The sequence below is a fragment of the Acinonyx jubatus genome, chromosome F2 (genome assembly GCF_027475565.1).
Source record: "Acinonyx jubatus isolate Ajub_Pintada_27869175 chromosome F2, VMU_Ajub_asm_v1.0, whole genome shotgun sequence".
Lineage (NCBI taxonomy): Eukaryota > Metazoa > Chordata > Mammalia > Carnivora > Felidae > Acinonyx > Acinonyx jubatus.
Genome location: NC_069394.1, coordinates 73,244,265 through 73,388,443, shown reverse-complemented (window position 1 = coordinate 73,388,443; position 144,179 = coordinate 73,244,265). Strand labels below are relative to the sequence as shown.

Genomic DNA, 144,179 nt, shown 5'->3' with positions numbered 1-144,179 from the left:
AGCTCTCTCACCCTCCCTTCCGCCCCAGCAAGAGGGCAGGAGAGAATGATTCATTCCTCTCTTACCATTTTGATCTTCCCTGGACTATAGTTGTAGCACTATTGCACCAAAATAGTCTCGGACCATTGCTCAAGCAGGCAAGAAAGATACGTTTTATTTTGCTATAATTCAACCTAACTATTATTTTGGCCTTCTAATCTGCTGGAGTGACAAAAACTGAATTGTAGTTATTTTAAGAATTCTGATCTCACTTCCGCCCTTCTCTTGGGGTTATGTCTGTCTCTGGGACATAAATAGTTCTGAGGTTGGGGTTTGACAGCATTATGGTCTATCTCTTCCTCCTTGTCTTTTGCCCATATCAGCCTCTGGTGACACGTCTGTCACTCATCTGGTCCTTCAGCAGCAGCCCACGTCAGCGACGGCGCAAGTGCATCTTTTCAACCACTTTTATTCAACTAATATTCATTGAATGCCCATTGTATACAAGGCATAATATGGATTCAGTCCTTCAAATAGGAGACAGATGGGGCAGAGGAAGGTTGCCTTCTCCACACCGCATGCAGGACCCATGGGTGGGGAGGAGCACTGGGGACAAAGACCAGTGTCGCTATAAGAATGCAGAGTGAGGAGGGGAGGGGCCCATGAAAGGTTGAGTCTAACATGTGTAGGGCAGAGCAAGTAGACCAGGAGAAGGCTCACCATCTTTACCTTAAAGATAATGAAAGCCACCGAATGGTTTTAAGCCTAGACTAGTATGTTTGGACTTCAGCTGCTGAAGTCTCACTCTGGCTGCATGCACAGCCATTGTTTAGGAGAAGATGAACATTAGTTAGGAGGTCATTACAATTATCTACGCAGGAAGCGGTGGTCTGTTAAAGAGAATGGAGAGTGGCAGATACTTCAGGATGAAATACGCAGGATGGTATTGATGTGTACAAAGATGGGGGAGGGGGAGGAGGTCCATTGGGAATCACTCCTCCATTATGTGCTTTTTCTCTTCCGGAAGTCATGTCAAGGGCTGCATACAACCCAACAAACAAGCACAGGAAGTTGGTGACTTAAAGTCTAGGAAGGAAATATGACATATGTTATAAAAATAGCCGACATTTATTGACATTTAAGAAGTTCTAAGAGCTTTGCATACATTAATTCATTTGGTTCTTAAATGAACCTAAAAGGATGATATTAGGATAGTAATATTCATTTTATAAATGAGGGGAAAAAACCAAAACAAAAGGAAGTGGGTAATCAAGTCAGGCCTCACTCCAGAATTCAGACACTTCAGCCATCAGGGCGGAAGTGTGTTCAGATTGGGGTGGCGTTAAAAAAAAAAAAAAAAGAGTTCATTCAACCCTGACTGAGGGACTGAGGATCAGTGAGAAAAGACTTCATGGGGTAAGAAATCTTGGAGTCCACTCTTGAAAGAGAAGTGAGTGGATATTCCACAGGGAGGGCCAGTGGCATCTGAGCTAAATAAATGACTACATGAGTTCACAAAACCATTGGTCTCAGCCACATTTTTGAACAATACAACGGGAACAAATAAAAGACAAAGTGGTAGGAGACAGAGACTCCCAATTTGATTTACCTCTGATTGCTGTGCGTGTTTGGGTGAGTCACAGAGTTCTCAGTAAGTGAAGAAGTTTTTGAAGATTAATGAGGTTGACCACGATAACAATGAACCAGGAGCTAGAGGTCTAAATAATCTCCTTCATTATATTTAAATAATATCAGAGGAAAGAGGAGAAGAGGGGAAATATTTAGATAAATGTGACTTTTGAGATCATAACTGTTACATTAGGGTATATTAATTCACCACTCTAAGGACTGGCAAAGTCCAGAAGAGTAGGGAAAAGTTTCAAATTCACTTCACTAGACTGTATTAGTTTACTAACTATCTCCTGAACATTAGCGGGCATTAGCTTTGGCTCTATGGAGCCCAGTGAATGTTGTAGTACCATTTGGACAGGATTCAATTATTTATTAATTGAATTTCTCCCCTGACACATGACAATGTGAACAGCATGTAGTGATGTGAAATCAAGGTGCACATGAGAAGTTAATTCGAAGGAATGAAAGGCATTTAATCTGCCTGCCTCCTCCATTGATGATCCCATCATCCTTTTCCCAACACTGTGGTTTTAAGGGAGATTCTTTTGGCCTTTCCTTCCATTTCCTCCAAATCTACTGCATTCTAGTTCTGAACACACTACTGTTGTCTCTTATTGGAGGATACCAGGTACCTGTAAAATGCCAGGTAGAAGGACCTTTCTCAGGGCTCGTTAGGTTTGACTTCTTCTGCACATTATTCCCTCGCTTTCTGTCTCCTCAAATTCCAGTCCTCTCCTCAGGAGATTGTCCTTGACCTTCCCTCTGAAGCAGCCCATAAACTCTGTCTCCAGGGCTTTGTATCATGGCTTTCATGGGCCTGGGCACTTTTGCCTTTGTGGTCCCTTTTTTCCATAAAAACATATTTAAAAATTATATTGTACCACTGCATTAACGTAAAGACAAAGACATAATATATAATGTCTTTGACCTAGAAGTTTATCTTATTTTAAAATAAAGTAAAGCATTAGGTAGTCAGTGCCACGATGTCAGAGAATCCATTACCTTCGTCACTGTTCCATTGCCCACACTCTAGAAGAATACATACCACATTATAGTCTTCTTTTTAAAGTTTTTAGAAGTTTTTTTTTAATTTTAAATTGTAGTCTTAATAAATGCTTATTGGATGAATCAATGAATGAACAACTTTCTCTCTTTTTTTGAGTTTCTTCCTTTGGCTTCTACAACTACTGTTTCTCAGTCTTTTCTTTTCCCTCCTTTTTGTCTCCTCTTCTTCTGTCTTCTCTTTAAACATAGTCTTGGCTTCTCTCCAGAGTTCCAGACTCACACTTTTGCTGGATACTTTCACATGGTTCTCTTCATGGTCCTCTCAACATATCTAAAACAACCTCACCGGTTTCTCTGGCTCTCCTTAATGTTATTATTACTATTATCATCCTCGTTTTCATGATTATTGTTATTGACATCTCCATAATGGTAGGGCCATCATTGTGTTTTGATTCTCTCATGCCCGGTAGATAGAAATCATCTTCAGATTCCCCTTCCAATTTGTGCCCAGATTGTGCTAATCCTGCTCTTACCATTTCAGGTATATCGTCTTCACCTTCATGTTGACACTGTCCTTGCTGTTGACCTTCAGTAAGCCTTGCTGGTACAAGCACACCAGCTCCCAGCCAGTCTCTGTGTCTCTTGTCTTTCCCTTCCCTATTCTAGTAGCCACACTTCTTTCTAGAAAGTCCCCTTGGTTAAAATACTTGGTTGATGCCCATAGCCTACAACAAAGTCAATTCTAAACCCCTTAATTTGACACTCAGTATCTTGGCTTCAACTTAAATGTTTAGCTTGATTTCCACCACTTACAAAGACCCTATGGTCCTGCCACCCCGCACTATTCTATAGTTCCTAAAAATGGATACTATAATTTTCTGCATTCTTTTTCCAAACTATTCTTTTTGCCTAGAAAGCGACTCCCCTCCCACGACATATGTGCATCTTAATGCTTCACAAGAGCACAGAACACTAACAGATAGCACTTAGATCTCAATTCTGTGCCCCGCCCTGGGACTAACACAGGGTTAGTACTAACCCGGGGTTACACAGAGGAGGAGATTGGTAGATGTTTATTCAGTTAAACTTAAAATGAACGAAAGGAAAGTAAACATAAGAGCATTAGTTTTTACCATGGTATCATATTTCATGTCAAAAGATGATAATTTTAACTTTTTAAGAAGAGTAAAAGCAATAACCAAACTGGAATAGTCAATTCAGGCGAATCTACTTACATTGGTATCATTCTGTATCAGAATAACATAAGCTGTACAACCATTTAGCATGACAAACTCAGGCAAAGCTGATTTCAACGTGGATGAATATTTCCATTTCAGAGTCTTAATTTAATCAACCTGAGTAAATTAATCAGAAACATCTGCTTTGTGTCAAGAAATGCCTCGATCAGTAAACCAGCTTTAACGAGACAAGCAACTAATTATATTATACCTCTAATACAAGACAAGGAAAGGTTAGGGTACATTAGGAATAATGGGCTTTTGTGTAAGAAAACACAGATAATGTGAAATGATCATTCAACCATCTAAGGATGTGGCCATGAACTTTAGGATAAAAGGTATGATACATTCCTCTTCTTGTTACACCCGAAGTTTTCTTATTTTATAGAAAAAACAAAAACAAGGTGTTTTTGGTGGAAATTTTGGATAGCACAAGCAGGTAAAACTAAGAAAACGAGAAGAAGAATAATCCCACCACCCAGAGAAAAATCACTTTTTACATTTTGTCATAGAAATGTCTAGTCATTGTTTTGTTTTGCCTTTGTGTGTTTGTGCGTGCGTGCGTGTGTGTGTGTGTGTGTGTGTGTGTTGTGCACGTGTTGTGTGTGTATGCATGCATTTGTGAGATCATATAGCCTTTTGTGTGTATAATGGAATTTAGATCATAACGTACATAATATTTTTAACTTCCTTATTCTTTGACAAGAGGCTATGACATTAAATATTCTTCTATAACATTATTTTCAATAGGTGAACAATAACCCATTTCATTACTGTGCTATTCCCAGAATATTTTGGTCTTTGACTGTTATAAACAGTGCTTTGAAATGAATTTTATACTTTATTTTATATACACGCTAATTTTCTTTAAATCACTTTTAGGTAAATTCCCACGTGTGGTGTAGCAGGACCAGAGATCTACAAAATATTAAGTTTTTTGTGAGTATAGTCGAACTTGGCACAGATCTCTTATAACAAATCACATTAACATGAACATTCTCACAATCTTATCAATAATGATAGGAAAATATTTTACAGGTAAGGCTGAGTTATTAATATGCTTATGCATCATTTGTGTTTCTTCTTTTGTGAGCTTATGTGTATATCATTTGAACATTTGTTGACTGAAGCCATTTTTCTTTTTCTGTTTTCTTTCTCCTTTTTAAAATGTTTATTTAGAGAGAGAGAGAGAGAGCAGGAGCCAGTGAGAGGCAGAGAGAGAGAGAGGGAGAGGGAGAGAATCCCAAGCAAGATCTGTGTTGTCAGTGCAGAACCCTACACAGAGCTCGACCCCACCAACCATGAGGTCAAGACCTGAACCAAAACCAAGAGTCGGAAGCTTAACCCACTGAGCCACCCAGGCGCCCCTCTTTGCCTTTTTTATTTTGAAGGACGCTTCATATTCTTTTCATTAAGAAATATTTTCAATAAGTGTAAAGACTAAGATAAAACACATTTAAAGATACCGCATACCTTTCATTAAAATGTTTTTTTAATTTATTTTGAGAGAGAGTGTGTGTGCAGGGGAGGGGCAGAAAGTGAGGAAGAGAATCCCAAGTGGGCTCCACACTCAGCACAGAGCCTGATGTGGGGCTCGATCTCAGGAACTGTGAGATCATTACCTGAGCTCAAATTAACAATCTGATGCTTAACCGACTGAGCCACCCAGGGGCTCGAATCTGCCATCTACCTTTATTTATTTTATTTTTATTTTTTTTTAACGTTTATTTATTTTTGAGACAGAGAGAGACAGAGCATGAACAGGGGAGGAGCAGAGAGAGAGGGAGACACAGAATCCGAAACAGTCTCCAGGCTCTGAGCGGTCAGCACAGAGCCCGACGCGGGGCTCGAACTCACGGACCGTGAGATCATGACCTGAGCCGAAGTCGGACGCTTAACCGACTGAGCCACCCAGGCGCCCCTCATCTACCTTTATTAAATCTCAAGAATTTTCCATACTTATTCCAGTCTTTTTTTTTTTTTTTAATCTCTAACAAATTACGCATGAAGTGTCAACCTCCATTCTGAGACAAGCACCTCTTAGCACGTGATGGGAGTCATATTACTTCCCTTGTTCCTGTGTACTTTTGATTATTATTGCCGTTGTAGGTATTTACATACTTACAAATTACAAAGCTCAGACTGATAATATATATCATCAGTGATGGATCTGACTCATTAGTGTGGAATTTAAAGTTCTATATCTATGTTTATAAATGAAATTGGTTTATACAAACTTTTTCTTATGCTTTCATTTTCTGGTTTTGATATTAAACTTACACTAGCCCCCATAATTAAGGTGGCTGCATTTCCTCCCCTTTTTGCTGTAAAATCTTTTGCTTAAGAAATGGATTGTTGGGGCACCTGGGTGGCTCAGTCGATTAAGCGTCCAGCTTTGGCTCAGGCCATGATCTTGCAGTTGGTGAGTTCGAGTCCCGCGTCGGGCTCTGTGCTGACAGCTCGAAGCCTGGAGCCTCCTTTTGATTCCGTGTCTCCCTCTTCCTCTGCCCCTCCCCTGCTCACTTTCTCTCTCTCTCAAAAATAGATAAACACTAAAAAAATTAAGAAAAGAAGAAATGGATTATTTGTTCCTTGAAGTTTTGACAACAATTTACCTACAATATCAAGCCTCTGTTTCATCTACAGCTATATTCTTCCATCATTTGAAATATTATTTATTCCTTTTCTCTCTTTTCCTTCATAATATTTGCTATGTTATTTTCAGTTTATTTGGGATATTACCTTTTTATCTGTCCTGTATGTTGCAAATATTTTTTTCTAATTTGTCACTCAAGTATCAATTTTTATGGTGTTTTTTTCATTTAAACAATTTTTTAATTTATATCTTTTTATATTCATTCGTTTAAAAGTACTTATATATCTTCTTGTGCTATTTATTTAGTTTTTGAATGTAAATACATAGTTTCCTTTCAGGAAAGTTGTCAACAAATTGCAAGTGATTATTGATGTTTTCCAGCCCAATTAAATTACTTGAAATCCACCTCTTAGCACACATTGCCAAAATTCAGCCATGGCAACTTTTTCATTTTCACGTTCTCCCTGGGTTTCCCTGGGCTCCCCTTCAATGAGTGGATGTTCTAAATGATACCCATGAACCTGAGTCAGCAGGGAAAATGGCTAAGCGCTGACAGGTAGAGAACTCACCAGAAGGATATTTGAATATACATCAAAGATCCCTGAGGCAGAAGTTACAGAGTTGGGAGTTCCAGTCAGGGCCCAGATAGAGGACAAAGCTGAAGCTTAGAAAATCAACACCCACTGCAAGCTGATATAGGTCAAGTCCAGAGACAAACCAGCAAGCTCCCTGGAGAGGTCCCCATAGTTGCCCAGGGGGAGAGAATTGGCAATGGTTTACTTTCACTGAAGGAACTACAGTAACCTGGAGGTCGGAGATTCCTCCTTCCACCTGGAGCCTTGCACAAAGGGGTGGGGGAGAGACATGAGAGACAGCCTTTGGACTTAAGTGAGAATTTACCCAAGAGAGACATTTAACTAAAAGTGACTGAATTATCTCAAGGCGGCAAGATTAAGAGTTTTGCCATGAAAGGAAATGGAAGCTTCTGAGTTAAATTAAGTTCAGTGACAAAGAAATAACAAAAGTTAGATATTTGCCCTAACGAGTATTTAGTCCATGAAGTCATACAGGTTGTACCAGATAAGAAGTCTTTCTTTATTGGAAACAAATTTTATGGTCTTTGCAGCTCATCAAGACCACATGGCAATCCTCAAATATTTCTTCCATTTCCTTTTTCAAAAAATATTTATTAAGCAGCTAATAAGTATGATAGTTTGTGTCCTCCAGAAAATTAGTGAAATGAGATTGGCAGAGGAATAAATAGTGGCCTGTGATAGGTCCTACAGAAGACAGTGCTATTTGAGCACAAGGGAAAAGGTAGTTAAACCCCAAGGAAAGAGGTGTTATTTGGGGAAGCCATCTGAAAAGATGTGACATCACTTCAGCTGAGGAGAAGAAGAAGAAGAAGAAGAAGAAGAAGAAGAAGAAGAAGGAAGAGGAAGGGGAAGTGGAAGAGGAAGAGGAAGTGGAAGAGGAAGAAAAAGAAGAAGAGAGTTCATGGTTAGCCAGCGGACTGAAGAGCGGTGGGGTCATTCCAACAAGAGGAAAGGGCATATACAAGCAATGGGAGGAGAAGCAGAGGCGGGGCTAGGGTGGGAGGTGGGTGACGAGGACCTTGGACGGAGCCCAGCGATCCAAGAGTGAGCGAGGTGCCCGCAGAGGCACACGCGGTCACGTGGACCGTGGCACTGCCAGGGAGGAGGCTTCAAGAAGGAAGACAGGTAAGCGCAGCGCAGATCGTATGAATAAAGCAGCCTTGGGAGGTTGGGAGTCAAATAGGGGGGCGTCGTGAGCAAATACCGGGGGGTAGGGAAGGGTGCCTCAGGTGCACCGATGCTCCGTGTGGCCTTCTTGCTACTGGGCCGAAGCAAGGCATCACCTCTGCAACAAGTACAGGTCGCTTTCAACGTGCTGCCTTCATTCCCTTGCCCCTCACTGATTTTGGCATGAGTCTTTCGCAGTCAGACCTTGCTTTGTTTCCAAAAATGCCCTTTCTTAGGTCCCTTTGGCTAATTACAATTTATACTGAACAGTTATGCATGGTTTTGTGTGTGTGTGTGTGTGTGTGTTTTATTTTTTCATATTTGTTTCATTTGTTTTATTTGTTTTTCTTTAAAAAAATTTTGTTTTTACATTTATTTCTTTTTGAGAGACAGAGCACAGGTGGGGGAGGGGAAGAGAGAGAATGAGACACAGAATCCGAAGCAGGCTCCAGGCTCCGAGCTGTCAGGAAGGACAGAGCCCCACATGGGGCACGAACTCACAAGCCGTGAGATCATGACCTGAGCCGAACTCAGACGCTTAACTGACTGAGCCACCCAGGCGCCCATGTTTGTTTCTCTTCTAGTGTTCAGCTTCAAGAGATTTCAACCTACTTCTTAGCCTTTGGGTGGTTTTGAGGCTCTAAAGTTTCAGTTTCCTACTTTCTACAGAGTCGGGAAAAGATCCCAAATACTAGGAACACCGTGGATGGAGAGGTTTAGTTTCTAAAATAGAGACCAGTTGGAAAACTGTCCAAAATGCTGGTGGAGACTTTGTTCCGTTCTCAGTCTCATATCTCAGAGACAAACATTTACCAACTGCAGTCCGTGTATGCTGCAAGGTGCCTGGAGACTCTGAGAATGTTTGGAGTCTTTTCTTCACGTGTTTTTTCCCTGAGAAGTATATCATCTTAGCTAAAGGGAAGGCAGGCTAGAACAGATGAAGGTTAAAAAAAAATTTTTCTCAAGGCACCGCGAGGAGGGAGGGAGTGGTTGAGAGTGACAAAGGGGTTGCCTTGTCTGGTGTGGGACAAAGCCCAATGAAAGGACAGCTTGCTTTCTCTTGAGTATGGCGGGAAACTTCATTTGTTTTTGAGACGCCTCTGAACCAGAATTTGAAAAGAACTCTGGCTACCAGGCCTAAAGCGTACCTTTGTACTTTGTGCAATAAGAGCTTACAAAACAATGTAAAACCGTGAGCAGAGGAGATGTTAAAAGCTCAAAAGTATTTGGGGGCAATTTAGAAAACCACTTTATACGTAAAGGTCGTTCCTCGACACTGGGTATACTCAGAAATTATCCAGGTATCAAAGTATTTACTTACATGGGGATTCTCTTTGCTATCCGCCAACATTTGCAGAATGTCCTGCGTGGATTCCGTGAAATTTTTTACTGTTTTCAAATCAAATCTTTTACCTTGTCCTACTGATGGTTCCCAAACTTTGCGCTGCAAAGAATTTGCAGACCAGGCGTTAGAGAGAGCGCAAGTCAACTCCCATGAGTAAGTGGAAACGTGTAGAGCTTACCAAAGGACTCCCCTGCCCGTGTGGGTCGCAGGCACACCAACCACATTAAGGCATGTGACAGTCATGTGACAGAAGAATCCATGCAACCCATACGGAAGCGATTCCTATTGAAAACAAAGTCTCCTTCAGTCCATCCATTGGTTTGAACTCGTGCTAAATAGTAACGAGCTTCCCACATTATCAGTCTCTTGGCAAATCATTAAATTTCAGCATATTTGATCTGGGTGTCTACAAGTTTATTGGTAGTGACTTGTAGGGTCCCCCCCAATAGATCTGCTCTTGTCCTCAGAAACAGTGACTTTGGTTTAAAAATTTTTTTGAATTAAAAAAATTTTAATTACGACACATGGCCCCCCACATGCAATTAAGCTAAGGATTTTGAGAGGGGTAAGCCTGGATTTTCAGGATGGTCCTTAAATCCAATGACCGGTGTCCTCCTAAGAGGGAGGAAAGGAGGAGACAGCGCGACCCCATGGTAGGGATGGGGTGATGCAGACACAAGCCAAGGAATACTGGCGGGTGCCAGGAGCAGGAAGAGGCAAGGAACAGGTTCTCCTCTGGAGCCTCTAGAAGGCGGAGGCCCCAGGGGCACCTTCATTTTGGACTTCTGGTCTCTAGAACTGGGAGAGAGTGAATCTGTTGCTTCAAGTCCCAGTGGGTGTGCTAATCTGTTACAGTAACCGTAGGAAACCGATGGAGGTCTCGTCTTACAGGTGAGGAAGCGGAGACCCAAGGAGGTCTCGGCTCAAGTCGTACAACCACTTGGGACGGAGGCAGAGCCGCCACCACGGGCCGCCTCTTCACCTCGAGCTCAGGTCGGCACCGGAAGCACGCCCATCCTACCTGACCCTCCTTCCATCTTCCCTTCACCCATCCACCCACACCCGACACGATTGGTCTTTCGCACCTCTCTTAGATCTTGTGACACAAGCTGTCCAGGTTGCCTACTCCCTCTGACCTGGTTTTGTCTCTCTGTGGTTTTGTTTTGTTTTGTCTTTTGCTTTTGTGTCTGGTTGTTTCCACACCCACCTGGCATGGCTGACCCCAAAGACTGCGCCCTCTACATCACCCTCTAAGAGTATCGCTCAGTGCCACCACTCCAGGCCCAGCTGGCAGGGACCTCCAGTGCTGTTGTGTGGTTACAGCCTTGACCTCCCCGAGCTCTTAACCCGGGGTCACAACTTGGTGACTGGATGGCTGGCTCTACGGGGATGGCCCCTGGCATCGCAACTGTAATGTCAGAACCAGAACCCAATCTCACTGGCGGATCCATGCAACCAAAGACTAAAGGGTACCTAGAGAATAATGCCAAGCTTCTTTTGCTTTCATTTTTAAAACAGTTTTTTAAAAATATTTTTGTTTATTTTTGAGAGAGAGAGAGAGAGAGAGAGAGACAAGGCACAAGTGGGGGAGGGGCAGAGAGAGAGGGAGACACAGGATCTGAAGCGGGGTCCAGGCTCTGAGCCATCAGCACAGAGCCTGATGCGGGGCTCGAACTCACCCACGAACCATGAGATCATGACCTGAACTGAAGTCGGACGCTCAACCGACCGAGCCATCCAGGCGCCCCTGTTTTCCTTTCAGTTCTGCCTTGGTATGTCTCTCACATAAATTCCTCATATTAATTAACATATTGCTGCTGTAACAGATTACCACAAACTTGATGGCTTAAATCACCCGTATTTGTTATCTCGCAGTTCCAGAGCACGGAATTCGGACACGTCTCACTGGACTAAAATCCCAGTGACATGAGGATGCTCCTAAGACATCCCCCATCACACAGCTGAATTTGCCCTCGCTCAGGTAGGCCGCTGACCCAGCGTTTTCTCATGTCGTTCACCCTCCTGGCTTACCCAGTCCTCTTTCCCCAAAACTCACTAAACTGTTACCCTGTCTTTGCGGATTTCCCCAAATCTCTACCAAACCCTGCACAGCCAACTGCTTGTCTGTATAGTACTCATTCCTTCGTACTGTGGCTGTTGGGTTATGTGTCTCTTTCTAAGTTTGACACCGCAATGTTCATCCATTCTCTATCCATCCTACACATTGTTCACCACCCACTATTTGCTTAAATTAGGAAGAATACGGGCCCTGTCTCTGTCTCTCAAAAATAAATAAACATTGAAAACAAAATTTTTAAAAAGCGGGGCGGGGGGGGGGCACCTGGGTGGCTCAGTCGGTTGAGCGTCCGACTTCAGCTCAGGTCATGATCTCACAGCTCGTGAGTTCGAGCCCCGCGTCGGGCTCTGTGCGGACGGCTCGGAGCCTGCAGCCTGCTTTAGGTTCTGAGTCTCCCTCTCTTTCTGCCCCTCCCCTGTTCAGGCTCTGTCTTTCTCTGTCTCTCGAAAATAAACAAACATGGATAAAACATTTTTTTAAATGAGGAACAAGATGGATAAAATGGGATCCTGGCTTTCAAGGAGAACGTAGCCCCTTAGAGGACGTTGACCAGTGATCAGACCCGATTCATGGTTCCGGTTTTCAAATACGAAAACGTATTGTTGGCAGCCCAGAATCCAAAGGAAGTAATTCTGGGAGGGGTCGTCACGAAGGCTTCATCAACTCTGCTATTTAATCTGGTTCCTAGGTTAAAAAAAAAAAAAAAGAAATACTAGACACAATTGCAGTAAAAGGACATGTCTCTCCTGTCCGTATTCCCAACAGCTAAGAGGTCTTTGTTAAATTACATGTCGAATGGAGAGAGTTTGGAGACTCTGAGGGCACGCAGGGGGTGGCCGTCGAGTGGGAACACAGCCTGAATGAAATAACAGGTGCACAAGGGAGCTTTTCAAAAGGCAGGGCTTGGCACCGTTCGAAATGCAGGCTGCAGACCCCCCGCGGTGTGTGTGTGTGTGTGTGTGTGTGTGTGTGTGTGTGGCGAGGGGGGTGAGGGGGTACGACTGAACTGCAGGATCCTGGGCTCCTCCGGGCTCACTGCACATCCGAATCTCTGGGGGTCAGGCCCGCGAATGGGGCTGTGGGCTGCGTTCGCACACGTTCCAGTCCTGCAGCCACTGAGCTACGCGGAGAAGACAGGGTTGAGAATGTAGAGCGAAATGGGAAGGAGGTTTAAGGAGCCCTAAAGAAAAGATACCTGAAGTGCTCCGGTTTCATTGGACAAATACCCAGGGAGCAGCGATGATGCCTTGGGCACTGTTTCGGGTGAATAGGGAACGAAGAGGCTCTGATGTGGAGAAGTGTACCGCCTGGGGGGGGGGGGGGGTGGATTGCACAAAACAGGGGCCAGAGAGCAGGATCAGCTTGTTGGGCAGGGGTTCCGTGAAGGACCGCGGACGTGTGGCCCGAGGAGTGTGACAAAGCCCGCATGTGAAGGCGGAGGAAGGAGAGTCACCCAAGAAAGAACGGGGACAGCAGCCTGGGGTCCGGAAGGACTCAGCCGGCAGAAAGGGCAGCGTGGAGGTCAGCCCCGGGCTCAAACCCAGAGAGGACGGAGCAGAGTGAAGCGAGGTGGGGCTGGGGACGTAGGTAGGAGATGATGTCATCAGGGCTCTGGGTGACTGACCGTCGCGGTTCATGGGGATGAGTGGTGTCCCGGGGACCCGGGCTTCACTAACACCAAGGAAGTCCCAGGCAAACCAGCCCCTGGCCCAGGGACAGTCCCCAGAGGCCATGGTGAGATTTGCAGTACAAGAGCAAGGGGCTTAAGTTAGAGGGTTTTAGGTAGGCCCAGAATCTGATAGGATTTCCATTTCCAAGGGCGGCTTAGACTTCTAGGTGGAAGGTCGATGGGGGAAGGGGCAGCCGGAGAGAGCAGTCTTCTAGGATTCGAGGCCCTGAGGTCAGATTGTTGTAGGACTTGGTGGTGGGGAGAGAGACGGACAGAGGCGAACAGGTTCAAGATGCATTTTGAAAGTAGAAAGAAAAGGTGCCAGTTCCTTACAAGGGAGAATGAGGCAGAAGGGAAGAAGTTCTTTTCCTTTTTTTAAATTTTTTTTAAATGCTTATTTATTTTTGAGAGAGTGAGACAGAGCATGAGCAGAGAAGGGCCAGAGAGAGGGAGACACAGAATCGGAAGCAGGCTCCAGGCTCTGAGCTGTCAGCCCAGAGCCCGACACGGGGCTCGAACCCACAGACCACGAGATCATGACCTGAGCCAAAGTTGGACGCTTACCCGACTGAGCCACCCAGGCGCCCCGACCAGTATCTGCTTTAAAAACTGTCCTTCGTCTTCAGCCTTCCAGCCTTGAAGGAAAGACGAGGGACTGTAGTGAGAACTCACACCTTCCTGGAAAGCGGAGCCTTTCCTGTGTGGTGGCCAGGCTGGGGCTGAATGACAGAAGGCTGAGCCTGCGTGCATGTGTTTTATGGAGCCTCAAATGATCCCTCTTCTGATGTAAGATTTCATCAGTGTGCACAGAAAGAAAATAGGAGGAGCACGTCCAAAACTATATGCCTTCGAAGGCCAACCTCATAGTACCAAAAAAACAAACAAAACAAAACTCCATCACCTTCTGGAACAGCTGGCATTCTAGATTCAGTTCAAATGACCCACATGTGTCCAAAAGGATTCCTCAAGGTGAAGCTGTTTCTCTGTTGAAAGTGATTCTTTTTTTTTTTTTTTAAGTTCATTTATTTTGAGAAGGACAGAGAGAGAGAGAGCAGGAGAGGGGGACAGAGAGAGAGAGAATCCCAAGCAGGCTCCAAATTGTCAGCTCAGAGTCCGATGTAGGGCTTGATCTCATGAACCTTGAGATCATGACCTGAGCCAAAATCAAGGGTCAGAGGCTTAACCGACTGAGTCACCCAGGCCCCCCTCCCCCCTCCCGCCTCCCCCACCCCCCCACCCCCCTCCACCCTCACCGAAAGTGATTCTTTAAGATTATCTTTTGTCTTCGGTTCTTAGACACAGCAGTCGTCCAAATCCATTTTCTTTCCCCAAAGGCTTCTGTCTCTTTTCTTCCCCCGAATTGATAGCATCTTGTATTTTGCTAGAAGCCATGGGCCTCCTGATATCCTGGACTGGAATTAAATTAATCAGTGCTCCACCTCCCTCCCTCACCTCCGTGCTTCACCGCCCCATCACGGGACAAGCAGGGCCAGACCAGCCATTGCCCTTAAAAACAAAGTTGACTTAAAACGCAAGTCTTCAAATAAACGGTCAAGTTAGAAATTTATCCCTGGGAATTTCAACCCGCAGAAGAGCTTCATTCCTAGCAAGATACCCTCTGTTATTTTCGATTCTCACGTCAAGACGTTGAAATGCAGACCCGAACTACAACAGGCCCTTTTGGTGTGGTTTTGCTTTGGGTTTTTTTTTCTAGTCAGTGTAGAAAGAGTGATGCTCTGCTTCCCCTGTGTGGCAAAGCCTGATATTTCACTCTCTACAAACCAGAGTTACAGCCAAAACACAAGGAGGAAGCAGGCACGTCAGGAGGTTTATTTATTTTTATTTTAAATCACCCATATCATGATCTCCTTTTCTGCCCCAAAGAAGCCAATAGCTATTTCAAAATATCCTTAGAGGAATTTTCCTTTTATTTTTCTTCTCGATTTTGAGAGTCGGTGAGTGGCCCTCTAGAACTGTAAAAATGGGAAGCATTTTTAAGGATCTTTTTTTTTTTTTTAGCTCATGCGACACTCAGGGGAAAGACGACAGTAAGTTCATTTATTTCTCCAGATCTTCTACTTTATACAATAACGGCCACAATAATATCTATTTAGGTAAGTTTAGCTGAGGCCCCCCGGATGGCTCAGTCGGTTGAGCGTCAGACTCTTGATTGTGACTCAGGTCAAGAGCTCACGGTTCGTGGGTTCGAGGCCCCACGTTGGACTCTGTTCCCTGTTCCCCTCTCTCTACCTCTCCCCTGCTCCCACCCAGGCTGTCTCTCTCTCAAAATAAATCAACAGTTAAAAAAAACAAAAAAAATTGAAGTTTAGAAATCCCAGGAGCCTTTTTCTGGAGCCCCTGAAGCTGAGGCCAGGCAGCAGGGTCCCCTGGGTGATGCAGCTTAAGATACGGGCTATGCGGCAGGAGCAACACGTATTATGGGGGATCCAGGGAACCACCCAGAAGGATACCATTTTCCTGAGCCTTGAGTCTCTCCATGTGCTTCCGGTACCAGCAGCAGAGTCCCCTGGGGCCATTTTGCAAATGCAGCCTCTCCGCTCACCTCACCCCCCACCCACCCAGGGTCTGCATTTTATCGAGATTCCCCGGGGGATTCACAGGGACTTGAATGAGTGAGAACCACTGGGCTAGAACTGAAAAGACCAAGATCCACCAACTGGGAAAGAGTGAGGTTGGAGACAGCGACCACGGTTAGAAGGTGAGTCCCAGACTGAAAGGGACAAAGGTGGGCATCCAAACCGCAGGGTATGGTTTGCAATCGGTTTCCCCGGGCCAGTGAGGAAACTTCCAGGGGGACTAGAAACAGGAAAGTTGTTTTGTTTTGTTTTGTTTTGTTCTGTTTTTTTCACTTTAGTGGTGATGATTCATTGTCCTGAGCCATCCCACCTAGGTCAACCCAGCAGAAGTCACCACAAGAACAGTCCTGGTAGAAACAAGGACAAAGGTGGTCGTAACTGTGATAAACACCCCAGTGAGCACTCAGAGTGGCCGAGCCCTGCGCGGAGGGCTTACTGTGCATTGTTTCATTGATTCTCACGACAACATCTGAAGTTTCACTGGGGCACGCATGAGTACTGTGCCCGGAGCAAGGAACTGGCAAGTGGACAAAGTTAGGATTTGAACCCAGATTCTTAGTCGAACGTGAAGTAAGCCAAATTTGTGCCGGAACATTTATTAAGGAAAGAAGCAAGTCTCACACTTTAGCGCGTATAGAAAAATCCTTAGAAGTGTGTTAGAATGCAAATCCCTGGGCCCCAAAGCCCAAACCGTAGGCCCACGAATCTACCACTTGAGATATTTCCAGCTGAGGTCCCTGGGTGGCTCAGGGATGCAGGGACAATACTCAGCGACACATGGCCCCAATGACAGGGGAGAAGGGTGGCTACGGCCTTCAGAGACTGAGTTCACATGTAAGATACTATTTTCACCCCAAGACTCCGCAGTGAAAAGACATTCGAAAAACGGTCTTAGCTAAGTACGCGAAGTCCTTCCCAACTCACCTCCCAGCCCCAACTCCCGCCATGCTCAGCCTGGCAATCAATTCCCCAGGGTGGCTCTTGTCCTTACGGAGACACTGCAGAAATGGCCAGGGGCATTTGAGACTTTCAGGATACTTTGCGGCAACCGCCTGCTAACAGATTCTTGAGCATCTCCAGGGCCCTCCTTCGTGGAGAGGGACGCCCGCTACTGTTTGTCTAATATTCACCTTCTCCTTTTAAATTAAATGATATTCATCTCAATATGCCCATCTTACCTGTATAAAAAATACACCAAAGTATGTGAACGTGATAAATTGAGTAGATCAGAGCATCTAAACGCTAAGTGAAACAAAGTTTTCAAAAGTCGAATATGTCAGATGCTTTTAAATACTTTTTTTTTAAGTTTATTTATTTATTTTGAGAGAGAGAGCAAATGGCAGAGAGAGAGGGAGAGAGAGAATCCAACGTAGGTGCTGAGCTGTCAGCACAGAGCCCAATGCTGGGTTCCATCCCACAGGTTGGAGATCATGACCTGAGCCGAAACCAAGAGTCATTTGCTTAGCCACCTGCGCCACCCAGGCACCAGCTTTTAAATACTTGTAATTCCTTAAAAAGCCAACAAAAAACTCATCAAGTATTACAATCATGGAAAACTCTGGCACTAAAAATGCTACTAACGTAGATGTAAAGTACTTCTCCCTAATCTCTATTTCATTTTTATTCTTACCTTATTTCTTCCTAGGTGTGTTATTATGAGGTGCATTGCCTCCCGTCCAAAATTCCTCTGTTGAAGTCCTAACCCCTAATATCTCAGACTGCTGACCTTCTTTGGAAATAAGGTCTCGGCAGCTGTAATTCGTTATGATGAGGTGATCTGGAAGCCGGGTAGGCCCCTAATCCAGTATGGCCGGTGTCCTTATAAAAAGGAGACATTTAGGCACACACACGGAGAATGCCAAGAGGTGACGAAGGTGGAGATCAGAGTGGTGTTCCAGAAGCCAAGGAACATCAAAGATTGCCAGGGGAAAAAAAACCCACAAAACACAAAACGAAACAAAAAACACCAGACACTAGGGGAGGGCTGAGGAGCAGACTTTCCCTCACAGCCCTCCAGAGTGACCAGCCCTGTTGATACATTGATTTTGGACGTCCCGCCTCCAGACTGTGAGACAATACACTTCTGCTGTTGAAGACACCCAGTCTGTGGAACTTTGCCATGGCAGCCCGAGCAAACTAATGCAGGTGTAATTTTATTCACTTGAACCAGAAGAGTCAGGGCAAAGACTCCAACTAGTCAGGACTGTGGGTTCGGGTCAGCATAAAACAACGGAGTTCATTGAACTGCACAGAATATTGGTAGGCAACAGAGGTTAAGGGGTACCTCCCTGGAATTTTTACAGCCTGAGAAATTGCTAATACAGAAGTCAAGAATATTAAATAAACAAATGTATAACCAAAGTTTTAATTTTATTTGCTCGTTATAATAAAGAATTCTCAGGACGTAGGCCATTTTTTAAAAATCATTTCTAAATTTTTTTCTAATGTTTATTTATTTTTGAGACAGAGAGAGACAGAGCATGAACGGGGGAGGGTCAGAGAGAGAGGGAGACACAGAATCGGAAACAGGCTCCAGGCTCTGAGCGGTCAGCCCAGAGCCCGAGGCGGGGCTCGAACTCACGGACCTCGAGATCATGCCCTGAGCCGAAGTCGGACGCTTAACTGACTGAGTCACCCAGGCGCCCCTAAAATCATTTCTAAATGTTAGTATATTGGAAGCACATAAAATTTGAAATGTCTTCACGCCTAAAGGACTGTTTCTGGCTCCCTTTAACTCTTGTAATTGGGTCTTACCGTTAATATCATCTCTGTTCCCACAGTGCTTCACCATGGACTGAAGTCTTCCTCTAGAAGGCCTGGAGTCAACACAAGAGCACTTCTGCCCTAGTCTGTTACCCATTTCACAGGCCTCTTTCATGCTGGCACTTTGCCTGTTAGATGCAGAATTATTAGCTCTGAAAAACCTGGAGGACTTCATTTTTTCACAACCTCAATCTTTCCTAATCCTTCATCTGAGTTCATCTGCCATATTGAAAGCCCACAGGAGGACTTGGGACCTCACATTCTCCTCTTGCCAGGATGAGGCCAACCCTTCATGCCAACACTAGGGATAAATAAGAAAGTCTGGGACTCTGGCCTTTGGGCACCCATCACACTCAAACCTGGGGTGTTCACTGTTTTCCGCCTGCATTCTGCCTTGTCCACTGAGCGCCACACAGGTTCCTACACATCAGCAGTGGTCCCAGCCACGCGCTACTCAGACTAACATAGTAGTGATTTTTTTGCCTTGACTCCTGGAAATCCACAGAAGAAGGATCAGGGATCTTGGCAGGGATATAAATTCTGAACGTGAAAACAAGGGTGCAGGCCAGTCTGTGGGTCTCCAGCCTCTACCCAGCCCAATACCTCACAGAAGAGCGAGGTGCCAAGAAAGTGGCCTATAAGGCTTCGGGCAGTGGAGGACACAGTCCGCTGCTGCAGAGCTGGGGTGCTGTTGAGACCTGGGCCTCCAGTCAGGAAAGAACAGGTGAGAAACCTAAGGGGACAGCAGTCGTCCGCTGTCCTTCATGGATGGGCACTGACTGAGGCTGAGGGCAGTTAGGGTTAGGGTTAGGGTTACCTCATCCTTGATGAGATTTTGGTAGCTACGGTTTCCACTGTCAAACTTTCTTCTTTTTTTTTTTTTCAAGTTTTTATTTTTTTATTTTGAGAGAGAGAGACAGGGAAAGAGCGAGTGGGGGAGGGGCTGACAGAGAGAGAGAGAGAGAGAGAGAGACAGAATCCCACACAGCCTCCTCAGTGTCAGCACGGAGGCAGACACGGGGCTTGATCTCACAAACCGTGAGATCATGACCTAAGCCGAAATCAAGAGTCGGACGCTTAACCAACTGAGCCACCCAGGCATCCCTCTTCCTTTCCTTGACAGACCCTGCCTTGGCCCTTGGACGGAGAGTTTAGGATAGGTGAGGGCATGCGTTCCGACCAATCCCACCACTGTCCTTTCCTGTAAAGTCAGCAAAGCATAGAAGACTGTTGTGTGCATGTGGGGCCTACTGGAAGAGTGTGTGGATCTTGGCTCACAGAGAGCTACGTCCTCCATTTTGTAGAACAAGTCAGTCTACAGGAGAGGATGAACCCAACACGCCGGCAGATACAGCCCAGGAGGGGGTGGGGAGAAATGGCTACATCTTCTCAATGGTCCACCTTCTCATCCCTTTGTCTTTCTCGGACACTCGGGCCAGTAAATCATTTTCCGCTCAGCTTAATTCAAGGTCATTTTTGCCTCTTGAAAGCAAGAGAGTCCTGCCAAGTAAATACAGCATGGCGCAGAGGCCTCCAGATCAGACCATTGTAAGAAAATCTCGGGGCGGGGGAGGGGCAGGTCGGCGGCAGGGAGGAGTGTGCATCCGTCAGGGCCTGCAGGGCTGTTCAAGGCTGTTTTGCATTTTATCTCATTTCATCGTGGCCGCAGCCCTGTGGACTGTACTCCCGGTATGCCCCTTCACAGCGGAGCCCCTTGCTCAAGATCACGCAGCTACTAAGAGGCAGAAGCGTGTTCAGACATAGGCGGGGCTGCACCAGAGTCCGGGCAGTGAACTTCCCTACCAGAACTCATCTCTGGAAGTTCCCAACTCCTGTCTCCGACACCGCTCAGTGACCGAACTGTTGCGTTAAACGGGGGCCACTCGTGTAGCACATCTACCCCGTCACTTTCCAGGGGTCCAGGGCTGAGACGTGACCTTATCACTACTGGAGATGCAGCTCTTGCTGTGAGTTGCAGGATCATTTTTGTTGTCTGACATACTTTACAATTTTAAATGTTTCCTTTTGTCGAGATATTGAATCCACTGAGGTTTCCAGGACGGATTTGGCTTGCCGTCCAAAACAACCGTTTGACACACTGAAGAATGTTTTATCACTTCTCCAGGGAGTAAAAAGCGGATTCGAGAAAGATCATTTTCCTCCCGCCCCATGACGCTCCACTGCTTACCTACCAACAGCTGCTTTAGGCAAAATTACATCCACTTTGAAAAACATTTTCCATGACACTGTTCTCTTTGAAGAATGAGCTCTGGTCTTCTGCCAGTTGGAGATTTGATGTAACCAAAGATCTTAATCCAGCCTAGAGAACTAAATTCACTGAACACAGAAAGAACAACTTTCGCAAATGTGCTGTTTGTACTCCGACTGTGAAATAAGATCTGACCCAGCACTTATCTGGGAAGAACTCCCACCAGAGCTGTGGAAATCTTGTTTCATGATCAGAAGTCCTGTCGGGGAGAGAAACCACGCTGCCCGCTGTCCAACAAGATGAACTCCTTCATTTCCTGATGTTCTCGGGTGAATCCCCAAAGCACGACTGGCTGGTAAACTGCACTGGCTGGGAGGAAGGGACAGAAGTTCCAGAGAGCAAATGGAGACCATGGGAGGTGCTGGACTCCATCATTCACTGTGAATCATGGTTTTTGTTGTTGTTGTTGTTGTCGTTTTCTCCATCGTTTGAGCTCCAAACTGAATGAGACTAGTTAAAAGTCTCAGAAATTACAAAACAAAACAAACAAACAAACAAAAACCATATATGATTTCTGAAATATCAGGTGGTATTTGACACTCACAGGGTGGCCCCTCTTCTGGGGAAACTAGAATCCACGTTGAAGAGCTTTGGAAACTCTGAAATGATATTCCTACGAAGAGCCTCCCAAAAGAGTTAAGAGGGAGAAAGAACATAATCTTTGAAGTTACTAAAGAGCTGAGACATTTAAAAAATGTTTCTGTGCTCATCTCAGATTTCAAGGTATGCTACACAAAGCTATAACAATCAAAACAGTATGGTATTGGCACCAGACAGACACACAGATCAATGGAACAGAATAGAAAGCCCAGAAAGAAACCCACGCTATATGGTCAATTAATTTATGACAAAGGAGGCAAGAATACACAATGGGGAAAAAAAGTCTCTTCTGCAAATGGTGCTGGGAAAACTGACAGCTACATGTAAAAGAATGGAACTGAACTTTCTTACACCATACACAAAAATATGCTCAAAGTGAACAAAAGACCTAAATGTGAGACCTGAAACCATAAAACTCCTAGAAAAAAATATATAGGCAGTAATCTCTTAGACATTGGGTTTAGCAACATTTTTCTACTTCTGTTGCCTCAGGCAAGGGAAACAAAAGCAAACAAAAAAACTATTGGGATTACATCAAACTAAAAAGCTTTTGCACAAAGAAACCAACAAAATAAAAAGGCAACCTGCTGAATGGAAGAAGATATTTGCAAATAATATATCCAACGAGAGGTTAATATCCAAAATATATAAAGAACTTATACAACTCAAACCAAAAACAAAACAAAACAAAACCAAAACCAAATAATCTGATTAAAAACAGGCAGAAGACGTGAACAGACATTTCTCCAAAGAAGACATCCAGATGGCCAACAGACACATGAAAAGATGGTCAGCATCACTCATCATCAGGGAAACGTAAGGCAAAACTACAATGAGATATCACTGAACACCTGTCAGCATGGCTAAAATCAAAAACATAAACAACAAGCGTTGGTGAGGATGTGGAGAAAAAGGAACCCTCTGGCACTGTGGGGAGGAATGCAAACTGGGTTAGCCACTGTGGGAAAAAGTATGGAAATTTCATCAAAAAGTTAAAAACAGAACTACCCTATGATCCAGTAATGGCACTACTGGGTATTTACCCCCCAAATACAAAAACGCTAATTCAAAGGGATACATGCCCCCCTATGTTTATAGCACCATTACTTATAATACCCAAATTATGGAAGCAATCCAAGTGTCCATCAATAGATGAATGGATAAAGAAGATACAGTATACACACACACGATGGAATATTATTTAACCATAAAAATAAAAAGAATTAAATCTTGCCATTTGCAATGACATGGATGGAGCCAGAGGGTATAAACACTATATAAGCCAGTCAGAGAAAGACAAATGCCATGTGATTTCACTCATAGGTGGAATTTAAGGAAAAAAAAGAACAAAGAAAAGACACAAAGTGAAAAACAGACTCTCAACTATAGAGAACAAACTGCTGGTGACCAGAGGGGAGGTGGGTTGGGGGGATGGGTGAAACAGGTGATGGGGATTAAGGCGGGCACTTGTCGTGATGAGCACCGGGTGATGTATGGAAGTGGTGATTCACCATATTGTACGCCTGAAACTAACATAACACTGTATGTTATACAGTATGTGTTATACTGGAATTTAAACTAAAAAAGGACCCTTCCAGCTCTAACATTCAGTGTTTCTTAAAAACAAAAACGGGCAGAGGAACTGAAGAAAACTTATTACAAAGAAGACATACAGATGGTCAACAGACACATGAAAAGCTGCTCAACATCACTAATGACCAGGGAAATGCAAATCAAAATGAGGTATCATTTTATACCCATGAGAATGGCTAATATCAAAAGAGAAGTGACAGCTGTTTGTGAGGATATGCAGAAAAAGGAACCCTTGCGCATTGTCGGTGGGAATGCAGATTGGTGCAATTGTGGAAAAAGGTACGAAGATTCCTCAAAAATTTTAAAATAGAAATACCATATAAGCCAGTAATTCCACTATTGAATATTTACCCAAAGAAAAAGAACACAATAATTCAAAAAGATATATGCACCCCTTTGTTTATTGCAGCATTTTACAATGGCCAAGATGTGGAAGCAACCTAAGTGTCATCGATAGATAAATGGAGTAAGGAGATGTGGGATGTGGGTACAACGGACTATTACTCAGTCATAAAAAAAGAATGACCTCTTGCCGTCTGTGACACCATGGACGGAATTAGAATGCATCATGTTAAGTGAAATAAGTCAGATGGCGAAAGACGGATACCATATGGTTTCGTGTGGAATCTAAAAAACAGACAAGCAGAAACAGACTCGTAAACATAGAAAACGAATGTGATTGCCAGGGGGGAGGAGGGGTGGGAGAATTGGCAAAACAGTGAAGGAGAGTGGGGGGTACAGGCTTCCAGTTATGGGCTAAGTCACCAGGGTAAAAAGTACAGCGTAGAGAGCACGGTCAAGGGTATTGTAACAACACATGGTGACAGTAGCTACGCGTGTGGGGAAGCACAGCACTATGCAGAGGGTTGTAGAATCACTGTTTCGTACACCTGAACCTAATGTAATATTGTGTCGACTATCCTTAAGTTTCTGTGCTTTCAAAATGCTCAGATTTTAGGAACAATTTTAAAAATAATGGCTTATATTCCAATTTTTTTCTTAGGGTGTAGAATTCTCATTTTTTAGATGAACAAACACTATGTTTCTGATACAGAAGTCAAGGATGTGAAATCGTCGAATTCGTAACATGAGGCTAATGACTTCTTTGTATCATCTCTAAGGCTCGAGGAGTACAAAAGCCTTGGAGATCTTTCTCATTGTGATTTCTATCACTGCCTTCCCACAATTTTGTTGTCTTTGCTTCTTTTGCCCTTTTTCTATCCTCCCTCCACCTTAATTAAACACATCTATCGGAGAATGCAAGTTACACTTGCGTTATGGCTGTTGGCCTTGTACGCCCCTTTTCATACAGACGCCTTTTCTGTACCCGGTGTGAGAAGACTGAGAATCCCGGAAAATTAAGCGTTCAAAAGCAGATGCACTCATAGAAAAAGCAGGACAGACGGTTCCAGGGGCTGAGGGGAAGGGGACATGGGGAGTGACTCAATGGGTAGTTTCTGCTTGGGATGATGAACGGCTTCTTCAAAAGCACAGTGGTGGAGGTTGTACAATGTTGTGAATGCATTCAATGACACTGAATTGTGCACTTACAGATGGTTAGAACGGTAAATTTGTGGATGTGTGTTACCCTAGTTTAAAAACAGAAAGAGAGGAAAAAAGCAGGTGCAGCACACCATCTCTTCCAGACATCACCAATTTATTCAGAAAATTCAAATTTCAGTTTGGCAACGTATGTCCAGGGGCAGAGAGTTTGGGATAGTCATTTCGTTGGAAGCAATCACATTTTCTAGAGATAAACGTCCATGGGGTAGCATCTGAAGGAAAGAAAGCAAAACTTTTAAAACTAATTTAGTGCGTGGGGTGATAATCATAAATATTTGCAGTTAACAAAACAATCAGCTTACACAACTGAGGCATGAGAAATGCTTATGCTAGTAGTAACCCTTTATTCAGTTCAGTTCAACATACATTAAGCACCTAATTTGTTCAAGACACTGGGCTAGCTGCTGGGGCTGAGGTGGAAATACAAAAATCACCAAGACATAATCCCTGTCCTTAAGAAGTTTACAACAGCACATAGAACCATGAGTGCTACAGGTGAGGTACAAAATAACTGCTCTAAAGCCATGGAGGGAGGAGAGTTTGCCTCTCCGTAGAGATTAAAATCGGGACCCCCCTGAAATTTGGCGGTGTGGGTGAGGCAGGATACAGCATGCCAAGTAAAGAAAACTCTGGGGTCTAGGCAGGTCTCGGCAACAGCAAATGAACTAGCTCCGCTTTAGGTTTAAATGTGTCAAAAGGGAAGGGGTATTCGAAGGGAAGGGGCATGTTTAGTTTAATCCTTCTCATCGACGTTAGCCTATTACAAGGAAGAGATCCACAGGAGTCAAGTCAATTAAGAAAGCAAAGTTTGAAGAGGCAGGGACATGAACAGGAAACACCACTTCATAGTTTAGTGTAAACTCAACCCCTTGTGTATACACCTCTAGTAGCTTAAGTAACATCATCAAATGGGGGGAAAAATCCATCAAGAGCACTGCAGTTCATCATGGCAGAACAGGGTGTCTCTTGTTAGACTCTACGACTAGCTTTGGTTCCTGCCAATGGAAGACGTCATGTTACACGAAAGTAGAAGTCCATATTTTACACGTGATATTAAAGTCCTCAAACGTTACCTCCTCAATTCAGCATAAATGATGACGAGAGAGAATCTGGGGACAGAGATGGAAGTCCCCGTAGGTAAACCGACCTAATAAGGACTTTGGCATGCTGTATTTCCTATTTAAAAAAATACAGGATGAGCACGTCCCTCCTGAATAATAACTTACTAGGCATAGAACATACTCCAAGAGGAATTCTAACGCAACGTACTACTAATCAAACATCACAGTTTCTGCTTTTGTGATTTACACAAATTACCTTAATTATAATACTTTAGGGAACATGTACAAACACAGTATGTAACGTTTTAATATTCTTCATCAGCTTTAACTTCTAAAAGTTTGGCTTGTATTATCTCAAAACAACAACAACAACAACAAACTACTTATAAACCTCATTTTCCCACAGAATTAATTCACCATCCAACTTTAAAAATAAATTTTTTTTAAAAGAAACCAACAGTAAATTGGAATGCTAACACCTGCCAGGTTTTGATAAAATGAAAATAAACAACTCACATAAACAGCACCTCATAAAGCCAAAACCTTCTTTTGAAGTACAAAGTTCAATTCTTGTCCTCTTAGTAACTGCTAATCGGAAGCCCCCCCCCCCCCACATCCTCCCCCCTTCAATCCAGGAACTGTTCTGGTTTAAGTCACGTGACACACAGTATTTTTTTTTAACATCAATAAATTATTGATATGGTACCACGAACAAATAGCTAATTTTTAGAAACCAAAGCAACTCAGAGGACTAGCAGAACAAATAGTACACTGAAATGATTTAAAAGTCAAATAAAAACCAAAACGTACCTTACCCTGGTCTTGTATCAATTCAAATGAAAAAACCAAAGGATGAAGTATCATTTCAGACCTATATACATCAAGATGCCAGTTCTTATAAAAACGCACTTCAGTTGTAAATGCTAGATTATGCAAAAATAATTTTATATCAGTTGTATTTAACTTTAATGAATTTTCCCCAACTCTAATATTAAAAATGTTAAAAGAACTTAAATTTTAATGGCAAAAAAATTTCCTATTTTCCCCATCTATTAAAAAAAGATTTTGTTTTCCCTTATTAACATACAATGCCCTATTGTTAAGGCACAACTTTTTTTTAGGATAAAAATGAAACCGTAGAATAGGTTTATTTTACACAACAGTTACAAGACAGACGTTTTGTAGGCATATACTGAAAATAATGCATCTTAAATTCAACCCGGATCAAAAACGCAAAATCGCCGTTTCTATCCAGGACCAGTCAACACCTAGCCAACGCAAACAGCTGCAGCTAGAATGATCCAAGAGGTTTCTATTTTTAACCTGCCAAAGATTGTCTCCAGAAGGCCATTTTCAAGGTGTTACCAAGGAGAGGCAAGCTGGATGTTCTTTTCTGGGGAACAGGGCATAGTGGCACCCCAGCTCTCTCTACTTATGCTGGGATATCAGAGAGAGTTCTCACCTTCCAAGCCCGAGTAAGATCCAGTTTCTGAGCATCTGAGACCAGGGCAAGGCTCCCCATCTCTGGGGGCAGATGTTTGCGGCCTCCCTCCCCTCCTCTCCCCTCTCCTGGGTGCTTGTTCTTCTTCCGGACTCTCTTCTTAGCCGCCGCCCCTCCCCCACTTCTTCTGACCCAATTTGCACAATATTCCAAGGGCACACCCCGCAAACGGAATTTGCACAATTGTTGCTTCAACCACATCAGCCAAAGCACTTCTCAGCTTCATCATACAGCCATAAATAATTCACTTGAATGCGGATTTAAAATCAAGAAAAACCACTAAAATTGGGGTAAAGAATTTTGCCCGGCAACTGAATACCGGACAGAAATGATCCGTCTTGCAGGCTCTCGGTAATCTCCGCTGAAATAGGGACAGAAGTGTGAAAACGAACAGGAAAAGCAAGTTTTCTTAAGCAGGCCTATATACCTACTTCTCATATTGACTGCATTTTCCTTGTCAAGAATGGATCTGAAGAAATGCTCCGTATAGACAGAAGCACCGGATTAGCCTTGTCAGGGCGGGTCTTTGTGGTTTTGAAGGTGATCTTCCCTTTTTGAGATGTCTCTGAAAAGTAACGGTCAACCAGAACTCTGACAAGGCTTCGTCTCCCTGTTTGGGAACTGACCTAGCTCTCCGTTCTACCGGGAGATCTCAGCAGCCAACCTGGAGAAAAGTAGGTCTATGAGAGAATTCAGGGGTTGAGCGTTGCGGAAGAGTGCTGGTCAAGAAAGAGGGGCAGAGAGAGAAGAACATTAAGGGGCTGAGGGCATGGAGAACAAGGTAAAGACCAAGGGCAGAGGAAGGGGATGGCCGATAAGTACTGAGGTTACCGGCGTCCCTGTTTTTACTAAATGTGATGGGTAAAACTCAAATTTTAAGGGAACACTGTGCTCTCAATGAGGGTAAAGATAAAGGAAAGAGAAGGCCAGGAGTCAGGGAGGTTCAGGGTCACTAAAAGTTAAACTCTAATTATTGTGCCACATTTTGGAAGTGATTTTATTTCTGTAATTCTGGGAGATATTACATGCCTTACTTATTCATGGTGTTTCACTGGTATGTTCTGGCACAATGTCTCACATAAATAAATATAAACACTGTTCTTTGTACTTCTATTAGTTCTGTAATGTAGACTGACTTTTGGAAACAACAGCAAAATTTGAAAACGAACTCTCTATGAAAGCACCTAAAAACCATTAGTAATTAGCCTCTACCCAATAAGTTATACAAATAATGCATTTAACTGCCAGCCAATATCCTAATTTTTGCACGCAAGCCCTTCATAAGTCATTATCTACATGCAGATTAATGAAATTAAAAATAAAACCAAAGCAGTCATGCTTGCTAATATGAACTAGTTTCATTTCCATGAAGTTAGAAAGTTTCCGTCTATTGCTGAAAAAAAACAAAAACAAAAACAACCAACAACTCCCAATCAGACGCCGGTTCCTAGTATGCCGGTCCTGTTTCCCCATAATTTGACACATTAGAACTAACCGCTTCTACCACAGACTCTGGAAATAATACAAGCCTCTGCCATCCCTCCTGAGAAAAAGTGTTCTCATTTCATTGCCAAGTAGGAAGGTGAGCTCTCCGATTTTCTGTTCTGAATCCCTAAGTCCTGTTTAAATACCAAGTGTCCCGACTACCAAAACGTTGCATGAATTTTCATTGAACAAAATCCCACCTATTGAGGCCCACTCCACTCCCAGACTGGTGACCAGCTGCTGGATATTGAGGAGAAACACGTGCATCCTACCGGATTCAGGTCCCTAATGAGGAAGTAAAGGGCTTTGGAGACCGTGTAAAACGCAGACCTAAAGTTGTATGCACATGCCACCAGATGAGAATGTCCATTCTTTGGTCAATTTTACCTCCAAGATAGGAAAATAAATGGTAAGCTATTTTAAAGAAAACAAAATAAGCCATCCCGCCCCCTTTATCAGAATGTTATAAAATACGAAGTCACATGAAATAACGGTATTTGTTTACATAAAGTTTCCAGATCTCACACTGACAGAAATCCGGCATCCCCAGGAAAGACAGTTCACAAAGTAAGGGGCTAATTATAGTGACTCAGTGAAGACTCAACCGCCTTTCTTCCAACCAGATTCCACACACCGAATTTTTAAAAATTAATCAAAAAGTAACATTAACCATCATTATTTTAATCTGAATGGAAACTTCAAAGTATCTTAAAAGTTACTACCTTGAGAGTTTAGGTTAGGTGCATTTATTAACGGTAAAAGCAACCAGAAATCATTCTTGATAAGGAGAGAATCTCTACATTCAAGCCTGGCAAATTGTTTAAAAAGTACTAAAACAAAGTTTTTTAAAATAACGAAAGCTAGCTTAAGCCATGTAATTGTCAAATGAGTCAATTAGTAGAATCATTTATATTCTTATAGTGCATCATTTATCCCTAATGAGAAAATGTACCAAAATCCTAGTGCTAACCCTGAAACCTTAATCCAGACCTTATGAGTTAAAACTAAATGTTGGTCAGGAGGGAAAGGATGCAACCATGCACTGTCCACAGAGCAAACGAAAATCAATAGGAAGATGGCAGAAACGCTGAACCCAGGGGTACAAATACACTGTTCTGTATCAAAAGAAAACAGAACAAAACAAAACACACACACGGAAACTACAATTACAACTCAACCATCAAACAGCTATATTCTCGACTAGCTGGTGAACCTGTTATTAAAATTTCAAAGAATGAAAACAATTTCAGGTTTTTCTATTTTAATCCTTAAGAAATATTCAGCAACAGATAAATAGAGCATTTGTTGCATATTAACGAATGTGTGGCTGCTTGTGCTTTCTATCTGCATTAGGGGTAAAAACCCCCAATAACTTTATTTTCAATGAGATACAATTGTAAAGTAATTATTAAATCTACACAAAATCAATCCTTTCTTCAGCCCAATTCTATATGAAAGTACGAACAAACAGTGAAGGTTCGTGATGTTGTGTGAAAATGGTGACTCAGAACAATGTACTCAGCTGTAGATTTTAATTCACAAATATATATATATACATATATATATATATGCGCCTTGTGTATTGACAACTGTACGAAAATCGTCTCAAAAATAAAGACAATACTTGAGACACGAAGCGACCCATTTTCCCTGATCTTCCATCCTATTACAGGGAAAATAAGTCTCTGATGCTTCATAAATACTTCAGAAAGTTCAGGATGGCCTTAACCATGCATAGTCTGCACCGATGCTTTGAAGCCCCCGGCGTTTCGGCGGACCGTTCAACTTGGGAAGAACTGTGACCTGTAATCAGCTTTGCTTATTTATGTCCTGTCTTCTCTAGATCTGGCAGTTTTCTGACCAGGGCTTGGTGGTTCATTCTGATGCTGGCAAGGAGCCCTCCTTCAATGCCGTCGGACCCAGTGTAACTGATTTCTTCACCACTCAGGGTAGTCATATGCCCCCCAAGGGCTTTTAAGATGGCGTTGCCAGCACATATATCCCATTTTTTGATGTATGTCACATGGATATACAGATCAGCTTTTTCTTGACTCTTATCGGGTACATCCAAGAGTGCTAAGACTTTATAACCTAAAAGATGAACACAGAATTTAAGTTACTATTCCCAAGATTTAAAGAGAGTAGCTTCCTGTTTAAGAGTACATTGTTAAAAGTAACGGCACAGGATGTGAAGGAGTTCTCTTGACTGTGTTTGCAAGGGCGAAGTCTAAAATTATCTAAAAATAGTTTTGTTCTTTTTATTTTTTTTTCAAATAACAGCCAGACATTAAACCCAAATGAGCGGAAAATATACTGCAAAATAACTTACGAAGCTATTCTTAAGTGTAACCAAACACACGTCTATGATTTTTTAAATTTAAATCTACTTTGTGGTTGTTTTCTATGGAATGATACATACACTATGTCTCATTTCCTACGGAATACTACACTGAAGCTAAATCCATCTAAATACCCACGAGCGCTGGATTTGAAAGACCAAGCACTACAATCTGAAGCCCTTATTGTAATGAGGAAAAGTTTTTTAAAAAATAATATAATAAAACACACAGATGAAACCAGGTCCAGAATCTGGTTTATCCCATTCTCACCAGGTATTCTGAACCTTACCTTTCCTAACCAGCCTAACAGAGAGCTTATAAGAAAACAATGAAGTCATATTAAGTAAGGTACCTATATGTAATCACTAAATTAAAATTACTGGGCTTAAAAGTTAATCAGCATTACTTTTTCCTTTATTACTGTGGTGAAAAGGTCTTCAAACACACGTTTCTGACCACAACATGTTCCTCACTGGAGTTAAAACACTTCTGTCCTATTCGACAGCACTCAAAACAAGGGGAGGCAAACGGCCTGTGAGCCACATCCAGGCCATGTGCCGGTTCTGTAGAACCCTAAGGCCACGAATGGTTTTCTGTATTTTTAAAGGGTGCCAGAAACCCAGACATCCAAGAGGGTCCATATGTGGCTCGTAAAGCCTTAAACATTTATAGCTGGCCTTTCAGAGAGAGTAAGCCGACCCCGGATCAGTTACGCAGGTAATAAAACGGTAGAGAACGTGCGACGAGCTGGGTGGCCACTAGAATCGGGCTCGCCCCGGACACGAAGGCTGAAGAGTTCAGAGGTGTCGAAAGTGACCCGCGGGTCAGCCACTGTAGGGACCCTCGTGATGACGCCTGGCATCGTTCTGCCACACGAAGCATCAGAATGTGCTGGATCTCCCCTCTCCTCACAGATACTCCTGCAGCGAAGCTCCCAGCGTGATGACTTATGCCACTGACGTGAAGATGCCGCCTCAGTGTTCGAGGAGCGGGAGTCACCAGGCTGAGACGTGCCGCTACTGTTGACACCGTGGCTCATACGAAGGCATGGGTGACTGAGATCCCACCCCAGACATTACCAAGTAGGTACCAGGCCTGTCGGGAGAGCACGCGCTCTATCTTCCCTTTTCTTCCCGAGCACAGGGCAAGCGATCCTTCCTCCTGACAGAAGCCCTGACCGTGCTGGGGACGCGGGGCACCAGCGCCACAAGGGGGGGTAGGAACATACCGGCACCACCAGCTGGGATAATGGTGGTCTGGTTTCCAAAAGTCTGAAGAGCAACCTGCTTGACCATTCCTGAATGGGAGCGTGACACAACGATCCTCGGGGTCCTCTCGTTGTAGGAAGTGCGGGCTTTCACGTTGGACCCACCATCTACCATGGCCCAAGCTGAAAAGCAAATATAATAACCCATTAACAGCACTGAAGCTTTTTGAAACTAAAACTCAACGTACAAAGGGTTGACTGGAAAAATATCCTTTTACACAGAATTGCTTGTATTTTTTTTCCAAAACGGAAATATTTTTTTTCTGAGAACCAGAGTAATGTTTAGTATTTTTTTTACACTAATAGGCAAATATGAAGACCAAGTTAAAAAAGGCCGCGTGATCCTGCCCAACCGGAGACAGTGGCTACTTAAGACTTGACTTAACGACGCCCAGGTTCCAGAGCTCCTTGTGAGCTGCTGAGTGCTCACTGGGATTGCACCCCAATCTCCCTGTAGCTCGGCCAGCGTCTTCCCCTCCGCTACACAAATAACTCTTCAGGAAACATCCTGCGTGCTCATCTCCATGTCAAAAGTCTGGCTCCTGGGGAACCCTACCTGTGACCACCTAGGACATAAGCAGCAAAACTAGTTACCCTGGATAATTAACAACTTAAAACAGGTTTTGCTCCTATACTACCTCTATTTCTGATACGTTCGTAGTTTCAATTATTCGCATATCGGACCCATCTCCTAAGGGAGCTTTATAAACATAAGGCAGCTCAAGGGGGGAGTCAGGGTTACGTATCTGCTTTGTCGGAGAGTGTAAAAAAATGCTCTAGATTTCAAAATAGAACAGGAATTATAAGAAGGTGAGGAGATCCTCGAGATGGCTTGAAATGTTTTTCTCGGCTTGCAAGTTTTCCTCAGTGACTACCAAGCTATACAAGAGAACGGACTTACTCAGAATCATCCCCATTAGCTTGGTGCTCTAGCAGTCACTCACCACGGGGAAAAACAGTCCGCATGGCTACATGCTGTCCGGACGACAGCAGCTGCATTACCACTTACTCCCGGCTGCAGGAAAACATCAAAAAAGTGAGCGGAGTCGGGGTTTCTGAGTTCCCCGAAGATGATGGCAGGCTCTTGGACTCCCGTCACACTTCTTTCTAAAAACCACACACAGCGACAAGGAGGGCAAATACGCACACCCTTCATCAACAGCTAAGGAATCAGTAGAAGACGGAGACTGGTCACAAACGCAAACTTCAGAGAAAGAAGAGAAGTAAACACTGAAGGTCAGCAGAATGAGTGCCGTGGCTGATCCCAGGGTGGGGACTGTGGCAGGAGCTCCGGACATGCCAAGAGGTTGGAGGACTCTCGGTGATGGGAGAAGTCAGAGAACAGCGGCCGGGATTTCTCCCCAGAGGGAAAAGGTCCCATCTGAGATGAGAACTCCCGAAAGCGGGCCTGAAATGTGGCAAGAGAGCAGCGACAAGAGGAGGCCAAGAGAAGACACAGAGCCCAAGTGAAGTCTTGAGGGCACACAACACCTATCGGGACGTGTCTCCATGAGTGTCTCCACGAGAGACAAAGACGGGAGACTGCAAACAGAACTAAAGAAAAGGAGCTGGAGATAAGGGCCCTCCTGAAATAAGAAAGCAGAAGGGTGGAAACAAAACAAGATGCCTGCTAACAAAGATAATGTCTTCCTCACCCTAACAGAGAAGAAAGCTCCTGGGCTGAGAACCACCCAAACACCTTCCCACAACTCCGCAACGGCCGTGCGGTGGCCCAAATGGGAATGAGAAACGTGGACTACTGCAAAGTCCGCTGAAACCAGAAGAAGAAAACACAACGAATGAAGGTCGAAACGTTCCAGGCTACTTGAAAATGCTCACAGATCACGCAGAATAAAACGGTAACACAATATTCTAGAGAAAAAGAAAGAAAGAGAGAGAGAGAGAGAGAGAGAGAGAGAGAAAGAAAGAAAGAAAGAAAAAAAGAAAGAAAGAAAAGAAAGAAAAAACCCAAAAGAACACCATGGAACAAAGAAACAACAACTGAGGACAGGTAGAGAAGTAGGAACATAGTGAAATGAAATGGGCCCTCGCATAACGCGGGGAAGAAATTGAAAACAACAACAACAACAGAAACACAAGATGGCTGAAGACTTAGCCCTAGATGGTGGGATATACGGAAGGGCAACAGCGTGGCCCAAAATCAGAGCAGGCAAGGAGGATGGCAAAGGATAAGTGACAATGAGAAAACTGATTAAAGGGACCAGAGAGAAGGTGACACACAGACGTCAGCGGAAGAAGAGTCAGTATATACATATTAGCAGGTCTCTGAAAAAGGGAACCAGGAGCCATGAGATAGAACCCGTTGTAAAATTACGGTCCAAAAGATCATGCCTGAAAGAAAAGAGGACCGAAATGTCCACACGGAGAGACACACTGTGTAGACATCTGCCCAGAAAGCCAACTCTGTATCTGACATCTAGAGTTCTATTATTAGACTTTCAAGATAAAGTTCCTTGGCACTCCAGGCAAAAATACCAAGCTCCTTACAAAGGAAAAAAAATCGGATTATCGGCTTCGCTGCCAACGGGATTCAGCATGCACCCACACGGATATTAATCAGTTCAATATTTTCTACCAGTAACCAAGAGAAAAGAGTGCAGCGGGGGTAAGACAGTGTCCTACTAAAATTCATGCCTGCTACGAACCTTTGGAATGTGACCTCATTTGGATACAGGGTCTTTGCAGATGTAATTCAAGTCAAGGTCACACTGGATTAGAGTAGGCCCTAAATTCAATGACTGGTGTCCTTACAAAAACAGGACACACAAAACACAGACTGAGAGAATGGGAAGGAGGAGGCATGGAGTGATGGGTCTACAAACCAGGGCACCAAGGGATGTCTCACGCCACCAGAAGCTAGAAGAGGCAAGGGAAGTCTTCAAGAGGGCGCACGGCACTGCTAACAACTTGGTATCAGACTTCTGGCCCCAAAACTGCGAGAAAATAAATTTCTGTTGTTGTAAGCCCTCAAGTTTATGGAAATTTGCTAGAGCACCCAAGGATAGAGGGCTAAACCAAAGAGTTTGGAAGTAGCTGAGTCTTTCATGTATCAAGGCTACAGGAAGAGCTTTTAACACGTTAAGAACTCAGACAATAGGAAGGACAGCTATGTGCTAGCTCTTCTGAAGTAATCCATTAGAGGATGAGCTTTAGCCAACTGAAGGAGGACTGAAGAACACTCAGCAAAAGCACTGTTGGTCAGCACTGAATAAATTTAACTGGGGATTTAAGAGGAAACCAAAGACAGGAATAAAGGTTTTGGAAGAATCAAAGCGTGTAAATGATTTGTGTGTAAGAATCAAAGTGTGTAAACCAATCACAGTTGATTGGTTAGAGTCAAAGGATACCATGTAAATCTAAAGAGCTGAAGAGCAGAAAGACACAGGTCGAAAAAGCTACGACTGACTAAAATGGGATGGCAGTCAAGGAGGCTAAAGGAAGCTAATTTCTTTGTTGCTCATAGGGGAGACCCAACGGACGATACCTAAGGATTACATAATGAATGGCATTTAAACAAAGTTGTATACAAAGGTATTTTAATAAAGAGTAGGCAACAAAAAGAACAAATTTAACTTAAAAATAATAACTGTAGGTTGAATCACACTGAATACATAAAAATCCATGAGATGTCAAGGATGTTAAAAAAATAAAGGAAAAATCCTGCTCTTCCTGGAAAAAATAACATCTGTTTCCACTGGAGGTCATTTTTACCCAAAGTCCTTACTCAGAAATTGGTAAAGAAAAAAAAGTTAACTATGTATTTTGTCTTTCTAGTAGGAACTACATTTCAGGATCAACAATTCCAGTTGATGAAATTGCTCTACACACAAATTTTAGTTTTGAAAACGGTTTTTTGAAAAACACACAGAATTAGAAAATTCCATTTTACATCTTTAACAGATCTTTTTTTAAAAATGTTTATTTATATTTGAGATAGACAGAGATGTGAGCAGGGGAGGGGCAGAGAGAGAGAGAGAGAGAGAGAGAGAGAGAGAGAGACAGACAGAATCTGAAGCAGGCTCTGAGCTGTCAGCACAGAGCCTGACATGGGGCTCGAACTCATGAGCTGTGACATCATGACCTGAGCCAAAGCTGGACATTTAACCAACTGAGCCACCCAGGTGGCCCACAGCTTTAATAGATCTTAAAACTATTTTGTGAAAGGCTTAACGGAATCCTGATCTCAAACGGTGCCAAAGTATTTCTCCAGACTACCTGCTGGTAGCCAGAGAATAAAAATAATTTATAGCAGATCTAGTCATGACCACTTTAAACATCTTAGCATCACTAGTAATGAGACGAGATAGGATACATCATGTAAAATGATGCAGCAGGAAGTACATGATGAGTATCTACAATGTATTGACAAAAATGCTAACCTTAAGCCAGTCAAGGCTTCGGATCTAATTTGCACTTTAGAAGAAAAAGAATATGAAAAATAAACAAGTTAAAGGACACCCCGAGCAAATAATCAGAGAAATCCAAAGAGCAGGACATTATGTAACAAGTAATTTGATCTCAACAAGTAATGTCACAGGGAAGAACAGGACTAGAGGTTGTTCTAGATTAAGAGAACTTAACAGAGCAACAAAAAAATGCATGTCATGAGACTGGATCTTGGTTTGAAGTAACCAGTTGTGAAATCCACTGTAGTAACAATTGAGGGAAGGGGTGCCTTGGTGGCTCAGTTGGTTAAGCATCCGACTCTTGTTTTCAGCCCAGGTCATGATCTCACAGTTTGAGCCCCGAAGAGGGCTCCGTGCTGACAGTGTGGACCTTGCTTGGGATTCTCTCTCTCTCTCTCTCTCTCTCTCTCTCTCTCTGCACTTCCCTTACTCATGCACACACTCTTACTCTCTCTCTCTCAAAATAAATAAAATGAAATAAAATGAAATGAAATGAAATGAAATAAAATAAAATAAAATAAAATAAAATAAAATAAAATAAAGTAAAAAGAAACAACCAGGGAAAACAGGAGTATTGGATCAATTAGGGAATAAATGCTAATTTCAATGTTATATTAACAGAACTGTTATGTAGAAACATGTCCTTTTTAGAGATGCACAGTGAAGTATATAGGGATAAAATGTCATGATCCTTGTAATTTTCTTTAAAGCACATGAAAAAAAAAGGAAGCAAACATAAAAATGTTCAACTGTTAAATCCAGAGGAAAGAGCATGTGGAAATTCAGTACAATTTATGCTTGTTTGAAATTATTCATAAAAGTAAAAAAACGAGAAAGAAAAAACAAAAAAAATTCTCTAAATTCTTTTTAGAAATGATCAAAAACCATTGGTTCTACTAAGAAGTGAATTTACAGTGCTACATCTCTAGAGGTCAGTATTGTCTAAGAGAATAAAGACAGTATCTCTTGTTGATAGTATCAGAACAATTTAGGTAAGAATTACTAATTTAATATTTTAAAAATATACTTCATGTTACATAATCTCAATACATTCTCTTATAACACTTACACAGACAAATTATTTCAAGCACTTTAAAAATTCAGTAGGTGCTTAAATAAATGATTGTTGGTGAAGAGGTAATCATGAAAAGGTAAAATAGCAGCTAAAAGAATGGACTCATTCTATCTGTAAGAGAAAAAGAAAGAAAGAAAGAAAGAAAGAAAGAAAGAAAGAAAAGAAAGAAAGAAAGAAAGAAAGAAAGAAGCCCAGTGGGAGATAAAAAGTGGTTGGTACTTTGCTAACACAGACCTCAGACATTGTAACTTCTTTCTAACAGCTACAAATTTCCCCTGCGTGGATACACTACACTTACACATTTATACATTACTCTGTTAAAAAAATACTATTCAAGTATCTGTTGCTTCTAAGAATTTCAAAGGCAATGAATTACTTCTAGCTAAGTATGATAAGGATTTGGATCAGTTTGGCTCTGACTACTGCCAATAACAATACTATCTAGCTCCCATTAGAGTCAAGTGTAGCTAAATTCTGGTAAACATTTAATACTTGACAGTTGGTACTCTGCCAACATCAATACACAGGCTGGATCTGAAAATAACAGTCCAAAAAGAGGACACAAGCCAAACAAAGCTTCAATCCAGGAATAGCAGGTCAACCCGCACCTAATTAAGGACATATTGATTCTTCTGGAATGTCCGCTCACTAGCAAGCATCGTGTGTTCCAGCATACAGGGCAAGTCGGCTGCCTCACAGAAGAACAGGGCAGTTTATCATAACTTACAGGAACATTTTTGGAACACAACTTGTTCCTAAGTTAGAAACTTCTGGCTTTTTTATTTTAAAGGAGGTAAGACTATAGGGGGAGAGGATACATGTTCTTACAGAATAAAGATTTTTTTTTTCATGGGCATTTTATTATTCTTATTCTCCCCTACCCCTAAAATGAACAGATGTGGAAATCAGGGCTCCAAGAATGTGAATCTATTTGCCTATCCTGTGTCAACTTTCTCTGCGTTTCCTGTATTACGATTCTTACTCTCTTTGGAGCAGCAGGCTGTTTGCAGCTAAGGGTGCCATGTGACCTCTGGCCAATGAGATGAAGAAGCAGGGAGCTTCAGGCTAGTCTTTCCTAACACAAAGAATATCTGGGAAGAGATTTTTCCTCCCTCTTCTTTCCTCTTTCTCCCAGCCTGGAACAGAGCCATTGTAACTAGAAGCACCCATCTCCGTGAGGCTACAAACAAAGAGCCACCTTCTAAGAAAAGAAGCAAGAAGTCAGGTGCCTAAGAGGATCATAAAGCCACTGAAGCACCCTGCCCTTTGGCCATCTCACTACGTGAGGAAAATAAAACCTTTACTTGTTTACCTACTGTAATCAGATTTATTTTGTATGCAGCTAAATGCAACCCTAACTGATACAGACAGGCAATGAGGAACACTGTCAAAGGAGGAGTCCACTATACTTCAATTAAAAAAAAAAAAAAAAAGGTAAAAGAAAAAAACTGAGACAGGACTTCAAAGACTTAAGCCCTGTACATCGCCTTTATATGTTTGTTTTCTCTTTTTTAAATTGGAAGTCACCGTAATTCATCGTTTATACGCTTTCCAGGGGTATTTTGAGTTTGGAATGAATGCCAATACATTTCATAAACTGTGAAAATACTAAACAAATATCAGATATTAATAAGGAGTAGTTAGCTTTTGCTGTAACACTTTGAACTATGTGGCTTTCATAAGAGCTGCTCAGCGTCTTTTCTCATCTATAAAAAATGGCAATAACAACACTTTGCTTTGTCGCAGAGTTATCACAAGCTTCAAATGAGAGAACTTGGGTGTATTTCAAATGGTTAAACACTATCCAAATGTTAGGAATCGTGGAGTTGTGAAAATGTCGTGATGTACTGATTTGCATAATATTTGTCAAGGTTAACTGCTCCGCCTTGAGGATCATATCAAACTTCTGAGTCCCATTTTCTCATCCGTAAGTGGGAGTATCAGTAGTAAGTGTATCCTTCCCTTATGAGTTATACTAAGTGTAGCAATACTGCTAAGTTGAGTTATGTTCCAATATCCACTCGCCCTACTTTCCCCGAAGTGACAGAATCCCTGAACTGGATGCTTGGATGCCCACCAAAAATAAAGACTACATTTCTTAGCCTCCCCTGCAGCTGGTTTCAGCTACATTTTGGTCAGTGGGACGTGAGCTGAAGCGATGTGTGCAACTTATAGGTCAAACCCTGAGTGGACAATGTCCTCCACGTCTCCCTTCTGGATCCTCTGCACTGGTGGAATGTGAAAGAAGCAGGGGGCCATCCTCAGTCATGCAGAAGCGGACAGCAAAACTGAGCACAGCAAAAACAGCAAACGAGAGCAGCCTGCATGCCCGGTCTGCCTGCATGCACGCTGTTAGAGAAGGGAGAAATCAACTATTTTGTTGAACCTCTGGTATTTTGGTGCATTTTGTTACAGAGGCCTAAATTAGCAGCCCAACCCGTATCCTAACTTACTTGGTAAGGATTAAAGGAAATATGTGAAAGCAACCCACAAACCATAAGGCAATTATATAATTTATTTTAAGGCACCCTGTCGGCAGTAATGGCCTCAATCTTTTGTAGCTCATCAAACTGTCAACTGTAAAAACTATCTGAATTATGAAAAGAAGATAAAAAGTCAAACACCACAAAGCAGATGTGGTCTTGAAATGCAGAGCCAACACTCAAGTATATGTTCAGCCTATCTCAGAGCAGCTGGAATTTGGGACACAAGGTTATTCTGCAAAGCAAATAAATGTTAAGAGTCATCAAAAATTAACCTTGTCTCCATTTCTGTACACTTGAGAGCCAGCTTTTTTTTTTTTTTAATTTATTTTTTTTAACGTTTATTTATTTTTGAAACAAGAATAGACAGAGCATGAATGGGGGAGGGTCAGAGAGAGAGGGAGACACAGAATCGGAAGCAGGCTCCAGGCTCTGAGCTGTCGGCACAGAGCCCGACGCGGGGCTCGAACCCACCAACCGCGAGATAGTGACCTGAGCCAAAGTCAGCCGCTCAACCGACGGAGCCACCCAGGCCCCCCAAGAGAGAGCCAGCTTCTTTAGGCAGTGGCAGCCACACCACCGACATGCAGCAGAGAAGGCCAGAGTAAGCGACAGCGCTGTATGGGCTGTGGCCACAAATCACCACAAACATGGCGGCTTACGAGAAAAGAAACGTATTTTCTCACAGGCCGAAGGGCTCAATGGTCAAAATCAAGATACTGGTAGGGTTGAATCCTTCTGGAAACTCTACGGGAGCATTCATTACATGCCTCTCTCCTAGCTTCCACCATCTCTGTGCCTTCGCCATCCCATCCTCTTATCGCGTGTGTCTCTGTAACCTCAGTTTCTTATAAGGACACTCTCACTGATTTAAGGACCTACCCTAATCCAGGAGGACCTCATCCCGATACCTTAATTACACCTGTAAAGACCTGACTTCCAAATAAGGTAGATTCTAAAATTCTGATCTAATGGGTTTATGTTCCCCAAAAGGTATGTTCAAGCCCTAATCCCCAGCATAGCAGAATCTGACCTTATTGAAAATGGGGTTACTGTGGATGTAATCAGCTAAGATGAGGTCATGACCGGAGAGGTGGACTCTTAATCCAATATGGTGTCTTTGTAAGAAGAGAAGCCACACAGAGCCACGGATACACAGGCAGAATACCGTGAAAAGATGAAGGCAGAGACTGCAGTGATGTGTTCAGAAGCCAAGGAACACCATGGACTGTTGTCAAACTAGTAGAAACTAAGAGAAAAACATGGAAGAATTCTCCCTTACAGGTTTCAGAAAGAGCATTTCTCTACCAAAACACTGATTTTAAACTTCCAAGCCTCCAAAAACTGTGTTGGACTATATATCTGTTGTTCAAAGACAGTTTGTGGGTTTTTTGTGTTTTTGTTTTTATGGCAACCACAAAAAACTAACCCAGGAGTGAAAATGAATTGGAAAGGGGCATTATTCGACCCACTACACTTGGTCAATGCTGGCACTGGCAAAATGGATACTGTCACCATCAGGAACCTCATCAGAGTGGAGCCAAAAGGACTCTTGATGGGAACTACCGATTCAAAGTATGAGGAGTCCCTTCAGACTGTCAAGGATACCACTGACACCACTAACTGTCACCCTCAACTTGTACACCATGACAACTCATGGTGTCTTTCTGGACTTGTAACTACCGTCCACGCTATCACTGCTATTCCTAAGACCGTGGCTAGTCTCTCTAGCAAACCATAGCATAATGGCCATGTCCATTATGTGCCACAGTCCACTGGCACTTGCAAGGCTTTGGGCGAGGTCATCCTGAGCTGCACGGAAAGCTCTTTGGCACGGTCCTCCACACTCTCAACTCCCAATGTGACCATCACAGATCTGATCTGCCTTCTGCACAAAGCTAACAGACATGACCACATCAAGACAGTGGGAGAGCCAAGGGTCCAATGGAGCTCTGAATGGTGTCCAGGGCTACACGAGGATTAGCCTGATTAGTAAGACTGTCACCATGACACCATCCATTTTTGATGCTGAGGTTGCCAGGTTGCCATTGCCCTTAACCACCACAGTTTCCTGACATGACAACAGATTTGGCTAAGGCCACTGGATGGTAGATCTCAGAACCCACGTGGAATCCAATGTATATGAGCCCTGGACCTTAGCCCCAGCCACAGCACAAGAGAAACAGAGAAGAACACAGCGTGTGCCCAACTGGATTCCTCAACACTCTCCATCTCTCATGGTCATTCACGGTTTCTGTCCTCTAAAGAGAGTTTAGAAAGCTCTGCCTCATTACGTGTTATCATTACCAACACCAAATCCCCACTGTATCCAATGAAAGGGTGAGGTATGGTGGGACTAACCTCAATAATTATTGAGCTACAGTTGCGATTCTGATAAGGCAGTAAGTACTATAGACACATGATTTAGTAACATTAACTCTTGAGAGCTCTAGTGTATCTCTTACCTGTGTATTCAGAAAATGGCTTATGTATTACTCCTAGCACAGGTTTACCATTCACAGCCACACACACCATAGTAGTGACATACTTTCGAAGATCCTCTAGGAGAAAAAAAATACAGAAAACAAAAAACCCCAATAACATATGTTATTATTAAAGTAAGTAATTTTAAACTTTAGTTTTAAATTTGAAAATCAAGTTAAATACTTAGAATAGTCCCTGCACAAGAGAGGCGCTCACATTTACTATCACTATTATATAATCAGGCCAATCTCAGTTTAGGAAAAATTTTTATTAAAAAATCCCTCAATATTCTGTATTTCTACTACCTACTTCCGCAAAATATTTTCTAATTTCAGTTGCTATTAGACACCTAGTGTCTTCCTCCTGTTCTCCAAATAGTTACCTACTGAGTGTGTATTATGGGTCAATCAAGGTCAGTGCTTAAGGACTAGAATACAAAGATGAAAAAGTAGAAGGCCCCACATTCAAAGAACTTATCATCTAGAAGGAGGGCACATAGATAAGCAATTACCTTTACTATATACACCAACAGAGCAGAGAAAAAGCAAGCATTGGATATCTCAGTGTAAGAAACAAGGTAAGAGAGAGGATCCACAGAAATGAAATCTGAGCTAGGCCTAGGTAACAATACAAACAAACAAAAAAGAAAATTCGGTGGGGGCAGTAATTCTCCATGTTGCTACTTACTTACCCCTGGATGCCTACGACTTACTATGCTGAATTCTAAAGATAAATGTATATGCAATAAACCCTCAATTCCTCAAATCACGAGTAAATATTATATTCTGGCTACATAAATAAATACCTGAATAATGTACACCTCAATATATAATAACTCAGTATGTAAACAAACACCTCAAGAAACAGGTGTCCAACAGGAACCATTTTGTTGTTGCGACTGATAAAAATGTCCTTTCACTGAAGGATCAGTGAGTGATATAGTGAATCACGACCACCAATAGGAGTATGCCATAATATAGTGGTTTTGGGGGGGGGGGGGAAAGGTTGAGAATACCTGGGTCCATCCAAAGGTTTCACACCACACTGCATGAATCCAGCTCTCTGTCTTAAAACCTAATTGGAAAGGCTTGCGCCAAATTGGTAAAGTATTTACCCACCAAGTATATAGCACCCGTCTTTGTTCTGATTCTCCAATATATAATGGCAATCTGAAGTCTGAAGTGAATTTTCATGTGAAATCACCTGTATATTCCTGTGTAGCATCCAGTGGATCGATCCAGACAGTAACGCTTTCTGCTGGTACCTCCTTGGGGGTGGCGATTTCCTTCAGGATGTCCTCAGGAATCTTACGGTCCCATATGATAACCTCCTGATCAGCTGCATCTACATGTTCCTCAGTATTTATCTGCACCAAAAATAGATTTCAGCTAAAACATTTAAAAAGAAGAAATACCCCCTCAGAAAACATGAGAGAGAGAAACTTCTCACACCGAATCGCATCCACTGGAAGTCGGTAAATCCGTATGTTTATTTTGAAGCATTTCATTACAAAACGGAAAAATATAAAAAATTCCAGCAACATCTTGCCTTCAAGTACTATTTATTTAACTTAATATTCAAGTTTAGTTTATTGCCTCAGAGAATCCAAATATAGAGAAATATAGAGAAATTAATCATCAAAGAAACAAGCTATTTAAAGCTTAATGATATTTGTAAAAAACAACAGATCTAAAGTGTGAAAACAGATTGGCAATATTATGGAACACTGAACTGAACGCGGTAACTATGAGGAGGAGAAAAGTGACAATGGACTTGAAAGAAATATGCTTTAGAACAGATAATTCATGAACGTAAGAGTCACAATGTCCTAGAAAAGTAATCACCTAAAATATAGCTTTGATCAATAGAAAAAAGAAACCTGGAAATAATGAAAACAGATAATAAGCTAGCATATTATAAAATATAAACAAGGCTGAAATGAGTAATCCAGACAGACAAAAAAGAGCCTTCTCTTCACTATACCAAAGGTAAGTCACAGGATAAAATGCTAAAGTCAAATTTTCTGTTTTTATTTACTAGGACACAAAATTAAAATATAAAATAAATCTGACTTATATAAAAACGTAAAGGTATAGGGGAGTAGAGAACCACTGCTTTCAACAGTAAGCTTCTTAATGAATACTTAAAACATACTCTGCTTTGTAAAGCAATGATTTAAATTCATGTATTACAGGGCCGCCTGGATGGCTCCGTTGGTTAAACGTCCGACTTTGGCTCAGGCCATTATCTCGAGGTTGGTGAGTTCAAGCTCTGCATCTGGCTCTGTGCTGACAGCTCAGGGCCTGCAGCCTGCTTTGGATTCTGTGTCTCCCTCTCTCTCTCTGCCCTTCCCCTGCTCACGCTCTGTCTCTCTTTCTCTCTCAAAAATAAACAAATGCTTAAAAAATTAAAATTAATTTATTACATTTATATTTACTTTTGTAAATAATGACACACCTAAACGGGGCAAACTGAAGAACTGACTGCATTTTAAGAATTGGGTTAATAACAGACTGTCAACTTTATTCATGTACTACCTTATCAGAAGACTTCCTCTATCAAATCATAACATCCACATGCAAGAAAAATGTCTCCAAAATGTGAATTTCCAGTAGGGATTAAGACTGAAGCGAGGCAGGCTTTTGGGTACTGTGCTTTCTGACAAGCTCCCTTTCCACAGCAGATCACTGTGTTTGTGCGGCACGTGATGGCACGCCCAGACCCCATACCACAGTGTCAGAGTGATGATAACACTGACAACTACATAAGTAAACAGTCACACACGATAAAAACCCTACAAATACCAGCAATCTCTGAAAAGTGCCTGAACTATCCCAAATTGTCGCAGAGAAAGCTAAAAACTAATATTCCAGAAATTTATTATTTAAATTTATTATTTAAATAAAAAAATACTTTTAATATAGTGTAAACATCCAATTCATCCATTCACTTATCCCTTTAGTGATTCAGCCAATTTTACTGATTGCCTACTACATGCCAGGCAGTTCTCAGAACCGATGTACAAAGGTGATCAACTTGAGACAAAAATCTCTGCCCCTGTGCCCCTTTGATTCTAGGGAAGGAGTTAAACAATGCACAAATGAGTGAAACAGGTGATATGCTGAATAGTGGTAACAAGGAGATCTAAAATATAGCAGAGAAGCACCGGCAGCATGTTGTAGGAGAGCAGAAGGGTTACTGCTTAAGATAGGGTGGCCGGGATTTTTCATACTAGCCTAAAATTACAAACTACCAAGTGTCCATCAACTGATGAATGGATAAACAAAATGTGGTACATCCATACAGTGGGATGCTATTCAGCCATAAAAAGAAATGAGATACAATTCATACTATAGCAAGGGTGAACCCCCAAAACATTATGTTAAGTGAAATAAGAAACAAGAGACCACATACTGGATGATTCCATTTAATGTGAAATGTCTGTAACATGCAAATCTATGGAGACAGTAGATCCGTGGTTGCCTGGGGTAGGGGGTAGGGGTGGGAACACAGATGAGTAGTAATTGGGCACAGGGATATTAGTAGGGTGGTGAAAACGTAACACTGATTAATGGCAATGGTTGTACAGCTCGGCAAATCTAGTAAAAACTAGTGAACTGGGTATCTGCAATGGGCAAAGGATACTGATACGTAAAATCACGCTGCAATAAAGTTGTTTGTTTTCGAAGACAGGGTAGCTAAGGCAAAGGCGGTGTTAGAGTGAAGATTTAAAGGACGTGAGCCTCGCCAGGCATCTGAAGTTACATCCTTCCAGCCCACGGAGTAACAAATGCAAAGGCGGGAGGTAGGAGCGTGCTGGTATATTCAGAGCAAGGAGGCAAGTGCGGCCAGAGCGGAGTGAGCCCGGAGGAAGGAGCCGGAGGTAAGGGTGGCGATGGAAACCTGACGGTGAAGGACTCCGCCGGCACCTCACCGAATCAAGCTGCCCTCCATCATAACCTCTGCGAACAGCGTGCACAGCGTCCTAGCCGTTGCAGAACGCTGAGGGTGGCGAGCGTAGAGAGGCAAAGGGATAGAAAGGAAGAAGTCATAACATGCAATTCATGACTTACTACTGAGAAAATCCAAAAGAACTTGTAGATAAATTATAGGATAACAGAACTTTCACAGCCAAGTCTCTAGGTACAAGATCGGTATTTAACAATCACTCGCATTTTTTACCAGCAACAGATACTAGCGACAGATATTAAAAAAAACAGATTTAACATAAAAATGGAAGCCATTTCAACTAACAAAAGAAGTAAATTATTTGGAAATAAATCTACCCAAGATGTGCAAAAACAGTACAGAGGAAATTAAACTGTATGAAAAAAATATTACTGAAAAACGACAAAGATGTCAATTCTCCCACCAGTAAACTATAGATTTAATGCAACTCCAATCAAAATCCCTCTAATTTTTTTTCTTTCTTCTTTTTTTTAAACCGCTTCTTGGAAAAAGAACAAGGCATTTTGGTGACAGGGGTGGGGGAGGGAAATTATCATGGTGGGCTGACTTTCCTTACCAGTTATCAAGACTTACCTTAATGCCAGAATAATTACGACTGTGGCACTGTGACATATTTGGCTTTTCCCTGCAGCTTCACTGAGAAAGCTACACATACATATCAAGTGTGATGGCTTGATAGGTGGTAAAACAATTACCACAATCAAGTTAACTACTGCATCTATCAGTTGTTTTGTGGTGAGAATGCCTAAGATCTAGTTAAGATCTACTAAAATACAGTATTATTAACCACAGTCATCTTCCTATATATTTGAACCTAAGAACTTACTCATCTTAGTCATAACCACCAGTTTTACACCCTTAGACCGACACCTCCTCTCTTCCCTCATTCCCTAGACTCTGGCAATCACCATTCTACTCACTGTTTCTAGGAGCTCAACATTTTTTTGGAGTTTTTTTTTTTAATGGCAGAATAACATTCCAGTGTGTGTGTGTGTGTGTGTGTGTGTGTGTCTATACTGATCCATCCATCAGTACTTATCCATCATTTCTGTATTTTGGCTATTGTAACTATTGCCACAATGAACACAGGAGTACAAATATCTCAAGATACTAATTTCATTTAGATATATATCCAGAAGTGGGATTGCTAGATCATATGGTAGTTCTATTTTTAATTTCTTGAGGAACCTCCATAGTATTTCCATAATGGCTATACCAATTTACATTCCCACCAATGGTATAAAAGGGCTCTCAGAATTTTCTCCACATGCTTGCTAACATTTACCTCTTGTCTATTTGATGATAGGCACCCTAACAGGTGAGGTAACATTTCAATTGTGGTTTTGATGTGTACTTCCCTGATGATTACTGATGTTGAACAACTTTTCATATAACTGACAGTTACTTGTAGGTCTTCTTGGGGAAATATGTATTCAGGTCCTTTGTCCATTTTTAAACTGGATTACTTATTCTTTTGCTATTGAGTTGAATGCGTTCCTTATAGATTTTGGACTTTAGACCCTTATCAAAATACATGGTTTACAAATATTTTCTGCCATTCCATAGGTTGCCTTTTCCTTTAGTTGTTTCCTTTGCTGTGCACAGCTTTTAAACTTGATGTCATTTTCCTTGTTTATTTTTGCTTTTGATTTCTGTACTGTTAGTGTCTTTTCTAAAAACTCATTGCTCAGACCAGTATCAAAGAGCTTTATATCTCAGGTGTTACACTGAAATCTTGTATGCATTTTGAGTTAGTTTCTGATGAGTGAGTGGTATAAGACAGGGATCCACTTTTATTCTTTTGCATATAGATAGCCAGCTTTCCCAGCACCTTTATTGAGGAAGCTATCTTTTCCCAGTGGTATGCTCTTGATGCTTTGCCAAAGATGAGTTAAATGTACACGTGGGGATTTATTTCTCTATTCTATTCCTTTGGTTTACATGTACGTTTTATGCCACTACCACACTGTTTTGATTACGATCGCTTTGTAATTTGAAATCAGGAAATGGGATGCTTCCGGGTTTGTCCTTCTTGATTAAAATTGCTTTAGCTACTTGGGTCGTTTGTGGTTCCACGTGAATTTTGGATTATTTTATCCCATTTCTTTAAAAAATGCCATTGGGATTTTGACAGGGGCTACATTAAATGTATACATTGCGTTGAGCAGTATGGGCAGTTTAACAATACTAATTCTTCCAATCCAAGACATGCAATACCTTTCTGTTTATTTGTGTCTTCAATTAGTGTTTCATCGGTTTTTGGTATACAGGTCTTTCACCTCCTTGGTTAAACTTACTCCTAGCTACTTTATTGTTTTTGATGCTATGGTAAACAGAATGGTCTTCTTAATTCCTCTTTCAAACAGTTCATTGTTGCTAACATATAGAAATAATACAGGGGCGCCTGGGTGGCTTAGTCCACTGAGTGTCAGACTTCGGCTCCGGCCATGATCTCATGGTTCATGAGTTCAAGCCCCACGTTGGGCTTGCTGCTATCAGCTCAGAGCCAGCTTCGGATCCTCCGTGCCCCCCCTCCTGCCCCTCCCCTGCTCATGTGGTCTCTCAAAAATAAATAACACATTTAAAAGAAAAAGAAATAATGATTTTTGTTGACTTTGTATCCTGCAACTTTATTGAAGTATTAATATTAGTTGAACAATATTTTGCTAATAATATATTAGAGTTTTCTTTCATAATATCATGCCATCTGCAAACAATTTTACTTTGGATGCATTTTATGTCTTTTACTTACCTAACTGCTCTGGCTAGGGCTTCCAGTACAATGTTGAATGGGAGTGCTAAGCATGGGCATCCTTGCCTTTCTGATGTTAAAAGAAAGTTGTTAGATTTTCATGATTGAGTATCATGTTAGCTGTGGGCTGGTCACATATGGCCTTTATTATGTTGAGGTATATTCCTTCTATACCTACTTGGTTGAGAGTTTTTATAATGAAAAAGTGTTGAGTTCTGTCAAATGCTTTTTATATTTTTATTTTGAGATAATCACACAATTTTTGTCTTTCATTCTGTTGTAGCCTATCACATTGACTGATTTGCATATACTGAAACTATCCTTCATTCCTGGGATAAATCCCACTTGATCATGGTGTCTGATCCTTTTAATATGCTGTTGAGTTCAGTTTTTTAGTATTTTGTTGAGGATTTTTGGATGTATGTTCATGAGGAATAATGGCCTGTAATTTTTTCTTCTTATAGTGTCCCTGCATAGCTTTGGTATCAGGGTAATGCTGGCTTCATAAAGTGAGTTTGGAAGTGTTCCATTTTCAGTTTTGGGAAAGACTTTGAGAAGGATTGGTATTAATTTTTGTTTGGTAGAATTCACCAGTGAAGACATCTAGTCCTGGGATTTTCTTTGTTGGGAAATTTGATTAAGGATTCAATCTCCTTACAGGTCTCTCCAGCTATTCTGTTTTCTTCATGATTCAGTCTTGGTAGGTTGTCTGTTTCTAGGAATTTATCCATTTCTTCTAAGTTACCAATTTGTTTACCTATAATTGTAGTGATCTCTTTTGATCATTTGTATATTGTAGCAATCAGTATGTAACGTAGCGGTTGTATGCTTTCATTTCTGAATTTATAGAAGATTCGAATCTTTTTATCTTTGACTAGCCAAAGGTTTGTTAATCTTCTCTTTTCAGAAGACCAGTTCTTAGCTGAAGTGTAGTGTAAGTCCATCATTTCCGTATTGATAATCTGTCTAGATATCTATCCATTGGTAAAAGTACGGTACTGGGAGTCTCTACTACTACTGTGGCTTTGCTGTCTGTTTCCGTCCTCAGGTTTATAATATTTGCTCAATGTATTTAGTGCTGTGATGTTGGGTGCCTATGTATTTACAGCTGTCATATCCTCTTGATGAACTGACCCTTTTATCTCATTATATAATATCTTCTTTGCCCCTTGTTAGTTTTTTTACTTAAAGCCTATATTGTTTGATGCCATTATAGCTACCCTGTCCTCTTTGGGTTTCCATTTGCACGCGATATCTTTTTCCATTCCTTCACTCTGATCCTATGCGTGTCTTTAAAGCTGAAGTGTGTCTCTTGTAGGCAGCATACAGGTGGGTTTTTATTTTTGTTTTTTTTAAATCCATTCACTTAACTGTTTTTTGACTGGAGAATTTAGTTCACCTACATTTCAAATAATTATTAGCAAATGTGGACTTGCTAATGCCACCTTGTTAGTTGCTTTCTGGCTTTTTGTAGCTTCTTTGTTCTTTTCTTACTCTGTTGCTATCTTCCTTTGTGATCTGATGATACTCCACGGTGGTATGCTTTGATTCCCTTCTCTGTATCTTCTATCAGAGGTTTTTACTTTGTGGTTATCATGAAACTTATGTATCTTATAGTTGTAACAGTCTATTTTAAGTCAATAACTTAACTTTGATCCCATATAAACCCTTCCCTCTTTGCCTCCACAACATTTTATTTTTGATGCTGTAGGTTACATCTTTCTATACTGTGTATCCATTAACAAATTTTTGTAGCTCTATAGTTTTAAAAAACACTCTTCTTTTAACTTTTATATTAGAATTAAGTGTCTTGTACACCACTATTAGATTAGAATATTCTGAATTTAATTCTATACTTACCAGTGAATTTTATACTTTTTCATGTTACTACTTAGATCCTTTCATTTCAGCTTGAAGAACTCCCTTTAACACTTCTTATAAGGCAGGTCTGGTGGTCAACTCCCTCTGGTTTTATTCGTCTGGGAAAATCCTGATCTAGTCTTCATTTCTGAAGGAGAGTGCTGCTAGGTAAAGTATTCTTGGTTGGCAGTTTTGTTTTGTTTTAACAGTTTCTTTCAGCACTCTGAACAAACATATCATCCCACTCTCTCCTGGCCTACAGGGTTTCTGATGAAATATTTGCTGATAGTCTGATGAGGGGTTCCCTTGTATCCGGTGAGTTTCTTTGCTCTTACTGCTTTCAAATTCGGTCTTTAATTTTTGACAGTTTTATTATAATGTGTCTCAATAAAGTCCTCTTTGAGTTGAATTTTTGGACTTACGAACTTCATGTACCTGGATGTCACATTCTCTTCTCTAATTTGGGAAATTTTCAGCCACTATCATTTAAATAAACTTTCTGCTCTTTTCTCTATCTCTCTTGGAGATTCCCAAAGTATGAAAAGTTACACTTGATGGTCCCCCATAATGCACACAAGTTTCTCCACTCTTTTAAACTTCTGTCTCTGTTGTGTCTCCCCTTTTGTTCAAGTATTGCTTTCCTGATTTCTTTGAGTTGTCTGTGTCTCTTAAACTCACTGAGCTTCCTTAAAACAATTTTTTGAATTTGTTGACAGGCAATTTGTAGATCTCTGTTTCAGGAGGGTCAGTTACTAGAAAATTATATTCCTGTGGTAATGTTGTGCTTGCTTCATTCATTCATTCATTCATTCATTCATTCATTCATTTTGTATTCCTTGAAGCCCTGCATTGCTGCCTTCACATTTAAAGAAGCAGTCACCTCCTCCAGTCTTTACTGATTGACTTTGTGAGAGTTATCTTCACCTTGAGTCTGATGTGGGATTCTAAGGCTTTCTCTAACATTTTCTACAGATATGCATTCTCCACACTTCTTGTTCCCTCTTGGAGGGTAAATTCTTAAGATTATAAGCTTTATCTCAATCCCTCAAAGCCAACCCAGGGACTAGGAGCCTCCCATTTGTCTTCTCTAGGGTGGTACTCTGAGATGCTCAAGTTTGTGAGCCTTTTCCCAATTCCGCAATTCTGCTGGCTTTCCGCACTTGTTTGTTGGCCATTTACAAAGGCTCAGTCTCGCTGTCTACGGGAGCACATGCTAAAATCACGCCAAGGTGGGCGAGAGGACCGGGTTTGGGCAAGACATGGAAAGTGTTGGGGGTGCCTGCGAGCCAGTTGAGGGGCCCTAATGGTGAGGACTCCCCAGCGACTCGTGGGCAGCCTTCCCGATGGGTGTCTACAAAGAGCATCCCTTTAGATGAGCCCTGGTTTATGTGTTCCCACAGCCTCTCCCAACCCCTCAGTCTTGCAGATCACTTCAGGGACGTAGGTGACAAGAGACAGAAGTGGTTTCGTGGGCAGTGTCCTGCATGGCTGGCAAAGCCAGACACTCACTCACACATTCCTGTGGGTGAAATTGCAGGCTTCAGGGGGTCTCTCTTGGCACCGAGCTGTGCTGTCTTGAGAGACGGTGTGGTGAAAGTGAAGTGAAAACATTTCTCTCACTCTCATCAATGTATCTATTCTTTTTTTTTTTTTTTTTTTTTTGCCCCAATGGTGTGCTGGAACATCTCTGCTGGATTCCCAGATGCGCACAAAGGAACCCTTATCTGTGGATGACTACCAAAATCAATGTTCTGTGAGGGAATGACCGTAGAGAACTCCTATTCTACCATCTTGCAGGTATCACTTTAAAGTATTATAGCTTTAGGGCCCACATAATTAATGAGAACACAATTTAGTCTGTGTCAGATAAGGGAATGTAAGAGTAACACTAAGCAAACGCCAGGGAATAAACTTAAAACAAGCAACAAATGTGCCTCCCAGAAAACACAAAGTAGTTTCTGGGTCTTGACCACCACAGCTTACAAAAATGGCAGTGCCGAGCGTGGGTAGCAACCACCGTGCCTTAGGATGAAGATTTCTGCCTAGAGTTCAAGCCAGCTTCTCCACATCCTTTCAAATGAGTATGGCCTAACAAAGTATGGGACTGCTTCTAAAAACATCTTCCCTGAGAGTCAGGTTAGTAAGAAACAAACGGAGCAAGAGAACAAGAACATCAGTCCGGTGTCCCCACCTGCTTCTGCACAACCGCTATTTGTAACCTGCTGCCACCATTACACACCCACAAACGGAATAAACCCACCGTACGACATTGTCAGCGGCCTTAGAAAGGGTTGGTTAAGTTTATCTCAATTCTTTTCCACATTTCACCAGCCATTAAGTCCTGGAAATTCTACCCCCAGTTCTAAATACATGAAACTATGTATACCAAGCAAATCTTAGTTTAGGCCGCCATCTATCTCTCACTTGGATTTTTTTTTTTTTTTTTTTTTAACATTTATTGATTATTGAGAGACAGAGTCAGAGCATGAGCATGGGAGGGGCACAGAGCAGAGGAGACACAGAATACAAAGCAGGCTCCAAGTTCTGAGCTGTCAGCACAGAACCCGACATGGGGCTTGAACTCACAAACCGCGAGATCATGACCTGAGTGGAAGTCGGACGCCCAACCGACTGAGCCACCCAGGCCCCCCTCACTTGGATTTCTAAAATAGCTTTCAATTGCTCTTGCCTCCTACAGTGCATTCACGGATTCATTCATTCGTTCAACAGCTGCTAATGGCCACGTATTGCAAACCGCTCTGGGTACTGGAACAGAAGAATGAACAAGATGGACAAAATCACTGCCGTTATGGGCTTCCCCTTGCAACCCAGCAACCTGCCATCTTCCTAAATCAGATTCTCGTCACTCCCTGCTGAACACCTGTGGTTTCTCATTGCTCAGAGGTCAAATCCAGACTCCTTACCATCATCCACAAAGGGGCGGATGATCTGGCCCCAGTAACCTTTCTCTATTTGCATCCTTATTTACACTACACTCCAGACTTATCTTTTTCTGGTCCGTTGGCCTCAGGGCCTTTGTACTTTGTACTAGAAAATTATGTTCCTTTGGCAACGTTGTGTTTCCTTTATTTTTTCTCTTCTGCTCATGCACACTTTTCTCAAATCTCTGCAGGATTGTCTGTTTCTTATCCTTCAGACCTCAGTTCAAATGACAGTGCCTCTCAGTGGTCTGCCCTGAGCATCATCGCCAAAGCAGAAGCCCCACTCACTCTTCTGACATGGTCTTATTTTTTCTTCTTCAAAAAACCCTTATCAGTATCTGAAATCAATTTATTTGATCACAGGTGTACTACAGATCTCGACCTACCGGAACATAAGTTGTATGAGTTCAAGGACACAATTTCCTTCATTACTGGAGCCTAAACCAGTCCCTGGTACAGTAGGTGTTAAATAAATACTTCTGAGTTGACAACATTATTCTTTGCCAATATACTTACATTTCTTCCCCAAAACCCTTTCCATTCAATCTACTCTCCCTCCGTCATTGCTACTGCCTCTCTGTCTCAGTCCTCAACAGGAATTGTAGAATAGGAAATCAAGACTCCAAAACACAATTAAAGCTATTCATATGAAAGCTCAGTTACTTTGGGGCTGCAGAGGATTTTGGTTAATGTCCTAAGAAGACACCATTCACTACATTTTTCCATGAATCATTATATCCTAAAATGTTTTTACATATAGTGCCTCACACTGTGCCTGTCACATAGTAGGCACTCAACTATTTTCTAGATGGAGAAACATGGCTCTACCTGTCTTCTTCAACCTTTTCAGAAGTTTTTTACTATCAATACCATCTTTCAGATATATATCCATAAATAATTAAACACGCTCTATTGTCTGTCTCACACCTTAAAAACAATACCAGAAAAAAATCCACAGAAACTTCTCTTAGTCCCATAGAAGACCCCAGCCAAGCTCCTTAGGAGTACAATTTCTTGAAAGCCTTGTCTTTACTATCTCCATTTTTTTTTTTTACCTCCCATCTTTTTCAGTTTTGCTTCCTTTCCATCAAGCCACCAAGCAAGTTCTCACAAAGTTCACCAGTGACCATTCACCACACAGAACCACTATTAAGAGTATGTGTTTGGGGGGGGGGGGAAGAGTATGTGTTCTATCATTGCCAGCTCCTCAATTTCTTGGGCATGTGACTTTATCCAGGTTGCTCCCCTAAGCTTTCTGAGCTGCTAAAAGTGAATGATAAACACATCTCCCTACAGGGTTCTTTGGGTGAATCAATGAAACAGAATAGGTAAAACAAACTTAGTATAGTGCTTAACACTAAGCATTGAATAAAAGCTGGATGCTATTATTCTTGTTAAATGATTATTTTCAATCTGCGTTATCCTTGGCTGTAGGCCCTTGATCTTCCCCTTTCACAATATAGTCTTTCCATAAGCAATCTGGTCCACAACAGCTTTCAATTAACATCACAACACTGATGACTCACAAATTCCTATTTCCAATTCCGATGTGTCTTCAGAGCTTCAGACCGATATATTCGACTACCTCCTTAACATGTCCCCTCGGCCATATCAAAGGCAACTCTAACTTCAAACGTCAAAGATGGCACTCATAATATGCCCCCTTTGACTTGTCATCGCCCACTCTTCAAAACCAATTGTGAAAATCAGATATAAAGGGGTCGTTCTCGGAACATCCTTAGAAATTCTCTCGTATCTTTCCAATTCGCTTTTCTGTGACCACAGCAATTTAAAATGTATCATCTCTCACTAGAGAAAACCTCCTAGCTGGTTTACCCCCTCCAAACGATTCTCCAAGTGTCTCCCCTGAGCTCTACTAATCATTCAAAGCACTATAGGTTAGTTAAGAATTCACTGTGGTTATACCTCCTATATTGCCTTATCTACAGAATTAAATGGACCTGAGATGACTCTCCGATCACTAAGTCAATCTCTGAGAGGCTAAAATTATCTTCTAATTGTGTAATGCTTGGTAAATTAGTTATCCTCTCCAAGCCTCAATTTCTTTATCTGCAGAATGGGGGCAATAGTACTTAACTTCCTATGTCGTTGTCAAGAGTAAATTAACGGCGGTAATACAAAGGCTCACTTACTGAGGACTAACTAAATGTTAGCCAGGAAACCAAGCTGAGTATAACTTTCATTTTAGCTGAGTTCTGGTCCTCATCTCTTGCACAGCCTGTTTTAACATACTTCTAACTGGTCTCACCCACCTCCAAATGGCCACAGCCCAAACCAAGTATGGCATGTTGCAGGCTTCAAGAAAAGTCAGGTAAATCTGGCCCTCTTTAGTACTTTAGGATTAAACTAAAGATTAGCTCCAACCCTCTTTGAGTGAACTCGCCATGTGATTACCTTCCTAATTTCTTCCACAGTGATTTCCCCAAGTGCACCAGATTCAGACTCATCAGGGTACTGGAATTTACTATCCCACTACCTCTACTAGGCCAGCTCCTTTCAACTTGTATTTTTTTCTGTCTGCAGTGCTTATGTCTGCACTAATTATCAAATTTACTAGTTATCTAGATTTTACAGAAGGGGAACTGCAGCTCAGAGATGTGAAATGACTGGCCAGGATGACACAGGCAAGTGACTGGACAAGATGTCAAGTCAAGTGTTCTTAGCACTGTATTAAGCTTCTCAAACTTTTCCAGTGAGTACTGCTGTTGAGAGAAGAGTTTAACTCCCATCTTAAAGGTCAAGGAAGCACAGGCCCAAGACTCCTATCAGATTGGAGTAGCATGCCCGATCTTCAAATAAAATGAATCATCGTCAAAAACTGAACAAGTTGGGGTGCCTGGCTGGCTTAAGTCAGTCGAGCGTCCGACTCCGGCTCAGGTCATGATGTCATGGTTCACGAGTTCAAGCCCCGCGTCAGGCTCGCTGCGATCAGTGCAGAGCCTGCTTTGAGTCCTCTGTCCCCCTCTCTCTCCGCCCCTCCCCAGCTCATGCTCTCTCTCTCTCAAAAATAAATAAAACGTTAAAAAAACAAAAAACAAAAAACACTTTGAACAAGGAAAGTTGAGGACAGGAGCCTTTCAAATACAGAGTTCCCTGTATAGTACATTGAAACTATAAATCTAAGTGTGTCTGTTCTGTAGCTGCAAATCCACTCCAGAAAACTATCTCCAGCCCTCCTTTTCGTCACCATCCAGAAGAATATAATGAAAGTGCCGCACAAATGGCTGCAGTTGCTAGTATTTTCACATAATAAAATCAAGCACGGCCCATGCGTTTAAGAAGAGAAGAAAGGTTGCCTGGGGACTCTCCCAAGATCCCTGACATAAGAAAGGCTGCACACCAAAGGAAATCCGGGGCTCCCAGCCCAAACTGGAGTTTTCTTAGGATAACACTCACTTCTCTAGAGCAGGGTTTCTCAACCCTGGCCCCAACTGAAAAATTAGGCTACGTCATTCTCTGTTACGGAGAGCTGTCCTACGCATTGTGGGATGTTTACGGTCTACCTACTAGAGAACAAGTAGCATTCCACCTCCAGCTGTGATAACCAAAGATCTCCAGACTGTGCCAAATGTCCCCTGAGGGCAAAACCACCCCCACATGCGTATTCTAGAGTGACACGTGGTATATCCTTGTATGAGGAATAAACGTGAGATAGGAAAGCTCAAGCCTCGGACTCCAGACAGGAAAAGTGTGGTAAAAAGTAAGAGACCTCTCTCTATTTGCACAGGGCATCAGGATAAAAAAAGAAAGCATCTGTGGCTGATCAATGCTAATTTTCCCCAAGGAAGTAAACGGAGTGGGACTGGACTTAAAATCATTACCCCCCCAAAATCCAGGTGAGGCTTCAAAACCAACCTTCCGGGTGCTGGGGGACGATGAGAGGGGAAAAAGGAATCCAGGGCTGAGTGTCTACATAGATGGCTGTAACATTTGGCCTCCAGTCTTAACCCAGTGATCAAAGGCTGTTCAAGAGGACACCACTTGGCAAGAGGACAAGTAGGACATGTCCAACATTCTACTTGGACATTGTAGAAATAAATGTGACCTCCTCGACACCAGCAAAAGCCCAACACTAGAGGTGAACGTGTGAATATTCAGTCACAAGAAAACAAAAAGCTATTTTACGTGGAGGCAGAGCCCTCAACATCTGCGCTTCTGAAAGCCTGGCTTTTGTGTTCAATAAAATGCAGCATTACCACTTGGCAGCCATTCCCTTCGCGTTTGCTAAGAAGCGAGAAAACAAATGCAGAATCCTGTAGAAGTTCCCCAAAGCAGAAGGTTTGGTTCACACGTGAACACACATGGGCACGCAGGTACGTGTTTTTGGTATTTAAGAATGTCGTTGTCTTCATCTTCAAAAAAACGAATTTCAACTCTGTTTGATATATTTTGTTACCATGGCTTCTAATCTTCTACAAGTTTAGGTTTTCCCTAGGGAACTGCGCTGTAAGTTTTAAACAGCCTCCGAAAGATCTAGCTAAAAATGAAGCATTCGATAGTTCATATAAACCATGGAGTGCTGCGAGCCCCACATTCCCGTCTGCAAACTAGCCATCGATAAAATTTACTTCCTAAAGTTGCTGTCAGGATCCAAAGGAGTCCTGTGTGCCATTATCTGGGTGCCTAAAATAAATTCAAGACATGGTCACCATTTCTACTGATGTAACTATTCTGCATCAACTTCTATGAAACTCCTCTGTTTATTCGACAAACTCTTAAGAGAATACCGTGTGTCTTGGAGAAAAGATATCCTACCGGCGGATCCTACATACGCAAGGTACACATATCTGTACAAACCCAAGATAAGTATTGTTTGTGATGATAAAGCAGGGTAGGACAAAAGAAGAATAAACGTTCTGTGTCTTGTTTGAGAATTCTTGTGTCAATAACATCTGGTAGCCAGCGGCTCATGACATGAAGCCAATGTTCCTTCCCCTGAAAAAAAAAATTTTTTTTAAAGGAAAGAAAAAAAAAAGGCAGTAAGAAAAAAATGACAGATGGAAAGAGGAAAAAAGAGAACCCAAGCAGTAATACGACAGACTGGAGGGAGGATTACACAAAACAGGTAATTCTACAATCACAATACTCGCTTAACTCTTCCAAGAACAACAGTAAAAGGTCAGATACTTTCCAAAGCTGGGGTTTCGATTTCACTGTTTATCTAATTAATAAAATTCCACTGGAAACAATTTTTCTTCCCCGTAGCCAAAACGAGTTAGCACATAAGCTTCCAAAGCACTGCTACACTAAGTTAAGCTCTTCCTCTGGAATTATAATACATTTTTAAAAGGGTTATTCATTCGACAGCAGCTCCACTAAAATGATGAATTCCTTAAGTATGAATAACAAATCCCCAATTCTGGATTTACCTACGAAGATGTCAATTCCTTCCCCAGAAACGCACCCAAATAAAAGGCCAAGGTTTTCCAATTCTTACTCTCTGTAGAAAATACGGGGGCGGGGAGGGGGGCGCAGCTGAAAGGAAGTGGCTGGGAAATAGACTTCCGAAGCCTTCTTTGAAGAGCTCCCCAAATACACGCCTTGAAGAGGGTCCTGATCACTCTGCGGCTCAAGTGAGCCAGAAGCATACCTCCCACGTTGCCCTGCGTACTAACAGTTCCGCAAGAAGACTTCTACCGTCCTCGGCCCCCAATTAGCTCCTAGCGGGTCCGGCAGAAAACGCGTGCTCCATAGAAACTACCCTTCCGACAAGTACATCAAGAAAGGCTGGAGGGCCACGGGGGTTCTAGTCCAACCCCTTCATTTTGCAGAAGGGCCCGCAGCAGGGGCCGAAGTTAACTTTCCCAGCCTTTCAAGGCCGGCCCGGCACCCCGAGCTTCTGATCGCCGGCACGGCACGAAGCGCGTCCCCGTTTCTGGGGAGGGGCCAGAAGGGCCAGGGCCCTGACTCAGATTACCTGCAACCTCACCCAGCTCTTGTGTCAACTGTGTGTACGACCTTGAGCACCTAGACTTCCGCGTCTCGAGCTCCACGTCTGCAAAAATGGGAGCCAGGGCCCCACGACCTGGAGCTGTCAGAGGGGTCAAGGCGCTGGGGCTCGCTCCGAGCAGGTCTCCCCGCAAGGCGACCCCGAGCGGGCGCTGTCGCCGGCCCCCCCCCCCCCAGGGCTCCCGGCGCTCGTGGCACCCACCCACCTGCACGTTAGGGAAGGCGGTCTTGAGCAAGTAGAACATCTTGCGGTTGGACAGCACGTCCCCGCTGGTCATCTTGTCCTCGGCCCCCTCGCGCGTCTTCCCCTTGGACTTCTCGTGGAGGACGTTGCTCTCGCGGACTCGCCTCACTTCATCGCCGCCGCGAACCGCCGCCAGCACCGACACGGCCAGCATCTCGCGCAGGTCCACGGTGCCCCCGTCGGCCGCGGCCGCGGACCCTGCGGCCGCGCCGCCGCCCGGCTCGCCGCCCAGGCCGAAGAGGCTGAAGCGGCCGGCCAGAAAGCCCGAGTAGAGGTGGTAGAGCACGCCGAGCCCTAGCAGGCAGAACACGGCCACCCCCAACGGGGACAGGCGGATGCCCATGGGGGCCATGGCGCGGGAGGCCGGGGCTCGGGGCGGCGGCCCTCACAGGCTTCCCCGCGCCCGACGCCGCCGCCGCCGCCGCCGCCGCCTCGCTCCGGGGCCGGGCGCCGCGCGTCTTACACCGGCGTCCGCTCGCCGGCGCCCGCGCGCCCCATCGCTCCCTCCCGGGAAAGGCCGAGCCGCGCCGAGAAGCCCTCCGTCGCCGGGCCGCGCGCCCAACTGCCCAGGCAAGGCGGTCCGGGCTCCTCAGCCGCCAGGGGGACGCGCTTCCACGTTAGCCAACCGCTGGGAGGTGAAAGGGGAGCGTGGGTGTGTATCCGGGTTACGCGAGGGGGCGGGGCGGGGGCGGGGCCACGTCCTCCCCGCCCTCGGGGCGGGCTGATCCTGGGGGCGGGGCGGCGGGCTGCGGGGCTCCGGGAGTCGTGGGACGCCCCACCGCGTGGCGCGGGGCTGGAGCGGTGGCTGGGTTTTCAAGTCGCTCTCGGGTGTGACGGAGCTCTTTTCCACGCAGGGAAGGTGCTGAGTGCCTTGTGCATATTGAAACTAAATCTCTCTTTGAACGACGACGCATGGTTGACATAAAGTCTACCGCTTGTTTTACAGGCTGGACTTCCCGTCACTCTCAGATTATTGACGAACGGAGGCTATGACAAGCCATTTTCAGACAGATCTGTATGTTTTCTTGTTTTGTGCGTGTGCGTGTGTGTGTGTGTGTGTGTGTGTGTGTGTGTGTGTTTCCTCCAGCGCTTGTGTAGACGGAGCCTGTATCTTTAAATCGCGTCTCCGCGTTGGGAGAGGTCGGTCGGCAGTGACCTCTCCCATACTGGGGAATTTTACTTGGCTCTTTATTCTGTTGGTCTCTCTATGGTGATCCAAACGCTTGCTTATGCGTTTGCATCCGTAGGTTTATATAGATTTTTCCCTGTTCCTCCATCTGCCAGAATAAACCACCCTCTACGCAGCTGAAAAATATGCCTTGGTTCTGGGCTTTCATAATGAAAGAAAACGCTCTTTCACTTGACACACACCTTCCTCCCAGAGGTTGAGATGGAAGAGGAACTGAGAAAGCCTATTTGATATAAAGGTGGTCACAGGATGGGCAGTCAATCCGGAATTTGTAATCTTCGAGCCAATATAGGCCCTCCAAAGGCTCCAGAAGCCTTTACCTGAAATAATTTGCCTTCGATACGTTAGCAGGAATACTGAATACTGTACTTACTAAATTGTAATATTATAAGCATGAGTAAGTTTATTTTCCATGTCACTAGTGAACATTAAGATGTGCAGTATCGTTCTCAAGTGTTAGGGTATTTATATAAAATCAACTTAAAATGCAGCCTGTGTCACAGTTCATAGCCAAAAAGTCATTGGTTGTAAATGGGCTTTAATCACTAATGACCTGAAATACTGCAAGTATACAGAATGGATTCTGAACATCCTTTGTTGGGCAAGTCAGCAGAGACAGGCTGACCTGCACCACTTCCTCAGAGTTCAGGACATCTGTAGAATTTGCATATGGTTATATAGATGCAATAAACAAAGACTATTGATTGCGCGGTTTCCCTGCCAGCAATCTGTAACTAGCTCAAAAATAATCACAGCACGAAATCAAGTACAAATACAAATCAAGGAAGGACCAGTCTCTGAAGTGTTTACAGCACCAGATCTTAAGAATCTGGCACTGTTCTCCTCAGCTTTTGGGAACAAATTCACAATTAAGCAAAGCTGCTTTGAAAAGAAAGCTGAAAGCGAAGGGCACAGGGCAGTTATGGCTACCAAATCCAGAGGTAAATATAAAGATCAGGGTTGAAGTAGAAAGGCTTAAGTTCAACAGAACCACCTCAAACCACACTCTGAAATCAACGAAAGATAGGAGTTGGGGAGTAGCTATGAAAATATTGAAAGCATCAGGGGAAAGTATAGACGAGGTTTGTAAAAATAAATTGAATAATATTTTCCAAGGGTATTGGAAAGGACTAGCGGGCCCCATTCACTGTGGCACTATACAAAGCACTAATGAGACACCCAGAGGGATCCTTAAAAGCTCTGGAGCGTCTATACTTTGGGGAAGAGATTAAAGAATTGAAGGAGAAGTTGCCCTGAAAACAATGAGTGAGTTTAAACGTCATGGTCCCAAGAAGGGTTCTAGTACCCAGGTGACACGATAGGTAATACGTAATAGATATTCATAAAATATAACATGTAATCATTAAGGGAAACTTTATGATGAAGATGAAACTTAATTACATGTGGGACAGTGATGTTGTCTTAGAACCTTCATAGGAATTTGATTGCAAGAAACTTGCTTTTTCAGTAACATGTTAGAGGCTCTAAAGAATAAATACATACCAATGAAAATTACATAAAAGTAAATGGAAATTGATAGGTTTGTGGGGGTGCCTGGGTGACTCATTGACTGAGCATCCAACTCTTGATTTCTGCTCAGGTCATGGTCCCATCCCAGGACGGGTTGGTGGTGGGATGGAGCGCTGCCCCTCCCCCCCCCCCCATTGGGCTCTTTGCCGAGGGTGGAGCCTATTTGGAATTCTCTATCTCCCTCCGCCCCTCTCCCCACCTGCATGCTCTGACTCTCTAAAATAAAATTAATCAATCAATTAAAAAAATCATAGGTTTGTGAACTGAGGCAAACTGGACTTTCAAAAATAACCTTTTTTTTCTAGGTGTTGAAGATGAGGAGTGCCTTATTCTGTAAAAATACTAGTAGCAACAAGAATTGACACACAGGAGAAACTTCTTTAACCACTTTCCACTTAACTGGCTTGGCAGACCCTGCTTTCCACCATCAGCATGTTTACACCTAATAAATGCCACCTTTTGGGGGACTGCCCACTTTCACTCCCACTACTAGAACTTTCTATACTCTTTAGTGTTAGTTTTATTTCAACCCCATTTTGTCATCATGGTTATTATTACAAATACAAGTAAAATATCATGTAAAACAATCAAATATGAGTATATATATAAAGCTGAAAGCTGAATGACTGGATCCAGGTGAGTCACGAAAAACAAAAATTACCACCAATTTCGGTTGTTGGGGCAAAAACTGTCCCCGACTGTGACGAAAAAGAATCATCAAAGCTCAAACAGGTACTGAAATCAGATTGCTTGGCTTTAAAGAAAGCAAGCTGGTCGTCTCATTATTATTATGCATTACTCATGTGGTTGAAAGTGCAGCTAATGAATGTGCTCAAAGAAAACTCACATTAAAAGAGAGACAAGTTATTATATATTTATAGATTTGCGTCTACAACCCACTCCTGTCTTGATTACATCAGACAAAGGACCTCTCCTAGAAGTCTGAATGTTACTGCCTTCCTGCAAATACCACCTTTCCTTATGCTCTCCATTATGTATGAAATAAATAACACCCATTTATAGCACATTATTAACATCTTAAATGATGGCATGTTTTGATTTGCCTGAATGACTCCTAACCCCAAAATTTATCTTGGAGAAATTGTGTGTGTGTGTGCGTGCACGTGTGTGTGTGCGTGTGTGTGTGTGGTGAAATCTCTGCCAGTTAGTTTTCTTGTATTGTTTTTCTCCTGAAAGAGCATTTCAGGCAGACAGTTAAACTAATCAAACATTCCAGCTAGTTGAACCCCATGGAAAAGTGGTGTTACTACTTTTCTGAGAAAGCAAGAAAAAACAATGAACTCATAGCACCTCTTCATGTTTACAATATTCCAAGAAAAATATTATTTTTATATTCCTCCTTTAAGTGAGCCTATAAAAACAATAATTCTATTTTTTTAATAGATCCGGTGAAATGGTACTTGGTTCTGCTGCTAAAGTTCTCTCTTTAGCAGATCATACAGTTCTTGGGACAATGGCTTTCACGTGTTAAGATTTCATGTATTTCTAAAACATGATCTACATCCATTCTTAAAATCGATTTTCCCAAAGATTTTGAAATTCTCAATTTAAATGGGTTTTTCAATTAATATAAAGTAATATGTTAGCAATTAATATAAAATAATATGTTAGCACTAAAACCTTCTACTATGACTCTGACCTTAGCAATAATAACAGTGAATACTTATTTTAAACAGAAGCAGTGTGGTAGGTATAGAAAACTGAGTATAATTTCTACTCTTTGATATTGTAATTACTCTAATCCGTATAGCCAACATGAAGGCAGGTAGGTGTTTTGCAGATCTTTCTATCCTCCGACCTTTTGCATATGTGAACTCAGATCTCTGTATATCCAAGCAGAGATATCATAAATATCTACTCAGATGGACACTGGACTTTTAAGAACTAGTTTTAATGCAATTTTGTCCTTTGTGTAAAGTGTTTTTAAAAATCTTGAATTTAACAAATACATGAAGGACCCAACATTCATTTTCTCTGTCCAGAACATTTGTTTCATAGGCATACAAGTCAGATGAAATAAATATTTGCTTTGGAGCTGTTAAGATGTCACATATTTGTTAACTTATGTGTGTGCTCTTTATTAAATCCAATGCTTGGCAAAGCACCAATGCAGTTAGTAATGTAAATTTCCCCACGCTGTGTTTTGTTCTGTAAGTGGTCCAAACTCATAAAGCACATTTTGCCCACTATCTACCCGAAACCTGAGGTAAAATTTACCTTCTTAATCAGTCCAAAAAACCCTCATGATATAGTATCTAAAATTTTCTAGTCTCCAAAATAGCATTTGAATGTGTGTATCAATCATGATTATAATATGGAGTCTATGGCATTGTATTTATGATTTATATTAGAAAAACCCCAACATAATACATGTTGCTATTGCACTCCTTTGGGTATAATGCAAGCCAAGTGATGTCATCCGGAATGTAAGAACTCAATGTATTTAATAATATCATAGCCAATGTGTCTCAAAGTTCTTGCCAATGAAAAAAGGGGAAAAATGTTTTTACACGTAGATATAACAGAGGAAAAGTTTCCCTAAACAATGCTTACCCTACTACATGAAACATTCTTTTATGTGTGTAAACCCTCTACATTGATTTCATGATTCTACTAAAGGGTGACTGTTTGGAGCCAGTTATCTCTAAGTCTCTGTTTCTGCTTGCCTTTCCAACAGAGGCACTGACTCCATTTTCAAGAACGCTATCCTTTCAAGGATGTTTGTACAGCAAACAGCCTTGAAAGACAGAGAATTATCTTCCTCCAGAGAAAAGGACAACTTTGTTTCCTACACATTAAAATAAAGATAAGGGCAGGCAGCCTTGCGGCCAATTATAAAAGTCTCAAGGTCCCTAAGCTCAAAGTTACGCTCCCCTGGACCCTCTGAGTGCCACTCTGTTGGAAGTGAGGCTTGAGAAGCACAAATGCTGAGTCTGAATGCCACAATTGCTTTGTCTCTGAGCCAGGAGTCTCGTGTCTTCTGCCAGCATCCATGAAACTGGCAGGCTAACTGGTTAGCTGCAAGTCAGGTGAAATCTCAGCCAATATTCCCACATTATCAATTTAACCATAAAGCCAATTTTGCCAATTTCTTTCTTCATCTTAGTCAGTCTCAAAGCAAATAGAGAATGTCTTTTTTTCTGCAGCATCTGCTTACTAATACTATATGATGCTACAAAGTGCCTTCCAGAAGCACCTAGTCTTTTAGCAGAACGAAATCTCCTACTCATCTGTCTTCACCCAGGAGCCTCCCTTAGACAGAGAGAGCTTCCTGCTTGTCCTTGGGACTTCCATAGTTAGCAAATCCGATTGCTCTAGATGGGTTTATGTAAGAAGATGTGTAGGAATGGGAAACACCAGCAACATACTCAGAAATTTAGATTCATTCTGTGTCTCAGTGCTTCTAAAACTGTAATAGCAGATCATGAGGTGCTTCAAGGTGCATGTCATAGTCATGTAGAATACAACAGCAGTTCCAGTGACCCACGTTTTTTCCGTGCATCCTGTTTACACCAGCAAGGAAAGCTCTGACTGGGTCACCCCTACTGGTAGGTACTCGGCATGCTGTACTTCTCACTATATCCTCCTGGGTGTCTTCGGCTCTGGTCTCGTCATTTCAGCCAGGGTAAGCAGGGTTATTCTCGTTGAACGTCCATACACGTGGCAAAAGCCATAGCCACTTGAAGAATAGCCTGATGTTGCTCTCCTCTGCAGAGAGCCATGGGCAGATGAGCCGTCATCGCCTGTGTGTTACTGCCTCAAGTAACATCTTACCATCCTTATACCTCACTACAAAGTTACAAATACCTGCCAGCTAAACATCAAATTAGAAAACTCTAGAGGTTAAAACAATAGATAATTTTGCTCCATCCCTTGATCTGGTAGGTAAGTTGAGTTACCCCAGAGCTAAGCCAGATCAGAACCCCGGTTTTCCATTTCCCATTCTGCCTGATTTCCACACAATGCCCGTATGTGGGCAACACAATCCTTCTTGGGAAGGCAGCAAGACCCTTAGCCCCCCAAATGCAGAGCCCACATTTTCAGGCTCTGCCACAGTGCGTGCTCTGTGGCGTAGCATGTTCTCTCTCTCTTCTCTCTCTGTTTCTCTCCCTTTTCCTCGCTCCCTTTCTCTCTATGAATTCACTGAATCACCTAGATTTGCATATAACCTGATTCGGATTGCATTTTTAAAGTTTCTCACTTCTTCCATGCTTCTGCGTGATACCACTGCATTTTAAGAAGTCTCCAATTTCTATTTTACGAATCGCTTAGTACCATGAACAATCCCAAGAAACAAATTCTCAGGTTTTATAGCTCTTCATGCTTTCCAAGCCTGCATATCACAGTCTCCAGGAGGCTTTCCTGATGTAAGAACGGACGCCAGGCTCTTTGTACGCATTCCAGTAACCAACAGCACGGCCTCTGTCATCGCATGATCCAATCATCTCATCACTGCCTGATGACATGGCTGCCCTCCCCTACTGAACTGCGAGCTCCTGGTGGGCAAGACCCCACAGCTTATTCGGGGTTGGTATCCCAGAACCCAAAGCACTTGATGCATGCCCCAAAAATGACTTCTGATGCATTTTGTTCCACTCCACTGCATTTGCACCACCATTGCCCCTTCCCCACATTCCTTGCTTAGCTTCGTTCATTACTTCCCATCTCTTCTTATTCCCGTAGGGTAATGGAATAAGGGTGACAACGTCCCAGACACAAAATCTTACTAAAATCTAACCAAAAGGTAATAGGAGGAGAGGTAGGAGATAGAGTTGTCTGCACTGAATTTCAACGGTGTCTTTAAGTTCAGACTGCTCTCTTTTCAGCCCCAGACAGATGTCAATTACAGTGCCTTCTCTTTGGAAACACGGAGCAAACTTTCCCTATGCTGTCCACAGAGCAAGTCAACAAAGACGATGAGTTCAGCTCCAAATAAGTGGCAAAAGATGGATTTTAACGATTCTTGATTCTTCAGCATGACAGGAAATGACCGGCAAATTGCACTTACTGGAGATTAAGAACAAAGGCCTCAGGTGATATTTATGTGACCATGAACTTTTTAGGCCGCTCACATCCCTCTTCATATTTAAGAAAGGGACCAAGTATGCCAGGGACAGGGCTCGGAGGAGGGGGTTGGCTGCAAGAAACCCCTGCGGGAACATCTAAGGTGATAGAAGTGTTCCATACTATTACTGTGGGAGTGGTTCCCTGACTCTATACATTTGTCAAAATTCAGCAGGTTGAATACTTGAACTTGGCAAATTTTATCAAATATACATAATACCTCAAATAACTGATTTTTTTAGGGGCGCCTGGGCGCTCAGTCGGTTAAGCATCTGACTTTGGCTCAGGTCATGATCTCAGGGTTCCTGGGTTCGAGCCCGGTGTTGGGGGTCTGTGCTGACAGCTCAGAGCCTGGAGCCTGCTTCAGATTCTGTGTCTCCCTCGCTCTCTGCCCGTCCCCCGCTTGTACTCTGTCTTTCCCAAAAATAAGCATTACAAAAAATTTTTTTAACTGAGGTTTTAGAAGGGAGGAAGGACAAACAAATCAAGTCAAAAAACCGGATCCTGTATGTGATATTAGTGTAACTGCTTGGAGACCAAATAGGGCGGGGGGTGGAGCTTACACCCGCGTTTCTGCCACAGTCGTACTGTAACTGCCTGTTCCAACAAAAGTGTCTTGATAATGTCTTAAGAGGATAAGAAACATCTTCAGTTCCTGTCTAGCATGATCGCCAAGCTTGTTGTCCCCATTGGCTTGTGCAGGTAGAAACGACTATGAAATAACGAGGGAGAAAAATCAGCCCTTCTGCTACACAAACCAGAATGCAGATGGCCAGGGAGGGGGCACACGGATATTTCTTTCCAAGGCGCACGCAGCCAACGCATGTAAACCCTGAGGGTGAATAAAGTTCCCTGTCTGGCTGGATTTGTGACCTAAGGTCCTTCAAAGACTGACCTGGATAAGAAAAACTAGGGCAACGCTTACAAGTGAAGTCACGTGTCTCCATCAATCACAGCAAGGCTCCAGCCAAGTAGAAGGAGGAGACAAATGCACACTAAAGAATCTGGAAGGGTGCTCTGCTTGCATCCTAACTGTAGGGCAGATTTCGGCCAAAGCTTGCGAGGTCCAGGACGGGGCTCTTGAGGCAGGGACTGCAGAGGGAACAAAGATGCAGAGGGCAAGCAAATCCTTTGCTTCCCCTTAACGACGGTGTGTGCTTTATAACTACGGGTGTTTCTGTCTGTTTTGGAAGCTGTTTTCCCCTCTGCTGTGCATCCTCCTGCCCTTCTTGGCCTTGCCAGATCTCAGCCCCGCTCCGAGCGAGCCCTGTGCGGCCGGCCGTCTTCCCGCCCCAGCATCCTGTCAACAGCTCAGGCTCTGAATTTCTTTTGCGCTCCTAACCTTTCCTGTTCAGCTTAGCCCTGCCCTGTCTTCCCCACTATTTCTGCACGATATTCCCAGTACTCTACTAACGTGATCTCGTCTCTTGTGCTTGAAGAAACACAGTCCAGCAACCAAATGATCGTTTCCCTCAAATTCCCATTCTTGACTTGTGCCTCCCACACACTGCGAAGGCTATGCTTTTCTCTTCCATCCGCTTTCCTCAGATGCTGGGTGCACATTGGCTTTCTTAGGCTGTCTGTGGCCGAGGAAGGCCCTTCCCGGAGGACGAGGAACTCTGTGACCCTTTGGCCCCCCTGAAGCGGCTGAGGTCGGGAGGCATCCTGTATTTGCACGTTCCAGGTTATCCTGCAAGGAAGGACAGGCTAAGGCTAGCCCCTGCTCCCCCTGCTTGTGCCCCCTCCCTTACTAAGGCTCTGTGGCTTCGGAGGCATGTTCCCCACCCCAGTTTTTCACGTGCCTGGTCTGGCTAGCCTAACGGAGCTGTGCCAGCTGGCACAGGACTGCTATTGACTCGATGTGTTGTGCTTTGAACGAACGCCATTAGTTCTATTTATTGGGATGATTAGTTCTCAAAGGCTTATAATCCAGTTTTTCTTTATAACTTCCTCGCTGCCTGGCACAGACCTGGACAGATAGGGTTGCTGATTGATTCCATGGTGCCCTGTGCCTGGGCGGGGGAGCAAGGGGGGGGAAGGGAGGGAGGTGCCCAATTGCCTCAAGCCTATGCAACAGGATGCTAGATGTAAGTTTTTTCACTGTCTTGCAGTTTTCACCGAAATTCAAACGCCGAGAGCAGCGAAGAGACTATATACGTCCTCAAGAGAGGCGCTCGCCAGCTCGTCTTTCCAGAACTACTGTCGGGATCCGGGTCAATGCCTCCCTTTCACCATCACGTAGACCAGGAGCATGATAGGAGGAGAAAGATGCGTGAGGATCCATTTAAAGCTAGTTGCTGAATGCGGTGCTCATCTTGACCACCTCCCATCTCTGGCTCAGAATGACAGGGGTTTGGAGGGAAGTGTTTAGAGGAAAAAAAAAAAAAATCCACGTGCCCCAGGTTTTAAGGTTAAGAGATTTTCCTGCATGGAGCGGCCTGGGCTCAGAGAGTCTGGCAAGACAAAGACTTGGGTTTTCTGTCCTAGACAAAGTAGCTGCCCAGAAAGTAGCCAGGCCAGGGCTCTCTTGAGGTGATCCTGGCTGTGAGGACCGCCCCGCTGGCCACACCAAGGTGACTGTGACGGGGAGGCCTCGGGCAGACGCAGCTTCCAAGGCGGGCTGGAGAGCACGTCACCCACAGCAGGGAATACCCAGGGAAATGAACTTGGTGTCCAGCAGGAGAGTGGGGAGAGAAGGCTTCGGAGAACTCACAAAAGCGCCCCAGGAGAGAAAAAGCCAGAATTCGGGCTTCCGCGCCGTCCAGAGGGCGGGAGTGCCAGATCAGGACATCACCATATGAAGTCTTCTGTGCACCACAGCTTGTTTTTCGCTGTTCATCGGGAGAGTGGTCAGAGAATGAAGGCCACGTGAGCCTCTCCCTCCTCCCTGTAGCTGTCTGGGTCCGAGGCCAGCCTGAAAGGTCTGGGGGTAAGAAAGCTTGACCCCAATGCAAGACGTTGCTTCCTTCGACCTGCATTTTCTTGGTTGCCCACATACCAAGGAGACGGTTGCCGGGGGTGTATTTCAAACATGTCGGCTTACACGCACACCACGTTTTCCTTACATTTATACAGATCGCAGGGACAATGGAAAGAAAAGCAAAACTGGGGGAGAGAGAGAATGGGAACTCGACATGACATGGGTAAGAAGGAGAGAGGTTGCCTCACGCCTGTGGGTCCAGCTAACGGGTTGAGTCTCATGGTGGGTGTGCCCCCACTTTTCCAAAGATTTACGACATCATTACCTGTTTTCGCTAACCAAGGAAATCCAAAGAGGGCTTTTGTTTTTATGGAAAAAAAAAAAAAGAAAAAAAAAGGTGAAAAGCGAGATGAGTCTTTGGCATCGTTTGGCACCTGTTGGGCCTTTGTGGAGGCAGCGTGCACCCGAGCAGGGAGACTGGCTCCGCCAAGCTCCTTCCCCAGGAACCACACGCGGCATCTCAGAGCCCAGCCGCCAGAGCTCTGGACTGTGTCTATGAGCATCGGTGCTTTATCTCGATTTCTTTTGTTCATCTGTTAGCAAGATGTGTCCTAAGGTATCAGAAAAGCCTAAGAGGGCTTATTGTTTTGCGTCTGGGAGCACTCAAAGAATTTTCCATGGAAGTTAATGACAACTGCTTCTTCCCTTTATGGCTATTTTGGCTTACGAAAGGTTTCGTGGGAATGCTCTAGGTTCGGACGGTGGGGGTGGGGTGACCTGCACTTCCCAGCAAGCTGCTTGAACGGGGTCGTAACTGAAGACGGCAGGATCTAACTGTAACCTTTACCAAAGTCAGTTACGACTTTGTGCACCTGGTTTTGCAATTTTTCGACGTACAGCCGCTTTCGTTAGGCGGGAAGCTGGGCATGAGCGACAGGAGGATGGACAGCCCCAACCCAGGACCGCCCGGGGACCACCCGTTGCACCCATCTGGCAGCGGGTCTGTGGGCACAACATCCCGGCCCAGGGAGAGTTAAGTTTGATATGCTTGTTGTGCTCATGCAGACCTGACCTGACCTATGTCCCTAGAATAGACAAAATGTTGCGATTTCCTACCCCATGCAGGTATTTTAAATACATCTTGGGAAAGGACATGGACTGTTGGCTAATTATTATATAATCCAGGGCTGTCACTCAAATGTTGCAACCCTAGAAGCCAGGGGAAAAGCAAACTGATAGAAGCCCACACCCTAGAGTTTCTAGGGCCTTTGTCTCTCCTCACTTGGCCTGCTCCTCCCTTGGAGTGTCCTTTTAATAACACGTTGCTCAGCTGTACTTTCCTTTCCCTGTCCTGGAAGTCTTTACTGTGGCAGCGGAAAGGACCAGGGCTTCGTTCCTTTTCCATCTAACTCTCGGTAACACTTTGAGGAATCTAAATATTTCATTCACCTCAATATTGGAAGATATTGTGAGAGGCTTACTAAGTGTCGATCTCCAAAACCAGAACTCCATGAAAGAGACATGACATCCCAGGGCTGTGAGACGAAGTGGTAAAGCAAGAAAAAGGCCAGGTGAGGGTGCCAGGTCTGGGTGGGTGGCTTAGTGGCTTAAACATCCGACCGACTCTTGGTGTCAGCTCAAGTCGTGATCTCACAGTTTGTGGGTTTGAGCCCCGCATCAGGCTCTGTGCTGACCGTGCGGAGGCTTCTTGGGATTTTCTCTCACCCCCTCTCTCTACCCCTCCTCTGCTGACTTTCTCTTTTTCTCAAAATAAATAAATAAACTTAAAAATAAATAAAGAAAAATTAAGAAAACCTTTGAATTCTTAAATAATGCATAAAGTTCAGGGCCTTTTTCTTTTTTTTTCTAGAGCCTGCAATACTAACCATAAGATTAATAAACACAAAATTAAAACGATGGGAGGATAATCATGCTTAACATAAGACACCTGATGAGCACATAATCTATGTGGAGAATGGTTTTGTCTTCCTCATGGCTGAGGAACGTGCACCTTTTACTTGTTAACTTTAAAAGTAAAACAGCCAAGGGCGCCTGGGTGGCTCAGTAGGTTAAGAATCCAACTTCGGCTCAGGTCACCATCTCACGGTTCACAAGTTCGAGCCCCGAATCAGGCTCTGTGCTGACAGCTCAGAGCCTGGAGCCTGCTTCGGATTCTGTGTCTCCCTCTCTCTCTGCCCCTCCCCTGCTCACGCTCACTCTCTCTCTCTCTCTCTCTCTTTCTCTCTCAAAATTAAATAAACATTAAAAAAATAAAAAATAAATAAAACAGCCAATTATTCAGAAAAACGGGTTTATTCAGGACTAGCAGAGAATTACAATTCAAGACATGGAAGCTACAGCAAAACCACAGGCAAGTCCAACCAACAAAGAAGAAGGTTCGTTTATGGAGAAGGAGGAAGTTGGGAGGGGCTGTTTTGAATAAAAGTCCACTGCAAAAAAGCAAGAGTTCAGGGTGATGACTGTTGCTCATTGACTGAATTGCAGGGGTAGTTGATTTCTTATAAAAGATGCAATGTGTATCTTTTTCTGTTGGGACCTGTTATTGAAGATTCTTTCTTGTTGACCATTCTTCTGTTGGAGTCTGCAATTGACAGTTCTTCCTGTAACTGACATTGAGTGGTAGGGCTCCACCTTCCAGCCTCCTGACTGGACATTAGTGAGGCTTCCCTTCATACTTGTTGGGATATTTATGCATTTCTCATAAATAAACTTTTAAAAACTTTCAGGTGGCTTTACCTATTTATAAAATGTGTTTATTCTTAATATAGGGACATTATCTTGATGACATATTTGCTCTGGAACATTCGCTTCTGGTAACATTAGTTAGTAGCTGTCGGTAGCTTTGTGTGGACAGGACAGTCCTCAGAAGATGATGCTAATGAAATGGAGCCCCGAGATCAGGATCTCCTGAAGCCAGAGAATTACAATTGACCTTTGAACAATGAGCAGGTCAGGGGCACCAACATCTTGTAGAGTCAAAAACCTGAGTATACCTTTTGACTCCCCCCCCCACAAACTTAACTAATAGCCTACTGCTGACCAGTTGCTTTGCCAAGAACAGAAACAATTGATCAACACATATTTTATGTATCATATGTAGTATATACTGTATTCTTACAATAAAGTAAGCTAAAGGAAAGAAAATGTTATTAAGAGAATCAGAAGGAAGAGAAAACACATTTCTTGAACTGTACTACACTGTACAAAAATCTGGGTATAACCCGTGCAAGTTTCAACATGTATTATTTAAGGATCAGCTGTATTTCTTTAGACTCACTACTGCCAAAAGTGAAGCTGGTTTAAGTCCAGGCAGTGCTTTAAAAAAAGAAAACACATTGTGGGATAGCATGTGACTGTCAAACTAGGCGACCAAAGTTGCTTTTTGCAGAAAAGTCTTCTTGTTTTCAGTAGGGGAAGCTACTCCCATGTATCTTCTTGGCTACTACAACAGCTGACCTTGGAAAGTTCTATGGTCTCCCACTTCAGACTCTCAGATCCTAACATGCCCTGTAGACTTCTTGGCCTCCGTCTTGGCCCCTGTCCTGCAGCTAGTATACCTTCTCGCTTGTGCCAACAATAGGTCGTTTTCCTTGAAATACAAGTTCTTGACTTCTTGCTTAAGTGCATCGTGATCTAGACTACCAATTCTGGGATTCAGAATTCTTAACCCTCAATATTCATATTTCTTTAAGAAGGTTTCCTTTAACCTGCATGTTACCTACTAAAAGGAATTTATATTTTAAAATATTTTATTAAACTCTTTGTGCGCTTAGTGAGGCAAAAAAAAAAAAAAAAAAACCAACCAAACAACCCTGCACTCACCCAATGTAAATTTAATATCTGAAAAGGATGTCTCAGAAATAAGGCTTTTAAAAAAAAAACAAAAAAAACACTTCTTTCCAAGAAGAGACAATTTCCCAAGGCAGGTAAGAGGAGACGGGGGGGCAGAGAGAATTTAGGCATACATTCCATCCAGCTCTGTTGCTTAGTAAAGCTAAGAAGTTGGACAAATTATTCAGGCTATCGGAATCTCAATGTTCCCGTCTGGAATCACGAGGTAATAGTTGAGTTTTCTCTAGGATTAAGAGAGATCATCTATATAAAGCACTTAGCACAGCGCTTGGCTGTTAGATGTTAGTTGCTGTTACAAAATGAATCCCAGGTGTTATGGCCCTTATCTTGGATCCAGTAAAACCAGTCTCTAGAGGAGTAATTAAGAGCCTGTCTCCGTCGCTGTGTGAGTGCGATTCCAGATTCTTCCACTTACTAGCTGTATGCTCTTAGTCAAGATACTTAACCTCTCTTGTCAGTTGGACACACACATATGCACGCATGCACACATATACACACGCAGAGGACACTCAAGAAGCTTCAGAGAATGCTTAAGAGAGAGAAAAATAATCCAGCTCATAAGAGTGGTAGCAATTTGGGGCGCCTGGGTGGCTTAGTCAGTTAAGCATCGGAATCTTGATTTCTGCTCAGGTCATGATCTCACAGTTCCTGGGATCGAGCCCCGTGTGGGGCTCTGTACTGATAGCTCAGAGCCTGCTTGGGATTCTCTCTCTCTCTCTCTGCCCCTCCCCCCGCTTTCTCAAAATTAAATAAACATTAAAAAAAAAAAAGAGAGATTAGCAGTCAAATCTGTCGTTTGGTCAACTGGCCCATGAATGCTCTACAAATTTGTTTTCCCCTTGTGGTACCCCCCAAAATGGCCTCCTCCATGCCCTCAGAAAGCATTCATCTGAGGTCTTCCCCTTACTCTTACCCTCTGTGGCCAGTGCTTTAAATTACTTCTCTCCAGTGCATTCTCTCCTTCTTCCTTGCTAAGAGACCCTCATTTTTTTGTGTGTGGGAAAGAACAGATGAATGCCTAGCCCCATGTAATGGTTCGTTGAAACAATTGTGAGAATATTGCTCTTTATTGTCTTCAGCGTCCTTAAAGCCAGAGTGTGGCCATATATCCCAGGTCCAGCCAAGGACACTTATTTTGGCTCCAGGCCAAAATAAAAGCCAACACCTTAAGCCTGGTGGAAAGAAAGGAGCCTGGATGCTTTCTTACTACTAACAGTGGGAATAATGAACACAGTTTAGGATTTCTTTGCAGTTTTATTTTCATTGTTCTTAGAATATGTCCCACTACAACTGTATTAGTCAAACACTGTGTTTTAAAGTCAGATTATGTAATTTTTCCCTGTGTCCTTAAGCCACTAATTTGATATACAGTTAAGATCATTTATTTTTGTTTTCAATTTTTAGGGATTTTCCCCCCCTCATTTCAATTTAAGTTTTTAATTTACATTTACATTGTTCCAAAGTCAAAAACTCCAAACGAGGGACGGCGTAGGAAGCCTAAGTTGCACCTTTGATTCAATAACTCCTTTCTATCCTTCCAAACGAGGAACAATTTTTATTAGCTTTTAAAAATTGATTTTTCAAAAACACAAGCCAGACGGGCTCCTGGGTGGCTCAGTTGGGTAAGCATCCAACTCTTGATTTTAGTGCGGGTCATGATCTCACAGTCCTGAGATCCAGCCTGAGACTCTCCGCTGACATGGCGGGATTCTTGGGATTCTCTCTCTCCGTCTCTCGTCTCTCTCTGCCCCTTCTCTGCTCTCTATCCCTCTCTCAAAATAAATAAATAAACTCGGGGCACCTGGGTGGCTCAGTCGGTTAAGCTTCCGACTTTGGCTCAGGTCATGATCCTGCGGTTCGTGAGTTCGAGGCCCACGTCCAGCTCCGTGCTGACAGCTCGGAGCCTGGAGCCTGCTTCCGATTCTGTGTCTCCCTCTCTCTCTGCCCCCTCCCCTGCTCACGCTCTGTCTCTCTCTCTCAAAAATAAATAATAAACATTAAAAAAATTTTTTAAAATAAATGAATAAACTTAAAAAATATAAAAGAAAGCCCAGTTCAGAAGGTATTCCATTTCTTAGATATAAAGAAACACACCCTCCACACTGCAGTGCAACTTGCCTTTCCATTCAGCAGTGCATGTTGGAGACTAGCCCATAGCAGTCTTCCTCGTACCCTTGACGAATACTTCATCCTGTGACTATTCGACGGCGCTCTATTGGGTTAACATACCATGTCTTTGCGCAATTCTCTCAGGATGGATATTGGGATTGTTCCCGGTATTTTACAAATAGTCTTCTAACCATAACAACAAAAAATGTAGTACCTGTATCTTCTCATATTTTGGTACAAGTATCTTTTGTTCGTGGCAAGAGTTTATTAAATGCCATTTAGTTAACATATACTGCAGTATTCGTTTCAGGAATAGAATTTAGCGATTCATCACTTACCTACAACACTCAGTGCTCATCACAACAGGTGCCCTCCTTCATGCTCATCACCCATCTAGCCCATCCCCCCACCCATCTCCCCTCCAGCACCCCTCAGTTTGTTCTCTATTGTTAAGACACATCATTGTAAATGGCAAGATTTCATCTTTTTAATGGCTGAGTCATATTCTGTTGTATACCATTCATCACTTCTTGATCCATTCATCAGTGAACGGACATTTGGGCTCTTTCCATAATTTGGCTGCCGTTGATAATGCTGGGGTGCACGTGTCCCTTTGAATCAGTATTTTTGTACCTTTTGGGTAAATACTAACAGTGCAATTGCTGGATCCTAGGACAGGTCTATTTTTAACTTTTTGAGGAACCTCCATACTGTTCTCCTGAGTGGCTGCGCCAGTTTGCATTCCCACCAACAGTGTAAGAGGGTTCCCCTTTCTCCACATCCTTGCCAACATTTATTGTTTCCTGTGTTGTTCATTTTAGCCATTCTGTCAGGTGTGAGGTGGTATCTCATCAGGGCTTTGATTTGTATTTCCCCAATGATGAGTGGTGTTGAGTATCTCTTCATTTGTCTGTTAGCCATCTGGATGTCTTCTCTGGAAAAAATGTGTATTCATGTCTTCTGTCCCATTTCTTAACTGGATTATTTGTTTCTTGGGTGTTGAGTTTGACAAGTTCTTTATAGATTTTGGATACTAATCCTTTATCAGATGTGTCATTTGCAAACATCTTCTGCCATTCTGAAGGTAACCTTTTGGTTATGTTGATCGGTTCCTTTGCCATGCAGAAGCTTTCTATCCTGACGAAGTCCCAATGGTTCATGTTTGCTTTTGTTTCCCTTGCCTCCGGAGACATGTCTAGTAAGAAGTTGCTGCCACCAAGATCAAAGAGGTTGCCACCTATGTTCTCCTCTAGGATTTTGATGGTTTCCCGCCTCACATTTAGGTCTTTTACCCATTTTGAATTTACTTTTACACGTGGTGTAGGAAAGTGGTCTAGTTTAACTTTCTGCACGTTGCTGTCTGGTTTTCCCACACAGTGTGTTGAAGAGACTGTCTTTTTTACCGCTGGATATTCTTTCCTGCTTTGTCAAAGATTAGTTGACCATACAGTTGTTGGTCCCTTTCTGGGTTTTCTATTCTGTTCCATTGATCTATGTGCCTGTTTTTGTGATACTATCTTGATAACCACAGCTTTGTAATATAACTTGGAGTCCAGAATCGTGATGCCTCCAGCTTTTTCTTTTTCCAGATCGCTTTGGTTATTTGAGGTCTTTTGCGATTCCAGACAAATTTTAGGATTGTTTGTTCTAGCTCTGTGAAAAATGCGGGTGGTATTTTGATAGGGATTGCGTTAAATGTGCAGATTGCTTTGGGTAGTATCGACATTTTAACAAGATTTGTTCTTCTGATTCATGAGCATGGAATGTTTTTCCATTTCTTTGTGTCACCTTCAATTTCTTTCATTAGTGTTCTATAGTTTTCAGAGTACAGATCTTTTACCTTTTTGGTTAGGCTTATTCAAGGGTATCTTATGGTTTTTGGTGCAGTTGTAAATGGGATCGATTCCTTAATTTCTCTTTCTGCTGCTTCATTATGGATGTGTAGACATGCAACAGATTTCTGTATAGTGATTTTATATCCTGTATATCTTACTTAATTCACATATCAGTTCTAGCAATTTTTTGGTGGAGTCTTTCAGGTTTTCTACAGAGAGTATCATGTCATCTGCAAATAGTGAAAGTTTGACTTTTTCCTTGCTGATTTGGATGCCATTTATTTCTTTTTATTGTCTGATGGCTGAGACTAGGATTTCCTGAATTATGTTAAATAACAATGGTGAGACTGGACATCCCTGTCTTGCTCCTGACCATAGAGGAAAGCTCTCAGTTTTTCCCCATTGAGGATGATATTAGCTCTGAGTCTTTTGTATATGGCCTTTGTGATGCTGAGGTATGTTCCCTCTCTCCCTACTTTCTTGGGGGTTCTTATCAAGAAAGGATGCTGTACTTTGTCAAATGCATTTTCTGCATCTATTGAGAGGATCGTATGGTTCCTATCCTTTCTTTTATTAACGTGGGGTATCACATTGGTTGATTTGTGAATACTGAACCAGCCCTGCAACCCAGGTATAAATCCCACTTGACCATGCTGAAATATTCTTTTAATGTACTGTTGGATTCAATTTGCTAGAATTTTGTTGAGAAATTTTGCATCCGTGTTCATCAGGGATATTGGCCTGTGATTCTCTGTTTTAGTGAGGTTTTTGTGTGTTTTTTGGAATGAAGGTAATGCTGGTTTTGTGGAATGAGTTTGGAAGTTTTCTTTCCATTTCTATTTTTTGGTACAGCTTGAGAAGTATAGGTATTATCTCTCCTTTAAGTGTTTGGTAAATTCCCCTGGGGAGCCATCTGGCCCTGAACTTTTGTTTGTTGGGAGATTTTTGATTCCATTTTTTTGCTGGTTATTGATTTGTTCAAGTTTTCTATTTCTTCCTGTTTCAGTTTTGGTGGTTTATATGTTCTTAGGAATTTATCCATTTCTTCCAGATTGCCCAATTTACTGGTAACGAATTTTTCATAATATTCTTTTATAATTATTTGTATTCCTGTGGTGTTGGCTGTCTTCTCTCCTCTTTCATTCATGATTTTATTTATTTGGGTCCTTTCTCTTTTCTTTTTGATAAGTCTGGCTAGGGGGTTATCAATTTTATTAATTCATTCAAAGAACCAGCTCCTGGTTTCATTGATCTGTTCTAGTGTTATTTCCATGTCATTTTTAATTTCTTCTTTAATTTCCTGGATGACCCATTCATTCTTTAGTAGGATGTTCTTTAACCTCCATGTCTTTCCACATTTTTTCTTATGGTTGACTTCAAGTTTCATAGCGTTGTGGTGGGAAAATATGCATGATATGATCTCAGTCTTTCTGTACTTGTCAAAGTCTGATTTGTGACCTCACATGTGATCTTTTCACATGGAGAATGGAGAACGTCCCATGTGCACTTGAAAAGAATGTATATTCTACAGCTTTAGGATGAAATATTCTGAATATACCTGTTAAGTCCATCTGGTCCAATGTGTCATTCAAAGACGTTGTTTCCTTGTCGATTTTCTGCTTAGATGATCTGTCCATTGATCTAAGTGGGGTGTTAGAGTCCCCTACTATTAACGTATTCATGAGTTCCTTTCTGTTTGTTATTAATTGTTTGATGTATTTGGGTGCTTTCATGTTGGGCACATAAATATTTATAATTATTAGATCTTCTTGTTGGGTAGACCCCTTTATGATGATATAGTGCCCTTCATCATCTCTTGTTACAGTCTGGTTTAAAATCTAGTTTGTCTTGGGGCGCCTGGGTGGCGCAGTCAGTTAAGCGTCCGACTTCAGCCAGGTCACGATCTCGCGGTCCGTGAGTTCGAGCCCCGCGTCGGGCTCTGGGCTGATGGCTCAGAGCCTGGAGCCTGTTTCCGATTCTGTGTCTCCCTCTCTCTCTGCCCCTCCCCCGTTCATGCTCTGTCTCTCTCTGTCCCCAAAATAAATAAACATTGAAAAAAAAATTTATAAAATCTAGTTTGTCTTTATAAGTATGGCTGCTCCAGCTTTCTTTTGATGTCTATTATCATGATAGATGGTTCTCTATGCCCTTACTTTCAATCTGCGGGTGTTTTTAGGTCTAAAATGAGTCTCTTGTAGGCAGCATGTAGGTGGGTCTTGTTTTTTTGTTGTTTATTTTTTTTATCCATTCTGATACCCTATGTTTTCCGATTGGATCATTTAGTCCATTTACATTCAGAGTAATTATTAATAATTATGAATTTAGTGTCATTTTGTTACTTGTTTTGTCATTGTTTCTAGAGATTTTCTCTGTTCCTGTCTAGTTTTTGCTGCTTTTGGTCCTTTTTTACACTCAAAAAGTCCCTTTTAATAGTTCTTGCAGGGCTGTTTAGTGGTCATGAACTCCTTTAGTTTTTGTTTGTCTGGGAGACTCTTTATTTCTCCTCCTATTCTGAATGACCAGCCTTGCTGGATAATGTTCTTGGCTGCACACTGAATATAGCATGCCACTCCCTTCTGGCCTGCCAAGTTGCTGTGGAGAGATCTGCTAATTTTATTTGTTTTCCTTTGTAGGCTAGGGATTCCTTTTCCCTTACTGTCTCCTTATCTCTGTAGTTTGCAAATTTTACTATGATATGTCTTGGTGTTTGCTTTTGTTGATTTTGATGGTAGCTCTCTTTGCCTCCTGGATTTTGATGGATGTTTTCTTCCCCAGAGTAGAGAAGTTTTCCGCTATAATTTCTTCATATAAACCTTCTGCTCCCTTTTTCCTCTCCTTTTCTTCCTCTGGGACTCCTATGATATGAATGTTATTACGTTTTATGGAGTCACTGAGTCCGTAAGCCTACACTAATGATCTGATATTTTCTTTCTCTCTTCGTTTCTGCTTCATTATTTTCCATGATTTTATCTTTTATAGCACTTCTTCAGATTTCTGCTTCTTCCCTCCTTGTGGTCATTACATCCAGTCAGTCTTGTATCTCGGTTGTAGCATTTTTCATTTAGGCCTAATTTTTAGGTCTTTTACCTCTGCAGTGAGGGACACCCTTGCGTTACTCAAGCCCAGCTAGTATCCTTATGACTGTTGCTTTAAGTTGCGGATCAGGGGCGCCTGGGTGGCTCAGTCAGTTGAGCATCTGACTCTCGATTTTTGACCGAGGTCATGATCCCAGGGTGGTGGGATCGAGCCCCAGGTTGGGCTCCATACTGAACGTGGAGTGTGCTTAAGATTCTCTCTCTCTCTGTCTCTCTCTCTCTCTCTCTCCCTCTACCCCTCTCCCTGACTCATGATCTCTCTCCGTCTCTTAGAAAAGTAAAACATAAAAAACAACATAAGTTCTGGACCCCCCCACCCCCCATGTTACTTATATCTGTTTTGATTAGCTCCCTGGCTGCAACCTTTTCTTATTCTTTCTTTGGGGATGAACTCCTTCATATTGGTGCTTTGTCTCCATCTCCGTTTTCTTCTCTGTGTTAGGAGAGCCCGTTACGTTCCCTGCTCCTGAGAGTAATGGCTTTATAAAGAAGAGGTCATATACCGTCCAGGGCCTGGTGCTTCAGGAAGTGTCCCCGATGTGTCCTGCGTTCACTCTGCCGCTGTGTTGTGGCCGCTCTTTCCCTTGGGTCGGTCCTCTGAAGAGTTTCTTCTTATCTACAGCAGCGGGTGTTTGGAGCTTGGCCACAGTGTGATAAGTGTTAACTGTAGGTGCTCTGGTCCGCTCGTTAAGAGACCTGCTGCTATTTCCACTGAAGCTGAAGCTTTGCAGCACTCTATGGTCGGTGGGCATGGTGTGTGGGGCTGGGGGCGCGTGGGGGGGCTGTTGTGCCGATCTGGGAGATGGGCCCGCTATGCTGCTTCTCAGGCACACTTGGCCCCCAAAAGCAGCACCTGCAGAGTGCCGGAGGGAAGGGCTTGGCGTGAGCCGTGTAGGTCCCCACTGTTGGTGTTGTGCTGCTTGCAGTTTATGCTGAGGGGCAGGGGAGAGACATAGCGCCAGCCCCCTCCCTTAGCCCCAGAGAGGGGCGTTCGCACCTGCTGCTGTCTGGAAAGCCCTCCCAGAAGAGCAAACGATCTCCCTTAGCGTGTCCCAGACGTCTGTCAGATCCCTTCCCTCACCTTGTCCGGGTGGAGGCCATCTGCCCAGTCCCCCTCCTGCCCCCCCTGCACCCCTCCCTCCGCCCCTCCCCCCTCCCCCCTCCAGCAGTGCTGTGCACCTGTGTTCTGGCCTAGGCAGGCTGGCTGAGTTTTAAAACTTCAAACTTTAAGGGCCTGGCGTGGCGCAGACCCACACTGGTTCTCTGGGGGAAGGTCTTGCGGCAGCGGGAGCGGGGCAAGTTTGTCCCAGAAGTGGAGCCACGCCAAAGCGCAGGGGTGCGGAGTTCAGAGTAAAGCACAGCAAAGAGCCAGCGACGACGACGAGGACGAGGCTGGCCGTCCTCAGCAGGTGTCTCTCTGCCTACGCCGAGGGGCAGGGGACTGTAGTGGCGCCTGCTCGCTCTTTTGTCCCCGGAGAGGCAATGCCACCACTCCCAGATGCACTCCAAGAAGGGGGAACCAGCTGTCCCGGTGCGTCCCAGGGGATCCTCAGATCACGCTGTCTGCTTCTAGCTCCTTCTCCACAGGAGCGCTGCTCCGAAACTTCAGTCTCTGAGCTGGCTGTAAAACTCACGATCATCTGCCCCTCTCGTTTTCCCAGTCAATGGCTTTGGAAAGTGTTTTCCTTGTGTGATCCCCTGTGTGCTCCAACCTCTCTCTCTCTCTCCCTCCCTCCCTCCCTAGGTGGCCTGGTCTCCCTCCTCCTCTCCACAGCACCTGTGACCAGTTTCTCCCCCAAATCACATCCCTGCACCTCTTACCTGCCATGATGTGGCCCCTTCTCTCCCTCTAGTTGTGCAGCTTGCTTGGTCGGGCCTTAGATGGTCTTCTTGGGTGTTCGGAATGATTTGGTGTTTACCTAGCTGTGTTCCAGGGACAAGGCAAGCCTAGGGTCCTCCCACTACTCTGCCTTCTCGGTGCTTCTCCTTTGTCCAAGTACCTTTAAGGCAGATTTCTAGAATTGGAATTGTTGGGTCAGAGGGTCAGTGCATGCACAGTTTGGCAGGAGACGGCTGAATTCTTCTCGACTGCATCGAGCCATCTTGCATTCTAACCACCAAAGGCCATAAGAGTCCGTTTCCCCCAAATTTTGACAACAGAGCCTGTGGGCAAACTTTTGTCTGGCCACTTGGATAAGTGAAAAATTGTATCCACGTGACGTTTGATTTTGCAAATAAAATTTTCACTTTCATTTTATGTTTGGAGGGATATTGAAAAGCTTTGTATGTGCTTAAAGTTGTTTGCGTTTTTTTCTCCATAAACTCTGTAACATTTACTCATTTTCTTCCCTACCAGGTTGTTGATCATTTTCTTGTCAACTTTTAGGAGCTCTTTACTTATTTGGGATATTTAGCCTTTGCCCATAATGTAAGTTGCGGATATTTCCCCCAGTTTTTCATTTGTTTTCATTTTTACTTTGCCTATGATGGATTTTTGCAATACACAAATTTTTATTTTCATGTGATCATATTTACCGATCTTTTCACTTGTTAGTATAGAGTTTGGGGTCATGGTTACAAAAGTTTTATACTCTACCAGTTTATAAAGCAATTAGTCATGTTTTCTCTTGGTATCTGTACAGTCTGTATGTATTTTAACATTTAAATATCTGGTATATTTTAATTTATCTTGATCTGCGGTGCAATGGATTCAATTTTATTTTTTAAACATGCGTATTCAGTTGCTCCAACATTTACTAAAAAGCCCATCTTTTCTCCATTTGTCGTATGCTAAATTCCCATGTGCCACTGAATCTATTTCTAGATTTATTATTAATTTGTCTATCTATCTATCTATTCACCTTCTAATACTACAGAGCTGTAACCATATTCTTTTCACATGCTTTAATGTAATGTTTTTGGATATTGTGATATTGTAATATTTTTGGATAGTGTCTTTAATGCTCTGGAGTAATTTCTAGACATGGCTAACTTCCTGACCACCTCTCATTTCTCTGCTTTTCAAGATTTCTTTTTTTGGCTTTTTTTGCTTGTTATAATCCACTTACCCTGCCTTATAAGGGTATAAAATATAAAGGATATTTTATACAAATATAAGGATATTTTTGTAGTGAGTGCATTAACTTTATAAATTAATGTAGAAAGAATTGACGTACTTATAACATCGAGCTTTTCTATCTCAAATAAGGTATGGTATGCATCATTTCATTTGCCTGTGTCATTTTTTTGTCTTTCAGTATTCTTTTAGAATTCCCTCATATAGGTATTAGACACGTCCTGTTAAGTTATGCCTAGGTATTCTGTTACTATTACTACAATTATTTTTACTACTGTAAATGAGGTCTCTGCTTCCATTTTGTTAGAAAATTATCTTATGTATTAATAAAGACTAATATTTTTCTATGCTCATTGAATTCTCTTATTTTTGTAGTTCTTTTCCCATGATTTTTTAGGCTTTACGTATACTTAATAATTACATTTTCTGCAAATACAGAGAGTTGTGTCTCTTCTTTTCCATTACTTATGCCTACACCTACTTCATATTGACTAATTATGTTGATAAGTACCTTCAACATGATTAGAAAGGAGTGGAGATAGTGGGAATCCTTGGCTTGTCTTTTATTTTCAAGGGAAATCTGTTTGTAGTCTCCCGTTAAGAAAGGTGGAACACAGCTATTTTTATTTTTACCGCACTAAAAGAGCACCCACCCTTCCCAGCCCGGAATTATTAACAGGCTCCTTTTCTACTTTTAGCCCTGAGGGCGGCTAGTCTCCAGCCGGTAGGAAGATGGGTGTGGGGAAAAGTGTTCACCTCACCATCTACACTACTAGAGGTTACGGCTGAGACTGCAAACCTACCTCCCCGCCACCCCCACCCCCACCGGGGAGCAATAGGCCCGCACCCCCTCCCCCTTCTTAGCAGAGCCATGCCCTTAACTGTTCCTTGATTCCTGACCCTTCCTTCCCTAACTGCCCTTCCAAAGCCAAACGTTTCAAATGAACACGTTAGACTGATCTATTTTCGTACTCCTCTGCTTTGCTTTCCTTAAAATAAATTGAGCTCAGTCACACAAGAGACCGATGTCTTAGATTCTTAACATTTTTCTCTCAGTTCCTTCTGTCTGTCCTTTCAATCTGACCAGAAAGCAAGGGACACGGGAATCTCCCAAATGAAAACAATGAAAATAAACCTCTGACCTGTTTTCCCGGGAACCGAAGTACCTGAGTGGGAAGCAAGGCCAAGTTTCAATGATGAGTAATACCTAATTGGATTTCCACAGCCGCATGAAATCTAGAAGCAAGTAAATATGCGTTAGATGACCTGTTATTGGAGCTTATCGTGAAGTTTTTAATTGTGCGGCAGAAAGTTATTTTCGTCTTTGTCAAAAAGAGACTGGATTAGAAAGACGGTTCGGTAACCTAAATCAAAATGAATACCTGGCACTTCTCTCAGTGACACATGATTGACACTCTACAGATAGTGGTTGATTGACCAAATGCATATACCAAGTGTGTTTCTAAGTGAGGGGCTTAAATCCAATGACAGTATTTCAAGTAGCACTTTTCACTTGTCTGCCAGTTTTCAAATGATCCCCACGGCATCTCTCAGCTATGAATTCCCTGATTGCCAATAGAGGACTTTTTCCTACTATGCGAAGTACGTTTTACGTTCGAATCTTTTGCTCTACTCTGTGAGCTCACCTGGGGCTGCTTTGGTCGTTTTATTCTGTTGTTGCGTGTTGTACGATGATGGTTATTTTTAATGAAGGCAGAGTACAGTTTAAGTCAGTGCTATTATAACATGTATCTGGATAAGGCTCTTTTAACTGCATTAAATGAAGCATTAATAAAGGGAGAGAAATAAGTTTGCTGGAAATGGGAAAGAAATGTTTTGGACCTATGTTCAGAAATTTGGGCCAATAGGTGAAATTAACCCATCTGGCTGAAGGAATCTCTTCATGAAGTAGCAGCTTCCGTCAAAGAAACGCTTTTAGATGGAAGTTCAAGGACAAGGACTCAGGATGTTCCTGGTCTGCTTCACGACCAGCCTGGTTTCTTAGTTGCTGACGGGGGCGGGGGGGGGGGGGGGGTTGTCATTAAACTGGTCCATATTCCGTATGTGACTTTAATTTCCTAAAATTAGGACTTTTTTTTTTTTTGACTTTTCAGAATTCTTGGTCATAAGCTGCTTGGGTATGAGGGGGAGATTTTAAACGTGCCTGGGAGGAGCACACTGCGATTTAACTACTGGAGCGCTTCCCCTGTCATTAGCATTAGGATTGGACCTGCTTTTCATTATGGAAGCTTGGGCACTAAATGTCCGTGGCCATCACATGTCACCTGCAGCAGCAACAAACTAGTTGGTGCAAAAGTACAGGACCTAGGGGCCAAGTGGGTGAGCGGCTGGGCTCAGTGGGGTGTGAGATGGGGGTGATGGAGTTTGAGGGCACGTCAGAGGCAGGTGGGAAGGAGGTGAAGGAACTCGCGTGCTCCCTCAGTCGAAGCATTCTCCGCATCCATGGACTTTAACTTCCACTCTGGACTTCACTGGCCTTGAATGCACAGCTTCAGTCTGCTTTAATGAGTGGCCTTAACCCCAAGAAAAGTTGTGAGGATTATGACTGCAGCCTTGAACTCACAGAGTGAGACACAGAGGGTCTGCATTTCTGTGGGAATATAGGTAATAAAATCCCAGTGATTCGAAACGGTCCTCTATGGGGCTAGGGATTTAAGCCAAAATCATTTAAAGCCCTTGTGCTAAATAATTGTATTGCCTATTATCCTGTTGCACAACAGCACCTTGTGTTTATCTACACAACTACACAGTAACGCACCGTTTGAGAGGCATGGAAACATGGCAAAGGACTTAACCTCCCTAAGTTAAAATTTTTGCTTTGTAAAGTAAGACTACTGCCCACATAAGAATTCTTGTGGGAATTAAATGATGAAATACACTTTAAAAGAGCCAGCGCTACACTGGACTGGAGGTGTGTGTGTGTGTGTAAGCCTTCTAGAAATACACGGCGTGTATTTGAGAGGTGGGAGAGGCAGTAAGTAGTAGAATGAGAAGGTAGAAATCAAAAGTCAGTAACACGTGTATGTTTATTATTAATGAGAAACCGGAAATATTTGCAGGTTTGTAAAGCCTGAGGAAACACTGGGGAGAGCTGTATTACTACAGGTAGGGACAGAATCATATGAGACCTGATAGCTTAATTGTATTTTGTAGTGATCAAACCATGTCTGGAGCTCTGGGTTCAAATCTGGACATCTTAACAGATGAGTCTACTAACAAGTTTCAGCATACATTTTAAGTAAATCTTTTGACACAAAAAATCCATCAGCTGTGGAGACTCACTTAGCGGTCATTCCCAGGCTGGACAAAGGACATTTTTCCCTCAGGAAGCATCGTAGAATCTCAAGGGGAGGGGACCCTTGGGGGGAAAATCCTTTTCTCCTCTAGAGCCAAACCCCAGGTCCCCAGATGAGAATCATTATTTCAGAACATAACCGATTTCGTAGGGCATCTCCAGAGCATCTCTCACTGTGAACGGTTGGGTTATTTAATTGTGTCTGGGCATCAGACTGGATGAAGATTTAAAGGCAGACGTCAAAGCTGTCAGGGGAGAAGGAAATTACACAACTAAAGAACATTATATATATGTATTACTATTATGTGTAGTGTATATTATTAGATTATAGTGTAATTAAGATCAGCGGGGAGGAAGTTATATAAAGATAAGTTTTTGTTCCAGAAGAAGTGAGCTTCCAGCAACTAACTTGAACAGTGCAATAGCTTGGAGACATTGGAAACCCCTATTCAAGGCATCCCAGCAGAAGCCAGATGGTTACCTGGTGGCAATATTATAGAAGGGATTACACAACGAGTCAACTAAATGATCCTTAATAACCCTGTGATTTGTAACTGGACTAAATATATTAAGCCTTACTTTTCTCATAGATACCAAAATATAGTACAGGAGAATTGTCTTCAAACATGTAGTTTGAACTAAATGTTCTTATCCTTGAAGAATTTAAATCCTGTCTTACATTTGAGTGAACAAAAAACTCTTCTAGCACAAATGAGAAAAGTTTCTTTCAGAAGGCAAGTGATAGTTCGGGTGCCTGGGTGGCTCAGTCGGTTAAGCGTCTGACTCTTGGTTTTGGCGCAGATCATGATCTCTCAGTTGAGACATCGAGCCCCCCATCGGGCTCTGAGCTGGGCATGAGCCCATAATTTACTCTCCCTTTTACTCTGCCCCTTCCCTGCTCATGCTAGCTCTCTCTCTTCTCTCTCTCTCTCTCTCAAAAAAAAAAAAGGGGGGGGGTGGAGGCAGGTAAGAGTTAATTTTATCATTTTCTTGACATAAAATAATTTATCATTATGCCATCTTGGTATCTTGGTCTTGTCCAAGGGCCATTGCCTTATAATCACCGTGTGGCCTGACAGTGGCCCAAATAACCTTTCCTGAGAGCTCATCATCCCACTTTACGAACCACGCACACTCTTCCGAAACTGTAAAGATACGATTAAATACGAATGATGAATGGGCTCCATGAATCTTCCCCCCCCCGAATTGTTTCTTTAAAAATGTTTATTTACTTATTTTGAGAGAAAGAGCACAAGCAGGAGGGGGGCAGAGAGAGAGGGAGAGAGAGAATCTATCAGTGCAGAGCCCAACGCGAGGTTCAATCTCGGGAACTGTGAGACCGTGTCCTGAGCCAAAATCAAGAGCTGGATGCTTAACCAACTGAGCCGCCCGGGCACCCTTTTCCCTGAATTTTTAAGTACTAAGTAATAAAAGAACATCATGTTATGGGACAATGATGCCATCTAGAGTGACGTACGACGCATTTATCATGTAGTATAGAGCTTTTGAAATATTATATTAATGAAGCTATTGTTGTGGTTCAAATGGACTTTTAATTAAAAGCTAACAGGGAAAATAAGAATGTTGGGTCGAAGAAACAATCAATTAATAATGAGATTTGTTGTAGAAATATAATAAACCCTCACTCCGTGCTTGAATTGGATTGAAAACATTAACAAGCACATTTATAATCAATCTTGATGCCTGTTAAACCTCTCTACGTAGAATAAAAAAGGTTAGGGAAACCAGTAACATTGATCATTCATAATAGGAGATACAAATGGATGTAACTGAGTTTAGAAAGCCGTTGTAAAAGGGCCAGAATTCTAGCTACTGATATGTGAACAGCTTCAGGGACGTGGGCACAGCTGGAGGCACCACGGGCCATAAGAACCTGCCAATAGGACCCGGGAAACTATAAGTACAGTTCTTTGATAAAAGGTCAGAATTCCTTATTTCACACCCTCCAAATTAGGCACCCCACTTTAGCTGAATACCTCCATGGAGAGAGTACTATTTAATCAGGGCTATCTAAATTGGAAGAGTATTAACAGGTTAAAAAAAAGGCATTATAAATAATCATACCTGGACAATAGGCTACATTAAGACTGCTGTGGGCTGATGCATATCGTCATTGCTCATTTAACCTCAAGGAAAGGTCCATTTCATTTCAGGTGGTTTTACCCATGGTTGATGTTCATCCTGTCACACCTAAATGGTGTTGCCAGTATTTTACGCTTGGCATCCACTTGGATGTTTGGAGAACAAGCCACATCAGTTGTCAGATAAATGGTACATCACCATTTAGAATGTGCAATCTTTTACAAAACCAAAATCTATAGCTTTAACCCATCGGTCTAGTTCTGTCTCTTGGAGCCGTGCAAAGCCAATTTAATTCTCCAATTCACATTCTGCACACAAAGCATCCATTTAAATATTTGAGGATAGCTATTTGAGAAATCAGTGTCAAGCCTGAAATGAAGCTTTGGACAATCTGGGACTTCCAAGGTACTGTTACAGTTTCATTAAGGAATTAAATATAAAAAGGAAAAGCAACGCTAAAGAGGGAGAAGAAAATATCAATGTATATGTATTTATTCACCCTCTAAATTGGAAAGAAATTTCTTAAGTCACCCTGGAGAAAAATAGAAGAGTCTAAAAATTTTGAATACGTTAAGGTTTAAACCTTTGGTAGATAAAATGATGAAGAATGACAGAGTCCAAGAAACTAAAAAAGTCAACTTGACAGATATGCTGAAAGATCAATGTAATGATATACAAGTCAATAAGGAAAACACAAAGAATAATTAGTCGGCCAAATCAGGTAAAAAAAAGGAATTCATACATGTGGAAATATAAGTGATTAATAAACTTGGAAAACTGTTTAATCTCACTAATAATCAAAGAAATGCAGATTTAAAAAATAAGTTTTCTCCAACAGAAAACATTTTTACGTAATACCAAACACTAGACAAGGGTTGATAAAACATGAATTCTTCGCCATTTACCGGTGGGAGAAAAATATGGAAAAACCGTTTAGCATACGTACGAAGAGATTTTATGCAAGTAGACATTACTTTGATGAAATGAATTGGTAAAAGGCTTGTGCACACAAACATGCATCCCAATGATATTTATAACAGTCAAGATTTAGAAGCAATCTAAATCTTGATCAGCAAGTGAATGGCCGTGAAATGTCTTCACAGTGAGACAGTATGTGTTTTTAGGAAATGGTGTTTCTGAAGACTTTAAAAACAGAGAGCAAATGCTTGCTCTCATAAATGGCAAAACCATGCAAAAATGAGAGAATTAGATAAAACGTAAGACTATCTTAAAAGACTGTGCGTGGAAAATAGCCTGGAAGGATCTATATAAAAGTTACGTTACCAGGGCTTGTCTCTGGATGGTGCGACTATGGATAACATCCCCCTCCCCGCTCTGGTGATGTTGTTGTTTAAAAAGCTTATCTTAAAAAAGAATATGCGTGCACAATGAAAGCCCCTCCACGGACCCTTCTTGGGGTGTGAATAACTAACTAATTTTAGCTTCTCTTCCTATGGTTTGGTTCTGGGACCCAACTGATCCTTTTCCAAGTGTGACGGAAACTGAATGAAATACTTCACGTTTGAGATAATGAAGACCAAGTCTTGCATTTCGGTCGTTCTGGACACTATTGCTGTCAGTGAACTTTACTGCTCGCTGTCAGTCATTTCCGGTATCGGTTTGTACTGAATAAAGCTCTCTACGTGAATGAATCTGAACAGTTTTGTTTTGTTTCCGTCTGCAATTCATGAGTGATATAACCTTGTGCACATTAACGGTAGTGGGTCACCCAAGGTTAGAGGTGGGGTCAGGGAAGGGAGTGGGTCCATCAGAAGATTAGGATGAGAAGGAAGGGAGGGCAGGTGTGCGTGCTTATGAGCCGCTGGGGTGACAAAGGTCGAGCCCCTGCCAAATTCCCCTGTTCCTTTCTCCCTAACGCATACAGTTCCCAGCCTTCCTTAATGTTGGATGGTCTTGTAATGGTTCTAGCCCGTGGAGTAAGAGAGAGGGAGTGATGTTTCCCATTTGGAAGCTACACAAATATCTCCCAAACAGCATCCTTCATGGTCCTTCTCCTCCTGGGCAGCTGAAATGGATTGAGTTGGATTTGGGGAGCCAGGGATATTGGAAGCCACCCACTGAAAATGGCAGAGCTCTGTGGAAGAGGGCCACTCTGCTCACCTTCCCGGCACTGATTTGTAAGCAATGAATAGTCTGTTTATGTGTTAATAATTCCATAATTTGGGATCTACTTACCAGAGCACTTGGCCAACATTAGCTAATATAATATCCAATGATGTCCTCCGGTGACCTTCATATTTCCTTGGGTTTTTCCCTCATCTCCTCTGCACCAAAGGACAGAATTTGCCCTACGCATCCTCAAACGCTTTCGACAAGGCGTAAGAAGCCATGCTATGTGTATACTCTACACATTATAGACTATGATAGAAGACTTCACATTTAATATATTAATAAATTTCAACTTGTTGAATGTGTCATCAGTTGGGCTTTTCATACATCTAGCTCATCTTAATTATATCATTAATTTCTGCCTTCTGGACACGTAATAAACATCCCTTCTGTATTCACAAGAAAGTTCATTCCTAAAAATTATAAACTGGTGACATTAGTGAGAAGCTAAGCAGTTGACTCATGACATAATTTAGAAATGTCGGCATATTTACTTTCAAGCATTTCACCGGCAGAAAATGCTATTGCTTTTATCAATTAGCTTTTGCTGTGTAATAAGCCATGCCAAAACTTAGCAGCATGAAACAAAACACTTACCGTTTCCCATTGTTCTACATCCTGGCTGGACCCGCTTTCTGTCTGGTCCATCTGGGCTGCTGCTGGAGAATCCAGGCTGGCCTCACTTATGGATCTGGGACCTCACCTGAAATGGTGCAAAATCTGGAAGGCTGGAACCTTTCCCTCCACCAGGAGGCTTGCTCCTCAGGCTTGTTCTCATGGGAGAAAGGGGGTTCTCGGGATTAAAAGAAATGGAAAGCTCCCTAGAATCAGTGTGGGAGGCCCTACCCACGGACCTATCCACAGAGAAAAATCATGGTGGCCACTTTGCCAACAATAACCACAGTGCTCTTATCTGTTCATTTAAATGCATTTGCTGTTATATCTACACCCCAAAGTATGGAGCTGTAACATGTAAAAGAAGTGAAGATCCCATATAAGACTCGAGTAATGAAGTCATAGGATTGAAAGGACTACCTAACCCAGAACCCCTGGGCTAATGGAAACTACTCTCACTGAACACAAAGCTTATCTTTGAGCTTGTTATTAGGCAGGGGAGGAAGGGATAGAGTTCCTGATAAATCCCAGCTTCACAAATTCAAACCTATTATATGACAGCAGGCAGCACCCTGTAGCAGCATGTCATGTCTTAAGTCTTTCCTTCACGTTTTCTTGACTTTGCCTCCCGTTTGCTTTCCGTGATCCTCTCTCCTTGGGCTCATCTTCAGGGGTAGTGATGTAGGAAATTAGCAAGAGAAGGCAGTGAGAGGAAGAGAGAAGGGGACCCTGAAGAAGATAAAACAACATGGTGGGATAACAGGGAAAGAGGCAGTGAACGGGGTAGGCATGGGGTCCTGGAGAAAATCCATATAGAAAATCCATTTTCATCTGAAGCTCAAGCTTGCTGCAGGGTATTTCTCTGTTCATGCTGTTCCCTCCCGCTGGGATGCTTTTCCTGCAGACTTTAGCCTGGCTTTGTTTCTCATGGCCCCCAGTCAGACCTGTGCTCTGACATCACCTCGTCCTGGAGGCCTTGGCCTCTCCTCCCCCAGGCTCTTCTCACACTCTGATCTCTTATGCTGAGGTTCATTCTCCTCCTGGCCATACTGTCTCTGAACTGGTTCACTTGTTCGCTTGGTTATTTTGTGTCTCGCGCACTCGAACCCGCACAAAGGTTATGGTCTCGAGCTGGAGAACCTGGGTTTCAAATCTTGGACCCACTTCTTTCTGCTATGTAACTTTTTCTCGGTGTCTTCGTCTGAAAAGCAGTGACGCTCGCGCTAATGAGTTGTGAGTTTGAAATGGGTCCTTGCCCATAGAGCCCGGCATGTGGCTAAACCTTGGTAACTCTTAGTTATTGTCGACTCACTCGTTGCTGTGTCTTTAGCACCTCCAAGAGTCTTTGCCACGCAGCAAGGTGCTGAGTCAAGCTTTTTAAAATGATGATCGCCAGGGGCGCCTGGGTGGCTCGGTCGGTTAAGCGTCCGACTTCGGCTCAGGTCACGATCTCACGGTCCGTGGGTTCGAGCCCCGTGTCGGGCTCTGTGCTGACAGCTCAGAGCCTGGAGCCTGTTTCAGATTCTGTGTCTCCCTCTCTCTGTGACCCTCCCCTGTTCATGCTCTCTCTCTGTCTCAAAAATAAATAAACGTTAAAAAAAAATTAAAAAAAAAATGATCGCCAAACATTAAATAGATATACTAATAATCACAATGAATTCTTACAGAGTGCTATTTTTGCTAGGCAGCATACTGTGCAACAAAACTATGAAAAAGCATTTCTTCTTCTTCTTCCTCTTTTACATCTGAGGAATCTGAGCCTTCAGTTAACTATCCAAGGTCATAAAGCTGGCGCACAGCAAAGCCAGGGCTCAGACACGGGTTTCATGTGATGCGAAATGCCTAAAACATGCAGAACGTTTTAATGCTGTTTCTTAATTTACTGCATTTTAACGAAGAATACATTATAGCTGTTGTATCTTAATTCTTGGAAGAATATAATTCAAAAATACCTTCTTGATATATCCTATCCTGTGTTAATCGCAAACATTTTTTTTTTTTTTTTTTTGTCTGACGTTTTAACCTCAACTTCGAAGAAAGCGAGACAGAATGAATAGACCCGGAAGCACAAGCTGATTTCTTTGAGAGGACGTTTTGGTCTAGCATAGCCCTTTATTCTTAGGTAGAGCTCCCTGACCAGCGTTGTCCCATTGGCATATATCATGTCTCCATTTCACTGTCTACAGTAGCTGGGTTAACGTCGTGTGAGTTGTGGTTGATCTCACAGTAGTGAAATAGCTAGTCTTGTAGAGGCAACAAGTAATCTATTCATCATTCCTCCCCTAGGATAAAGACCAAAACCTTCAAATTTCTACCCTGTGGTACTCTTTGTTGCCGTCCTCTGCCTGGTTCTCGTCGAGTTACAACAGTTAAAACAAAACTGGGAATTCCTGAACAGAGAGAAATAGAGGGGAAAATTGCAATGAAGCTTGAATGAGACACCAGTGTGGCAGCTAAGCCAACTTTATTTGAAATACTTAGTTTTTTTTTCCCCCCATCAGTGAACGTCTGCTAAACTCAAGGGTAATTTACAAGTTCTCTTGGCACAGTTAGTAAAATGGTCAATTGGTCGAGTTGTGGCTGGAGGGAAAAGGACAAGCAAGGTGCTCTTTTCCCGTTACCAGTACATGAAGCTAGTCTAAGCAAGTTATGTGCTCAGGAAAGCCCAGAAGCAATGCTTGAGCACCACTGAACACAACCCACACCCAGACCTTCACAGAAAGAGGTGTGTAATGACGTCCAGGGTGGCCCTCACCAGAAAGTGACACCTTCAAAATCATAGCATTCTGGAACATGCTGTCAGAATTTGTAAGGAATTGCTGGAATCTTCAAAGACATTGATATTTCCTTAAAAGTAGCCAACGATCGTCTGCTACTCACCAAATGTTTGGAGTCTTGGGTAGGGTATTCATGACCCAGAGTCGAGACTGACCCAGTCCTCATTTTCAGAAAATAAATAATAAACATTAAAAACAATCTTTTTTAAAAAAGAACAAACAGTAGAACAAAAAAGAATACACACTAGAAAAATAACCACACTGCCCGAATACGTTTTTTCTTTAATAGCGTATTTTTAAATTATTTTTAAAAAATTTCTTTTTATGTTTTTATTTATTTTTGAAACAGAGAGAGACAGAGCATGAGCAGGGAGAGGCAGAGACGGAGGGAGACACAGAATCCGAAGCAGGCTCCAGGCTCTGAGCTGTCAGCACAGAGCCCGACGTGGGGCTCGAACTCACAGACCACGAGATCGTGACCTGAGCCGAGGTCGGACGCTTAACCGACTGAGCCACCCAGGCACCCTGCATATTTTCTTTTTTAAATGAAGTGATCACTTCACCAGGTCGGGACCAAATGCTAAGTGACTGAGTGACAATGAAGTTTGTCATGAAATCTGATTACTAATACCAAGTAGGATGCATTTTTTTCTTATATATGTATAAAAACCAATGTATCATTTTTAAGCAATTGGGAAGCGATATCCATATGGTTACAAAGAATTCGTTATTGTTCCCCAGTTTGGCATTTCGTATGCTCTATTTCCACTAGGAAAGCGTGAAGACTGTAATTCTAAGAAGTCAGGTACTTTATTTAGCACTTCATCATACGGAAGCATCATCGACTGTTAACTTGTCTTCATAGTCGTTCAAAAGCTATTCGGAGCAGTCTTTGCTGAAGAGGTGAGATTAGCTGCCCGTCCCCCGCCCTCGCTCCAGGGTGTGTGTCTGGGTAAAAATGCAGCTACTTTTTCCTCAGAGGCCTATAAAGGCAATGACCTCTGGTAGGTCACGGAACTCAAAGGTCAGGAGGAGAAAAACGGTCTATTGGAAATGGCCCTGCTTTCACCATTTTAGAAGACACACTTCCATTTTTAAAGCTTGACATTTAGTCCTCGTTTACATACCAAGGACGTTGTGGCTTCTCCAAGACAAATCCCACACATGTCAAAATCACTGGTTGGGGGAGGGTGCGGTAGAAAGTGAAGGGGAGAGAGAAATAGTAAATTAAACTATCGCAGTGACAAACTGGATGAGCATCCCAGATTAGGGACCATAGGCCACTGGTGAAAGATGAGCTGGAGGAACACGAGAAATCACTCACGAGGCCACTGAGTCTGAGGTAGACATTGGTTTTGTTGAGATATTGTGAATGTGTGTAGCTACCTATGAGAGCCCACAGGCACTCTCTCTAAGCACATGGACACACAACAAAACAGAGCTCATACAGGCCTCTCTTTCTTCCTTTCACTCTTCTTTCTTTCTTTCTTTCTTTCTTTCTTTCTTTCTTTCTTTCTTTCTCTCCTTCCTTCTTTTCTTTTCCTTTTCCTTCCTTCTTTCTTTCTCTCTTTCTTTCTTTCTTTCTCTCTCTTTCTTCCTCTCTCCCTCTCTCCCTCCCTTCCTCCCTCCCTCTATTCCTTCCTTGCTTCCTTCCTTCCTTCCTTCCTTCCTTCCTTAATGGCCTTCACTTGCTTCGTCGATGTAAATAATCATGCATTCACCATTTCTTAATATGGCGTCAGTCTTGACTTTTCCCTACTACTAGGTTTGCATCCTTATCTTTATTTTTATACAGAATTTATACAATCTTTGAAAATTAACACCCTTGGCCACTAGCTTGATGAACGATAGTATAAACCACACTCAGCAAATGTGCCATTCTGATGAGTAACGACCTTTACAAACCTTCAGAGGGAACACTGGGGGGAAGCTGTATGATCCTAGGAGTCAGGGGTGCTCAGTTCTATCTCGTCACTGACTGCCCATGACCCGGAAGAGTGAGATTTTGGTCTTTGAAAATGTCAATGTCCCTGCTTGAATACAAGCGTGAAGTGAACGTGAACTTGAATTTCTTTTAATTCAGCTCTCTATAGGCCAGAGTAGCAGGAAGGAGGCTAGGGAAATGGAGCCCGTGTCTGCTCAAGGCTGGGAGTCCTCAGGATTGCCACCTCGCCACCTTGCCACCTTCCTTCTTTAGTCACCCCACCTTCCTCCTGGCGCCCCGCTGGGTGCCCGGGGCTCGGAGCCAACCTTCTCCCTCCCTGTTTGCAGGCATCTGCCCTCATTTACACATGTGCCCTCCCCGCCACACCTACGTGGCGTGGATTCTTGGCCCGCGTTAAGTGGTTTTGATGAAGAAAACATGGGCCTGTGGAGTCAGACAGACCTGGGTCTCCTCTGCTCTACCTCCCATCATCTTGGCCTGGGTCAAGTGCCCAAGGACCCAGAGGTTGGGGCTCCCCGTCCTAATACCAGCTTAATAATGACTACGATACAGGGTTGTCCTCGGTGTTAGAGGACGCCATGCAGTAACACCTCTGACCTAGCTCAGTTCTAATTCCGTCCATTCCTTTCCCCTCTGTGGTATTTTTTTACTCCACATTAAACCTTCCTATCCTGTATTTTACATACTCCATGTCGGACGCTCCATATACATGGCTTCGTTGCTTCCGCCCCCAGCCCTTTTAAGTCACTCGATAGGACTATGATGGACAATTTTCAAAAAGGTAACATCGTGGCCTTTGGTAAAATGAACGCCCATCAAAGATTTTGTGTAGATCGTTAATCAAGAAGGGAACTGCTAAAAGGTAAACACGAGTGCCAATTCAGATTGAACTTGCAGAGTCTTATCTTTTCCACCAGCCGGAACTGATTTGTATCGCCCTGCGTCAGACCGGTACATAGATCTGCAGGCACCTTATCAATTTCCTGTAAGTTAGCTTCTGTCTCTACCGAATTGTAAAACAGCCTGTCCGGGGACCGTCACGGGGACACACACCTCTGGAATCCGATAACTCGTGACCGTCTATGGAGCAATGCCCAGCACCGACAGACAACTCAGGGATCTCCTAGGCCCGTTTCAAAGGCTTTTACACTTTCCCCGGGGCTTCAGCCTTCCCACTCGGTAGACAAGTCAGCTAAAGATGGAAATGTTAGATTGTGCGCCCGAGGTCTTGACCTAGTAGGCCTGGATGAAGCTGTAGGTCGGCCTGGCTCCTTGGCAGCGGCGACTCGGTCCCTGGGCCACACGGAGCCTGCTTTGTTCTCCGTGCTGCCTTGTCATCCAGCTCTGGCAGGGGATGTGGACACACAAAGAGAAGGAATTTTCAAGGAGGGTCTGGCAGAGGGGTCAAGCTCTGTGCTCGGCTTTCTGAGAAGCCGTGTTCCTCACACCCATGGGCCCCTCCCGTGGGCGGGAGTGGGGGGCTCTCCCACGTCACCCTCAGTCTCTCCGGGAGGCAGAGAGCAGGTGGGCATGGGGATCCCTGTTCCTGCATGCAGGGGCCTGAGCCCAGATGTCTCTGAGGTTTCCTGAAGGCGGGTAAGTCCTCTCATCTGGCCTCTGGAGAATGATAAGGGTCCAGGTGAGCCCGAGCCATTCTATTTTTTGGAGCATTAGAATCTGTCCTTCCTTTTCTCCACTCTCTGTGACTAATAGACCCTTCTCCTCCCAGGCTCCCCACTTCAGGCTTAGCCTGCAATCTCCAGCTCGCACGTTCCTGGGAGGGAGATCTGGGGAAGCTGGGATGAGGGCAAACACAGGGTGAGGCCCAGAAGGCGAGAGAACAAATCTATCCCAATCTGGGGCGTCCCCGAGTGGGTTACAAGGTTGCATGGGTATCTGATGGTTAGGGATGCTGAGACTACTACCTTTTTAATTAGTCCACGATGGGGGTGGGGGTGGGGGTGGGGGAAGGAATGGAGAAGAATGTATCTATAGGCTTCCATCTGCTACTAGCCTCATTTTCTCCCCTCAACCCACCCCTCTGGCAGTCACCAGAAAGCTGGGATGGTAAAGTCCCGGCAGTGACACCCAGGGCCCTGGCCACAGTGTGGTTGGGCAGGGGCACTCTGTTGAGAGCACACCCGGGTAAGGGCCTCAGGGAGGAGGGATTGCTGAGGTGTAGGAGGCGAGGACACGCAAAAGGTGCTAGTGGGACGTGCCCACCCGTCCAGGAGGGGCAGGACTAAAGCCGTAGCGGACCGGTACGAGGGGGATATGGCGGCCATCTTTACAGCATCTGGAGGGTCATGTCTAACTGGGTGCAGGGAGGCCAGCACACTGGGAAGGGAGTGGCAATGTAGGCACTCAAGCTCCTGGTGGTGTCTTTGCTGGCACCCCTGCCGCCAGGCTAGAGACAGAGAACACGTCCTGGACAGAGAACACGTGTCCATTCCACTCACCTGAGGACACCAGGGTATTTGCACTTGACATTTCTAAATTGTCTCGACTTTCCTTCTTTTTCTTTCTTTCTTTCTTTCTTTTCTTTCTTTCTTTCTTTCTTTCCTTCTTTCCCTTTCTTTCTTTCTTTCTTTCTTTCTTTCTTTCTTTCTTTCCTTCTTTCTCTCTTCTTTCTTTCATTTTCTTTCTTTCTTTCTTTCCTTCTTTCTTTCCTTCTTTCTTTTTCTTTCTTTTTTCTTTCTTTTTTCTTTCTTCTTTCTTTCTTTCTTTCTTTCTTTCTTTCTTTCTTTCTTTCTTTCTTTCTTTCTTTCCTTCTTGCAGGCTTCATGCCTAGCATGGAGCCCAAGGCTTAAACTCATGACCCTGAGATAAAAACCTGAGCTGAGATCAAGAGTCTGACACTTAACCAATTGAGCCACCCAGGTGTCCCTAAGTTCTCCCCACTTTCTGATGGGTGGGATTTGAGGCAGGGTAAGAGAGACATTTGTGGGCCACTAGGCCTTCTGACTCACTTACGTCACTTACCTTTTCAACCTCAAGGGCTTTCTTATAGGGGCTTATCTGTGATGGGGAAAGTGAAATGACAACAAGGAAGTTGTGGACTGGTTCCTCCTCCTTCCCACATTCTCTTCTAACTGGAAACAGTTGCTTCTTCCAGCCTCCCCTGCTCTGTGGGCTCCAGTCTTCAGTGACTAGGGGCCCACTGGGGGGGAGCTGGCTTCCAGCACAGCCTTGTGTGTTCTCTGCCTCCTCTGCTCATAGATCTGGAATTCTCGTTTCCTTCCTCACATTCCTTCTCCCAACCGGTCCTGGAAATCCAGAATAGTTCTTACAACATTAGTCTCGGTGCTTGCCTCGTATTTGGTTCTTCTGGGAATCTGGGTGGGAAGGGAGCCATGTGAACCTCTTGACCAGCAGGTCAGCTATCCAACATTTGTCAAGGACCAATTTTACAGCAAGGATTGGAGCAGGGGCTGAGGAATCTGACAGTGAAACAAGGTGCTTGTCCTTTAAGAGCTGGAGTTTACTAGAAGAAATACTACCTGCAAATAAAAAGGTGCACCAATCTCAGTGAGAGGGTACCTGAGCACACAAAGGAGAGTGTGGCCAATTTTACCTGGGCAGTGGGGTGAAATGGGGGACCCTGAACTGAGCATGGTCACACGAGCAAGTGTTTTGCAGGATGAGGGAAAGGAAGACGCAATGGGCTGGGGAGGATTTTTTTTTTTTTTTCCTTCCTGAAGAAAAAAATGGCGGGTCCTGGATGCCCCATCACCCTGGGGTAACTGTGACTCCTTCATGGATAAACTGTTCACTGTTCACGTGGATAATTGTTCAGTCGGCTTTCTGCCAAAGAGAGAGGTGCACAGCTCTGAGATGGGTGGCGCCCCTCACATCAGACCTAAAGTGTTCTATTAATTTCTATTGCCTCTCAAAAAATGCATGTTTTATATAAGCTTATATTTTACTGTCATAGTCTTCAGACTTATTTGAAGTTCTTCCTTTCTAGTGCACAGCCCTGACTCCCGAACTCTTTCTGGAGCCTGATGTGGCCTCGACGAGGGCTCTGAAGTCCTTGCTGGTAGCCGCCCATCTTCGAGACTTCCAAGGTGGAGGCCCTTCACCAGCTTGAGCAAGGCTGCCAAGGTCTGCTCTCCACTCCTCCCAAAAGACTCTCAGCTCTTAAGAGTTTCAACATCTTGGAGGACCGATTAAACACTAATCTCGACTTACGCGTTTTAGGAGCTCCGTTGGTTGAGGCTGCCTGAAATGTCTACTTGGGCACGATGTGAGACGCCCCCAAACTGGACAGCCCCCTCTCAGCTGACAGCGCAGGGATTCCGGCCCCTCCAGGGTGAGTCTCCTTCCCTGTAGGGATGTGCAGCCCATTGACAGTCGTGAGGATGCCTGGCTGGTGACCAGGACAATGATGGGATCCGGGATGTGATCCAAGGCTCCCAGACAAGGTCCTCATAGCGTGACCAGAGGTTGGCTTTCTCATCTGTAGCCATGGGTCTCACCCTACACTCCGCTCAAAGCGTGCGCGTTAGAGACAAATATGTATTTTACAAGAGAAATTGACGCCACCTCTGCTGGTGCACCCTCCGACCTCTGCACTTCTAACTCTCCTCCTCGTCCCTGTCTTATGGGACACACTCTTTTAGACATTACCTCCAAACCTGACAATCTCCTGGCTCCTACCTTCACACCTGTACATCTCTACCCTCTGAGCACCGAGGAAGCAAAGACCCCTCTGGTTACCAAGACCCAGAATGACAAAGAATGACAGCATGATGCTCGTTCCGGCCGTGAAGGCTCCTCCCATTGCCCGAGACTCACTGGCCGGGCCGACCACACTCAGGTTGCCCGGTGTCTGTGCTCACTCAAAGCCTGGTCCATGGGCGTTCCTGACCCCCGAGGGCTTGCTGGACCTCTTCCCCCTTGGATGCCCTCTTCTATTCTGCGTGTCCTTGAAGTGTGTTTCTGAGCTTGATTGGGATCTGTGTTCTTCTCAGGCTCTGTTACTCACCTTGAGCCAAGTCGTCTACATCTCTGGTGGCAGCTCCATCCGTATTCTGGGTCTTGGCATCCTGGTCCGGACATCCCATAGTTACCTCAAATCTTGACATGTCCAAAATGGAATCAGTCCCCTTTTGCCAAAGTCTGCTCTTCTCCTGCTTTCACTTACCTATGGCCACTGACATAACAGGCACACAGGCCCCCAGCCCAGACACGGGCTCATCACAGATAGTTCTTTCTCCTTCACCTCCAACCTCCAGTAAGTCACTCATCTTAATTATATTTCTACCATATCTCTTCTGCACCCTCCCTTCCATTTCTTCTGCCCTTGATTGGTTCCGGATGGCATCACTCCTTGCCTGCATTATTGCGATTGCTTCTGAGCTGGTCTCCTTATAAAAGCAACCCCCCCATGGGGCACCTGGGTGGCTCAGTCGGTTAAGTGTCTGACTTCGGCTCAGGTCACGATCTCATGGTTTGTGAGTCAGAACCCCGTGTCGGACTCTGTGCTGACAGCTCGCGGAGCCTGGAGCCTACTTCGGATTCTGTGTCTCCTCCTCTCCTTGCCCCTCCCCCCACTTGTACTCTGTCTCTCTCTGTCTCTCAAAAAGAAACAAAAGTAAAAAAAAAGCAAAAAAAAAAAAAAAAAAGCAACTCCCCCCTCCCCATCAAGTGGATATCCATGAGTAAGTGTCCCACTTAATAGATTGTAAGCTTTGTGGAGACAGGGAACTTATTTGCTGACCAGCATAATAAAGATAATGCCTCCCTCCAGGGTAAAAGCTGGGTAAACTTGCTTATAGCCCTATAAAAATTGGGGGATCTTTAAGCTCAGGGTTTCTCAGCTGTGGTGCATACCTGCTGCGTCCTCAGCATTCACAAGTGCCAGTCTGTTTTGTCCTTGTGGGGCACATGAGAGGCAAGTGAAAACCACAGGAGCGTGAAGCCCGGACGGCTTGCTGTGCCTTGAGTAATAGGCTCCTTTGTCTCTGGTCCAGGCATCTCATGTCATCTGGCAGCATCCACAATACTGTGGTAGGCTTACTTGCTAGCTTGCGAGTGAGATAAACACTCAGACTCTTAAGCCACGCTTGACATAAGTTTGACATGAATGTAGAAAAGCACATTCATTTAATTGCTGGGTTCTGTACTGTTTAGATTCCCACTAGTCTATGATGGACTAAGTCAACAGGGCATTCAGGTTTAAATTCTCCAGACACTGCACTCTGCAGTTCCAGTTTCTTATGCTGCCTTTCAGAATCGTTGGTACGTGGGGAGCCCAGGTGACTCAGTCAGTTAAGCCTCGGACTTCGGCTCAGGTCATGATCTGACGGTTCATGGGTTCAGGCCCAGCATTGGGGTCTGTGCTGACAGCTCGGAGCCTGCTTCGGATTCTGTGTCTCCCTCTCTCTCTGCCCTTCCCCTGCTGTCTCTCTCTCTCAAAAATAAATAAACATTAAAAAAAAAAAAAGAAAAGAACTGTCGGTATGTGATTCTGACCTGTAGAACAGAACCCAGGGAAGAGGTCAAACACTTTCGCTCTGAAATGTCATCTCAAATGTGGGACTGAACTGCAGAATATATTTGGAATACTCTATTCTGGCGAATTTATGTGGTTATACATTTGCCAGAGGGCAGAGTCCAAGGCAGGTGAGCTGTTTTGCAAAGAAAGGGACTATGTTGTACTTGAAGCACAGTAGGATATGTGGCCAGCATGGCGAAGGCCTCACCAATCCTGTAGTGCAGGGAACAGTGGAAGGGACTGGGGAAGTCAGTGTAGGAGCTGTATAGACGATCTCATTGAATATTCCAAGATCTGTCAAAGGTGAGAGGTATCAGATTTGGCTCCTGAGTATGGAGCCTGATCCAAAGAATGTGAGCGCCAAAGACATCTTTTTTTTTTCAGTTCGGTCAATGGGATAGCCTCAAATTGAAATTGGTTGTCTCAACGAATGGTGCTTTCCTTACCACGGGAAGGGGCAGAACAACTTAAGGAGCCAGATGGTTGCACTGGATACATTCTAAGATGTCCTAGGAGTTGAAGAGAGCTTAATGCAAAGTAATTGTTTTTGTGGACTTAATACCTATAATATCTCTGTCCATATAACTGATATATTTTACCCACTGCCTCGATAAACAGAAGAGGTTCTTTCTGTTGGAATTTGCTTAATCCACTGACAGATGGTTTTGTTGACAATGACTGTTGTTTGTCTCTGACACTATTTCTACATGTTATAACCATGCAGCCATGGTGTCTGCCCCAGCCACAAAACAGAAGGCTCTCGTTGCTCTGCCCACTCCCCAGTGAGACAACAATCGTTACTCATGGACAATGTTATTGACCATTTTGTGCATACCAGGCACTGAGCTATGTATTTTTTTTTATGCTGGGCCCCATTTACTTGTCACAATACCCCGTAAGGTGGGTGTAGCATGAGTCCCTTCGTGTGGTTGACTCAAAGTCATGCAACTTAAGGACCAGAGGGGAGTTTGGGCCCCGGACAGTCTGAGCTCCAAGCCAGTGCTCTTACCAGCTACCCATTGAAAATTTAGGCAAAATCAGATGTGGAGAGCAAAAATCTTGCAAGTTGTTAGAACGGCATGAAATGTGGTAGTTTCCCTAAGGTGCTGGAGGAGAAGATTCACGTGCTTTTCCTTGGATATGAAAAGAACCCAAGCGCTGTTTGTTCATTCCTCTCAGTGATGATGTTAATGCTGCGACTTTGCAGGTTATTTTAGGAGATGAAGTATTTCACCACATGGACAGTATGGGAACATTTTTTTTTTAAATTGTTTTTTTTGGCTGACACTCTTTTGAACTTGGCTGCTCAGTGGGGAATAAGTAAGTTTGAAAAAGCTAAAGATTTCTAAATACAGTTAAAAACATGTACACTTGACGCCTGGGGAAAATCTTTTTCATGGTATTTAAAGGTTTTCAGTCATATAATGCGATTATGCTATAGTTACGTAATATTTTAGGACTCTTCAAAGCTAGATGTGTTGCAGTTCTGTCTCTGGACTGGGGACTCCAGGGTCAAATTAAAAGTGGGCCTTTAAAAAAAATTGCAATGCTACGTTTTCAATGTGAAAAAGTCATTAAATAAAGTTGGCTTTGAAAGGGGAATAGCCTTCCATGAACTTAACGATATTTTCGAAACCGTTGAAAACCATTCGGCCCAGATGGCTTATCCTTGGGGTTGGCAAACGGAGGCCAGATAGTAAATAATTCAGGCATTGTCTTTGGGCATACAGCCTTTGTCGTAACCATTTAATTCTGTCATCGTAGAGTGAAAGTGGCCATAGACAGTTCAGAAACAAATGAGTGTGGTTATGTTCTGACAAAACTCTACGTATGGGCGATGAACATAAATTTCATATATTTTCCCGTGTCACAAAACATGGTTCTTTCCTTTCACTTTTGTCAACCATTTAAACATAAAACTCACCCTTCGCACACAGGCCATACAAAAACAGGCGGAGGGCTGGGCGTGAACCTTGGGCTGTGGTTTGCTGATCCTAGCTTAACCTGCCTTCAGCCTGGCTGCAACACGTAGAACGAGAATAGCTCTTGAGAGCCAGCAAGTGCGGCTGGTGACATTGGTGTTGGCACATTCCCACCTCTACTTTCTGCATCCCGTCTCCATTCCTGTACCTCCCAAAGATTACTTGCCTCCAGTCCGGAGAGTTTAATACACGCAGCATACGCACCAGCTGCTTTAGTGACTATAGCTACCCATACACCCCTGTTGGTACCAAGACAAGTGTCATTACCTTTTCTCTAACTCTGTCAGTTGTCTTCACAGGAAACGATTCCGGGATTGCTATTGAGTTTTCCTCAAGCCGGGCTTAGTTCAACCTGCAAGGCTTTGATGGCAAAAACAAACTGTTCCGTTTTTCCATCTGTTCACAGATGCTGTTCACTATTGACACAAAGCCTAGTAAGATGGATATTCCATTACTTCTTCTTGGAAGACAGAATCCCCACCCCCCCCCCCCCCCCCCCCACCAACCCTTGCAGTTAAGTAGAGGCTATGTGACTGGTTTCGGCCAATGGAATGCAGACAAAAGCAATGTATGCAGTATGCATGTCTGACTCTTAAAACATCCCAAGCTATCTTTCATATCCTCTTCTTCCCTCTTTCGTCCACCCAGCCAAAAGCTAAGATGGGAGAGATGCTGAAGCCCCTCAATACGAGGAGTCACAAAAGAGAGAGGAAGCCGCTCAGTAGGGCGACGTGATCAACAATGGATATTGATTAAGAAACGAACTGTTACTGTTTCAAGCTACCGATTGTGGGGTTGTTTGTTAGAGCAGCTATCACTAATTATTCTGATGAATGTTGTTTCGCTGTATCGCCCAAAGCTTTCATTCAACTTCTCTTTGTCTTTGATGGAGTTTATTGACAACCTCCTGTATTGCAACAATTGCACATTTGCTGCTCCTGATTATAACAGCAAGGAGATTGTTCTGAAAGTTCACAAAACCCAACAATCACACGCCTGGGAATTTGTCTCGGAAAAATAAACATTTATATGCAGGTAAACACCTGTATAGGATTGTTCATAAGTAGCTTTACTTGTGATAGCTCCAAACAGGAAACAACAGAAATATCCCTCCATAGATGAATGGTTTAAAAAAAATGGTACTTTCATACCAGAGAATGCTACTCAGGAATTAAAGAAAACAAACTATTGGATTCAAGACCTAAATGCGAGACCTGAAATCATAAAACTCCAGAAAGGAAACATAAGATAGTGATCCCTTGGAAGTCAACCTTAGTAACATATTTATGGGTATGTCCCTTTAGGCAAGGAGAACAAAAACAAAAATAAACTATTGGGACTACACCAAAATAAAAAGATTGTGCAGAAGGGTGGCTCAGTTAGTTGATCATCCAATTCTTGATTTCGGCTCAGGTCATGATCCCGGGGTTATGGGATTAAGCGCCATGTCAGACTCTGTGCTGAGCATGGAACCTGTTTAAGATTCTCTCTCTCTCTCCCTCTGCCCCTCTTCTCCGCTTGCGCTCTCTTTATCTAAAATGAAAAAAAAAAAGAAAAAGATTTTGCATAGAGAAGGAAATCATCGACAAAATGAAGAAACAACCTACTGAATGGGAGATGATATTTGCAAATGATAAATCCAACAAGGAGTTAATATACAAAATATTTTTAGTAAACAATTATAAGTACAAAACTTATACAGCTCAACACCAACCCCCCAATAATCTAATTAAAAATGGACAGAGGATCTGAATAGACATTTTCCCAAAGACATACAGATGGCCAACAGACATATGCAAAGTTGTTCAATATCACTAATCATCAGGGAAATGCAAGTCAAAACCAAAATGAGATCTCAGTTCACACCTGTCAGAATGACTAGAATAAAAAAAAATAAATAAATAACAGGTGTTAATGAGGATGTGGAGAAAAGGAAACCCTCATGCACTATTGGTGGGAATGTAAGTTGGCACAACCACTGTGGAAAACAGTATGGAGGTCCCTCAAAAAATTAAAAATAGAAATGCCATATAATTCAGTAATTCCACTACTGGGTACCTATCCAAAGGAAAAAAAAAACCACGAATTCAAAACAATGCATCTTTATGTTCATTGAAGCATTATGTATAATAGCCAGGATATGGGAGCAACCCTTGTGTCCAGTGACAGATGACTAGATAAAGAAGATGTGAGTATATAGTACTCAGCCACAAAAAAAGAATGAGATCTTGCCATTTGCAAAAACACTGATGGACCTAGAGGATGTTATACTAAGTGAAAGATGTCAGACAGAGAAAGACAAATACTACGTGATTGCATTTTGATGTGGAATCTAAGGATCAAAACAAATGAGTGAACAAGGAAACAAAACAGAGACAGACTCAAATACAGAAACAAACTGGTGGTTGCCAGAGGGGAGCAGTGGGGAGATGGGCAAAATATGTGAAGGGGCTGAAGAGGTACAAACTTGCAGTTATAAATAATTAAGTCATGGAGATGAAAAGTACAGACTAGGGAATGTAGTCAATAATATTGTAATAAGGTATGGTGATAGATAGTAACTACGCTTGCCATGGTGAGCTTTGCATGATGTATTCAGAAAAATACGCCAAAACATACTGATACATGCCATGGCTTGGATAGATCTCAAGGGCATTGTGCAGAATGAAAAAAAACAAAAACAATTTCAGAAGGTCACATACTGTGTTACTCCATTTGCATAAAACGTTGGTGTAATGAAAAAATTACAGAGATGGAAAACAGATTGCTAGTGGTTGACAGAGGACAGAGAGGGTGAGGGCTGGGGTGAGAGGGTGTGTGACTTCCTGACTAGTGTGTGGGAGCCCTTGGACGTGATGGGATCGTTCTGTATCTTGATCATGGTGGTGATTATATGAATCCCCACACGTGATAAAATCCACAGATCCACACACATGCGTCGTACCGATGTCCATTCCCTATCAAATTATGGAAGATGAAGTCACTGAAGGAAACCAGGTTTTCAGGCTCTTTTTATGAATTTCAGGCAACTTTTTATGAATCTGTAATTATTGCAAAACTACCATCGATGAAGCCCTTACTCTATGTTGGGGTCCAGGCATTTTTCCTGTGCCATCTCAGTCCTCATAACATTAGGAGGTGGGTATTTTTATCCTCATTTTACAGATCTGGAAACTAAGGAATTAACAGATGAAATAACATGAAGAAGCCCACACAACTAGACACTAATTTAGGAACGAGGAAGGCAAGTTCGTTTATGTGCACCCACAAATGCCGTTCCTCACACCTACCCGTACATCTACTCCGTGTTTTCTCGAGAGTAGCGCCCTATCACTTTAGTGCCACTTGGTAAATGGCCATTATTTTGATAAGAAAGCAGAAGAAAGATACTGGACCTTGAAATGTTTTTCTGGCAGGTAGCTGGGTTAGATGACACCTAAGTTTACAAAAATGAGCGGCCAAAAAGCATCAGATCCCGAATGTCCCCATGACTAAAACATCCCTGAAGGAAAACTGAACACAACTGCTTACCCAGGTCTAACAATGTTTGTTAAGTACTTACGGCCCAGCTTCCCTGTGGGTCTGCACGTTCTGAATTTCCTACCCTGGCATGGAAACGATTTTATTTTTGTTTAATTTTGCTGGTTACCTTTTACATCCAGGAAAGCATATAAATCCATTTCCCCCATAACGTTACACGGAAAGATTCTGGGACTTCAAAACAATTTCGTCTATTTGCTTACTCTGCCTTTGGCACGCTGACCTTGCAATTCCTCAAGCGTGCCAAACTCAGTACTGCCACAGGATCTTTGCACTTCCTGTTCTCCCTGGTGCACTCTTCCAATGGATCATCACACGGCAATTTCTCTGGCTTTAACGGGGCCCCTCCTCAAATTTCTTTTTCCCAGAGAAGTTGTTCCTCAAATATAATAAATGTATTTATTTTTTAAATTTCTGTTTATTTTGAGAGAGAGAGAGAGAGAGCATGCACAAGTGAGAGTGGGGGAAGGGCAGAGGGCGAAGGAGAGAGAGAATCCCAAGCAGGCTTCATGCTGTCAGCACAGAGCCTGATGCAGGGCTTGAACCCACAAACCGTGCGATCATGACCTGAGTTGAAATTAAGAATCAAACACTTAACCAATGAGCCACCCAGCCACCCCTGTGATCAATGTATTTAAAGTAGCCTCTTTACTATTTTCTCCGTCCTCTGGTTCTTACATAGTTTTTTGTTGTTGTTGTTATTGTTGTTAACACTTATCACTATTTGAAATTACACTCTGCATTATTTGTCACTTGTTTATTATCTCTCTCAATAAAATATAAATTCCTCACAGGGCAATCATCTGTTTTCATTCACTGCTGTATCCTCAGCATCTAGAATATTTTCTGGCCCATAGTAAGCTCTGTGTTTTACCTGAATGAACAAGTAAATCAGTGCTGTGCCCACCAGAACTTGTCCCTTCACTCCAGCCAGGGGATTACACTTCTCTTTACCCGCCAGCCCAATGTGTTCAAGATTTGGTTATTGTCTTTATAAGGGACCCGTGTAGACTTCTGAGCTAGATACGGTTTATTTTCCAGGTTGTCCTTTTACTTAGTGTCCTGTGTGCTTCCTGAGTCATCTCTGTGGGTTCTCGGCCTCAGGTTTCATTCGGGTCTTTTCTGCCCATTCTATTTCTCCAGGTTTAGGTCCTTTGCTGCTAATTCTGACCCTTCAAGACCGGCTAATGGCTGGTCTCCGGACCAAGGCTGGCAGTGACCTTTAGGACCGGAAGAAATCCTCTCCCTCTGCTCTGTGTACCTGTTGACAGTTTAGTGTGGTCCTGTCCACCATCTTGAACCCCCAGCTTTCATTCAAATGCTCAGCCCAGCTTTTCCTTCCAGGTCTACCCTGCCCACCCCTCAGGGGACTCTCCCCTCCCATCTTGACACTGCCCCGTGCTGGAGAAAAACTCTCAGAGGGGCTTTATTGAAATGGGATTTGGGCTGTAAGCCAGAAAACCTAGTATCAGAGCAGCAGAAACACTGCACACAAAAATAATGACTTTATCACCTATCATCTTCTCTCAAAGTTCCTTGTGCTGTTTGAAACTGAACCCATCACGAGGCCGGTAGAGACTTAGCCCGTCACATGTCAAATGTAATCGTTCCAAGTAACTGAGGCGGGAAACATACCTGAGGGATACTTAGATGATGACATCCAGATCTGAACACCAGCCCCACCCTTCAAGCCTCCTGCGCTCACCAGCCTTCACAATTCATTGCCTTGAAACCAAAAATCTCGAGCCTTCCAAGCCCAGGCTTCTTACGTTGAAATTTTCCTTGGAACGTTTGCAGCAACCCGAGGCTTCCTTCTTGGGGTGTACGTGTGAATAGAAGCACTGTGCCGGGCTGGCACACTGTGGCATTATGGGTATCTCAGACAACCGTAGGGCATTATAATGATGGGAGATAGAAATAAAATTAGGCCAATGAAATAAAAACACAAGGATGGTGATGTGGACCACCCTCTTGTCATTACACAAGAAAAGCAAGTGTGTGAAACGTGCCAGACACATGTTTATCTCCTACACCTTCCCGCAGCTCTTTCCAGGGCTTTCCAGGCCTCACGGACCAGCTTGCTCTTGGTCACAAGGGTAAATCCCGATGTAGTTATTCTTACTGTTGGAGCATTCTGTCCACCTTGACAATATAGAAGTTAAAGCTGTCACGATGAAATAAAGGAACACAAACAACGACGGGGTGAAATTATTGTACCTCTCGTACAGGCAGTTTGTGAAGCACCTGGCTATCAGCTGGTTTTTCAGAACTGGGCTTTTAAAATCCTAAGTGGTGAAAGCTTACCATGCTTCTACCTTAAATTAGATAATTAACAGTTAAATAATACTGCCTGCTTACGTGCCTTAAAACATAAAATTGCTGTGAAGTTGTGTCATTCTCTGAGTCTCAGCTCCCATTTCCATGAACGCTATCGCAGCAAATAAGTGTCCGCGTGTTTCAAAGAAGCAACGAGGGAAAAATCCTTGCCATTTTTGCTACTTTTCTTTACACCTACCACAGGATTTTATCTGACATCCAGCTCTTCCTGGTATCAGGGGAAAACTCACAGGAAAATCACAATCCACTTTGTAGTATTTATTTCTTTACCTACTTGATGTTTATTTTTGAGTCAGAGAGAGAGAGACAGAATGAGCGAGGTAGGTGCAGAGAGAGAGGGAGATACCGAATCCAAAGCAGGCTCCAGGCTCCGAGCCGTCAGCGTGGAGCCCGATGCGGGGCTCGAACTCGTCAACTGCGAGATCATGACCTGAGCCGAAGTCGGATGCTTAACCGACGGAACCACCCAGGTGACCCTGTAATTTATATTTTTAAAGGTGATTTTCATTTCATACTGCAGTGCATTTATCTATCTATCTATCTATCTATCTATCTATCTACTTACCTATATATTTATTTACTTACTTATTTACCTTAATCTGTACAGTGAATATGGAGAAATGAGTAGGTGAAAGGTATAAGAAGTAGAAGTCTATATGTCATAAGTTAGGCACTTATTAGGCATAACAGATGAACCAAAATACGTGTTTTTATTAGGTAGTATTGAATGGTCAAAGGAACAGAATGGAAGAAGAAAAAAAAAATGGTACAACTTCTGCTTCCAGGAAAGTGGAGTAAATGAATTTTTCCCTGCTCTCCTTCTAATTCAGCCAACACCCAGGACATTAGATATAAAACAGGCATGCGCAGGTCCTGAAATGTGGAGAGCAGGCGGCAGATCAGGTAGGGTCCTCAGGACTGAGGAACCACACAGAGGTGAGTGCCTGTGTTTGTTTTGTGCTGTTATACATCCCAGACTGAGAACGGAAGATGAAACCTGGCATGGCCAACAGGTAGACCAAAAAAGCCTCTAGACGAGCCTGCTCTCTCGAGCCAAAGGAGAAGGAAAGGAGTTGCTTAGCAAAACAGAAAACTTTTAGAAAATAGCAAGACTCCTTAAGCCAACTCCCTTCGCCTCACCCCCCACGAAGACTGAGTGTGGGGTATAAACCTCCACCCTGGCTGTGACAGGGCACAGAGGCCCCTCCTCCATCAGGGTCCCGTCATAGAAGGAGCCAGGTGACAAGGAACCCACCCACTGTGGTCTCAGTGAGCCCCCCTCTCCAGGGAACCTGGTCTTCCACCCCCATTGTAGTAATAAGGCCAAGAAGACTACCCTTCACCCCACACGGTGTCAGTGGGACTGCCCCTCCTCCCTTCAGCAAGGGGAAATTAGTAGGAGGCCACCTGGGGAGACTGAACTCTCTCTCTCAGCTCAGCGTTAACCAGGATTCTCCCCCTACCCCAGCTACCACCATAATGGAGGCCCAACTGGGAAACTGGACTTTCACCTGTGGTTGGCTTTAATGAGGTAGAGTGGTATCAGAGGAAGTCTCATGGAATACAAAATCTAAATGAGATCCATAGCCTTATAATATTCAAAATGACCAAGTTTCACGAAAAAAAAAAATCACTTGTTATTCCAAGGACCAGGATGATGTCAATCCGAATGAGACAAGTCAATCAACAAATGCCAACACAGATTTGACACAGACTGGCTAAACAAAGCTCTCCAAACAAACAAACAAACAAATGGTTTTAAAAAAGGACTCTTGAAATATTAAGAAGGGAGAGAAGGCAAAAATACAAAAACATGGATAAATACAAATAGATCCTGCTTCTTGCGAGTATTCTTATGTTTGACTAGCTGAAGCAAAACCTATAACCATGAATATGGTTCTCAATGGCTGTAGTAGAAAGCAAGGCAGTTGTAAATGGGGGAGGGTAGTGGGTTAGAAAAGGAAGTAAGGTTTCAGTAGTTCACTTAAATGGGTAAAATTCCTGTATCACTAGACTTTAATAAGTTATATGTATTTAATGCATACCTAGAGCAACCCTTAAGAATGCCACACAAAGAGATACACTTGACAACACTGTAGATAAATCTGAATGGGATTCTAAAAAATGTCCAATCATGCCAAAAAAGGCAGGAGAAAGAAAACAGGCAAACAAAAATCAGACAGCACAAGCGAAACAAAGAATAAAATGGCAGAATTAAGCTTTAACATATCCATAATTAATAACGGCAAATAGTCTGAATACACCAATTAAAAAAACAGGGGTTGGCTGAAGGGATCAAAATATGACCTAGCTACACGCTGTCTACAAGAAACTCAGTTCAAGTGTAATGATACACGTAAGTTGAATTGGAAGGATGAAAAATGATACACTGTGCAAAAACTTAATCGAAAGAAAGCAGGAGTAGTCATATTAGTGTCAGATAAATTGACTGCCAAGCAATACCCAGGACACAAAGGGACATGACATAATAAAATGATCAATCCCCCAGAAGGATACAGCGATTGTAATGTGCACAACTAAAACCAGACCTGCAAACCATGTGAACGAAAATCTCATAGAACTGAAAGGAGAAACAGAAAATCCACAATTATAGCTGGAGAGCTCGGCATCCCTCTCTCAATAGGTGATAACACAATGACCAGAAAATCAAGGATATAGAAGAACAGAGCAATACCATCAACAAACAATAGACATTTGTACAATGTTCCACCTAACAACAGGAGAATACACATTCTTTTCAATAGGGCAGGGACCATATACCAAGATAGTTTATATCCTGGGCCATTATACAAACCTTGACAAATTTGAAAGCATTGAAATCATACAGGGTATATTTTCTGTCAATATTGAAATCAAACTAGAAATTAATAATAGAAACATTACAGAAAAATCTCCAAACACTTGGAGTCAAAGAGAATGGGTCAAAGATAATATATGAAGAGAAAACAAACAAACATGCACACAGACATTGAACGAAATTTATAAAGTTAAATTTTAAATTTATAGATTTAAATTTAAATCTAATGTTCTAGAAACTAGAACACAATAAACACAAAGCTGAAGGAAGGAAATGATAAACATAAGAGTAAAAATCAATGCAACTGAAAAGAGAAAAACAGTGAAGAAAAAAAAATTGTTCTTGGTAAAGTTCAATAAAATTGGCAAAGTTCTAACAGAACTGGCTGAAGAAAGAGAGAAAGAGACCACTAATCAATCTCAGAGGAATTATGAATGAAAAAGGAGGTATTGCAACAAACCCCACCAAAATGAAGATACATAAGGGGATAATAGTCCAAGCAATTCTACACCCATAAATTTGCCAACCTAGATGAAATGGGACCTATTCCTTGAAAAATATAATCTATAACTTACCTAATATGAAACATTATTTGGTTATTCCTATAACTATTAAAGAAGTTGAAGTTATAATTAAAAATCTTCCAAAAAATAATTCTCCAGTGCCATATGGTTTTCTGGAGAATTCCTCCAAATATTTGACAACCTTATACGAACCTTATACAATCTCTTCCAGAAAACAGAAGAACCAGACAGAGACAATATAAAGCGAGAGAAAATTACAAATCTGTATCACTCATGAATACACATGCAAAAATTCTAAGCAAATAATTAACAAACAAAATTCAGCAATATGTAAAAGGAATTATACACCCTGACCTAATGGAGTTTATTACATGGATGCAAGATTTCAGTTTTGAAAAGCAATCAATATTACCCACCTTATTATCAGGCTAAAGAAGAAAGATCATATAACCCTCTCAATTGAAGTAGAAAAAGCATTTGACAAAATTCAACATCAATTACTGATTACAACTCTCAGGAAAACATGAATAGAGGGGAACTTCCCCGACTTGATAAAAGAGTGTTTATAAAAAGCTTACAGCTGACGTCATACTTAATGGTGACAGACCGAATGCCTTCCATCTGGGATTGGAAATAAGACAAGCATGTTTGATCTCACCACTGCTATGCAACATTACAATAGAAATTTGAGCAAGCATAATAAGACAAGAAAAAAAAAAAGGCCTATAGGTCAGAAAGGAAGAAATAAAGCTGTAGCTATTTGCAGAAGAGATGATAGTCTATGCAGACGATTGCAAGGATTCTACAAGGCTCAATTTAATTCGGTAAGGTCACAGACTACAAGGTCAACATATAAAAGGTCACTAAATTTTTATATCATAGCAATAAACACATGGAAACTGAAGTACTACAACACCATTTAAAATTACTCAAAGGAAATGAAAAGCTTGGGTATAAATTAACAAAACATGTATAGGACTTGTATGCTGACAGCTACAGAATGCTGGTAGGAGAAATCAAAGATCTAAATAAACGGAAAGATGTTCTGTGTTTATGGATTAGAAGACTCAACATAGCAAAACATATGAATTCTCCCCAAACTAGTATACACGTTGCAATTCCTATAAAAATATATCAACAAGGATTTTTTTAAATATCCCTTTTTTGCTGTTGATATAGTTGGTATTATTCCAAAATATACATACACAGAAAGGCAAAGGAACTAGAATAGCTGAAAGAACTTTGAAAAAAAGAAGTGGAAAGAATGATTTCGATTTCAACACTTGGCAGTGATCAGAACAATATGGTCATAAGGTATTGGCGAAGGGATACAGACATAGATCCGCGGAACAGAACAGGGAATCCAGAAATAGTCACATGCAAGTATCATCAACTCATTCTTTGGTTTTGTTTTGTTTGCTTAAAAGAATGCGAAAACAATTCAGTGGAAGAATAATCTTTTCAGGGCGCCCGGGGGACTCTGTCTGTTAAGCGCCCAGCTTTTGATTTTGGCTCAGGTCATGATCTCCTGGGTTTGAGCCCCATGTCAGGCTCCATGCTGAGCACTGACCCTGCACGGGATTCTGTCTCTCCCTCTCTCCCTGTCCCTTCCCATACGCACACTTGCATGTGTGCGCGCGCTCTCTCTCTCTCTCTCTCTCAAAATAAATAAACAAACTTAAAAAAGAATAGTCTTTTCAGCAAGCTGTGTGAGAGAATTATACATGCGTATCTAAAAATAAATACAAAGCTAATTTTTAAAATTTAAATTCTAATTAGTTAACATGCGGTACAATATTCGTTTCCGGAGTTGAATTCAGTGATTCATCACTTACACACAACACTCAACAAAAACCTTTTTTTAATTTAAAAAGTTAACCCCGACCTAAACTTCACCTGTTATACAAAGGTTAACCTCAAACCAATTATAGATTCTTCCTGCCATCCCCATGGGTATGCTGGGAGCACTTCAAGGAGGAGACTTTTCTCAATTAAGTGACCCCTCAGGCTTCCCTCCTTCTCTTCTTTCCAATCTTGGTTGATTTCTGCCAACAAGCAGAAGGATCATAATAAGGTGAAATAGGAATAGCTTGTTAGCTGAGTCTTAATGGGAGAGAAATGCTATAACCATGGATGATATGTGAGCTGATTCAACACCACAAGAATCAAAGGACTTGTAACTGATGCCCCAGTGAAGAGGAAGGAAACGTCGTTCATGTCATACTTCCTGCTAAAGGCCACCTCCTGCCAAAGAGCCCGCAAGGGTATGACCCAGGACAGCCTGGGGAAAGCCAGACCCTTGTCAAATACAGAGACCCTATTCTTGAGGAGCCAGCGCCTTGCAGACTTCACACAACACTGAAGGAGCACAGCTTTTGAAATTCTAGCCCCTCATGATTTGGACAGTATTTTGAGACGTAAAAATTAAGTTGAGGGGCACCTGGGTGGCTCAGTGCATTGGACGTCTGACCCTTGGTTCCGGGTCAGGTCACGATCTTGAAGTTTGTGAGTCTGAGCCTGAGTTGGCCTGTGTGCTGACTGTGTAGAACCTGCTTGGGATTCCCTCTCCCCTCCTCCCCCCTCCCTCTGCCCCTCCCCTGCTTGTTTGTTGCCTCTCTCTCAAAATAAATAAATAAACTTAAAAAAAATTTTTAGTTGAAAGTCCCCAGTCCTTAAAGTCTAAACTCTGAGTAATTGTAAATTGAAAGGCAAAAAAATTACTTGAAATTAGTAGCAGAAATAGATCATGATTAGAACTGCCGTCTACTGAGCACTCCACCAAAAACGTTATGGAATTGGTCCAATTATTATTGCTATCTTATGGATAAAACCGAATAACTTGCCCCAGGTCAGAGGGGAGAAAGTAGAGAAGCAGGACTTGAACTTAGGGCCACCCCTTCTCCTCACCACTGATGGGGACCGCCAGAAGCAACCTTTCCCCGTGCAGAACTATGTGGGCAGTGAATGGAGGCAGACCTAGAAACCCTAAGAACTATATTTCTCAGATTTTGTATTTCATACACCAACATGAAAAAAAAAAAAAGAAAAAAGAAAGGGGAAACCAATATAGAGTTGCTAGTATTTATTGTGCCAAGAAAAAATAGTTTTAAAGACCGCCATTTATTTTCACCATTATTTCATAAAAGAAAGGATATTTTAATGTCAAAATGTGTGAGAAGGTTATAATTTTAGAATAAAAGAGTCCTTTAAGTTGAAGAAACTTAGTTTTGTGAAAACCTTATTGCAGTATTTTAATTTTTCTTTTTCTCTCTCTTTTTTTTTATTTGACTAGAATCGGTAAAAATGGGGGCGCCTGGGTGGCTCAGTCTGTTAAGCGTCCGACTTCGGCTCAGGTCACGATCTTGCGGTTTGTGAGTTTGAGGCCCGCGTCGGGCTCTGTGCTGACAGCTTGGAACCTGGAGCTGCTTCGGATTCTGTGCCTCCCTGCCTCTCTGCTCTTCCCCCACTTGTGCCCTGTCTCTGTCTATCAAAAATAAATAAATGTAAAAAAAATTAAATCAGTAAAAATGTTGTCACAGATCATCACAGGTCTACTGACTGCATTCGGAAAAAAGCAGTTCAAAGATAATGGAGAAATTCACGATGAAAGATACAGAGAATCTGATCAAGACAAGGACAGAAACAACTCAGCAGTTTTGTCTGGTTAAGAGTTGGCCCAGTTCTTCTCTTTGGAGCCACAGAAGATAATATCTCTCTAGCCCATAGAATCTTTTCACATGATCCCTTGAAGCATCTTATCTTGACTGTCGGGAATACTCTGGGCACAGAAAAACAGGAAACGTTTCACCTTGTTCCTATTCATGGACTTAATTCCAAACTGGACGCTTTAACTTTTTCAAACCAAATTCATCTTGCTCTTTATTTTCACAGTCTCTAATTTTTGCTCATTTTCCTGTTTCATGTTGTTCTTTAGAATTCAATGGCCAGGTCTTCCCATCTAGGGAAGGTCGTTCCCATCTAGGACCTTGACTCCCTCTCCACCATAATTCAGATTGCCCTACAGGCTCGAATGTTGTAGATTGCTCTGGGTACACCATGCCTCCCAACTCGACTATTCTAGGAATCCTTTTCCTAGGACCACATCCTTGACAGGCAGCTTCTCCACCTGTTTGACTTCTGTTTCACAAGAAGGAAACAGACAATAACACAAACTTATCCATATCTTCTACAAATACCGTGTAATGTATAGTTTAACATAAAAGTATGAGTAGGGGACATCTACTGTGTTTACTTGCAAAGCATTCCTCACTCCTCCTTTTGAGAGCAGCACTCCAGTTTCACTCTGACAGATAATCCACATTCCCCTGAAAATAAACTGGGAGGACCTGTCATTCAAGAGGCTTGTTACCCCCATCCCACATGTCGAGAGGTTGGCACAAAACCCATGTGAAGCTAATCAGATTCTCTACCGGGGACTTAGAATTCGAAAATCTGACCTAGTGGCACGGGACAGAATAATCGTTACTGCTGAACCATTCTAATCATGGCACCTTGAAGAGATTGCATTTTATTTATGAAATGTCAGTTCTCAGAGCTGCCCTGTTTCCTATTTTTTTCTTCGTTTCGTCTTTTTTTTCTGTTCTCTGCTGTTTTATAATCTTCCAGTTAGTCCACCCCCTTCTCCTCTGACCCTTTTTTTCTTTCTTAAGTTAATCGGGATCTTACAATCAGTTGCTAGCAATCAAGTAGCCCAGCAGATACACTTTGCTTATTCCTCAAAATATTCATAATAAAACTTGCTAAGGTTTATTGAGGCCTTACCAGACAGGCATTGTGCTAAGTGTTTTGTATGTTTCTTGCTCTCCACAATGACCTCGGGAGATGACAGCGAATATCCTTGACATTTTACTGGTGAGTAAATTAAGGTTTGGAGAGAAGAAGTAGGTTACCTACTGAAAGTCCTGAGAAAATTGAAACTTAAAAGCTTAAGTTACGGGAAACTGAAACCTAACCAAGTTTAACCAGCTTGTTCCGCTTCTGTACAATTGCTTGGCGTGCCCATGTATTCCTGATCAATCATTATTGCCTGGCACATCCGTATATTCTTGATCAACCATTGTTACTTGGCACATCCGTGTACTCCTGATCAATCATTGTTTCTTGGCACATCCGTGTATTCCTGATCAATCATTGTGATACCCGTACCCCCGGTTGTGGTCTGACCTAAAGGCAGGAACCAATCGAATACTGTTAAGTGTCCAACTTTAAACACCAACCAATCGCAGCTCTGTAACTGTGGAAAATTCCTGATTTCCCCATGACTTGTTTGTACCTGTCTATAAAAGGGGTGTAAAAACCTCTCTCAGGGCCTCTTGGCGTCACCGGCAACGGGGGCGCAGAGGTCCAGGTTCGAACCTGCAATAAATGACCCTTGCTGCTTAGCTTTGACTCTGGACTCTGGTGGTTTGTTTTTGGGGGTCTCTTAGACTCTGGGCGTTTCACTACGATTGCAACGCTATGATGTAGAGGAGAAGGGGTTGAACCCCGGGTCTGTCTGACCTCTCACTGCCTCTAATCGTGACAAGTAAAGTGTGCTTCGTGTTGATTTTAGGGCGTAAGCACAGATCTTCTCAGCAAAAGGTATAAAGCTTGGAGTTAATACCAACCTTTCTGATCTTTTAAAAGATAGCATTCTGAATAGTTGAAGTCTCAAGGTTTGAGACCCACACTGAGAATATAAAGTATGGAGGATCTCTTTCAAACATTGCCTTATTATTAAAGTTCCCCTCCTCCTCTAGATACATTGCATCAAGGACACATCTAGGCATCTACAGCATGCTGCAATATTGCATGTTAGGCCAGAGGAGGGTGTAGGAGAAAAAAGGTACAGGGGAGGGTCCTGATTCTATGCAATCAACAAATGTTAATTGAGCACTTATCCTATACCGTGGGTACTGCTAGGCACTAGAAGTATAGAGCAGAAAAATATCCAGCTCTTTGCAGCCCAAAGAGCTCATGGTCAAGTGGGTTAGGAGATAAATAAACAAACTAGAAGAAGATTTAATTTTCTACACTGAAAATAGTAAATACGTCAATTTAATTACAAATCTTGATTTACATAGGTATACCATAACGTACGCTCCGGGCATAAAATATTCAAATAAACACATCACAGTATTATATCAGCGCACAGAAAAAAAATCATTCAAACTGCAATAATCCTTCGACAGTGGCCAGAAATGGACACTACGCCTAATGTGCAGACTATACTAGAATAGTGATGTCTTACATGTTGCCAAACATAGTTTTATCAAGACAATAAAGTTGTGTTTAATGGACAAGTATTTAACACAGCTGCAGTTTTAAGATATAAATTAAAATTTAAATTAACTAACATTAAAAATTCCTTTCCTCAGTTGCATGAGCCATATTTCAAGGGTATAGTAACCACAAAGGAAATGCTTGCTAAATAGCCAAATATTTCAGTGTGCTTTACGTTTTCCGATATCCCACTATATATGAATGAGCTAAATTTGAAGCCCTAAGGAAGGGGAAGCTTATGTAGCTAGGAGAATTTATGTTGAAATGGAAACTTTCTATAATACAAACCAAACTAGTGCTTTAACAGAATTTTTAAGACAACGTAACATGCAGATGATTTTAATTATAATTGACAGAGTTCTCTAAATTGACTACAAGGGCTACAGGAAGAGTTTGAAGACTGCTTTGTTGATATTGGTAGATGTAGAGCTACTTTTAAAGCTTATGCAACTCTCTTTAGAATTTTCTGTCATTACTGGGGGAATTTACTAAACGGGGGCAGTTGTTATGCTTCTGTTTCAAAGTCAAATCCATTCTGTAAATATGATGAACCAGTTTTGCCAACGTGGATGGGAATAGGAAACAACAATGATTTTGGCACTCATTTAATTTTATTGGAAAACTCAAGTATGTTTGGAACATTTTGAGTTTCTACATCTATGTTCTTCACTGCAAATTTTATGAAATTTAAAGACAGGTAAAATATTTTGATGAAATTTAGCATGTGAGTTGAGAGGTGTTATATAAAAGACTGTGATATTGACTTATACTAAAAGTCTAGCTTTTATCATAAGCTAGACTTATAATAAGTCTAGCTTTCCTGACACATGGCTCCTAAAACCTTTGTAATTTTCTAAGTGATGAGAGCTATAGGGGAATATTTTGTTTCTACGCCCTAAAAAAATTCTAGAAGGGAAAAGGTGAAGTTGTTATTCATGAGAAGCTCCTTTCCACCACACCTGAATTTATGCTAATGAGGTGGCTTCTGGAAAGCCCCTGAGGATGGGAGCTGGTTGTCAGGGAAACCAACCATGATTAGAGGGTTGGAGTTTTCAGTCCTACTGAAGTCTGGGAGAGGGGCTAGAAGTTGGCTGGTCACCAAAAACCACTGATGTATGTAATCAATCATGTCAACATAATGAAGGCTCCAAAAAAACTCAAAAGGATAGATTTCAGAGTTGTTCCAGGTTGATAAATACACGGAGGTCCTGGGGAAGTGCACACCTAGAGAACAACTCCACAGCCCTTCCTTGTTCTATGAATCTTTTCCATCTGAGCATCCCTGAGTGAGAGCCCTTTACGATAACCTGGTAATCTAGCAACTAAATGTCTTCCTGAATTCTGTGAGCTGCTCTAACAAATTAATCAAATCCAAGGAGGGGATTGTGGGAACCTCTGATTTATAGCTAATTGGTCAGAAGCACAGGTGACAAACTGGACTCAGGATTGGGGTCTGAAGTGGGGAGGGGCAGTCCTGTGGGACTGAGCCCTTAACCTATGGAATCGGATGCTATCTCTAGGTGGATAGTGTCAAAATTGAGTTAAATTATAGGGCACCCAGCTGATGCTGCAGAATTGTTTGACGTGTGGGAAACTCACACATCTGGTGTCAGAAGTGGAATAGTTTTGCAGCAGAGTATTGAGAGTAGACACTTAGGAGGAGTGTTTTTTTTCCTTTACAAATACACACTAAATTTTGAGGATTTTCTTCAAAAAACCTAAAATATAGTCACGAATAACTTTCATTTTGACTATACGATGAATGATAATACTTCGGATATAGTGGATTAAATAATATGTATTACTAAAACTAATGTCATCTGTCTATTTTTACCTTTTATACTTGGCTACTAGAAAATGTAAAATTCCATGTGTGGCTGGCATTATATTTCTATTGGGCAAAGCTGCTCTAGAGTATGGAACCGGGTTAGAAACAACTTGTTAAAAATGTACCGAACAATAAGAGCTTATAAAATGGGAAACTAGATAAGGAAAGAGGCTGGAAATAAGGAGGGAGAGTTACCTGCAAGGAAAACATCTCAGGGAGGAAGCAGTGAAAATATTAAATACCGTGGAGAGGCTAATTAAGATGTAATGGAGAGGCAAAAAGAATATTCCCAAGTGCTTTACAAGGAGGACTTGCTTTTCTTAATTGGAGATCTGCTAGTTTTTCCAGACTTGCTAAGCTTGATTAGTGGTCCTGTGTAGTGTTTGGGAGGGCTTGAGAGGTGAATTAGTGCACCTAACAGAAGGTAAGAATTTGGTGTCTCTGTGGGGGAAACTGGGAGGGCCAGGAGAAATGTAGGAAAGGGATAAAAGAGAGAGATCAGAGGGCCAGGAAGAGAGAAGAGCCAGTGAAATGTCTTGACACTAAATACCACTATCTCAGTGATAGGGACGCTGAAGAGCTCCTCAAAAGAAGAATGACTAACGTGAAATTTGATGTTATTTGGTTTGGCTCAGTATAATCTATCTCCCGTGTTTTTGCCAAACGATCAATGCATTCCAATGACCACATACGGACCTGTACGAGTGTATTTTGTATAAATAACCGAAAAGGGTTAAGTTGCAAGTATGGATTGTTGTAATGTAGAACAACATACATGGGTTGTAGAATGCCCCATAGAGCTAGCTGAATGGGGCCATGAATCCAGGATCACAGTGAGCAGGGAAAGATTGGGGAGTGCTTTCTGTTCTAGAGAATGGAAATACCCAACTCCAGCCTGCTCTAGCCATCCTGTTCCAGTTAAGGCAGGGTGTGTGTGTGTAGGGGAACTGAGAAACATTTGTGAACTTCACAGTCCAGAGACGTACATGCCCTAAATATTGAAACCTAATCACAGGACTATAAATCGCTTCTCCAACTCCACACTCTACCACCAACTTACTAAAGAATTATTTATAGAAGTACCTTTATTCAGCACATCACATCCGGCTGTCAAGGAAAAAAAAATCGGTGTATTTACCAAAAGGCCAAAAACACAATTTGAAAAGACAGAGCAAGCATTGGAACGAGACATAGCAGAGATGTTGGAATTATCACACTGGGAATTTAAAACAAGTATGATTAATATGCTAAGGGATCTAATGGATACAGTAGACAGCATGCAAGAACAAATAGGCAATATAAGCAGAGAGATGGAAATCCTAAGAAAGAAACCAAAAAGAAATACACAAGATAAAGACACGATAATAGAAATGATGAATGTCTTTGACGGGCCCATTCGTAGACTGAACACAGCTGAGGAAAGAATCTCCGAGCTGGTGGATGTATCAATAGAATCCCTGAAGACTAAAACGCAAAGAGAACAAAGACTTAAACAAATAAACAGACAGGAGTGCCCGCGTGGCTCAGTCGGTTGTGTCCAACTTTGGCTCTGGCCATGATCTCATGGTTCACGGGTTTGAACGCTGCATCGGGCTCACTGCTGTCAGCCCAGAGCCCGCTTCAGATTCTCTGTCTCCTTCTCTCTCTGCCCCTCCCTGACTTGTTCTTATGCTCTCTCTCTCTCTCTCTCTCTCTCAAACATAAATAAATGTGGGGGGAGAAAAAAAAAGCAGAACAGAACACCCAAGGACTGTGGGACAGCTACAAAAGGTGTAGCACACATGAAATGCGATGGCAGGAGAAGAAAGCAAGAAAGGAACAGAAATATTGGAGACATAAAAATAGAAAATATTTTGAACTGAATGGTAAAAAAAACAACATGTCAACATTTATTTGATGCAACTAAGGCAGAAAATTAATAGCTTTAAGTGATTATATTCGAAAAGAAAAAAAAGCAGCTCCTGGGTGGTGCAGTCGGTTAAGCCTCTGACTTTTGATCTCAGCTCAGGTCATGATCTCACAGCTTGTGATTTTGAGCCCTGCACCGGCTCTATGCTAATGGCGCGGAGCCTGCTTGGGCTTCTGTCTCTCCTTCTCTCTGCCCCTCCCCTGCTTGTGTTCTCTCTCTCTCTCTCTTCAAAGTGAATAAATACACTTAAAAAAAAAGACAAAGGATCTCAAATCAATGACATAAGGTAGAGAGAAAAAGAAGAACAATTTAAATCCCCTAAAGGAGAAGCCAAGAAATAATAATGTCTAAAATCAATCGTAATAGAAAACGGACAAACAAGAGAGAACACTAATGAAACAAAAAGCTGGTTATTTTAAAAGCTCAATAAAATTGATACATTTCTGGTTAGACTAATAAAGCAAGCAAGAAAGGAGACAGAAAGTAGCAATATCAGACATCTAATCACTGCAAACTTGCAAACATTAAAAGAATAGTATGGTGTTATGAGCAATTATGTGCCACTAAATTCGATAGCTTAGATGAAAGGAAGGAGTTCCAATACACCTATTGACCAAAATGCAGAAAAGGAAAATTAGAAAATCTGAATAATCTTATATCTAGGACAATTTTGATTTCTTAGTTGAAAATATTCAAAGAACAACCCAGGTTTCGTTTGTGAATGGTACTAATCCTGCACAAACTGTTTCACATACGACAGGAGTTTTGACCACCTCTCTACTCATTCTTTGAGACCCGATTTGTCTTAATTGCAAAACTAGACAAAGACACTGCAGTCTAAGGATGTAAAAATCTTTAACAAGATGCTAACAAATGGAACCCAAGAATATGTAAAAAAATATAATAAATCATCAGTAGAGTTTATCTCCAGGATATAAAGTTGGCTTACCATTTGAAAATAACCAATACAATTCACCATTTGAGCAGACTAAAAGGGAGGAATATATTAATATTTTGGATGGAAATTAAAACACAGTGAAATACCAGCAAATCACCAATCATAATTGCTACAATTAAAGAGAAAATGTTAAGTCTTAGCAGGAATGTGGCACAACTGGGCAGTCCTTTATCAGAGGGAATGTACGTGTTACAATTACTTTGGAAAACTATACGGTCATTTCTTATGAAATTAAACATATCTCACCATACCACTGAACAAATGGTCTCTTAGATGTTCATATTTACACAAATGACATCAAAATATGCCCACACAAAATTGTGTAGAAATGTTATTCATAATAGCTTCAAAGTGGAAACAACTGATAGGTATATCAGATGTGAATTCATAGCAGAAACTGCTGGACAGCTGCACCATAGATAACTACTCAGCAATAAAATATAATGAACTGTCAGTTACATGCAACAACGGAGATAAATTTCAAAAAATTAGTTGAACAAAAGAAATCAGACTCAAAAAGCATGTGTTGTAGGATTCTATTTACATATTATTTTAGAACAGGCAAAATGAAAGTCTAAATATAGAAAGTCCATCAGGAGATGCCTGGGGGGAGTAGTTAGGGAGGGAAGTTGAATGCAAAGGATCATGGGAAAATTTTGGGGGTAATATATCCTAAATCTTGAGTCTGGCTGTGGTTACATGGGGGTATGTCATATAGTTGTTTTTGTATTTATACATTTGAAGTGAGTGTAATAAATCAATAAAGTCGATTTAAAAATTTAAAAAAAGTGTGGTGTAAACAGTAGCTGACAAATATCGAGAAGGAACTTTGTCCAGGAACCTACCAAGGAAATAAGAGCTCAACTCACCTTTCTGGTTTACCTCTGCTCACACAAACGTAAGCTCAGAAACTTCCAGGGCTGATTTAATAGCTTAATAAATACAAATATCACAAGATCATCAGCAGCTTTGTCCTGTGTTGTTCTTAGACCTCATCTTCACTTTGTTGGTCTCTTTTCCATTTGCAGTATTAGAAGTTACGTCTCACTTCAATTAGCGACATAGGTTGTTCCAAACAATGGGAGAAAGGGGTACTATGTAAAATATTCATATGGCAAACCTCCACTGTAAAATATAGCTTTGTATTTATAAAAGCAATACATATTTATTGGAAAAAACTTACGAAACACACACAAAAATGTCATTTACTTCACTTATTGTTAAATAGAGTAAATCCTTGCTTTGTGATCATACTTCGTTCCAGAAACATGCGTGTAATCCAAAGCCCTTGGATATCAAAGGGAATTTCCCCATAAGAAATAATGGAAACTCAGATGATTTGTTCCACAACCCAAAAATATTCATATAAAGATGATTACAATACTGTAATATAATATAAAATAATAAAGAAAATACAAAGTAGAAAGAAAAAAAAAACCCAAATTAACCTGCACTTACCCTTGAAAGCCTTCGTGGCTGGTGTGAGGGAGACAAGAGAGAGGAGGGTCATCGTGTAGGATGACCTTCACTATCACAGAGTCACTGCTATCTATTGGCTCAGTGGAACCTTTTTTCTGCACGGGGGCCATTGTATATGCTCGCACGGATGTTGACTGCAGTACAGTCTTAATAAACTCTTGTCATATCCTGTATTTAATGTAAGTGGCAATAAGGCAGCTGAGGAAAGGGTCTATATTGGCAGGCAGCCTGACCTAGAATGACGCAAAGCATTCCTAAGCTCACTCTTGTCTGGAAAAGCAAAGGACTGTCCACAGGTGCTTTCAAGTGACAAAAAATACCCTAGTGTCAGTTGTGGGCACCTTCCAACATACTGAAAACTCACTGATTTCTGCCAAACGCCTCGGCCTGAGACTGGGCATTCGAGCGTGGGAGCCGATCACCCACAACCCCACAGGGAAAGAGGAAGAGAAGAACCATTGGCTCAGTCGTGATCATGTGGCATTCAGTGTCACATACTACTCGTATTGCAAGACATCGCTGGTTTATCAAGTTAAGATTTATTAGAAAGCTTTGCTTATCTTGTGGCGTACTCATAGAACAAGTACTCACAGTGCAAGTGTTTACCAAATGTATTTTCCAAATATGATAATTCTAAGAAATGAAATGGGTTAAAAGATAAAGATTCCAAGTAATTTGACATGTATGGCCACGTCTGTAGTTTTATGTTAGACATTTATCCACCTAAATGTTTATGTGGTCAGGTTGTCTGTGGTCTTGTGTCATCAATGCAGAAGGAACATGTTTAATTGTGTACCTTTCCCTGTATCCCTATAAAGTGTTGCTGCTTCAGGAAATGAGGTACAGAACTACAGGTTGTTCTAGTTTTGAATGTTCACAATGTAACCTTTAAAACTTTCACGGTTCCCCTAATTAGCCCACACAAATAAATGTATATCCCAAGCAGTGTTAGGAATAAATCCTTTTGAGAGGCATTCCTCAACTGTCTCAACCAATCAAGTTCTCTGTGATTTAATCTGGGAAATGCAAATGCAGAAAAATAACAGTCTGAACCAGGTACGACTGTTAACGTTAATGCTGATTGTACAGAACTTGCTGTTGATTGTTCTGGGCAGGTGTTTTTAGGCTAAGTCTGTTTCTTAGGAAACACATAGAGGTGCTCCTTTCTCATTCAGTTTATGTAATTTTTGACATTAATGGGATACTATGTAAAGATCAAGTACACAAAATATCAGGTAATAAGCTGATAGCTGGAGAAACAACAATTTACACAAACAGAATTTACATGAATTCTCTCTGCCACATTTCCAACAAATAGAGCTATCAAGTACTCAATTGCTGACGGGATCGACCTCATGACAAGAAAGCGGATTACCATAAAGGACACTGTTTTCTTCTCAACCTCTTTTGGCAATTCCTTTTGAGATCGAAAGGGGCTTTATAACACTTTCAACGAAGGAAGTGCTTCTTTTTAAAAGCTGTTTATCTTTAAATGTAAGAAACAAGGCATTTTTTTTTTCAGATTATAAAAGGCATCCCAAAGATCACAATATGTTCAGAAGTAAAATGTTCAGCTCATCATCAGAAACTCAGGAACGCTGAGATGGTCGTCAATGTGCTAGAAAACCTGTCTTACACCAGTTCAGGTTTCCTTTGTACAAAGTTTCCTAATCCCCCTTCCCACAGTCCATACCATCTTTTTTTTTTTTTTTTTTACAAATCTAAAATGAGAGGCTTATAGGCACGGACAAATACCGACCTCCCGTAAATCCACAAAGATCCCTGTATTCTGACAATGGCCATCTACTCACAGCAGAAAAACTGGAAAGGATTATAGAAAAATACAATTTTTCTTTAATGGCACTCAACACTGTCACTATATTCATTCGACCAGATCTCCATCACTATATTTCTCTAATTTTAGATCTTCTTAGCCTCGTCATTGCTGGTAATAATCATTTCAACAGCAATAATAATTTCTGTATTAAATCTGTTATAACTTAAGGTATTTTAGACCGGGGTCTGTTAGACATATATCTCTCCTCTGTTCAAATCATTATTTTTCAGCTATAGGTTGTATATATTCGAAAGCTGAGTTAATTTACTATGTTTATGTTAGACTTCGTATGATATACTGTGACATTTAAAGATAGAATCCTAACAATTCCCCTAACAGGGTAAATTAGACCTTGTAGTCATATAATGCAAAAGAATTCAAAGTGTTTAACCCATTTGATTTACTCTCTTTACTCATCTTCAAAGAATGAATATAATTGTGAGACCGGCCTATTGTATGTTCTGAGTGTCCTTGGTTGGGACATCGGTTCCTGACTGTATCCAAGTCCAAGTTTGTGTCAGTTGGGATACTTTGCTTTCACGAAAAAGAACACTGAATTAAAAGTGACTTTAACAATAGAGGTTCATTAATAAAACGAAAGCAACCAAAATCCCAGGGCCAGGTTTTCAGCAGGTTAGCAAGGCAGAGCGCGAGGTTGGCCCGAGGGCGCCTGTCTGAGATTCCACTCAGCACTGTATAAGGTGGGCATCACGGCACCACAGACACCCCCCCCCCCCCAACTCATCCCAACTCAAAGCCTAGAAGCCATCAGCAGGGTTTCTTTTGTGGGCGTCTCACTCTCATCAAGGAAGAAAAACATTTGATCCTATCACCCTACTGCCAAAATGCATTTCTCCCCAGGTCTCCTTGGCCAGAACACGGTCACAGGCAAACCCTCACCTGAAAAGGAAATCGGAAAGTTTCTACAACTTCAGCCTCCATAGCGGGAGGGAAGCTCAGGACTCCAGAGGAAGAAGAGCTGGAGAAAAGTTGTTGGTCAGGCCGCCACGGCACTTTCCGAATAAAGCGAAAAATGCAATGATCTCACTAGTGTTTCTTATTATTTTGGGGTTTTGAGAGAGGCTGCAGAGATAGGGAATAAGGCATTTCTGAAGTCAATTTACTTTCTCGCTGTGTGAGACAACTATTTCCTAACTTCCTCTTTCCTCAGACTTCTAGAAGCCCCCTTCCCTACCATCATCCCCCGTCTGTGGCCTTCGTCCTTGTTTCGGTGACAAACGAGAAGGATTCTGAAGAGGACGTCCACGCGTCCTTGTCATCCAAGCTGCTATCCCACTGGGACCTGAACACAGGACCGCCTGCATTCCTGATGCGGTCGATAAACTCTCTTTTGCTGCCGGTCCCCAAACTTACCCAGAGGATACCATCTTTTCTCATTTTCAAGGTCATCTCTCTCCTGTACAGTCAGTAATTCTATTCTCTGTTGGAGTCATCTTGTCAATATGCCAATATGCTGTAATTGCTTTCTTCTTAATAAAGTAAAACAAACACAAACCATCCGGGGCTCTTAATATCCCTCTAGGAATCGCAGTTTTTACCAGTCCATGTCTATAGTAAAACACTTTGAAAGAGTTGACCCCACCACCTTATTTTCTCCTCAACTTATTCCAATCTGTCTTTGAACCCACAACTTCAGTAAAACCAGTGTTTAGTATTAGTACTTACTGTGACGAATCTCACAAACCTGGGTTTCCTCGACAAGCAGCTGTTGAGACGGCCGAACAACCCCTTCCCCTCGAAACAACTTCTTCCAGGGCACTGCATTTGTCTTGTATTCTTCCCACCCACTCGTGGCTTCTTTTGCCCTCTCGACAGGGACACAGCCTACTGTCCTGCTTTCGGTTGCGTTCATTTTTTAAGTTCTCCACTCAGGCCCTGGGTGTCGTCCTCCGAGCTCATGGGTTTAAATTCCCTGACCTCCCCACCAGCTTTCACGTGTCTACCTATCTGCCTACTTGACATACCCTCTAATAGGCAACTCTTCCAAAGTAGAACTCTTTTGTCCCCCATAACCAGCTTCTTCCTGGGTCTTCAGTCAATGTCATCTCTATTCATCCAGTTGTACAGGCCAGAAACTTAGTACTTATTCTTGATTCTTCCCTTACCATCATCTTCCACCGGTAACCCACTAGCAAGTTCTGCCATCTTGGTTTTCTAAATATATTCCAACATTATATATATATATTATTTATATATATAATATATATAATTATAATTATATAATATATAATATATATTATATAACATAAATATTATGTAATATATAATATATATTATATAACATAAATATTATATAATATATTATATATTGTATAATATATAAAATATATATTATATAATATATAGTATTAAATATATATATTTAATATATATTGAATATTTATATATAAATATAAAATATAATTATATAATTATTATATATATTATATTTTATATTTATATATTATATATTATATATTATATTTATATTATTATATATATTATAATAATTATAATAATTATAATATATATTATATATATATAAATATGTGGTGTAAATAGCTAGTCTCCCTACTTCCATTCTTATTTACCTATAATATGGTGTCCACGTGACTCCTTACTTCACTCAATTAAATCCAAAATTATGCTTTGACCCGTAAGACCGGCGTGATTGGGGCCCTCCCTGACTCTGCACTTATCTCCTATATGCTTCTTTTTACCTAGTGCATTCCAGACCCCATATCTCCTAAGCATTGTTCACATGAGTCATGCTTATTTTGTTCGGAAAGGTTTTCCAGGTGCTGTTCACTCTGCCGGGGATAATGCTCTTTGGGCAGATCTTCTCGCGCCTTGCGCCCCCACTGAGTTCACATTTGTATTCAGGTGCTGTGTCGAGAAGCTTTCAATGCTCATCCTATCTTAAATAGCATCTCTTGGGGTGCCAGGGTGGCTCAGTCAATTAAGCACCGGATTTCGGCTCAGGTCACTGTCTTGTGGTTCATGAGTTCGAGCCCTGTCTACTGTCAGCCCAGAGCCTGCTTGGGATTCTCTCTCTCTCCCTCTCTCTCTGCCCTTCCCCTGCTTGTACTCTCTCTCTCTCTCTCAAAAACAAACAAACAAACAAACAAACAAATAAATAAATAATAAACAAACTTTAAATAGCACCCCTCGCTGTTGTTCCCACATCAATTTCTATTTCCTTACTCTGCTGTATGTTTTTTCATATCACTTATCTCTGACATTATATTAAATGTTTATTTGTTATATGCATATTATAGGTACTTGTGTACTAGAATGGAAGTTCTCTAAGGACAGTCATTTTTATTGCTATATCCCCATCACAGAAAATAGTGCTTACACATAGTAATCAGTGCTCGATATTTGTTGAAAGAAGGAAGGAAGGAAGGAAGGAGGGAAGGAAGGAAGGAAGGAAGGAAGGAAGGAAGGAAGGAAAATAGTGGAATCTCTTTTTAACATTGTGGGGGAGAAGAGAATGGCTTCTAAGAGTACAAAAACCCTGCCTTACATGAGATCTTTTATTTTAAAGTGTATTTATTTTGAGGGAGAGAGGGAGAGCAAGAGAAAGAGGGAGAGAGAGAGACAGAGGGAGCATGTGAGCAGGAGAGGGGAAGAGAGAGAGGGAGACAGAGAATCCCAAACAGGCTCCACACTCTGTCCTGGGGCTCGAACTCATGAACCGCGAGATCATGACCTGAGCCGAAATCAACAGTCAGATGCCTAACTGACTGGGCCCCCCAGGCGCCCCATGAGATCTTTTATCTTTAACCAGTAATTAAATTTAGTGATATAATAGGACCAGAGCTGTGGTGGCGTCATGGCGACTGTTGTATTCGGTGTGTCTACATGATTGGCAGTGTACACACACAGATTCTGCTCATAAACTTCGAGGGGAACAGGGATTGTATGTCTTTTATTCAATTTGCCTAGCCACTGAAGAACTAACTATGTCGCAGGGTCTCAGGACCACTGCGAGAAGGGCATCATTATTATATGTTTGATCACCAGATATTTTTAGCATATTTTTTTAAAGGTTTTTCCTGATACAGCCATACTGAAAAGAAATCAGGGAATACACATATCTGGGTGTAAATGCAGAGATTACATTGCTTTGTTTTAAAAGCTCATGCTGTGGGGTGCCTGGGTGGCTCAGTCGGTTAAGCCTCCAATTTCAGCTCAGGTGGTGATCTCATGGTCCGTGAGTTCGAGCCCCATGTCAGGCTCTGTGCTGACAGCTCAGATCCTGGAGCCTGCTTCGGATTCTGTGTCTCCCTCTGTCTCTGCCCCCTCTCCCCTGCTCATGCTGTGTCTCTCAGAAAAAAAAAAAAAAATTAAAGAATTAAAAAAAAATAAGAGCTCATAGCAAATCCAACTCTGGAACTCCACCATAATCATAATGGTCTAAGGAATGTCTTATTGCTCTCATCCTGGGCTCCACAGCATCTCAGGTCATATGACTCTATAACATCTAGTAAATAGGAACAGCTTCTGAACTTCCCTAGATGCTTTTTCACTAAGCCCTGTGGTCCTTTGAAAGGCATGTGACCCTAACCACGGTGCTTAGCATAGGAAGAGGGGGTCTTTATTGTAGCCCCTCACTAACTCAGGCCCTTGACCTCTTGTAGGCCGCAGTCATTCCCTCAGTCGCAAAGTTTCTGAGATCCTGCCAACCCCTTGGACAGTTCAAGTCATTTCAAAAGCAACAGTTCCTAATTCTATCCTAGGATAGACTCAAAGCCAACACACTTGATTCTTTCAAATTCTTTTATAGCAGGAAGGAGAGTTCACCAGTCCACAAATTACTATCTCCATCAACTTTCCACTCCCACGGACAAAATGTGTGGACTCTCCTCTAGAGCAAACACATCTGTTGTCAGATATATTGCATAGAGTCCTGGGGCACCAACATTCTATAATGACCGAGGCATTGATGATAGCATGAAAAGATGACTCAGTGACAGGAAAGGACAATGATGTGACTGTTACCATTGTTACCAAGTAATAAAGCTGTAATTATTGTATACTGCAACTTTGTAAATGTGTCTAATACGTTTAAAGTATCGACCATGATTTAATTGTGAAGTTGCACGTTGTCCGTTAATGTGAACACAGGTCAGAAGACAAAGTCATCCTCTCAGTAAAGTAAATGGATTTGATCAAATGGTTATTGAACACTTACACACAGTAGGTCTGTGTCAGTGGCTGAGGATATAAAAATGAGCAAGACATAGTCCCTGCTCTGAGGGATCACAGCTTAGGACAATACAGCTTTGACAGGAAGTGTGATAGTTTACATATTGCGTTTTGCTCTCCTTGAAATACTTGGCGTTACTTTTGTCAAAGAAACATCAATTATCTGTCATCCTTACTTTTCTAGGGCATTAACAAAGAAATAGTTTATAACATTTGATTCTGTTAATAAGGAAATGGTAGGGAAAACAGCCACAACAACATATCACACTATTTCAGTTACGGATTTTTTTTTTTAAGTTTATTTATTTCTTTTGAGAGAGAAAGCACAAACAAGGGAGGAGCAGAGAGAGAAGGAGACAGCGAATCCCAAGCAGGCTCCGTGCTGTCGGTGCAGAGCCCAACCCGGGGCTCGAACTCACCAACCAGGAGATCATGGCCTGAGTCAAAATCAAGAGCCAAACACTTAACTTACTGAGCCACCCAGGCGCCCCTTAGTTATGGGTCTTTAGAATGCAATTATAATCTTCCACATTGTTAGAATCTAAATTTCCATCTAAAGTCAAAATTCATGTAATGGCTATAGATATTCTTACTCCTGAAGCTTAGATTTTGTGACAGAAATGGAAAGAAACTTCCAAAATATCTTCTTGGGGGATACGCCTATCTAACTATAATTATTAACAAATGATTCCTTGTATGGGTTTCCCATGAAAGTTCTTGTTTTATGTACCCTGCTGAGCGAGAAAAAGGGCCAGGTAAATACATTTTTTGGTTTTGTTTTTGCTTTTTGGAGCCACAGTCGTTTTGGTAGCTGGAGTTTGTATGATAGCTAATGATAAGCAAACTTTAGAGATGCAAAATGTGCAGGTTCTATCTAATTTCATGGAACCTGCCAGAGGCTTGCAACTGAGCAACTAAAGGGGATTCATCTCTAACAACTGGGTTAAGGAGATGTTTTCATACTCATCAGATTGAACACAAGTTACTGCAAAGCTATTTTAAATATGTACAAATAGAGACACATATATTTTTAGATTGTGTACGCTTTTAGACTGACAAGTTTGTTCCATATGAGACACACAATGTCTGCATTCTTATGCAGTGTTGCTACTAATTTCTAACATGGAAGGATAGAATGTGGGCACACCAGAAATACCACGTAAATATTTACATCTGAGTGAGAATTCGGGAAAAAAAGTAGAACACTTCACCTTGTTATTCCATAGAAGTCATTTTGGAAAAACGCCAAGTACAACGTTTGGTTGTGTTTGGGGGAGGGAAGTGCCGAGAGTAAGAGGAATGTGGGTCAACTGAGTCACAGAGTACCGTGCTTCAAATTCTCTTCTGTAGAAGTACGTAGAGATATCTCTGGAGTTGCTGCGGAAGGTGGAGGTCTCTGATTCAGCCAGCTCATGCCTTTTCTTCTCTCTAAGCATTGACCTTCCACATATAATTTGGTGCTGTTTTTAAAAAATGAAATAAAATCACTATTTTCGCGGAAATACTTATGACTTCGTTAAGTGAAACTCTGGTAGAATGGAGTGGAAAAGATACAGTGTTTTAGGTACTCTTTTTTTTTTTTTTAGTGTTTTATTTATTTTTGAGAGAGAGAGAGAGAGAGAGAGACCGAGTGTGAGCGGGGGAGGGACAGAGAGAGGGAGTCACAGAATCCGAAGCAGGCTCCAGGCTCTGAGCTGTCAGCACAGAGCCCCACTCGGGGCTTGAACTCAAGAACTGTGAGATCATGACCTGAGCCCAAGTCGGACGCTTAACCCACTGAGCCACCCAGGCGCCCCTAAGTGCTTGTTTTCTTATGAATTAAGTGCAAGGATGTTTATACCAGCATTTACTCCTTGATTTACAAATACTTACGGAGGGGCTCCTGGATGGCTCAGGTGATTAAGCCTCCAACTCTTGATTTTGGCTCATGTCATGATCTCACAGTTGGTGAGTTCGAGCCCTGTGTCAGGCTCTGCACTGGCAGTGCGGAACCTACTTGGGATTCTATCTCTCCCTCTCTTTCTGCCTCACTCCTCAAAACAAATAAACTTAAAAACAACAACAACAAAACAACAACAACAAAAAAAACAGGGGCACCTAGGTGTCTCAGTTGGTTAAGCCTCCGACTTTGGCTCAGGTCACACTCTCATAGTTCCCGAGTTCAAGCCCTGCGTCAGGCTCTGTGCTGACAGCTCAGAGCCTGGAGGCTGCTTCACATTCCCTCTGTCTCTGCCCGTCCCCCACTCACACTCTGTCTCTCTTAAAAATAAGTAAACATTAAAAAAAATTTAAAAAAACTCCAAAAACTTGTTGAGCGTGTGCTATGAACTTGGCACTATTTGGGCATCCTTAGTAATAGCACAAATTAAAACAAAATCTAGGGCGCCTAGGTGGCTCAGTTGTTTAAGCAGCTGACTTAATTTCAGCTCAGGTCACCATCTGGCGGTTCATGGGTTAGAGTCCTGCGTCAGACTCTGCACGGACAGCACAGAGCCTACTTTGGATCCTCTGCCTCCCCCTCTCTCTCTGCCCCTGCTCTGCTCGTTCTCTCTCACTCAAAAATAAAATAAACATTAAAAAAAATATATCTAAATGTCTGTCAACACCGGGCCGGTTGAATAAATTGGGACCTATCCAGTCTCTGGAAAACTATAGAGCGTTTACAACTTATAACTTGGATTGCTTGGTGTTCATTTAAACACATGTTCAAAATATGTTGCTCAATGAAAAACAAGTTATACAGAATATGTGTATATTATATCCATATGTCTGTATTATACATTATAGGGAATATGATCCCATTTTTGGAAGCAAAGGGTAAAAAACCCTTTTTAATATAAATGGATGTTTGGATGTGTTTAAGTGAACAAAGAGGGGGTGCGGCAGAATACGTAGCGAGTACTTTACATTGTTTTTCTCAAGGTTTGGTGCTGACAATCAGGGAGAGAGGGTTGGGCATACACATGGGATGGTTGGGGCCATTCATTTTTGTGTACATTTCTGTATCATTTGGCTTGTAAGGATGAGTACATATTACTCCATTAAGTCTGTAATAATAATTTGAATCTGGTGTAGTCAAAAAACACTGCCTGTTTGATTTCAGTTATTTTAAATTTAGTGAAAGTTATCTTTCTTTCTTCATTATTTCAATGTTTCCCTTTAAGGATCTCAGTATATTCTGAATAGTTTTTTAAACACCTTATTCAGTGATTCCATCATCGCTGTCATTCTTGGTCCAATTCCATCGCTGAATTTTCTCCTCCTTACACATTACATCTTCCTGTTTCTTCACATGACTAGTGGTTTTAATAGGATGCGTATTATTACTATTAATATTAGATTGTTGCATGTCTAGTCTTGCTACCTTCCTTCAAAGACCGACGTTTTGCTCTGACGGGGAGTTAATTTGGTTGCAGATGAGGCTGATCCTTTTGAAACTCATTCTGCAACTTTGTTGGCTCAGCTTGGAACGGTCTTTAAAACTAAGCACAGTAAAGCTATGGTTTCCGAGCCTAACTCATTCCTGAAACATGCTTGGAATCCACAGCACTTGCATATCAAAGAGAATTTCAAGAACCATTGGCTCAGTTGTGATCATGCGACGTTGGGCGTCACGTATGACTCGTATTGCAAGACGTGGCTCGGTTATCAAGTACAAATTGACTCCAAGTGTTTGCTCCTCTTGTGGAACGCCCATAGAACAAGTTACTCGCAATCCGAGGTTTTACTGTAATGACATGTCTCCGGTCATGTCTGCATGTTCTAGCTGGTCAGTGAGCTTGCTTTATACTGGCTGGTTGGAACCCAGGGATCTCAGCACCCTGTACATCATTAACGTTTCCTTTCTCACTTCCTTGGACACTCACACTACACATGAGAAACTTAGTCATCAAAAGAGATGATGCAGATACCTGGAACCGGTTTCTGCACTGTCCCCTTTACTTTGGGACTCTGCAAATTGCTGTCCCTTAGTGCCTCCTTGAGTTTGTGCCCAGTCGTTGATGCAATCATTTGCCTCACCCCAGCCTGACCCTGTTCCTGCTTCACAGCCCCCCATTGCCAGGATCCACAGGCAGAAAACACAGATGAATGTAGGACTTACTTCGTTCAGTTCCTTTCTTTTGGGGCCACTGTCCTGAGCTCCCCATTGGTCAATGCCTGAAAAGTATTGTTTTCATACATTTTATCCAGATTTTTAGTTGTGTAAGGCACGAATATGAATCTAGTTTCTGTTCTATGCCCAGAGTGAAAATCTCTAAACCTTCTTAGAAATCGATGTTTGAAAACACGTGATGTTTGAAAAATCTCTAAAGACGAAATGCAAAAAAATTAACAAAAAACCGACCAATCATTAAACAAGGTTAATTGTTCGCACTCATCCTCGTTCAGCAATACATGAATCTCTGTCTTAAATCTAAAGTATATTTAAACGTATATTTAGATTTTTAGCCTGGGGAAACCGATTTTAGATTTCTGCATTTTACAATTGTCAGGAAATATGTGTTGCTTTAAGCATAAAATATATATGTGTATGTACATAAATAGCAGAGACATAATTCTATATGGTTTATAATGTTATTTAACGTAGATGTTAGACTAGCAATAACTAATATTTTTACATTCTTTCACAATTTCCGTCACAATTCACGTACGTTGTTTCTTTCAATTCCGATATAAAACCTGTGAGATATCTAGGGGGAATCGCTAGACCAGGAAGATACGTATTTTAATTCCAAATCATTATTAGACGAACTAAATGCAGTCTATTTAAATAGCTCTCCAGTCCTTCCGGCTCATGTAAGTTACTGCATATTGTAGAAGCTGCAAATAAATAATAATGAAGACCTATTAGGCTCAAAGAGGAAACTGAGAGTTTGCATTTTAATAATAGTCCGGTAATGCAGCGCAAGAAAGTAGATGAGGTTTTATAGGGAAAAGAAAAAGTAGTTGTCCACCCCCTCGATTTACCTTTTCCAATATATCTAGGCCAGAAAAACTTAATAAAGATAGCAAAAATAGTGATAGTTTTTTAATTAGATACTTACTATATATCAGCCCTGTGCTAAATGCCTATTATGGAATGTAAGCCTCACATCAGTGCATGCGGTGGGTACAATTATTAACCACTTTTATAGCTGCACAAAGCAAAGCCTAGGGAAATTAAGAACCTAACTCAAGTGTATGTAGTTAATAAACGGCTGAGGCTGCATGTGATCCAACTTGAAATCCTGACTTTGAAGCTCACACTCTTAATCATAATTATATCACTGCCTCTTAAAAACAAAAAACCAAAAAAAAAAAAAAAAAAACCCAAACAAACCAAAAAAGACAACCGTTTATGCCCTCAGCGTGTTGGGACAAAGGTTCTTAACTTTACTTCGCCACATTCCTGTTTATTTCAATTCTCAAAGGCTTTATTGCAAAACGTATATATTACCCAAGCAATGTTGACTTTCAAATTATCTCATGTAAAACCTGGCAAAGCATTAAGGAAGAGTAGCCAAATCAAATACGTAAAGATGTATATCAAAGATTTGAAAAGATTAAAGTGACTTTTGGTTCGAGTAATTTCTAAGACTATGCCAATTCCCAAACCCTCATGTCTTAAAGCCTGTACAATGTTGAATAACATGCAATAACTTTTAATGTATATCTGCAAGGCGGGAGGGGGGGGATGTCAAGGGAAATACCCAGGTGCCAGAAATGAAAAGCAATAAACTAGATTATAGATTTCTTGATTTCTATCAAGATCTCAAATAAACATGGGCTGCTGGCTCTCTCCTCCAAAGTCAAAACTGAAGAGAGGAAAGAAAGAAAGAAAGAAAGAAAGAAAGAAAGAAAGAAAAGAAAGAAAGAAAAAGAAAAAGGAAGGAAGGGAGGAAGGAAGGAAGGGAGGGAGGGAGGAAGAGAAGGGAAGAGTATTTGCGGAATTAAAGAAAAGAAAAAGGCTCAGGTCAGTTAGGATTCGTGTGTAGAACAGCAGCTATATCCTGGGCATAGGCTTGCCAGGGGCAGCGTGAGAGGAAAATTTGGAAGAAAGCTTTAAACAATACTCTGGCCACTTCCTGAGTTGTCTTGGAGCAATCATTGCTTCGGCCCTTCCAGACAGAATTATTGATGAAGCACAAGGCTGTTGTGCACAGAGTAATACCAGGGCAGTGCAAAGTCCCGGAATTGGTAACCAGCCACATCAGGCATTTACTTCTCCAACCTCTCTCTCCAAACCCCCAAGACAGACAAGAGCCTGGAGCCTGCTTCAGATTCTGTGTCTCCCTCTCTCTCTGCCCCTCCCTGGCTCACGCTCTGTCTCTCTCTGTCTCAGAAATAAACGTTAAAAAAAATTTTAAATAGACTTATTAATATTAATTAGGCTATGCAGTTGAGAAAATTACCCAAAATAGAGCCCGGGGACTTATTAGGATAAAAATGAGACAGAAAGTCGGAAACATAAAGGAAGAATATGCGTGTAAATAAAGATATGGGAGAACAGACTCAAAATGATTGAGGAGAATAATACATTTGAAGATAGAATGACAAATAAATAATTTTCAAAAATTACTGGGAAAAATCCTTAGATTCAAGAAACACAAGCAGTCTTATGATTTGAAAATGTACACATTCAGAATATGGTGAAACTACAGTATGATTAAAAAAAAATAGGGGCGCCCGGGTGGCTCTGTTGGATAAGGGTTCAAACCTTGGTTTTGGCTCAGGTCGTGACCTCACAGTTCACGAGTTCAAGTCCTGTGTGGGACTCTTCACTGACCACTCTTCACTGATCACATGGATTCTGTCTCCCTCTCTCTCTGCCCCTCCCCTGCTCACTGTCTATCTTTCTCTCAAAAAGCATTGTTTTAAACTTTATTTTAATTTTATTTATTTTTAAAGAGAGAGAGACAGAGGGAGTGTGCAAGAAGTGGAGGAACAGAGAGAGAGAGAGAGGGAGAGAGAGAGAATCCCAAGCAGACTCTGCACTGTCAGCGTGGAGCCCGATGTGGGGTTCGAACTCACCAACTGTGACATCATGACCAGAGCGGAAACCAAGAGTCGGCCACTTAACCGACTGAGCCAGCCAGGCGCTCCAAAATGAATAAACGTTTTCAAAAAATATCAAAGAAGCCGAAGGGAAAAAGACAGAAACAACTACAGTTGACCCTGGAACAACACAGATTTGAATTGCACGAGTGCATTTATATACGTGTTTTTTTTTTTCCTGATAAATACGGTACAGCGCAGTCAATGCATTTTCCTTATGCTATTCCTAATAACATTTTCTTTTCTCTAGCTTACTTTATGATAAGAACACAGTATATAATACACATACAAGATATGTGTTAATTGACTTTATGTTGTTGGGAATGCTTCTGGCCAACACTAGACTATTAGTAGTTAAGTTTTGGGGGGGATCTTCAAGCTGCTGAGGGACAATATCTCATAGGTAGATGATCAACAATTTTTTGAAGTGTTTATTCATTTGAAAGAGAGAGAGAGAGAGAGAGAAAAGGGGGAAGTGGGGGAGGGGCAGAGGGGGAGCGCAGCAGATCTGAAGCGGTCTCTGAGCCGACATCAGTGAGCCGGATGCGGGACTCGAACTCACAAAGTGTGAGATCGTGACCTGACCTGAAGTCAGAAGCTTACCCGACTGAGCCGCCCGGGGGGGGCCCCCAAGAGATCAACAATGTGAAAGGGGAAGGGGTGTCAGAAAGGAGTTCTTTATCCCTCCCTGCCTTTCACTCCATGCAGTAGGTGAAGAATTCTAAATCCCCTCCCTCTGGCCCGCATGAGAAACATCTGGGCATCTGTGAAAATGCAAATTTGAATCCAGGAGGTCTGCATTGCTAAGAAGCTCTCAGGTGACACCAGAGTGGCTGTGGCTGGTCTCTGGCCCATGCTTTGAATGAAAAGCCTTAAAAAAAATTTTTTTTTAATCAAGCAACCATGGATTTCTTTGCTATTGTGGTATTCTGTTTCAAATATTATAAAGTGCTTTACTTTAGGAACCTAGTTATGAATGTTATATTTGACCAATTGACATTTCTGCGCTGTTTGTTTGATAAAATTGTGCCTGTCAACCTTCCTCTGTCTAACTCAATTAACACGATCCGTGTCACTTAACTAAGTTGACATTTTCTGCAAATGATACTGTTGGCGAACACAGAGGAAATGATAGTTTTTGCTTCAGAGTACGTTGCATTTGCCTAATTATAATGCGGGTCCATGCTAGAACAAGCATTTCAATAGTAGGATGAAACCAGAAGATTGTCAGACAGGTGCCAAAACCCTGGAAAGAAAAAAGATTGTTTTGCAAAAATTATGTGTCCCCCCCCCCCCCAATCGTTCTTGTCGTTTCTCAACAGCTTCTGTTCTAGCCTCTTCCCTATCTCTCCCTCTAGAACGTTCTGGGAAGGAAATGCAGTCTCTTTCATTCTTGTTTAAATTGTTACTCACTTATGACCGTATGGCTGTACTGAACCAGAACATTTAAGTCCTCCTTGCCTCTATGTTCAGAATAGTCTAGAATTATCTTTTCCCTACACATTTTCCGTTATTTTCTTCCAGATCAAACCAGCTAGCTATTTAGCAGACACCTAAGAACAAATTTTGCTCATGGCTCAATTTTTTAACTCAAAGCTTAGTCTGTGTATTCCATCGTGTGGAAGGTTAAAAGTTTTAGAAAAAGATGCTTTCACAAGTAAGCTAAGAAGGAACTAATCAAATTGGAAAGGGCCAGTTTTCCTCAGGAGGAATAGGTCTTCCACAAAGAGTTCTAAATTTGGTTCTTTCTGTGTTTCTCTAGGTCAACTATATATATAGAGAGAGAGATAGAGA

General features: G+C 42.3%; 1 protein-coding gene and 2 long non-coding RNA genes across 4 annotated transcripts; 2 read left to right on the top strand and 1 right to left on the bottom strand.

Moving 5' to 3' along the window:
- Positions 1–30,251: 30,251 nt before the first annotated feature.
- On the bottom strand, positions 30,252–61,184 carry BPNT2 (3'(2'), 5'-bisphosphate nucleotidase 2). Its single transcript, XM_027042900.2, has 5 exons — positions 60,511–61,184; positions 44,015–44,177; positions 42,793–42,888; positions 32,304–32,465; positions 30,252–30,827 (listed from the first exon to the last, which is right to left on the bottom strand). Exons 1-5 carry the CDS (start codon positions 60,898–60,900, stop codon positions 30,556–30,558), a joined length of 1,083 nt encoding a protein of 360 aa, XP_026898701.1. The 5' UTR covers positions 60,901–61,184; the 3' UTR covers positions 30,252–30,555.
- Positions 61,185–64,291: 3,107 nt separating this feature from the next.
- Positions 64,292–70,351, top strand: LOC113594739 (uncharacterized). The gene is made up of 3 exons (XR_003415164.2): positions 64,292–67,815; positions 68,094–68,208; positions 69,059–70,351. It is a non-coding gene; the product is annotated as an uncharacterized LOC113594739 (long non-coding RNA).
- Positions 70,352–70,404: 53 nt separating this feature from the next.
- Positions 70,405–110,812, top strand: LOC113594741 (uncharacterized). 2 transcript variants are annotated; one of them, XR_008292860.1, is made up of 4 exons: positions 70,405–70,624; positions 102,114–102,250; positions 102,347–102,458; positions 107,276–110,812. It is a non-coding gene; the product is annotated as an uncharacterized LOC113594741 (long non-coding RNA). The 2 variants fall into 2 exon arrangements; XR_003415166.2 differs by lacking the exon at positions 70,405–70,624 and adding an exon at positions 98,815–99,785.
- The last annotated feature ends 33,367 nt before the right edge of the window (positions 110,813–144,179 follow it).

Coding starts and splice junctions, on each gene's coding strand:
- BPNT2 (XM_027042900.2), bottom strand. CDS start 60,900: ATGGCCCCCATGGGCATCCGCCTGTCCCCGTTGGGGGTGGCCGTGTTC. Junction 42,889..44,014: donor TGCTACACAGGAATATACAG/GTGATTTCACAT, acceptor TTTTTCTCCTAG/AGGATCTTCGAAAGTATGTC. Junction 30,828..32,303: donor TATCCCAGCTGGTGGTGCCG/GTATGTTCCTAC, acceptor TTCATCTTTTAG/GTTATAAAGTCTTAGCACTC.